The sequence below is a fragment of the Manacus vitellinus genome, unplaced genomic scaffold (assembly GCF_001715985.3).
Source record: "Manacus vitellinus isolate BGI_N305 unplaced genomic scaffold, ASM171598v3 scaffold_53_pilon, whole genome shotgun sequence".
Classification (NCBI taxonomy): Eukaryota; Metazoa; Chordata; class Aves; order Passeriformes; family Pipridae; genus Manacus; species Manacus vitellinus.
This window is the reverse complement of record NW_021940637.1, coordinates 984,164-1,110,066: the sequence shown is the minus strand read 5'-3', so window position 1 is coordinate 1,110,066 and position 125,903 is coordinate 984,164. Positions and strand designations below refer to the sequence as shown.

Here is a 125,903-nt window from a genome sequence, read left to right as displayed (position 1 = left end):
CATCCAGTCGAACCTGTGACCGAACACCACCTTGTCAACCAGACCGTGGCACTGAGCACCACATCCAGTCTTTCCTTTAACGCCTTCAGGGACAGTGACTCCACCACCTCCCTGGGCAGCCCATTCCAATGTCTAATCACCCTTTCTATGAAGAAATTCCGCGTAATGTCCAACCCAAACCTCCCCTGTGCGGCTTGAGGCCGTGTCCTCCTGAGACCTTTCAGGCAGCTGTAGAGAGTGACAAGGTCCCCCCTGAGCCTTCCCTTCTCCAGGCTGAGCCTCCCCGGCTCCCTCAGCCACTCTTCACAGGACTTGTGCTCCAGACTCTTCCCCAGCTCCAGCGCCTTGCTCTGGACCCGTTCAATGTCCTTCGTATCGTGAGGGGCCCAGAACTGAACACAGGATTCAAAATGTGGCCCCACCATTGCCCAGTACAGAGGGACAGTTGCTGCCTTGGTCCTGCTGGGCACCCTGTTTCTGATACAGGCCAGGAAGCCCTTGGCCTTCTTGCCCACCTGGGCACACCTGGGCTCATGTTCAGCCGCTGTTGACCAGACGGGACCACTGAGCCGATGGTGGTCACTCCCTCAGCGTCCTACCCTTCCCCACCACTGGGAGCTGGGAAAGCTGCAAACAACTGTGTGCAGTACCTGGGGTGTATGTATAACCCAGGCAAATAGCAAAATGGGTCCTAATCCTGGGGGGGGATCACTGAGGTGTAATTTAGGGTGTTGAGTCCAGCTTGGGCACTGAACCTGAGGAAAGGTGGGGCTTGTGGACAGGCCAGCCCTCCTCATGGGGTCTGAGGCCTGGGAAATGTGATTCTCGAGGAAACACTGGACAAGTTGAATTTATTTAGCCAAAAGAAGACAAAAGGACTAGGAGTGTTCAAGCATGTAAAAGCACAATGTGTAAAGAGAGAATAATCCATTTCCCTCAGTATGACAGGAATAGTGAGAAGAAAGAGGCCTAAATTGTAACCTGGACAGTCCAGGCTGTCATCTCTAAAACATTAAAAATCCTACAAGGATGGGAATAGAGGTCTTGGGAGATCATACACACTTCAGTTGGAGTCTCCAGGAACAGCAGCAACAACATCTCTCAGAAATTCCACATCGGTTGACCGTGGATCAGAGCAGAGAGCTGAGCCAGGAGGTCCATGAAGGTCCCATCCAAATCCCTTCTACTGCCATGGGGCGATAATGAGCTTGATTATTATTTATCAGTCTGAGTTCCCACAGCTGCCTCCTCAGTGTGTGGCTGAGCTGAGCGCTGTGATACCACACCTGACATCAAATCCTGCTGTTCTGGTTCGATGCCAAATCAGACACCACATCAGAGGAGTGTCCTTTTACAACCTATTTCCTCAGATATTAATAACGGCATTAAACGCAAAGAAGTAGAAAAACAGGTCAGTAATGTCTGCAGAGTCTAAAATACCTCAGGACACTTAGTGCAAGGTCATATGAAACAGTTAGAACACTCAAAAAGTCATATCTGGGTACTACTAAAGCAAATGACTGTCACTTTAAAATCCAAATGCAGGGTATTTGAATGTAATTATCTTTATAAGTGAATTGTTGCTCAGTTTTTTCCCTTACTCAAATCCACATGCCAAAATCAACAATTTTTATAATGGAAGGGTAATCTTTGCATGCAGGTCTTAGGGCTCAACTGTCTCGTATGCAGATTAAAATTTTTACATGGGATAAAAACAAATTTAGGAGAATGTGTCAAAAATGGAAGCCTATCTAAATAAAACTCCTGTGAATACAGTTATTCTAATAGTGTATACCTGACATGCATTAGAGTAAAGAAAATTAAGGGTTCTTCAAGTTGGGCAGTGATTTATAAAACTGAAATGTAGAAATCTCAAAAACGTACAGTAAACACCAAATGGATAACTTCACTTGCAAGAAATAACTTTTCAGAAACTGTTTTTTGTGCTGCTGGATGACTGTTCTCATGCTGACAGTCTAACAGGACCAGATTTACACTTGCAGATCTCATAGAGAAGAAGTCATGTGGAACGTGACCTTCTAACATTAATTCCTTTGTGACCAAAAGAGTGGCTCCAAACAGATTAGTGGCAGACTGCATGCAATTTGGCTTGAGGGGAGGGAGGATTTTCCAAGAAAGTCAGAAAGTTCATCACATAAAAAAGGTTTTATATAGCATGACTTATATTCTAATGTAAAAATAGCTTCAGTGATACTCCCTTTTAACTTAAAATAGTGATGTATTTGTTATGCACGTGGTTAAAATAATGGTGTGAACAAAAGAGCCTCTTTTTTTTTTGTTCCCTGCATCCATACCAGAGTGATCTTGAATTTATTATATGACTGGTTTAATTGTGTGCTGCAAAGTGTCTGGCTTGTATTTTGACACAGAGAAGAATACGATTTCCTGTGTTTTCCCTCCTGCTGGGATTCTGATTTTTTTCCTCACGTAGAAGATATGACTTTCATGATAATAAACTTGCTCTTGCACATCTATGTTGAGTTTGTGATTTGGAGGCTGTTACAGTTGTTTAGGCACTGAAAGGTATAATGTGATACACTTGTCAACCCTTGAGATGTGCAGCAAAGAGGGTTTTTGGGGTGTTAGTAGTGCATTAGAAAAAGAAGACAAAGTATCTTCAGTGCTACTTCAGAAACGAATCAAATCTTATTTCTGTTTTGATTGCTTACAGGATTTGCTTTGGCTACACACGCCACAAGCAGTAGGACAATTCACATTTTGTATATGTGATTTATATAAATACTGGTGGGAAATTTGACATTTAAACCAATAAAGGGTACTAGACTTAACTCACTATTAGATTTTTTAATGGAAAGACATTTCTTATACGGGCAGGAAATTGCAATAACACGTTTACTGATTTATGGCAATATTTTACTCTTGGATCTTCAAAATGAACTGTCGTAGCTCTTCACAGTTAATAGAATTGGAGGTGAACCAGGGAGCAGTACAATGCTGTCACAACGGAAGGGACCAGACAGCACAGCAGGCAACCTCCACCAACTGGGGCTCTGCTCAAACTATTGTGTTCATGGAAACCCAGGTGGGTTAATCTCATTTCTTTCTGGTTGAAAGAGGAGTTTTGAAAATGCACCAGTATTGAAAGGAGAAATAACAAATCTAACGATGGTCCTACATAAATCTCAATCCACTAAGAATCATTAATTTGACCTCAGTGGGGTTGGGATCAGAGCAATTCCAATTTCATGTGACAGCTGTTAGGAATGATATTCCCGGGGAGGCCCCTCATTTACCCGATGTATTTTCAGTTTGTCTGAGTGGTCAATGAGGTTAAATTTATTTTACAGCTTTCTATTATCTGTGTTGAACAGTTATTAAAATTTGTATCGATCCACCTCTTATGAAGCGTTGCTTCCTTTTCTTTTTCCCTTAGAAGTGTTCTTTGTGAGTTGGGCCCTCAAGCACAACAAGTGCTCTTTCTCTTTTCGTATAAAACTTTCACAGGGCTTGTTTCCTGATCCTTCCCTCTTGCAGGGTTTGTGGATGTTTGCCTCAACTTCTGGGAATCACAGAATCATGGAATATGCCGAGTTGGAAGGGACCCATCAGGATCATCGACTCCAACTCCTGGCCCTGTGTAGGACACCCCAAGAGTCACACCGTGAGCCTGAGACTGTTGTCCAAAAGCTTCTTGAGCTCTGGCAGGCTCGGTGCTGTGATCACTGGTAACAGTGACTTCCGTCTGCCAGGCTTCTGTGATAATCAGAAGTTGGAAAGTTGTCAGTACTATCCGGGCGGGCAGGGTAGGAGAGAGAGGAACGCGAACGCTCTCGCTGCCGACCCGCCCAGACCCAGAGCCGCAGGCCCGACCCTCCGCCCTGGGCGCCGACTCCTCCGCCGCCGGGGCCCGGACCCTCCGCCGCGGGGCCCGATCCTCCGCTCCGCGGGGCCCGAACCCCTCGCCGCGGGGGCTCACCCTCCCGCGCGGGGCCCGACCCTCCGCTCGCGGGGCCCGAGCCTCCTCCGCGCGCCCCCTGCCCGCCCCCGAGACCCCTCCCTCCCGCCCCTCGCGCGGGTCGCTAAATCTGGGGCGGGTGCGGCGCGATGATGCGGGCCGCTGCTGCTGGCGCTGGGCCTGGCCCTTGGCACCTGCCGCGTGGCCCCGGGCGCGGGCGACTACCCGGCAGCACCGCGCGAGTACGACCTCGTCGTCTGCTCGGAGGGCAGGTGGGGCCGCGGGGCGGGCGGGCTCCGGCGGTTTAATGTGGGCGGGCGCTCCCTGGGCCGAGGCGCGGCCGGGCCGGGCAGGTAGGGCTTGGGGCCGCTGGACCCGGCGCGTTGTTGTGCCGCCGGAGGAGGCGGAGGAGTACGCGCGGTGCTCAGCCCCGAGGAGCAGCAGGCGGCGGGCTGAGTGGAGCATGCGTGAGGATGGATCGATCGCGGACGCGGACGGGCTGCTCAGCGAGTGAGGGTAACGGCGGTGCCCCGGGGGGGAAGGCGCGCTGTGCCCGCCGCTCCCGCGCTGGGGAGAATCCCCGTGGGGAACAGCGCGGCCCCTTGCACGGCGCGTTAGAAACACCGACAGGCTCAAACAGAGGGTGTCTGAGTCCCTGAGGTTTGTGTTCGACTCGAGAACACGCGACTGAGGGGGCCTCACTGATGTGTGTGAATCCCTGGAGGGGGAGTGTCGAGATGGACCAGGCTCTGCTCGGCGGTGCCAACCCCTGGGACAAGAGGAACGGGCAGAAACTGATGCCCAGGAAGTTCCACCTGTACACGAGGAGGAATTTCTTTCCTGTGCAGTGACTGGAACAGGTTGCCCAGAGAGGGTGTGGAGTCTCCCTCACTGGAGATATTCCCGAACCGTCTGGACGCAATCCTGTACCATGTGCTCTGGCATGACCCCGCTTGAGCAGGTGGGTTGGACCAGATGAGCCGCTGTGGTCCCTTCCAACCTGACCCACGCTGCGATTCCGTGCTGGAATAACTGGGGCCAAGAAGAGTTAGTGTGGGTAAGAGCAGTACCAAGTTGCAGGTACCACCTTTGCACGCCTAAAGCTGCTTGCAATCAAATGGATTTCTGTGTTTGTAATCCTCTTTGTGCCACTCAGAGCAAGTTTAAGGTGCAAAGAAAGTGTTGCAGCCATAATACCACACAGATGCGCCTCAGTACCTAGTGACACAAAGTGACATTGAGAGATCATAGTTCATCACAGCACAGTCACAAATGGCTCTTCCCAGACTGGTTTTTATCAAACTTAGGAACTTCATGGTGAACTCAGGCCCTTCCTTTCAGTACATCATCGTGACACTCTTAATTTTAAAACTAATTTTTGTTGGTTTGCTGTGATTTTGACAAGTAAAGTCTCTCATGTGCAAACACAAAGTAAACAGAATCCTTGTTCAAACGCCAGAGCAGTAATATTTCATTAAAATTAAGCAAAACATGTGGGAAGTTTTCTAGGTGAGAGGACAAAATATGGTTTTAAAGACAAGATCAACCATCTCTCTTGAATGTCTTTCACTTTATATGCTGAATTTAATGACCTGCACCCTTATTTCAGGGTGTCTGCATGGCCTGTGTAGAGCTGAGACGGTCTGTAGGTTTGGCAGGATGGCTAATCCCTGGGATACAGAACAGGCAGCTCACAATGTTAAGGCTACAGGGGAAAAGTCTATTTAAAGTGTAGGAATTCCACCCATACTCCATCCTTATGCCATATATTGCATCTGGTTCTCAGTCTAATGAAGACTTGAATTGCTCTCACTTCCCAAAGGAAAACTCACAGTGGAATGTGTTTTAACACTAAGAAACTTATGGTACTGATTTTTTTTTCAGCTCAGTTGTTTCTCAGTACTGCAAAATTCTTCTTGAGAACTTTTTCCATATTAATGGTGCCTCCATTTGGAAGCTGACAGTGAGAGAAGATGGGATATATGTTGGAGCAATAAATATTTCTGATTAATGGCACTGGACATTATGTGTCCAGATGGCTGTGCCTGATGCCTTAAATGCTGGGTCCTAAACCATAAATCACATGTTGCCCGTCTTTAAGAAATGATGTTGCAGTTTCTTGTAAGGCAGTGCTGGGCTGTGCACAAGCCTTAGTGCCCACACACCTCTGCACGTTCAGTCAACTCACAGAATCTGTTACAAACCTGATTCCTTTGCTAATACAAGTACAGGATTCAAAATGTCTTTTTAAAAATCTCTTGCTGCTTTTCAAAGAGATTTAAATCTAGTGAAGTTGTATTGATGCTTCTGCCAAGAACGACAGGATAAGATACTTTAGTATTTAAAAAATGCTGTAAGATTCTTCTGCATCAAAGTAGTAATTTTTATAGGACTTTTTTATTAGTCATCATGAATCTTCAGAGCAGGATTTCAGTTGAGTTGATTTAGATATGTAATTTTTGCAATGCAGAGTAAGATATCTTTCCCTTCTGGGCACCTGAAAATAACTGAGAGATACTGAGAGAATATGTTCTCCCAGTCTTCTTGAAATAAAGTAACTTTAATGTATTTGTGTCAATTTATTGGTATATTAAGTTTTATTTCTTTTAGCCACATTTCTATTAAAACAAGCAGCTTAAAATCCTTTCCAAACTATGTAAGGCTTGATTTCAGCCCCAGGTAAAGGGAAAATAGCTGTTAATATTTTATTTTGGGTAATTAAAGCAATGGCAGTAAATTGAGTTTTATTTCAGTTTGTGGATTTTTCAAAAGAAACCCCAGACTGATGAGAACAATGGTTTTTTGGGGTACCAAATTACACTTAGAGCTGTCTGTCTAAGCCATATTCAGCATCATTTTCATAAAGAAAAGGGAAAAAAAGGATGCCATAGTGTTGATTTGCTTCAGATGTGGCCACATAATCATTACAAAAAAAGAACCAGAAGTCTGCTGCTGTGATCTGTGTCCTCATTCAGTTAACTTGGAAAAAGCCTGAGCATGGAGGAGACAGATTGGTTTGCTTTAACTAAAACCCCCATGCTACATCCCAACTGCAGAGTGTAATCCAGATGGAATAGAGCTGTGGTATCTTCCCAGTTTGCAGATTACTCTGTTTTATTTGATTATATTTTTAATGCTTTCCACAGACGAGCTGAGCTCCTGGATCCAGCAGTCTTTTAAGCATTATGTTACACAAGAAGCCAAGCAACACTTCAGTGACTATGACAAAGATGGTGATGGATTGGTGTCGTGGAAGGAGTACAATTTGCAGATGTACGATCGTGTAATTGATTTTGATGAGAACACTGTCCTGGAGGATCAAGAAGAAGAGTCATTTCGACAGGTAAAATGTTTCAGCAGCAGTTTCTGTAACTGTTGGCAAAAGGCAGCAATTTTTGTTTATTGTGACGGAACAAGATGGGTGGAGGAAGCAGAGCAGCTGGCATATGTTTTAACACTTTCTGCTATCTGAGATGGGGGAGTAATTAAAGGAAAGTAATGGAGTATCAAAGCTGCTACCAACAAAATTAAGACACAATGAAATGGTACCCCCTGAGTGTGTTTTGCTGGCTGAGTGGAGTTTAAGTCTGTCAACAGTCCTTTTATGACAGAGCCCAGTCTCCAGCCATGGCCTTAAAACAAGGTTCCAATGCACTGGGTTGGTGTGCAGCCTGACAGTGTCCTGCCCTCAGCAGGGGCCAGGACCACTGCTGGAGGAGAAGGAGACTCTTTAACCCCTTTACTGCACTGTTCTAGCCACTGTTTTGGTTGCTGCTCAAGCACTCAGTGTGGGCTATCAGTGTAGCCTGCTGTAACAGTGCCTGTCCATTAGAGACCCACAGAGAAAGCAATAGCAATTCAGACAGTTTTAGCAATAATAATGAAACTCCTGTAGCTAGAAATGGATGTCTAAACACAGAAGTTATGAGTTAGTCTCATCTATGAAAGCAGATGCATAAAAGAGGAAAGGAGAGAGGCAAGAAAGGCAGGGGAGGAGGTTCACCACCACATAGCAAAACTTTCCTTTCAAGTTACACATTTATAAGTACACATAAATGTTTCCCAAAAAGAGAATAAATGAGTGTTTAGACTATTCTGGCCTGAGCTGTTTTTTCTGTGAGGATTGCTTTTTATGCTGTTAGTAAAATAGAGGTAAATAATATAGGATGTTGACAGAAGTGAAACTAAAATCGTGGGGAGAGGATTTTACACACTGAGGAAACAAGCTGTAAACCTTAACCTAACTGAATAATTCCATAGCTTTTAAATAAAACAAGATTTTCAATGGAACTGCCAGTCAAAATACTGATCCCATGTTTGAGATATTGCCACCACAGATCTAAACAGAGCTATAGATACACAAGCTGAGTTAAAACTGGTTGCTTAGTTAATGGTGTGACTTGACTGCCTGCTGGGTTGTCCTTGCCGACTTCAACAATGAGCAGCATTGGGCAGATACCATAAGTCAGCCATCCTCTGCATTTTCCCTACATGTGGAAATTAGTGGGCCTGCTCTGATCAAAAGGGAAGAGTAAGAATGGGTGTTGATTTAGAATTGACATCGAGTAAACCACAGGAGTTTACCAGAAGGTGGCAGCCTTGTTCATCACTGCCCAAAAATCACTGGAAAACCAGACTGTCCCTGGTTTTCCAGTGACAAGGGCAAGTTTATGTTGCAGTCTAGTACTTTCTGTAGCCAGTCCTGAACTGCCTTCCTGGTTAAACCCTCAGCGAAGGTCAGCTTCTCTCTAAGAAAATTAAACTATTTTGAAGAATATTTAAGATCTTATCCTTCATTTGTTACATTACTCTGTGTTTTTCAGGTTAGCCTCATTTCGAGAGAAGTGTCAGTAGATAGGATATAAATGAGAAGTGCAATTTCAAGTGGTTATTTTTTAAAGCATTTAAGATCTATGATTTTCTGGCTGCTCCCTCATCCAGATCAGAGTCACACTGATAGCACAACACACTTAATGATGGGATTCCAAGGTCATTCTAGTTCATGTCATGTGCAGTTGGAGCAGAGATCAGTTTTTAATGGTGGGGGTCTGTATTTTGTTTAAAGTGACTGTATAAAATGAAGTGAGGAAAAAAAGGAAATTTTTTCAAATTTGGAATACAGAAATAGGAAGTGCAGACATTCAGGAGTAAAGACTTGCCTGATTGTTGTGGATATTTCTTTTTTAAAGACATGCTAATATATGTACTTAAAACGGGTTAGAGAAGTGACTTTCCTTTGAAATTCTCAGGTGTAATGGACAGCAGTCTTGTAATGAAGGAATCTGGCAAATCCTTCAGCCTTTAAAATGGCTTCAGAAAAGACATTTTACACATGTGGTATTTCAAGGCCTTCTGTGAACTACAGACAGCCCTTGATATAAGTAAGATATAGATTCAGAAGGTTAAATGTTCTTAAAATGTCAGTTTTGGAATTTGCAGTGGCTGCCATTAATTATAAACATTGTACTCCACTTGGTTACTTTGGGAATTGGGGACTTTTAGAAGAGGATGCACGTATGGAAATAAGATTTGTTGGTCTTTTCATTATCTCTCTTTTGTGTTTCTGAAGCCTTGGCTAAGAGTATGTTTTAAATGGTTCCTTAAATTAAAAAAAAAAAACAAAGAGGGTTTAATGCAATTCTTAGAATAAAACCTCAATTAAAAGTGTTTTTCTCATTGCTCTCAATTAGCTCTTTTTAGTGAAGGTATAACATCAGTACAATATGAGCAGGTAACGTGAAACAATTAATAATCTAATGAGCTTATAGCCAACTACTCTAATGTTGTTGTTCCTTTTCATTAAGGGCTCTAACTAAATCTATTTTCTAAGCTTCATTTAAAGGAGAAAAAGCGTTTTGAGAAGGCCAACCGAGATGAGGTCCCTGCCCTGGACGTGGAGGAGTACGTGGCCTTCGAGCACCCCGAGGAGGTGGAGTACATGACGGTGAGGTCCCAGCAGTGTCTGTCTCAGCCTCTGGGTGTAGATGCAACACCTTTTTTAGTCATGCCCTGGCCCCAGTCCCACAGGAAGTGGGCTGTGGAGCAGTTTTGGATGCTGCTTGTACAGCCCAAATTAAGAATCAGGTGGCGTGTTGAGGATCTGGTGCTGGAGGTCAGGAGCAGGAGATCAGTGCTCTTCTTTGAAATGTTCTTTGAAGCTGTTTCACAGCTATCCCAAACTTTTGGAATTGGACTGACATAGCCACCTCTCAGCCCTGTTAGGGTGGGAATACATCAGTGAGATTTTAGCTTTCAGTTTTAGCTCTCTGGTGCCAGAGCCAGCTCCCAGGAGGAGTGATCTGTAAGCACCTTTTGTTTGTGTGTACACAGCACAGAGTTATGGACAAACAAGGGAAGGCAGAAATACAGGATGGGCTCACTGGCTTCACTGGGAAACACAGGACAAAAGACAAACCAATTATAACAATTCAATTAAGTTGCAAAAAATGCAAATTAGTGAATCCATCACATGAAAAAAGAAAAGTGAAAATGAGATGATAGAGCTTTGTGCATATTCATATTTCTCAGCTGCTTTTTTAGTTTTGAATTATGTTGAAGGATTCCAGCTCTATGGACACCTTTCAGATTTGGTTTTCATGAAACCTGACATTCTAAACTCCTAAGAGCAGATCTGTTTTATTGCTCAGGAAGCAATTACTGCACCAGCCTACATAAAACAGGAAAGGAGACTTGAAATGAGGGAGTCTTTCCTTTAAAGAATTCCTTATTGCTCTAAAATGATTCAGTGCTGTTTCTCTTGATTATGAGTTGCTAATTTTGCTCTTTGTATGTGTACAAAAGGACTTTGTCATTCAGGAGGCTTTAGAAGAACATGATAAAGATGGTGATGGATTTGTCAGCCTGGATGAATTCCTTGGTGATTACAGAAGAGACCCAAGTAAGGAACTAAGGGAGGGGGCATGAAAGAGGGAACTAACAAAAGCTTTTGATTTGGGTGCACCTTTATTTTCAGCTTTTCATACCTACAGATTCAGAGTAACATTTGACTGTGTTAGTATAATTCTGTTTCCTGGAACTGAGCTCATTATTTCAGTCTGCCCCCTGTGTATTTGGCAGTACTCTGTGTGTGGCCCATTCTGCTGTTTCCCTGCAAGTTGTTTCTTGTTTTCCTAAAGACTGAAGTGTATTCCTGAGCACGAGGGATAGAGCTGAGATAAGGTGCAGTATCACTGAACACACCTGCAAACCCAGCCAGCAGGGGTGGAAGGTTAAACTTTCCTGGGCTGGATCAGCTCCAGCAGGAGCTCTGAGCCTGGCTTTGGAAGGGTGACCAGGTGTGTTACAGGAGAGGGGAAGGGAAGGACCCAGTTCTGTACCAGAGATCAGAAGTCTGATATTTGCCTTCACTTTTTCGTTTGTTATGTTGGGTTTTTTTTCCACTCTTGCCCTTTCTTAAATTTGACCTATTCTTTCTTTAACAAGAAAAAAGGGCACTTATCTGGTATTGATCAGCATTTATGGATAAATATTTTACACACCATATTTTATTCACTATGAGTTATGACACATAACTCCTCCAATTCCAAAAAGCCCTTTGACTTCAGTTATGTGGAAAGTCTGCTTGGCCCTAAGGAGTGCCAATTTTGAATGGTGTCATAGCTGAGAAAAATTGTTTAAGCCACATGAGGATATGGAGAAACAGGGGAATAGTCTGTTTTATTTCACTCCAATCAGCCACCTGGAATTTCACCTTTATGACCATATTTGTTTGCCAGAGCCAGTAAAAACAGTAGGTCTCTGATGCAACTACAGGGTTCTTTATCTTTTTCCTGCTCTGACTTGAAAGAAAGCTTTTCCAAGCCAGTCTGTACAAAGCTGTTGGAAAAGGAGTGAAATTGTTGCAGTAATAGAGAAGAGAACAGCTTTGCATTACAACTTGTTTGCAAGAATTCAGAATCAGTACAAGCTACTTCAGCTTTCCTCCAAAAGGCCTTCTCTATTCTGCAGGTAGTGCTCCTCCAGCACACTTTAAAATGACTAATTAGACTACGTGGTGACTCTGATTTCATAACTGTCTTGTGGTTTTGGGCAACAGAGTATGGTGAATTGTGACATTAAGAGATAATCTACTTGCAAAACTAAATGTTAGAAAGGAAGGAGAGACTTCATTCTTTTTTGTTCTTTTACAGTAGAATCCTGATTATTTTTAAACTTACTTATCTGCCTGTGATACTTTTGACATTCATATGGTTTAGAAAGTCTTAATATCTGTTCATGCTTGTCTGCAATATTTATCAGTTTGATGAATTGCTTCTGAATTTCTTGAAGAGCTAGAGATAAGTTTAGGATTGCTGGGTAGGCTGTGCAATGCCAGTGCATGGGGTAAGTACAAAACAAGTGTTCAAATAAAAAAATACCAGCAGTAAATGAATTTACTTTCCCTACTCTCCTCTGCCCATTAAGGTTTGTCTTTGCTTAGTGACATCACTTTTGTGTTATGTTTTACGAGATTAAGTGAACTTGCTTAGGAGAAAAGGTGAAAACACCTGCTTTAAGGTGAGGAGTGGCTTTAAATGTGACAACTGTGTCTTACCAGCTGCAAGGGAAGATCCAGAGTGGATACTTGTTGAGAAGGATCGTTTTGTGAATGACTATGACAAGGATCATGATGGAAAACTCAACCCTCAAGAGCTGCTGTCCTGGATAGTACCCAATAATCAGGGGATTGCACAAGAGGAGGTGGGTGTTTGGGCTGCTCTTTAGGGTTTAACTGCTGCAGGAGAATTGTGAAGGCATCACAACAAAATGGTAGAAACATTCAGATTTATCATGTCATAGTTACTGAAAATGGATGTTAGATCTTTGCATATATTTTTAACCTCTTTTCAGTTTGACAAGGAGTGCAGGTCCTTTACCTGCATTAGGCAAATGTGAAGTTCCTACTAATTGTGTGAGTGTTTGTGAATGAGCAAAGTGCTTTTCTACATGTTTAAACAGCTTATCTGCTTTGACTCAAGGGAACAGCACTTTAATAAGTAATTTTTTAGTTATTGTAGGTAAATCTAATGAGATGCACTACCAAAAGAAGCTTCATAATTTTGAAAAAAAGAAACTGATTGTGATTCTTGTAACTGAATAAATCACCATAATTTGTAGAACTAAAAACTTAAGTACAAGAAAGTGGAAGTACTCTGCGATTCAAGATGGTGTAAAGCAAACTTTGATGATGATAATTAAAATTGTTTAATCAGTGGTAGAACACCATAATAGCTTTTAAGTGGATTCTCATTTTAGCTTTCTCTATTTTTTGTAGCAGTTTACAGTCCTGGGCTGCAGCAGAGAGGATTTCTGCCTTTCCACTAGTAACTTTTAATCTAAATTTTCCTTGTCTTTCCTTTACACTGGGGGATTTTGGTGTTCAGAATGGCAGGAACAACAGGTCTTCCCAAGGTTCTGTGGTTCTTGGGAAAGAGAGGAGCTGCTTGGTCTCATTTCTGAGCTGCCAGCCCTGCCTGTCTCAGCTCTTGGTGACAGCAAAGCCCCGTGGCAGCAGCAGCTCGTGTGTCTGGCCCTGCTGGAGCCACTCAGTTACTCAAGGAGTATTTTTGTGGATGGGGCTCTGTGAGCCTCTGCACAGCCTTTTTTTGACATCTGACTCTTGAGGGTGGTTGATTCTTAGAAATAGCCCTGTTGTGACATGAATTCTGTGTGGTGCTGAGTCTGTTCATACCTCTGTTGGTTGGCTTGGTTTGGTTTTTTTCAGCTGTTCTTAGCTATTGGTGCAAATTTTAGCTTACAGCAAGGCTGTGCTGTAGTGATAGCTCAGTTCTGCAAGAAATAATTTGTTCTATTTGTTTCTCTAACCTGCTGGGTTTTTTCTTTGCTTAATATAAAGGCTTGGCAAAGTCACCTGTCCTAAAGAGAAGGTAGCATTGACTTCAGCCATAAACTGCTGTTTGAAAGCTGAATGTCACAGTTTCTTTTTGGCATTACAAAATGACTTGAGAAGCCTGGTAGCTAAATAACATAAAAATAGAAAAAATACTATATATTTCATTTTCAGGAATTGATATGTGCTTACCAAGATGTTTGTCATATTAATCCTGCAGCTTCTGCCATACAGAGTTTTTTTAAAACCTGCTTGGCTGACGTTGGTCCCCGTTATTTTTGGCTCAGTCACACTGAGCCAAACCAATCAGAACAAGTGGGAACAGAAGGATTCTCTAAATTCCTGTATTTGTAGATGTTCAGCAAATGAAAACAAAGCCCATGTAATACCAGGACTCCTATTTCTCTGAAATAATGGGTGCAGTTGAGCTGCTGCACAGCCTGTTAGCTTTGAACTATGTGACACTGGTGAACGAGCTACAACTCAGATGTTCTGCAATGGTTTCTTTGTTTTACTGCTGAACTCCCCTCCTTTTATAACATATAAATAAGCAAAAAAAAATCAGAATTGTTTTAACTTGGTGCACGTGGTGTTCCATTTCTTTTGCAGGCTCTTCACCTCATTGAAGAGATGGATTTGAACGATGACAAAAAACTTTCTGAAGCAGAAGTTCTTAAGAACCAGGATTTGTTTCTTAACAGTGAAGCAACAGATTATGGTAGGCAGCTTCATGATGAACGTTTCTACCATGAAGAACTTTAGATTATTTATTTTGTAATCTGTTGTGGGTTTTTTTTTTCCCCCTTTCTTTCATTTGGAGCTTTTGTTAAAAGCATCCATCAGCCGTGTTGCAAGTTTTATGCTGTAATTACAGTGCACTAATGGTTGTGTAAATAATTTGCATTCAAAATTTAATTGCCCCCCTGCAGACTTCCTGGGCCTCTTCTAGCCTTCAGAATTAATCTGAAATACTGACTTCCAAAACTCTGTAACGTTGGGAAATAAATTACTTCGGGGTAGTGCTGTGTTGTGAAAAGTTGTTCTACTGTACTTGAAGAAAATGGAGAATCTAAATGGTTCTGAAAGAATGCAAAATGTAGGAACTGAGACTACTATTTTTCTAATCAGTTTAATTGGGGAGGGGGGAGTGGGGAAGGTGGGAGGATGTTTAGAGTCAGTATTAACTGTGGTTTATTTAATACCTTTGGAGAAACACTTAGATTAATGCCTCAATTGTTTAAGAGGTTTCTACTTAATTTTAAATGGTTTCTATACTGTGTTTTACTGTATCATAAAACTTGCTATTTTTACATCTATAGACAACAATTGTTTTTAAGGTACAATTCTACAGCATTAGCAATATAATGGTATTTTACTGTGTCAAGATCCTGTTCGTTTGTTGGATTAAAACCTAAAATATTCTGTCTTTCTGCGTTTTGTACATTTATTTCTTACTGTGGGTCGCCCACAGCAACTGCTTGAGGTGTGAGCAATGTACATAATGTACAGTGGCAACATTCTTGGCTTTATCAACCAGAGACGCATCTCATCTACATCCTAAAGAGGATTCAAAAACAGCAACGTGTGCTTTTAGCATTTTCTGGACAAGTTTGCAGAAGGAACTGTGTTTGTTTTGGTTTTTAATTTGTGGTATGTGGAATCTTAATGCATCAAGTGTGTAATGTAATTGTTTGAAACAGTCTGAAAGGTTAATGGCATGACAGGTTCAGGTTAGGAGAGTCCGTATATTCACTTTTTTCTCCTAGAAAGTCACAGAAATGAGCTGAGTGTTCCAAACAAAGACAAAGCCTCCCAGAACAGCTTGTGGGGTGTGTATTAGGGTTTTTTAATTCCTAGAACTAACTCCTTGGAATGCTCTCTCTGTGTTATCCTTGACTAATGCTTTCCTTCCTCCCAGCTCTCTCTTTATTGAGTAAAAGCAACCAGTTCTGCCTTGTTTTCTTCCCAATATACCACCTCTTAATTATGCTCAGAACAAAGAGGGAATTCCTTTTGGCACAAGTGTTGATGTGTCACCAGTAGAATGTTAGAAATTTTGATGCAGAGCAAAACTACACACACTTTCAAAACACTTTTTCTGTTTTAGGGCTTGGGTTTTTTTCTGCCCATAGTTGTTTATTTCAGTTCCTGGGAATGTGAGTACAACTCTTGCCATGGTGGTGGTGGGATCTGACTTTATTTTTTTTTTAAAGTCTAAGAAATCCAGTGTGCTCAGGAATATTAAAACAATTGCTGTGATCTTTGTTGGTTTGAAGTATACCTCAAATTGGATGTTTTGTCTTTGCCAAACATCCAACTTACTGCTTAATTTTAATATTTCTCTAAGGCAGTCATGTTAGGTGGTGTTAGAGCTTAGCTCACTGCAAGACAGAACTACTGCCCTCCTCACTTTGCAGCTCTTATTGTTAAGGGTGTGGAAAACTAGTATTTTAAAAACCCAATGTAATTGTTAGTATAACCAGAGAAGAGCAAAATCCTGTAATAATGTTGCATCCTGGTGCAGGTTTCTGTAATTCCTAGGGTAAAGCAATGCAGGCTTCCTTTGTTTTCTGATAATGTTTTTAAAATTAGGCTTCCTTCACTTTGGGATTGGAAGCCCAATAGTGCATTCACACTGTCCTACCTTAGGCATCTCTGTACCTCTTCCAGCAAGACACACAGAGCAGAGATCAGTGAGAGCCAAGAAGCCAGACTTTGGAAAACTGTGGGACTGTTTGTGCCTGGTTCCTTAGGGACAGACCCTGTGTCTGTCCCACACCTATTGATTATTTTCTCAGCAATCACAAACCTCACCAAACAAAGCCAGGTTGTTGGGATATTTTAGAAAGCAAGAGCAGGTTCAGCTAATGCCACATTTCATCCCAGAACCCCCACTGGAGGAATGAGCCTTTATTCAATTAAACTGTGTGATTTCCACCCATGGAAGAGTTATGAGCACTGTTCAGGTTGTGGTCAGCTGGAACAGCTCAAAACAGCCCCAAAAGCTCAAACTCCAAATTAAAACCTTAGCTTTGACTTACAGAAAGAGCAGGAAGAAAGATGGTGAAGGTCAAGTGTCACATTTTCTGTGTTTTGAGGTGAAGAGGCCTCGTGAAGGTCTCTGCCCTGGTACCTCTGATCTCACGTTGTGAGCAGCACATGCAGAGTTATTCCCAATTCCAATACTAAAGCTGGTTAAAGCACCTTGTCCCCAGGTAATAACTTTCTTAGAGAGAGGCTGAGCATTCTTGTTGGGAAGGTAACCTCATGGTCATCCCCAAAATGAGTCATCCCTGGTTCAGGGGAGCACCCAGCTCTGTGGGAATGCACATGAGGATGGTTCTTTGGACAGTGAGTGAGAAAGACTTTCAGAGGAACAAATATAAGCTAAAGTCAATGAAGAGAACAGAATTGCTCTGCTTGGCCTGAAATCTTTCTACCTCTAAAGCCAAGGATCTAGCAAAATTTGGTTTCTAAACAAACACTGCATGTAAGATTGTCAGGGAATAGGGCAAAGGGAGGATAATGGGACAGCAGGTAGATAAAGTGTCAATATTACAGAGCTTAGAATTGCAAAGGTTTCCTGAACACAAAGCAGATAAATTCAGTATCTACAAACACACCTCCTACCGAAAGCACAGCAGGAGGCACAAATAATCCTGTTTAAAGTGATCCTGTATAAACCACTTGGCAATGTGTATTTATTTCTCTATAGATTGTGATTTGGAGCACACAGAATTTCCAGCTACACACTGTCCTTTCCTCCTCTGTTTTAAAAAACCAGAGCTCGCTAGAAGTACAAGAAAAACCCCTCAGAAGGCAAACACTGACCTTAATGTGAGTTTTAAGGTAGCAGTTATTCTTGTTACAACATGTATGTCACATGGATGTATAAATATACCTTCTCTCTACAGAGGGTGAAGTGTGTTGTGCCTTTCTCACAACAAGAAAAGTCACATTAAAGGGTAATTTCACTGCAGTTTGGTCCTTAAAGCAAAATCCTTTATGCTGCATAAATGCTGCTGATGTGGGTGTGCACCAACATCTCTGAGCAGAGGGGTAAGGAAATACTTGCTCATGAAGTTACTTTACCAGATTATCAAAGCAAAAAGGAAGAAGCTGAGAAACCAATCCACAAGTAATTCACTGTAAGTAAAGAAAAAGCTGAATTGTTTTGAGAAAGCCACCAATGAACCCTGCTTTCAACAGGAACAGTGCTAGAAAGCCATGACTGTGCAATGTTAAACACCAGTGTAGTCACTTCTGAGCTGTGGGGTGATTCAACTGATCCCAATTTCTGGCATTTCAGGTCTACAGAAAGCACAAATACTGCAAAATGCTTTTATCAGTTCCCTGTTCCTCTTTGTGGCTCTCCAGGTGAGACTGTGGCAAAACACCAGGTAACAATCTTATTTTGGCACAGCGTATCCTGAGCTGCTGCCCACCATGCCTGTAACCTGGAGCCTGCTTTCTGTGGAGAGCAGCAGCATGGAAAGGGTCCTTTCTGAGCTGTGGAAACATCTTCAGTGCCTCAAGCACTGCCTGCTTGGCTAATGAATATGCAGTACTTGCAAATAAGTAGTGATTTCCCTTGAATGAATGGCATGGAGAAAGCATACCAAAACTGCAGAGAAATAAAAACCCTATTTCAGCAGGTACCTGAAGTTATGGCCAGAAGGGGAGATAGAAACCTAAATATTTTCATTTTCTCTTTCACAAAGTACTTATGCTTTTCTCCCAAGAACTACCAGATCCTGCTTGTGTTATTCAAGCCTCCAGTGACACTGCACTTTCCACAGTTCCTCTTCTTCTTTTTTTTTTTGTATTTGAAACATTTTCGGGGGTTCGAACAGTCACTAACCATTTTTAAACACATCCTGAGCACAAAAAGACCCAAGTTTCTGTGATGCAAACAATAATTTTATGATCCACAAAGTATCACAGTGTTAATTTTCGAGGAAATCCAGTTCTTTGTAATTACAGCAAAGACTGTGACTGTCTTGGGTAAAACACAAGCTCCACCTGGCAGGGGTGGCCTCTGCTAGAGACAGCTCTGAAATGCTAGATAGGGGTTAAGAACATAGTCTGTGCAATTAGTCTTTATGTTAATTATTGATTTTACTGAAGCAAAAGGCCAGCAGGGCTGTCTTGCTTTGTGAAACAGAGCTTTTGGGAGGGTGTTGCAATAGTTCCTTCTGAAACAATCAAAGGAGAGCATTTCAGAGCCACACAGGGCTGATGTCACAGGGTCTGGGGACACTGAACCACCTTCCAGCCCAGCCATGGATGGTCCAGAGGAGCTGGAACAAACCTGCTGGATGCTGAGAGGCTGCTCTTTCTGTTTCCATGGAAACAGAGGTTGGCTCCCCACAGAAGGTGGTTTGGAAATGTTTAAATTGGAGTGATTGTAGATAATTTGCAAGCCCCTAACGTTGCTGGGAAACTTGGAGATGCATTTGTGTGGCAATAGGGGCGGGAGGCCCAGCTCAGCAGCTGGACTGTGGGGCTGCTGTAGCCCTGGTTTTCCCCTGGAAGTGGTTCCTTGGTGCTGCTGTCTCCAGGCTGCAGGGCTTGGAGGGACACCAGAGGCTGGACTGTTGTGCTTTGCTCCTGATGCCTCCCAGCCATGGCTGTGAGCTCTGTCCCACAGGTGTCGTGGCTGTGGAGGCACCAGTGCCTTCTACTCTCTGTTTGCTTTTCCCAAAGGATGATTCCAAGGGGACCACAATACACCTGAGGAGTTTTGCCAATTACAGCCAGCTTAACACCTGGGTTATCTGAGTGTTCAGCACCTCTTTATACACTGCCTTAATACTTTTCACAGTCGCCTTCATCCTCTTTCTGTGTAGAATCTAAGTATGTTTACTGCCTACTCCCTCAGACTCCCCAAAATCAGAAACATTCACTGTGAAGAATGTCTTTCTTGTAGCCCTGGATGAGCATAAACACATTTGTAGATGCTATTTTCATACTTTAGCTACTATCAAGTCCAAACCTGCCACCCAGATCCCTGATAAAACTTTGCTCAAAGCAGTATATAGTTAAAAATTAAATGCAACTTCCATTCTAATCAACTACAAAACTTGAGGGGTTTTAATACGAACTTTTTTAAAAAAAAAATCAGACTTATCATCACTTTCCACTACAGAACAGATCCAAATGGTACATTCTGCTGCCAAACAATTTAATTACTGGGGGGAAAAAAAATAAAAACCCTCTGTGGAAACATATTCTTGGCCTTCTCAAACAGAAAACCTGATTTTTAACCTCTCGGAGCAGGAGCTGCAGCAGCTGTTGGGGAACAGTTGCACTTAGGGCTCGTTATTGCATCTGCTAAATTTCTGAGTGAAGCCATGGGTGAAGGTGAGGTGAAAAGCCCTGTTCAGAGACTGAGGAGGTGGGGATGAAAGGCCCTGCAGGTTTCCAAAGCACCCTGAGAACTGTCTCAACCCTCTGCCCACCGAAAATGCTTCTGTTTGGCACAAAGGTCTCGCTGTCACTATTTTGGAGGGGGGAATTTCAGGCAGTTCCAGGTGGTTTCAGTAGAAGGCATTACAGCAGTCAGCAGCATTGATTCTGTCCCCCTTCCCTCAGCCAGGCTCAGCCTTTCCAGCCTCTGTAAAATTCAGGCCACTCACATCAAAATATTGACCCAGTCCCGACATTCGGCATTTCAGACCTGGAGGCCGGGTTGGCTTGTTCCTATTTAGAGGACAGGGCAAGAGAGAATTTTCTGCCTCTTTTAGAGCCCTGCAAAGCCTGATGATCCCTGCCAGGGGATCACCCCCTGGCCATGACCCAGCAGCGCTGGGAGGTGTGAGCAGTGGCCCAAGGCTCTGGCCAGCAGCTCTGCTTCCTCAGAGCCAGGGCTGCCACTCCCAGCAGCTCATTGCTGACAGAACACCTGCACGAGAGGCCTGAGCTCTCCTGCAGCCATGGGGGGTGTGGGAAAAATCCCTCTTTTAAATTTAGAAAGATGGCATAAACTCAGGGAACAAAGAAACCAGGAAGGATTTATTCAGCGCACCGGGTCTTTCTCTCACCGAGTTTCTGGGGAAAAAGACCCTTTGGGTTTAAATCTTACACATTTTATAGTTTCACAAAATCCCACCCTTTTTCAGATAAGTTTAATATATTCATTTTTGCCTAAAAAGGGTTCTTTTCTCTGAAAAGGGGCTTTCCCTTTCTTCCAATTGGCTGCAAGGTGTCCCCTGTCAAAGATGATGGCTCTTCCTTTGTCCTTAGCCCAAAGAGAGGAAAGAACCCCTGTGTACAAAATGGCCCCAAAAGATTTTAATTTTTAGGAACTTTCGTATTTCCCTTATCTGGCCAAAAAAGACTTTAATACTCAAGTCCAGCTTTTGGAACTTGGATATCTTACAACTTTGTGATACACCCATATAAAAAACCTGTATTTTTATTTCTTATAGTGGGAGACAGAGTCCCCCACAGCACAAAGGGAACAGCCCACGCTGATGGCATGAGGGAGCAGCCCTGGGAGGGTGACTGTGTGGCACTGGTGCTGGGGGGTGGGATGGATGCAGGCACAGAGCTCAGTGTGAGGGTCAGTCAAAGAACTGGCTTTGTGGTTGGAGGCCAAACTAAAAATAACAAGAAAGTAGCACAATGCACTCGATGCATTTTTATGAACCCCAACAGCAGCAAAGATGTTGGTTTCAAATCACAGCTGCAGCTTGGAAATAGCAACAGGAAACATTTAGTTTTAGAAAGACCGAGATAAAACACTTTAGAATCTTTTTTTTTTTTTTTTATGCAGATCAAGTAGTATGACTAGTGCCCATGCCCTCAAAATGCTTTTTTTTTCAGGAAATTTTCCCTTCTGGAAGAAAGCTTCCCTCTTTCCTCCTCAGCACTGTCTGAAAGTGAACCCTCATGTTTCTCCTTCTCCCCCTCCCATGCAATGATGCTTTTCTCCTGCTGCTCCTCTCGCCCTGCAGACTCTTGGTTGCCCTGTTCTGCTTGCACTTCATGTTGCCTCTCAAAGTCTCTGCACATTCTCTGTCTTCTTCAGACCACCAGGAAGGAAACTTGCCAGTTCTCCAAACCACCAGCTGCAAATTGCCCATGGAGAGAGGATGGATAACTCCAGCCACCAGCTGCTGCAGAGCTCTCACAACTTCCCCACTACCAAATGATGTGGCTGGTGCTGCAGGGATAGCAGGGAACCAGCAACACCCAGGAGCAACATCAACTAGTTGTAGTAAGTCAGTCCTGCTGTGTTCTTGGTGGGGCAGGACACACTTTTGCACAGGCAGCCACATGTTTTCTTTCCTTTTTTTTTTTCCTACCCTCCGAAAACGTCAGTGAGTATTTAAAAACACATATTTAAGAGTGCTTAAAACACCCTAAGGAGGTGAACAGAGGCAACCTCACCTGTAGGACAGGTATTTTGGAGAGTGTATCATGGAAGCATCTGAGGTGTTACCCTGTGATCAGATACTTGCTGCTGTATTATCACAGCTGGGTGAGCTGATCTGGGGAGCTGCCTGAAATACCTGCTGTCAGAGGGTGCTGGGTGTGGTGCTGGGTGCTGCCCTTTCACAGATCTGTGAGGCTTCACCTCAAGTCCTGGTGCTAACAAACCCTTAGCTCTACTTTTTTTCAAGACTTTGGATTTTACTTCTAAATTTCACATATCTTGCATATTCATACAGCCATTTACATGAGGGCATGCAAATCGGGAGTGTTCTCTGTATTGACATCCAGGTACCTAAATGTGTGCAGACACCTGCACACTTCTCAGGGTTCTTAATTTAACCAGAGTCTTGAAAAGCCTTTTTCAGTTGCAGAATGCAACTTTGAGCTACTCTTCCCATGTGCAAATGCATGGGCCTCTGCCAGCCCCAGAAGGTGCTGCAGAAACGGGGCAGATACTTTCCTTTTGCTTCTTTTTTTTTGCAAGACCACAGCAGTAGATGATAGCTCGGCTGTAATTTCCTCCACAGCTTGTCTCTTTGTATTGTACTGCTTTCCTTTGCATTTTAATTTCTCTCTTTCCTCTTGTAGCTGATCAAATCATATCACTGAATTTACTGCTCTTTTTCCCCCCCTCTGTTTTTTTTTTTCCTGTCCGCTCACACGCACCCACAGCACGGAGCAGCCTGACACCATTTGACATTGCCTGGCTTCCTCATTTCAATATTAACTGTTTACTAGAAGAGAAACAGGTTTGGGGATGGGGTGCTGAGTGCATGCATGAATCTGTGTGTGAGCAACAGCTTTTCTGCCCTCTGTCCCTTCCCAGCCACAGGTCATTAAGCTGAGCTGCCTGGAACTGCCCCGTGCTCTGGCCACCAGCCTGACTTCAGGAGGGCCAGGTCTGTGGATGTGCTGCTCTCTCTGCTCGGGCTGGGGTGCAGGGACAAGGCTCAGTGCTGTGCCTGCTGCTGCTCTCAGCCCAGAACGGACCTGCTGAACCATCCTACCCCTCCTACAGAGCAATTACAATGACCCAGCTGCAGTTTAAAGATGCTTTTTGGGTAAGTGAACATTTCCTATGTGTTTCCTATATTCAGGGTATCTGTATTTAAAGTTGTTTTAAAATACAGCTTGGTTTTATATATAGTTTGAAACTAATTTAATGCTGTTCTGTGTTCTAAATTTAGTTCAGTAAAAACCCAAATTTGTCCCCAAGCAAAAAGACATTGTTGGGTAGTATAAGTGTTTGACCCTGGGCAGAAGGGATGCACTGTAAAGAATATATCCAATCCCCATAAAACAACTGACATTCCCAGTTCCTGTGCTAGGTCCAGAAACCTCTCTTGAAAAGGACATGGATTTGTTTGCCTCACTGTCCTGAGGACCTGTGTGCAGTGAGTGTCCTCAGCTTTAGGAATGGCTCCCCTGAGCAGGTGAGCTCTTGGTAATTCCAGGCTGAATTCTCTGCTGTTTGGTGCAGAGCAAAGCCAGCAGCTGCCAGCAGGATGCTCCTGCTCAGCTCCCTGCACAGCCCATCCTGCTGAGAGCTGCAGGAGGGCAGCACCAGGTATGCAGGGCCCAGGAGTCCTGCAGCAGCTCAGGTGGAAAGGACCAGCAGAGACACTGCACAGCTAAGCCCAAACACCCCCAGCTGATCTAAAACCAGGGAATACTAAAACAAGGGGACGTGCTCTGTACTTGTTATTGGACTTTTGGTTGAAAACCCTTTCGGTGTCTTGTTTCCAAGCTCTCTCCCTGCAGTTACAAGATAAAAAGACCCGAGTCATTTCTCTCTCAAGGGTAATCTGAGGTTCTCTTGCAACTGAAAAATGAAAGCTCAAATCTAAAATTCTAACAGTGTGAAGCTGGGTTAACAGGATGTTATGTGGTTGCCTATTGTCTGAGCATTCATTTATCCAGCATCTAGGACTGCTTTAAAGAAAGACATGAAGGCATATGAATTCTTCCTGCCATTTCAAGGCTGTTCTTTCTGCTTGTGCTTTCTTTCTCTCCACCCACCCTTCAGGGTAAAGCCTCTCTTGGTAGAAAACAGAAGGGCAGGGGCAAAACCACATTTCAGTGAGCCACTGTCCTCTGGGCACTTCCAGGAAGCCCTCACCACCCCCATTCCAGCACCCACCGGATCTGAGCAGTTAAAAAAAAATAAAAATGCAATGAGGAAATACAAAAATCAATGTTATTTTAGTGCTAACTGTGCTTGACCACACCCAGGTGAGATTCCCCTTTTCTATACATCTACTAAGTGCACAGTCCAGTGTGTGGGGGGAGACACAGCTGTGAGCCAGAGCCACCCTGGGAGCTTCTGCTCCTGCATCGCTGAACTTGGAAAACGCGCCCCGTGACTTTTAGGACTGGTACATTTGGTATATTTACTTTTCAAGGTCTTGGTCTTTAGGGAGAATAAATCCAGCTATGGGAGAAGTTGTGAGGGTGATTAACAGCAGCTGACAATCTGGCCAGGCCGGTTCTTCAAGGCTCTTCTCCCCTAAACTTCTCTCCTGTGCTTAGTCACGTTACCTGTGACTCAAATCCTTGCTTTGCTTTGAAGTGATCACCTTCCTCACAGCAAACCATCTTTGGCTTTAATAGTTTTTTGGCTGGGAATGTCATTATCACCCCAGCTTGATGAAGAGGGCAGGATATATCCAGTTGCAGGATGGCAGCTTTAGCTATGCAATAATAAGTGTTTTAAAATGATAACTCCCAGGATATTGCACAATGCAGCACAGGCGTGCAGGGTGCCCCCCAGATCACGAGCTCAGCAATTATTTTTGGGTTCATGAGGCTCTGTTCTGCCCATTAGTGAGAGGAAAATGTGTTTGTGTGGTTTGCAGTTATCTCCTCTATTTGATCTGTACCCTGAATGGGAGGGTCTTTATGACTGAAAACCAAAAAGTGTGTTTGCACCGTGGTGGGTGACTCAACACAGATCCCTGATCTCTGCTGCCCCAGGACACTGCTGCACCCTCTCCCTGTGCTACACCCTGACTGGGTATCCCTGAGCAACAACCCCCTGCTCTATCATCAGTAACCTTCTGGATAAGCAGGAGTTTCTCCAGTGCCTACCACAATGGAAAATATGTAAAGAAATCCTAAAATCAGGAGATTTTCCCCAACTAGCAGAGAAGGAACACCATTGATTCCTCTCCAATGGTCTTCAGATTTCGTAAGAACAAAGTGTCCTGTCTTTCAGGAAAATGTAAATTGTTCCTCCTAACAGGTTTAAGTTTTGTCCTCTCTTTTCCCCTGTTTAATTTAGCAGTGATAGTACTACACTAAAACTCTCACACTTGTGTCTTTGTTTAATTTTATTTTCTTTGTAGCATGGCCTGGGCTAAAACCTGTGTACTTTTTAATTGCAATGTTTATTTCTGTATCCTCGATCCTTAATGCTTTAAGGGAAAGTTGCTCAAAGCCTGCACTAAAATGTGCTTCTTAACAGAAGCCTTCTATCCTCTGACATTTTTTTTGGAAAATACTAGTGAGATGAAAATTCAGATTGGGTTGATAACCAGTGCAGGGCTAACATTAATATTCTGCTGGGTTGCTGTACAAGTGTAACAGATGTTACCTGTCTTCTCCAGCATCACAAGGGACAGGAAGGGAAATTCCCATGTTAATGAGGAGTATGTCTGCAATCCCAGCTGAGATCCATGCTAACAGGGTTGTGTTAACAGGCCGAGTTCTGAGCAACAGGAATTCTTTTTGTTACAAAAACCACTATCCAATAAAATCTTTCCCCCTCAGTCAGAAATACTGGGTGTCCTTCTCAGTCTCTCTCTATATTCTTGCACTCATCATTTGCTTTTCCTCTGCAATTCCTGTCATTGGCTTTTCCTCCTGTTTTGTTTCCCTCCAACATGCTGCTCAACACTCCTGTTGCAACCTATGGGATGCAGCTATTTCTGGCCAAGAGGTAGGAAATTATTGCACCATTTCCAGGCTTTGTACCCTCCTGGGAATGGGGAACAAGGAAGACTTTCAAAGGAACCATTTGGTTTTTGGGGCAGGCTCCAAAGGGCCCAGAGCTGAGCGGGAGCAAATCTATTCCCTTGGACAGCTTTGAATCCAACTCAAGCGTCCAAGTAAATTCTGAAAATATGCTGTGGGCTCCTGAGGTCCTTTGGATTTCAAAGCAGGTGCTTGGAGTGTGAAAGGCTTGTTCCTTCTCAGCTGTGGGATGAGCTCAAGGCTTTGGATTCTCACAGCTCAGATTTAAAAGCGTGAGTGAGACATGGGCCAGCAAAGACAGATTTTAACATGTGAGCTGGCACGATTCACCTCCCTGCCCTGCTGCAGGCTGGGCTGTACCACATCCCTGCCTCTGCAGCCCCCATGGTTCTGGTCAGACACTGCAGCAGAGGGAGCCATGGAAGTGCTTCAGGAAAAGAGTCTGTTACAAAGATGCCTAATCTCTCTTGCTTTGGCTTCAGGCTATGTTCTGCCTCAGGTTCAGTGCAAAGCTGACTTTGTAGGTGAGCCTCTCAACTCTTACTGTAGCTTTTCCACACAGTGGTCTATTATATAGGCCAAAAAGATGTAATTAGCTTCACAAATAATTGACCTTCTAATGAGACTCTTAACTGTGGAACAAGAGTGCTGAGATGAGGATAAAAGTCACAGTAAAACTACCTTCTAGACTCACTAGGCCATGTACTGATGAAACCCACCACCACCCGTTCTATTCAAAATAGGAAGGTTTTTTCCTACTGGGAGCTACCCTGCTCTCCTGGAGAGAGAATATGGGGAATAAAGGGGGAACCAGCTCGGAAAAGTTGAACCAGTTGCCCAGCTGATGTCTGTGTGTGTTGTGAGGTCACTTCATCACCACAGAAGAGGCTGCTCTACTCTATTTTAGCATGTAGTTCCTTCCTCCATCCTCCACCTGCTCTGGGAAGGACATTTGGCTCACTGGGACAATGAGAGGCACCCATGAGGTGGGGGCAACCACGACAGTCATTGAAACCAGAGGAAATCACAAGAAGAAAACCTGGTTAGTTGTTGTGGCCATGGAAATGCTTCACAAGTCAGCGCTGAGCAGAGCACAAGAGCTAAAATGAAGCTCAAATGAATGAACACTAGATGAATGGGTTTACAGCAAGTTCATGTTAGGTCAGTGACTGAAATAATCAGGCAGTTAAATACATTTTATTACAGTTTTCTGATGACCATGCTGCAGATGAGGGGGTTGACTATTTAAATCGGTTGATTAATGAAGTAAGTCACTGTGACAAATTTGTTAATATTTTTACACAGTTGTATCTGGTTCATTTGGACCCATCCTGCTCTGCAAAAGTTGTTTGGTTTTGCTTGGGCTCAGAGAAATGGAGGATTCTTATTTGTGCCAACTTTAACTGTGCCATGAGTATGTATTTGAAATATGGAGTAGATGAGTCACCAACTCTCTTTTCACTGTACACAGACACATCTAAGGAGCAGAACAGCACCTAAACGAGCACTTGTCACACACAGCTTGAAATGGAGCCTCAAACACAGATCAAAGAGGGTGTCCTCTGGCTTGCTAAAGCAGCCTGTTGAGGTGCATTTTCTGGTGGCAGAGTCACAGAATGGCCGAGGTTGGAAGGGGAGATCTCCAGCCAGTGCAGGGCCGGTCACAGCACCCTGTGCAGCACCAAGCTTTGAGTGTCTCCACAGATGGAGACTCCACAACCTCTCTGGGCAAACTGTTGCAGTGTCTCACCATCCTTACAGCAAAAAAACCTTCTTATGCTTAAACAGGGCTTTTAGAATTTCAGCAGGTGCCCACTGCCTCTTGCCCTGTCCCTGGTTGCCCCTGAGAAGCCCTGGCTCCATCTCCCCTCCTCCCCCCGCAGGTATTTATACACACTGAGCCACCTCTTCTGCAGGCTGAGCAGTCCCAGCTCTCTCAGCCTCTCCTCCCATGACAGATTCTCCAGGGTGAATCTCAGAGTCTCCCTGTGAATCTCATTGCCACACACATTTTCCTGGCAGGACTGGGTGATTCCCAGCCCGCCCCTTTCCCCCCACAAGGCTCACACTCCTGCTTCTCCTCCTTCAGAATTTGCAGGCACTGGCTGGGGACCTCGTGCTGCTTTGCAGGCACAGGGCAAGAACTGGAGCTTCAATCCAGTTACACTCATTGCATGCTTGTATGAAAGGCAAGCCAGGCTGCTTACTTATATTTCAGCTCCTTTTAGCTCAAAAAACCCTTCTTCTGATTTCATTTTCACGCCATAATGTGGCAAGGCAGATGGCACAGAAAACACTAGTTTCATCTCCAGTTTAATCTAGGTTTTGTAATAAAGCTTTTCTCAGCAGCCACACTGCAATAATGTACAAAGTTCACTGTGCTGTTCAGTAAAAGTTTGGGGATTTGAGGCTGGGATGAGGGGAGGGCTCTGCACAGGGATCACTCAGGGTGTCAAGGTGAAGAAACAAAATCATGTTGAAAACCTGCACCTAGATCCCAACAGCTTTTCAGTTCTCCAAAGAACTGCTCCCTTACTATAAATGGAGTTTAGTACTTCTTTAAAGTGGTGGAAAAATGTCACTGAACAAGACTGAGGAATTGAAAAGTTCCATAGTTCTTGTTGCAACTTTATCTTTGCTTGAAATGAAAAGTAACAGTCTTGAGAATAAAGTGAAAACATACCAGCTCAGTCTAGCTTAGAGATACCAGCTCCTGTTGTTCCATTCAGGTAAATAAATAAATAAAGACAAGCTTTTTTTTCTTTAAAGTAAGAGCTTTTCAAATCAAAAAGCTATTTGGTGCTGCTCTCAATTTCTCCAGGCCTAATCTATTCCTAAAATGAAAAATAAACAATAAAGGGTGGAGAACAAAGAAAAGAGGAAAATAGATGGTCAGCAGCCCTGAGGTCTGAGTCTCATCACTTCAGTGCTGTAATTACTGCAGGGTTATTAATGAGTCAGGGCAGACAAACAGCCCTGGGGCTGCTGCTCAGCAGGATGGGAATCCCCAGGAGCACCAGGAGAAGGAAAGGGGGCACCTGCCATTGCAAGGCCCTGGCTGCACACCTGGTTAGGACTTGTGGTTTTGACAAAACCTTTTTTATGGGAAAACACAAACCCCCCCCCCAGTTTTCCTGGGGAACTGTTTTGGAAGGTAAAGCTGGGTGAGGATGAAAAAGTTCACGTCTGGTGAAGGTTTTGTCTGGAGATGGAGGATTAAGTGCAGTTTTTAAGCAAAGAGGAGGGGACCAGACTCATAAAAACCTTCTGTGGTTCTGGGAGCTCTGCAGGGAAGACACAGCCAGGAACAGGAACTGGAGCTTTCACTGCCCACAGCCCATTACCTGCACCTGGAGTCCAGGCATGTCTTCCCTCATGCCACCAGATTCATCCATAAGTTAAACAGCTGGAGAAAGGAGAGATTAAAATGATATTCCTCTTCCCTGGACAGGCAGTGGATGGGGGATGTGTGCCAGCTGAGGCAGGGGGATGTCTCAATCAGATCTGCTTGAGCCAGAGGGAATTTATTTGTTATATCAGTGTGAATGTGGATTTTTGTTGTTTTCTGTTGCTGCTGTTCTCAAGAGGAGAAATGTGGACTTTTAAAATCTTATATAGTAATTTGCAGGGCAAGAAAACTGTGTCTCACTCTGCTCTAGAAGTGATAACAGTTCCTTTCACACGAGAAGCTCATGGATTTTGCTGGTTAATGGACGAGGCAGCTGTGAGTGATTGGACACCTTGTGTGTGACAGTCGGGCTGATGCAACAGTTTTAACAGCCCAAAGGGTTCAGCAGTAGCTATGCTGGTGTGTGTACACACTTAGGTAGAGCCTGCCCATTTCCCAAACCTCTAGAGTTTGCTGCAGAAAGGGGGTGCATCCAGCTCATTGATTCAGCAATTCTTCAACATACCAGCATTAATCCATTTTTAGTTATTTTTGTATAAGGCAGGAGAGACATTTATGCAGGTGGGAGCAAACACAGAGAAGTGCCTGCCTGAGTGTGGTGTGATACTGGCACGGTTCTCCCACCTGGACAAACTGCTTGACTTTACTGACATGAAACCCTCCTGTTTTAAGAGTTTCTAAAAACCTAAAGCTGTTTTTGTTCTGTTGGATTGCACAATTCCCCGGGTCTTTGTCACACACCACACACCATGGAGTGTAAGAATCTGTTGCATCCTATTGAGTAATGGGATATGTTGAAAGTGATGATGGAGGTGGTGAAGATCTCACATAAAATGGAAGTGGTAATGCAGATAGTGGAATAATCCTCACTAAGAAGTGAAGTAAACCTCCAATTCATTCCCCTCGTGCAACAAGACTCTGGGAATGTTTCCTCAAGTTTTACCCTTCTCCATGTGCCAGGAAAGGCCACTAACAAAATGTCTGGCTGACAGGGGAAGCAGGGACCGTGGGTGCAGCAGTGTGCTGTATTTAGTGCCTTTCTCAGGACTAACAGGAAACAAGTCTAAGCTTTTTAAGACAAGGAGGAGAAAGATATATATATATATACATTATAAATTATGTACCAACTAATAAGCAGGTCTGTTGCCTGTGGCTCTACAAGACCTGGTGAACAGTTGCCTCTGTCCCTGGGCAGGTCAGGGTTGTTGCAGGTTGCCTCACTCACACTGGTCTGGGACTGAGCCCACGGTGCTTGCAGGAGAGGAGCTCTCTTGTAACAGAGAAGGGACCTGGAAGTGGATGAACTAAAGAGGAATAGAAACAAAAGTAATCTCTGACCATTATTTTGTATAGAACAGAAGTATCCTCTACTTGTAAGATTCTATTTCTCCTTATTTTACTTCCAGTTTCTCTTGTGCTGCTAATGTTATTCAATAAGAGACTGAAGCAATGTCTGATTTCACCACTGACACATTTATCTGTCATGTTCTGGAAGGACCATGGCCAAACAGTGCTGTGCCTTGGGAAGGACACGTGGAAGTGCTCGCTTCTGGCCTCTCTGTTGGCCCCCAAGAAGAAGCCACCTTACTTTATGGGTTAGGCTGTTGTCTGAAGTCACCACATGGAGAAAATATAAAGGCATGCTGCCACCTCAACCCTGTGTCATAAAGCCACCTCAGGCTCTCATTTAAAACTGGTGAGGGATTCTGCTTCCCCCTGTCCCATTTCCCACTATCCCCCTCACAAAGGTGTTCAAGAAGTTTGTTGTATCCAGATTTCCTGAATGGATTCCTAGCTTTTGGTCACCCTTCTTGTTGTGATGCATCTCTGTCTGCTGACTCCTTTCTCCTCCTGGGACAGGAGCACCAGGGCTGTGGACTGCTGTGCAGCAGGAGCATTCCTTGGCCTGAAGGTGGTCAGAGATCCCTCCCTGCAAGAGCTTCAGGTCAAGGCTGAAGTCAGCAAAAACTCATGGAAAGGGGGAAAAAAAGGATGATCTCGACCTGGTAAAATGTGCAATTCAAGAGAAAGTGCACTGTTCTCTCTGGCTGCTTTACCATACTTGGAATGAAACAATAAATGGCAGCATCTCAAAATTAAAAGAGATGCTCTTCTCCTACTCAGTACAAAGAAGGTGTTCTTGCTAAACAGGACAGCACAAGGTTTCCATTTCCTGACTTTGCTCGTGCCTTCACAAAAGGCATGAGCATTATGAGAGACAGGCAGCTGAATGGAGGAGATTCTCTGGCATGTCTGCAAAGCTCTATTTCTGCCTTCCAAAAGGCAAAGCTCCTTCTATGAAATGACTGAAAGAAGCTGAGAGTTCAGAGGTCACTATTACGTTCTCCAGTGCTCTGGCTAAAGCTTGAAGGACTGGTTTTGTGGTTAATCACGCTGTGAGATGTACAAACACTGCTATGCAAAGAAAAACAGAACACTTGTACTCTTGACAAAGAGACCAAAAATTAAGCTATGGTTTTTCTTCCTTAGGAAACACTGCATTCTCAGAATATTATTTAATCAAATTATTAAGAAGGGATGCTAAAATGGAGCTTATAAGCACAAGCAGAGTCCTTTTATTAGACTGGAATTGAGACTTTCCAAGCCTGTTCCCTGTGTGTCATTAGTCTGCCAGGCAGCAGACTTCACCTGCAGAAGTGAAGGAGGCTGTTGTGCAGCCATCACTTTGTAGCTGTGCAAATCATGGGGTGAGTAAAATGAGAAGAGAGCCCAACAACATGCTATGACTACCAGAATGCCTAATACATAACACATGAGCGGTCCAGGATGCCAGGGAGGAGGACAAGGGCTCAGGAAGCTGAGAAGCAAATTCCTCTGTCAGCAGAACTCTAAAACAACCATTTCCTTCTCAGAAAAAAATTAGCAATGTCAAGAGCAAAAGACCACTGGGAAGCTACTTGTTTGCTCAGTGTTACCAGTTTTGCAATGCTGTTGTGTAGTTTGTGAAATCTCAATTTCAGTTTTATTTCTGGGTACCCCAGCTGCTGCAGGTTTGAAGTCTGATGAGGATCTTTGCTTTCATTTGAAGCCTGTCTTGCTACAGGGGCAGTGGGAGATGGCAATCAAACAGCTCAGCAATTGGAGTGGTACAGAGGCAATGATTTTTCCCTTTGATTTTTGAAGGTCCCATTCTATGCTATGTCTGGCAATGAACACCATTTGCTCCCCTTGAAAAGTACTGCATCTCAGGTTTAGGTAACAGGGTGCAGTAAAACTGCAAACTAAGCCTCATGTGGAAAATGCCCAAGTCAACTCCTGAAATTATCACAGAAAGTCTCACCTACATCCTGAGCAAACATTTTTGTTTCTGATGCAGAGTGAATTTACAAGAAGTGACAGAAATGTTATAGAACCAGCTCCAAACCACCTACTCGTCCTTGCTTTTTCTGCTTATATGGGGGAAAAATCATATACTTTTTAAAAAAAGTATTGTGTTTTTAAGCTTGTATAAATTCTGTAGTCAGTTCAATCTTGGAGAGCACAAGCTGCCACCACATTCCCACCCACTCCAACCAGTTTCAAGCAGCAGGAAGAAGGAGCTCTTGCACAGTACAGCAGCACACAGCATGGTCAAAGGCTTTTAAGCTCCTTAACCAGTTCATTGTCACATAAGCATTTCTAGCAAAGGACTCGTGTCACACCCAGCACTGCTCAGGGGAGGATGTTTCAGCTGAGGTTCTGTTCTGGACAGGATGACCTTCCCCCAGGTGTGGGCTCAGCTCTTTATTTGGTTGCTCAGCTGCCTTGTTGGGTGCTGACACGTTTCCAGGACAAGGCAGTGGAGGGGCAGGCTGAGACCCCGGGGTTTGGTTTTGCAGAAAGGCTCTGTCACGTCCCAGGGGTGCAGAGAGAGCTGGGATGGCCTCCCGTGGAACAGGAAGCACTAAACACCAAATCACTTCTTACTGCACCAGGCACACCCCCCTCTGAACCACAGCAGAGCTGGAGATGGGATTTGAACAGTCACTTGGACATCAGAGACATAAAATAGCAGTTCTTACTGCTATCCCTTTTTATTTCCCTGTTTATTTCAGGACAGCTTGAATGGCACAGAAAGAGAGCAGTAAAATTCCTGAGACACTTCATCTCATGAATATATTTGTTGAAATACTGGGAGATTTTAAAGTATACCAGGGGAAAAAACACAAAGCATAAAATGTAAAGCAAGTGATTCAATTCCAGCGAAAGGCCACAGCATGGTAGGAAATATCCTAGCATGTACTTTGAGATTATAAATCATGTTTGACTGCTGGATATTAGATCTGTTTGCTGCTCACCTACAGTACATGTTAAGCCCTTGGCAGAGCACTTGACAAGGAGAGTGGCAGATCAAGAGAACAAGACCTAGAAACACTCTTTCTAAGCAGGGCCACTACACAGTGGTATGATGCAATGATATAATTAATTGGTACCACTCACTCAGAACAACTCACTTTCAGTCCAGGACTGAGGTATCATGTGTGATACCACTGTGCATAGAAAGGATTTCTTACAGACAGTTGGAAAATATATTGGCAGAATGATGCTTGTTCAAAACTCACTGTTCCCTGTTCTCTCTAAACTTCCTCCTCTCATCGGTAGTTATTTCCTTTTTGACTCTGGAAAAGTGAAGCTTAATTTTTTACCTTACTAAAACTGTTATGAGCCTACCTAAACTAAACAAGATATGATGCAAAAAAAGTTTGATTTAGAGAAAAATTCCAAAGATACCCATAACAGATTTAGTTTCGATTATTTTTCTCTTTTGAAAATTTGTATGGACCTTTTATTTGAATGAGTTAGCAACATTTAGCATTTTTAGTCCAAAACCACTTGAGAACAATTCTGATCTAAGCCTTGGAAAAATATTAAGAGCAAAGACAAGGAATGAATTTTTACAGCTAAATACTTTCATATTTAAGAGAAAGTGTGGGGGTTTTTAAATATTTTTTTTAGTGTGAGTAGATAGGACATTTAAAATAATTCCTAAATGAAGGCTCATTAGTCTAAAATAACCCCTGGTAGCTGTGCTATGACTGTCAGTGCTCGTGGCAGTAGCACTGCAGCCCATCTGAGAGGTGCAAACCAGGGAACTGTGGATTTTGATGCTGTTTTTACCACCACAGTAGCTCAGCACTGTCCTACCACGTACCAAGCAGTGCACCCAGAGTAGTTATTTCTTTTCCAGCCCTTTTTCCCCATCAGGGTGGGGGCACTGCCTCTCCCCAGGTACCACCTGGCCCCAGTTCCTGGCAGGTTTTGCAGTGGAGGTGCTGGGCTGAGACCTTTCCTGCTGCCAGCCAGAGCTGCAGCTCCCAGAGCTCTGCAGAGAGCCAAGGGGCAGCTGGGGGCATTCCCCAAACAGCACACACAGAGCTGCCAGGACTGCTGAGATCCTGACAGGCTGGCTTGTCCTGCAGGAGCAGGCAGAGGTTTGAGCTGTGGTATGTAGACTACCTCCAAATAAAGTCCTGGATGGGCAAGCCAGGTCCCAGGATGGTTAGAAATGCTCCAAGAAATCCAGCCACAACAGAAAAGCCACAGTTCCTACAGCACAGCCACAAGGACTCAGCAGTTCATGTCCCTTTCTGACCATTCCCAGTTGGACATGTAAGTGCTTTGCACACAGGCTTGGGTGGTTTTGCTGCAGTTCAGTCCATTGTAAAAGCCACGTACTAAACCTGTGCTTCAGTGACCATTCAGCATTTCAATCTCTCTTCCTCGATATTATTGCAACAGTAACCTTGCCACTTCCAAATGTAGACACTGGCTCTTCCAAAAGCCTTTCAGTCCCCTCTGGGCACCCAGCAGCACAAGGCTCAGAGGAATATGCTCTGGGGTGAGGCTGGTTCTTAGTGAAACTGTGTCACCCCAGCAATGTCAGTGCTGAACTTTCTACCCTCTGGGCAGGGAACTGACCCCATGAGCCTTCCCTTGCACATTCCTCACCAAATCACAATCCTTGGAGCCTCTCCCTGATGGCTGCAGGATCCAGCTCAGAGCCAGCCATGAAGAGTCTCTCCCCCAATTAAATCCCGTTGTTTACCTGTGTCATTCCCTATGCAGAAACTCCTACCAGGCAGTCCCAAGGCACAGATCTCTTAGAAGAGTGCTAATGGGAGGGAGCAGCATCCTTAGGCCTCTAAGGGAAAAGGAAGTGAAAAGAAGGAAGCTATCCCAGTGTGCTTACTGTCAACACCTCTGCTTGCAGTCTCCCATACCTCCCGCCAAGTATTCCAGGAAAAGCTGTTCTGGTTAAACCAGAGCATGGAAGTTGTGTTACCCTCTTTGATATTCCTTTTGTCTCTGGAGGAACAGTGCTGCTCATTGCACTGAGGGCAGGAGAGAGGAGGTGCTGCCTCTCCATTAGCTGGGATCTTCCCCAGGAGAAGGAAAACCCCGGGCTCAGGTACAGGGACACATGTACAGCACTAATGGATGAACCTCAGGACAACACTGAAATCCCTGTGTCAAGCACTGTCTTACCAGTGATTATAGGTCTGTTGGACAACAAGGAATAACTAATCTCTTTAATTAAAGTAACAAAGATTAAATCCTCTTTCACGGCCACACACGCTTTGACAGAGTGGAATCCCTTTCTTGGCAATGAGAGAAATTACTGGTGGTGAGTCAAATCACCCTCTTCCAAGCAACCACCTAGATTTTGGTATAAGCAAATGATGTTTTACGCATTTAATGACTACATTTACTATCTAATTATAGCACTTTTCTGATTTAAAAAAAAAAATAAAATAGTTCTTTGACTATTCATTAGTTGTTACAATTATCACAAAGTCCCAGCTGAGAGGTACCAAGCACTGTCTGTGTAGTGCAGCTTAACAGCCTTTGCAAAACCATTCAGTGTGGGTGCTAATTATAACACAAAATGGTAAGTGGAAAATAGAATAGAGGCGAGACAGCTTAGCAAGACTAGATGGTTGTTTAATGAGATACAATCTTGCTGTCTGATTGTCTTGACAAAGAAAGTGTGGGTCTGTTATGGTGCTACACAGGAAATCCTCAAGAAAGTAGAGAAGAAAAACAAAAGAGGACTGAACAGAGCAGGAGAAGGAGAACCATAAAGTGCAAAGGCACTGATCTGGGGGAGATGCTGGAGGCTTGTGCCAAAATGGAAATGCTGGAGCTGGAGGAAAGAATCTCCAGAGCTGGTCTCAGGATCATTGTTATTCAATATATTCATTGGATACTGGCTAAGACAGGAAGAACAGGCTGGAAATAGCTGTGGTTGATACAAACAGGTAGAATGAAGCACTGTACAAGAGGTATCTGATAACCTTCAGGCCTGGGGTAACAGAAAGCAGATAAAAATCAAAGTTTCAAAGTGCCAAGTGAGAGTAAGAGATCAGTAGCAAAAAAAGTCCAATACACTCTGGGACCTTGTTAAATAAAACAGCAGGAGAGGAGAGAATTGCAGGCATATCCATAGATCATAGCTCAGTTAGGTGTCACTGCTATGATTTGATAGTGGAAGAAGGCAAATGCAATCCTCTGATGTACCAGAAGTGTTTCTCAGAGAGCAGACATTAATGCCATGGTACAAAGCATCAGTTAGTCTTTACTGGAGGGGTAAAGCATCGTCCTTGTTCAACAGGGATTTATTCAGCCTTGAATAGGGGCTATAATGACACATGGGAATCAATGAAAGGAAAAAATAGTATGTCAGGAAAGGGCAAAGGAGGTTTGTTTGAATGCAAGAAGAGTTTGAGAGGGGATGCAGTTGTACAACACGTGAAAGAAGAAATAGAGCTGTTGAAATGTCTCAGGAACAGTGTGGCAGCAGGAGCAGGGCAGTGATTCTGCCCCTGGACTCGGTGCTGGTGAGGCCACCCCTGGAGTGCTGTGTCCAGTTCTGGGCCCTCAGCTCAGGAAGGACATGGAGGGGCTGGAGCAGGTCCAGAGGAGAGCAATGAGGCTGGGGAAGGGACTGGAGCACAAGTCCTGTGAGGAGAGGCTGAGGGAGCTGGGGGGGCTCAGCCTGGAGAAGAGGAGGCTCAGGGGAGAGCTCATCACTCTCTACAACTCCCTGACAGGAGGTTGTAGCCAGCTGGGGTTGGTCTCTCCTCCCAGGAACCAGCAGTAGGACAAGAGGGCACGGTCTTGAGCTGTGCCAGGAGAGGTTTAGGTTGAACATCAGGAAGAAATTCTTTACAGAGAGAGTGCTCAGACACTGGAATGGGCTGCCCAGGGAGAGGGTGGAGTCACCGTCCTGAGCCTGGATGTGGCATCAGTGCCATGGTCCAGTTGACAAGGTGGTGTTGGATCAAAGATTGGACTTGATGATCTCAGGGGTCTTTTCCAACCTAGTTGATCCTGTGATTCTGTGAAATGTTTGTGTAAGTAAACTTAGACCTAAATTATTTGTGACTCCCTTGTGGTTGGAAATTCAGAAGCAATGTTGCAGGATGAGCGACCGTAGCAGCTCACACTTATCTAAACCTGGGCTGTCGGCATTTCCTCTCCCCCCCTCTGCAGCCTGTGACATGCCAGTGGCATGTGCTGCTCAGACCACAGCCAGATCTGCTGCCTGGGAGGCCTGGTTTAGATTTTGGATCCTTTGGTTTCTGAAACAGGGCTTCCACATTCTTCAGGAACACATAGCGAGGACAATAAAGCGAATTTTGAGATGGATCCCCCTCCAAAATGAAGGTAGATTAAATGAGTGCCTGTGGTAGGAAGTCCTTTTTAGCCCTGTGTTTAGCTGGAGCCAAATCTCTCTCCAAGGGCTAGCCAGAGGGGCAACACCCAGATGAATCTGGCAGGCAGGAGCTGGTGCCTCTGCCGGAGGAGATTCCAGCTCTCCTTCGGAGGCAGCTGCAGTGGCTCCATTTATAACAACCTCAACTCTTGCTCCTGTTAGCAGGCAAGGGACAGAAAGCAAAACTGTGGAGTGAGGTGCTGGCTGTTTTGAATATGGCATTGCTTCTTCCCCTGGCATTTCTGGGCTTAGAGCAGGATGTCCAGAAGGCCGGGTCGGGTCCATTAGGTGGTTTTGTCAGGCCCTGGGAGGGTCATGCTCAGCAGGCTGACCCCCAGCACACTGCTGTGTTTGTGGGGGTGGCTCTGGGTTGATAACGAGCTGGTGCTGCATTCTGTGGTTAGAGAACTTAGTGAGTTGTACAGAATTTGCCATCCTGTCACTATAACAACTGTGCCAGTTTAAAAGAGCTGGGGGAGACACCAACTGAGTTTTAGCATTTGCTGAAAAAAGAGATGTTGAACAGAAAGAGCAGAGGAACTTCACAGAGTGGTTATTGCTCTCCCTTTGCTGCCTGTGGCAGTGGCTGACTGCTGGGCTGATACCAACCCATATGATGTTTTCATTTACCTCTGGGCAGCATTTCTGGGACAAGGAAGCTGTGTACTCAGCTATGGGAGGTAGCTAATTGCATCTGGAAATATACAATCAAAATGCTGGGACTGTGAGCTGGTTGTGGAGCATCTGAGCAGAGTTTCTGCCAGGCAGAGGGAGCCATTTATAAGAATGTTATTTTTTTTTTACAGCAGTGATGCCTTCTGCCATTGGAATGTTCTCAAAAAAAAGAGAGGGGGGGGAAGTGATGAGTCCATTGCCAGGATATTATCAAGAACCTCTCCTATGTTCCTCTGTGAATGGCAAAGCTTGCTGCTTCTCATTTATTCCACAGCAGGATCCCTCCCTGGGATGTATGTGTGTAACTTGCCCTTGGAAACATTAGGAAAACTAATGTTTTGGGTTTGAGATCCTGTTTCTTAAGGGGTGATCCTATCATTGTCCTGTGGTTGCAACAATGATAACAGTGGGTCCATTGCACCCTCTCCATATGCTTTTATCTACATCATTATCTCTCCTGGCTCTGGTAGAGCCATTTGTCTGTCTCCTCTGGACCATTATCCAACTGTCTTTCCTTTCTCCCCTCTGCTCCTGATAAGAATGTCCATTAGGGAAGAAGGAATTACTGCTGTCAAGAAACTGTAGCACTGGAAATGTTACTACAACCTGTAGGTTTACAGAGATTATCTGCAGAAATTTATCCTGGCTCTTGAAGAAGCAAAAAAACCCCCCACTCCCAGGTCTGCAAATCTCCACAGAAGCCCCAGGGCCAGGTGAGCAGCACCAAGGCTGCCATCAACCAGCACCATCCATCCTCAGTGTCCCCCTGTCCTCTCCAGTCCCAGCAAGAGGGAAGCAAAGCTCAAGTGCCCAACAGTTGCTTGCCAGAGGATCTTTTCCAAGTCCCAAAACTTAAGCAGCTACCTTCTTCACAGTCATGGTGGAAAGCAATAAAGTAACCCATTTGTTAAATGATAACTACCTAGGGGACAGTGGATGGATGTATAAACTGCATTCAGTTCATATATAAGCATTTGTATTGTAGATAAAGTGCTTGAGGGAAGGAACACACTCATTCCCTTTATGGTTACACAGCCTGTGATTTTGCCATAATGCTGTAACATAAAGCTCAGGCAACATTCAGCACTGCATTTTCAACAACATTATCACTCTGGACTGCTTAACTGAGGCACTCTAAGGAAATATGGCTTGTCCCAGTCCTCTTGTGAGGCAGAAGGAGGACCAGGAGCACAGGAGAAATTCTTTCTCCCTGTGTTACAAATCCTCATCTGAACACACTCCACTGGCTGGGAGGCACAGTCACCACCCCACGGATCGATACTTGTACTGAGTTGTCTCTGACTATTCTTTTCAGAAAACATATGGTAAGAGGAGCTGTTGTTCTTAACAGCTACAATACATCTCTGCTCTGCAGGGGTTCCACACCCAAGGCTAAACATGACTTCCCCAAAAAGACAGCTAGTGCCACTTTCCACACAGCAAGGCTTGTGACCCACTTCACAAATCTTTTTTCAGTGTTAAAAAATAAAGTTGATTTGATAAAAACTTTTACAGATTTCCACTTTGGAGAAAGCTCACCCCTACCTGTGCCCTTAGCCCTGGGCTAATCTAAAGGTCCATTTGGATTTTCCAGAAATTTGCTCCATATGACAGACAGTCAGTATCTGTTAAACCTGCAAACTGCTGTGCCCAAATCAGCTCAACTCTTTTCCTTTCTGTCCCCAGTGCAAGGAATTCACCTTCCACACTGGCTACGAGGTGCTCGTACAGCGCCTGCTGGAGGGGAAGAAGATGTGCAAAGATGTGGAGGATTTGCTCAAGCAGAGGTATGAAAAACAGAGTGAAAAAATGTGAACAGGCTCCTTTTTCTTTCCTCTTTGGCGTCTGGAAAGGAATGGTAGCCTGGTTCTGATTAGGTAGTGATACGAGTTTACATAGAAAAGCCTGATTGAAACCCCAGCCTTGTGATGTGCCTTGTGAAGGTACATAACAAATAGAAATCTCCCAGATTTGAGAAGGGAAGAGGAGGTTGAAGGAGCCAGAAACCCAGAGTCATTGTCACTCCCGATCCCCCGGCAGCACACACATCCACAAATGGCATTTCTAAGTTTCCCCTTTTACAGGAAAAAATGACTTGCACATTTCTGTTTCTCTTTGAATGTGCTATTGCCACAAGCACTGTTTCAGTTTCCTGCCACTACCAAAAATGAGCCATTTTTCAAATACAGAGCTACATAAAATGCTGCCTAAAGCCTTCCCCAGACACCCAAGCCAGCCCACATCATTTGCCAACCTTACCAGGCTTTGAGTAACAATGCTGTAGTTTGTGTCCCTCCTCACCTGCTTCTTGTGGTGCTGCTCAGCAGCAGCTACGGACAGCTGACAATTTTGTGGGTGAGAAAACATATTACACTGCTGCCCGGGCTCCTTTGCCATTCATTTCTGTACTTCTGACTTAGGAAAATAAATCTGAAATTTGGTTCTGTTCTTAAGTGGCTTCAAAACAGTTTCAACGTGCAGCATGAGGCACACACATGCTCAGGCATGGCATGCAGGAAAGGCCACACAGTATGGACTATATACCCAGCAGCTCATCTCAGCAGTGTCTCCTTAGGAATATTGCTCTGCCTTCCTCAGTCACAGCCTGCTTTTTCTCCCTGTGCTGTCCCCATGTAGTTTTTTTGGTTCAGGGTTTTTTTCTGAAGGCTGTTTTTCAAGCCCTGGCACTTTCAAGGGGTGTGAGCTCTAAGACTGACAGGTGAGTGTTTCACAGCTTGTGAAGAGTCTCCCTTCGAAACCTGAAGCTATTTGAATTGCTTTTCTTGACCACCAGTGGAAGCCTTTTATACTGGTGCACATCACAGTCCTCAAGTCACATCTGCCTGATGGCAGCTTAGCTGCAAATGTTTAAAATAGCTCCTCTGTGCCTCATAACTTACAGGGATCAGAACTACACTGCAGGCTTCAGGCAGTGGAATTCTGCATTGGATGCTGCACGTGCTCGTGTTTCTTTCCAAAACATTACAGGAGCTTCTACAATTTGCAGGATAAGGTTTTTCCTGGTTTTTGTGGTGGACTTTCCACAAAGAAGTAAAAAATACATGTACAGTCATTTTGCAAATCATAGAATCAGCCAGATTGGAAGGGACCTCTGAGATCATCAAGTCCAACCCTTGATGTTTCCATGAGATTTTTTACACCCCCAAAACATTCCAGTGAGTGTGTGTATGTGTGTGTATGTGTGTGTATGTGCATGTTGAGGGAGGAGGGAAAGGAGAAGTGGGCACTGAGTTAAGGAGAAAGGTATGATTTCCAGTTTATTTCTGCTGGACATTTGTTTCAGCCTGTCCTCACGTCATTCATGGGAATGACCTGGGAGCAGATCAAAGGATGGGATGAATCTCTGTTCCTAGAGGCTGCCCATACCACTGGCTTCATGCTGGAATTTCAGCAAGGACTCCTGCAGCAGCTGCCCCGAGTCCTGAAACCAGCTGCCCTGGCCACACTAACATGGGATCAGTTTTCCACCCACAAATCCCCCTGCCTGGCCTCTGGAGAAGGGACTAGGTGGTGTGGGAGTGAGAAGGCAGCTGTATTCCAGAACAAAAGCCTGGATTTAAAACACAAAATACATTCCAGCTCTGGATGGCTGCAGGGAAACCCAGAAGCTGTGTGTAAGTGTACCTAAAAGTGGGAAAGGCAGCACCAAGATGTGAAGAGATGGTGTCAGCCTCCTGCCAAATTCCTCTGGCTCTGGGATAGTCCAGTCCTGTGCCTGGGGTTTCAGGAATTTTTGACCCAAGGGTTTTACAGGAGCTGGGACTGGCTTAAGAGCTGGCCATGCTTTTTTCCCATCATATATTGTTTACTGAGCAAACAAACTGGGACTGCAGCACTGGAGTCATTCTCATTCCTGTATAGGCACTGGCATTAAGCAAAGTCTCTGACATAAAAGTGTTTCTCGTTACTAAGATCAGAAGAAAATGAATCTATTCTGCATTGTTATGTGTCTCTGGAGTATATTTCCATTTTGATGACATTTCATTCATCTAACATGACAATGAACTGGTGTGGCCTGCCCCTGCAGTTTGCACCCTGTTCCTCTAGAAGGAATCCCAAAGCAGTGATGGAGGAACACCCCACTAAAACACAGCAATTCCTAGTGTGGGAGAAGAGCAATTAACTGAGGGCACATGCAATGTTAGAGACAAGAGAGCCAAGGACAGAGGCCAGGAACACCCTCCACTCCGGGCTGTGGTGACTGTGGGTTGCTGGTCCACCAGCCTGACTGATCTCCTTGGACTGGGGGAAAATCATCCCTCCCCCAAATGCTAGCACCAGGCTATCTGTTCATTATTAATTACTGACCATTCAGTAGTTTTTAGCAGTTACTCAAAGACTGAAAACTTGGTTCCGCCCTGGTCTTACACCCAGGAGGAAGGAAGTAACATATTTAGTACAAATACTTCTTCTGAACAGAAAATAAAAATGTCCTCCAGAGCTGGGGGAGGGGAAAAGAGAAAAGAAAATATTTGTATTTCTTTATTAACCATAGAAACAGAACCACTGTCCTGAGTCACCAGTTACAGTTCCCCCTTAGGTGAGACACCACATTGTTCTGTCCCTTCCACTGAACTGCCCCGGCCTCACCCAACAACCAGCAAGGCTCCTTCCCCTCCACCTCCACTGCAGCTCTTCAAGCAGCACCTCAGGTTTCTAAATATATTCCTGCTACTCCTGGCTCCCATGTATTCTCAGTCTCTCCTAAAGGGATCCTGTGGAACCTACTCTTTGCTCCCCTCCTAGCTGGTATTTTACTGGGTCGGGTCAGCCATCAGTTTTAGGCTCCTTTTGCAAAGGAGCTCCTGTGTTCTGAGCATCCTCACCTCAGCTCTGTGCACCTCTTGTTCTAACTGACTCCACATTTGGGGGGCAGAGTTGTATGGAGCACTCCATAGTAATCAAACCCACGACAATGGGCTTCATTTCCCCCTCATTTCTTCTGGAAATAGCTTACCCCGAATATTTAAGGGGTTAACTAACAGCACCAGGACTGGAGAAATAAAATAAATTGTGTTCCTCGTGGCTTTGTACCTCAGATACAATTACAAGATTTGTGTAAATGTGATCCTGACACCACTAAGAGGAATTGAGCAAGTTTTTCTTTTAACAGAGCACAAGCAGAAGAGAGATATGGGAAAGAGCTGATTCAAATCGCCCGAAAAGCAGGGGGACAAACAGAAATCAAGTAAGGAACTCTTTCATTATTCATGCAAACAAAATGATTTTGGAAGAGATATCAAACTCCTGTGTTTTGCCTATGAATGGGATCACAAGCTGCTCACTTCAGTGTGTTACACAGCACTTCCCAATGGACAGGAAAAGTGGGGGAACACTATTGTCCTTCACAAAAGGATTCACAAAATCTCTATTTGGAAACTCTCAGTAGGTCCTTTCCTGAGATTTTTTTTCATTTCAAGATTCTTAATGTTTAATATTTGCTTCCAAAGGCAAACTAAGTGATGGGGAAAAAAGGGAAAGGAAACGGTGGTGAAATGTTTAGGATGGTGGCTTGGCAATTCTGGGAAGCTGGTGGACCCTGAGAGACTGTGACAGAACAGGTGTCAAGTGCAAAGACCCCAAAAATCAGTTTCTGCAGCAGGAAAAAATGCTTATCTTAGGAATACAAAATTTAAATCTCTTTGTAGGGACTTAATATGAAATAAATCAATGGAGCTACTGAAATGCACTAAGATGACATATATTTTTCTCTGTCTCCTCCACTACGATCTTAAATCACATATAAATTGTGTTGGGAGGGGAAGATATATGTTGGCATGGAATTTAACTTAATAAACACTGCTGATAAACTGCTGCTATTATTGGTGGCAGCAGCAATAATGAGACATTTTGCCATTATTGTAACAAGTAATAATACAGTAATAAGGTGGCAGAGGATGAAGATGTGAGGTCACAGAAGACAAGCCTGAAAGAGAAGACCTCAATCTAAACACAACCCAGCTCTATTGATCCCTGGGGCCTGCTGCCCTCATCCCTCCCATATCTCATTCCTTAATTGCAGTCTCCTTCCCATGTCCATTCATCACTCTCAGTGCAAGCCTGGTTTCCTGTTCATATTTTATGGGAAAACTTGACCCCAAAGCCGTGTATGGCCACGGCAGGGAAGTGCCAGGGGATCACCTGTGGCACTGACTGTGGGTTTGGTGGGGGTCCATCCAGGCTGACAGGGAAGCTGGGCACTAAGGCTCTCTCCAGAGAATGTGCAAAGCTCTCCCCCTCCCAGGGGTCCATCTCTGCCTTGCCCCCGAGCAGTGCTCAGGGATAACCAGGTTCCTGGGACACAGCTTCTGCCTTCCTGCTGTCTCAGTTCACTGATTTAACCAAAGAAAAAGAAGGAGGAGAAGAAATATTCCAGAATTAAAACATCAGATTAAGGATGGATGGCTTCTTCCCAAACCAAAGATCAGAGTTCCAGGATTAAAGGAAGGCTCCACCTAAACACTTTACTGCCAGTGCAGGGCAGGCAGAGCAAACGTGTTCAGCAACAGCCAGGGTTGGCTGCTCTTCAGTGACTTAGTGGATAATTCATTGATCTAACTTTTCCTAAGAGATTGTGAAAGTTTGATTTAGAGGCAGAGCCAAGTCCCGGAGTTGGGATATGGATCCAAGTTCCCCTCAAGTTGGAGGAAGTTTGGCCTTGGGCCCAGCTCCACTTTGATCTAGCAGTTTAATAGCTTGGCATAGAGGGAAGGCTGAATATACCAACCAAGCATGGTGCAGAGCTGATTTACTGTGTTTCCATAACCCAGCCTGGTCTGGGCAGTGACCAGCTTTGCACTGATGTTTTTGTCAGAGCAAGTGTCTCACTTTAGCTGTCCTGAAGCAGAGAGGATACTTGGCTTTCTCTCATCCAGCATCCTCTGGTCGTTTAAGGAATTACACACATGGACAATGAAGGGCATTTGTCCAGAGCAAAGACTTAAAATCAGAGAAAACTAAAGTCTGTTCAGGGCTGGAACAACTCAAGAAAATGAAATGTTTGGGTTTAATGCTGTTGACACATGTGAAGTTTGTGTTTGTTTATATGACACTGATGACTGGCAGCGGTTCTGCTCCCAAGGTCAGTCCTTCAGGGAGACTTGAGGGAGGGAATCTCTGCACTACCTATAATAAGAAAAGCTTGAAAGGACTATGCTACAACTGTCCCAGTGCATTTTCCCAAGTGCTTCCTCTTTATAGGACTTCCTATTATCACCTAGCACACTGAGTCCTAATTGTAATACAAGTACTTGACAGGCTGAACAGGGCTGTTCACATCTTTAAAAGCAGCTTTGAGTAGCAGTATTTCTCAAATGAAGTCTAATGTATTTGTACCTAAAACTTCCCATTGACAACCACCAGAAACAAAAGCAGCTTCCAGGTTTTTTTGCAGAATGTTTTACAGACCTTCCTGTGCCATGCTATGTATGGCACAGAAGCAGGAATTACTAATTTTAGAACACTCAGTCACTTTCTTTCTAATGCAAAATTATTATCCTCTGGTCTTAAATTCAACCATCTTTTAAACATCTCAGATACTAAGGTTTTCTGTCACCTCTCCTGAGAAATTATTTCACACCCCAGCAGTTCTCGATATCGGGAAGGCACCTGATACTCTTCTGAAAAGTCGATAAAGGGAACACAAAAAATCCATGCACAACAACCACCCAAACCCTTCCAGTACGAGAAAATACCCAGAAGACCTCAACAGGAACAACTGTAATGCCCAGGCTGACACTTCAGCCCAGTCAGGGCAGGCACAACAAGGCACAGAGAACAAGCATGACGAGTAAACACAGGGAGAAGCCCAGGGAATTCCATGGAATGCTGCACGAGGTAGCAGCTATTGCTGCAGAAAACAGTTCTCCCTCAAGCCTCCTCCATATTTTAAAAACTCTTAGTTTTGAATCAAATTAAAGAACAATTTCAACATTTATTCAGGCTTGTCCCTTCTCCCCCAGAATTTTGCCTTGGAGTGAATTGCTGAACTCAGCTTAAAGTATAAATAGAGTCAACTGCCCTGTTTTATCTAGTGAAAGACACAGATGAAGAAATAAGCTGCTGACTCAAAAGGAGGATATTAGGGAAGGGTCACTGGAATGTGACAACTCTGGGACCACTTTCCATTGCTTTGAGGAAGCTGTAGGTGACAGCAGTCATCAGGATCCCATCTCATGTGCTGTCCAGGGCTGTTCCCTCACCATCCTTGCAGCTCCTGTGATGGAGAGCTGACCCCTGAGGGCCCAGCACTGCTCGTGCCTGGCAGGGACAGCTGCAGCCCAGGACACTCCACTGCATCAGCAGGGATACAACACCATGACCCAGGAAAAGACCCTCACGTTGTGTCTCCAGCTGTGCACCAGAAACACGAGGATGGCTTGGACCCGAGAGCCAGCAGGGAACAGGGTTGTAGCTCTGCCCTGGAGGTGGGACTGAGTTCAGGGAGGCCCTCGCTGTGCCTGTCACAGCAGTGTCACAACTGGCCGTGGGGAGCCCACAGGTTTCTAACAGAAGGTTTCCAACAGCTCTCACACCAGCGAGGCAGACACGCTGCAGTGAGGGAGACGTCCTGCAACCGCTTTTTATCCGATTTCTCATTTTTAAAAAAAGCCAAGAAGGGCTTTCCAAAAGAAGCTGGTGCTGGTTACCGTGGACGTAGCAAACAAACACTCCAGCTTCCAGCTCAAGAAATAAAAGTTCCCTCTAAGTGCTGTCTAACAGCCAAAAGACACCATCATTCAATAGTCCAGCCTGACTCAGGCAGATTGAGGCGTTCTGGCTGCTTGCCCTTGCCTCAAGCACTGCAGCTGGTACAACCTCCCGGCTCCAGGGGAGGTAGAGATCCTCTTCCCAAGCCATGGCACAGCCCTAACTCAGCAGTTCCTTGGCAAGTTCATTCTAATGCACAGCAGGCCCACACACTTGATTCTAAGTGCAAGACTGCAAGACAGGTCACGCAGGCTCACACTAATCCCTTCAGCTTAATATTCTGTCTCCAGCACTGGATCCCGAGGGAAGAGTAAAAGAAGAGGGCAAGGATATGAAAATATGTCTTCTAAATCATCTCCTAACCTCAGCAATTGGCAGTGCAGGGGCTGCCACAGCAGCAGCAGCTTTGTACAGAGCAGCCCCCAGTGGAGTTTTCTTCCTTTTCTTGTTTGAAACCCCGAAACCTTTTAGCATCCACTGAGTCTTAAGGCAAAGCAATTTGCTCCTGTTGTCCCACTTTTTAAATTAAAAAAATTAAATCTGCATCACCATTTCACAGTCTCTAATCATAAGAGAAATTGTGAGAAGGGTTATTACAAACCTACAGCCGTGCTTTCTTGGCAAATGACAGCTTATACCCATCTCCAGGGGGCAGAGAGGGAACTACATGTTCTGAAGTTGAAACTGCAGTATGGCTGTGCACTCTCCATATTCCGAGGTGCACACATGGGAGAGGATGTACAGAAACTGGGCATTTTCAGCTGAGTTACAAACTGAGATCAAGTTTCCAAGTGTTTGCTGGTAGTGTACACTGTGGTGGTGCCTCACACACCATTTAGATGATTCTCAGCAGAGCTCGTGCCTTTGAGAGGAAGCACCTTTCTGGCTGCAAGGTGACTGGGAATTTCCATGCAGTGGCTTTGGGCAACTCTTCAGCACAGCAACATGAAAACAGAATATGCTACAGAGCCCAGTTTGCAGCCAAAGCAGAGCCTCTGGGAACTCTGTTCTTGGGTAAAATCACTGATGTAAACACGCAGTAGCTGGTTATATTCTGCCTAGTCTGACAACATCTATTTTTGTCATTTGCTCTGCTTGTCTCCTCTCATGTATATGATTCCCTACATTTTCTGTCCCTCTTTTCCACTACCATCTCCTTCAGACCTCGAGAAAGGGTAGTTCCTTCAAGCCTATGTCTGCTGTGCCTTTCTCTGCAATCCCTGAAATAGAACATTGCAGTGAGTGTGAGGTGAGGGCAACTGTAACCAAATGCCAATTGCTGCTTCCTGTGTATAAAAATAGTGCATCTGTCACTTAATATACAGAATCCTCTGTATTAATCCACACAAAGCAGGCATTTTTGAACTGCAGCTAAAAGTCAGTTTGGAAGGTCACATCCTTCCATGGTTGGTTATTCTCTACTCAAATGTTCTGAACCCACACAGAATTTATACACTCGTTCTTTGAACTTTCAGGACTCTGCAAAATGGACCTAAGCCTCTGCTCAGTTCCCATTCAAGTCAACCTAAATAAGCTCTCTGGTGATCAGGACAGGCATTTTTGAGCAGTGCTACTCTCTTTCTGAAGAGACATGAGGAAATGTAGTTTTATTTTAAAGGTACCAAAGTTGTTTTGATTGTTTAAGCCCTTGATTTGAATGGCGTGGTTCATTCTGGAGTCACAATTTGCTGTCTGTGGGCACAGATTAATGGGTAGGAGAAGGCACATGGAGCTGTCATCCTGTTTGCTGCCCTCCCTCTTCACTTCTCTTTTGCAATGCAGTCACAGGCCCAGGTGCAAATTGTTTGAGACCAGACAATTCTGGACTTGTTTCACCACACCACGACTGGGCTGCACAGAAAGAATTCTTGGTAAAACCCCACTGGGACTACCCTGTGTGGCAGGAGGAAAGGCAGATGTCAATTGTGGTCCCAGAGGGGACTGTCACTGGGGTGGTTTCACAACTGTGTGACTGGGATCTGAGTTCCCAGGGGCAGAGGGTGAACAGGACTGCTGGGAAGTGCTCTGGAGACTTCATCTGGCAGAGACTTCTCTCAAATTCAGAAAGGATATTTTTAAAAATTACAATAAGAACAGAACATTGTAGATCACGCTGATGTGAAAATAGAAACCTGCCAGAAAGGAAGGTGGGGTTATTTCGCACTTCTATTCACCAAGCAAAGGTAGAAAACAAAGAAAATTAAGAAAGATGTGGTTTTACGGTTAGAAGAGCCTGTGTTACCTTCCTGTGTACGAGATATAAAAGGACTCTAAATTACTCAGTTAGCCCAGCCTCTAAAGGCAAAGTACTGGAAAAAAAGGCCCAAACTATCAAGCTCAAAGTTGAAAAAAAATAAACAAACCCATAAAAGCGAGGTGTGAGAGTGTACATAGTGAGTACAGCAGTCACCTCAGCACTGCCACTGACAGGGCTCTGCCAACTGCACCCCTGGGGCCACGAAATTCAGCTCGGGATGGCTGTGGAGCAAAGGGAACCAGAGCCCTCCCTACAGGGCACTTCCCGGTGGTGCTCATGTCACACAGGGCTGCCCAGCACAGCCTGTTCTCCAGCGAGAGCCCAGCTCTTCAGCAAAAACAAGCTCCAAAACAAAGAGGGAGAAAGCAAAAAACCCCCAAACCAACCCGATAAGATTATTGTAGCCACTAGATGGCAAAAACTACCCGAAGTTGCTGCAGTGGCTGGTGCACAGGCTCTGTCTGTTCCCTGTTATTCCAGGTTCAGGCAATCCTGTTTTCACCCGAAATTCATTTTGACAAATCCAGTTTTTAAATGTACAACGGGAAGTCGTTTAACAGACATGCCCAGTAAATTTGTTGTCCAACCTTATTTTCAAGGAGACATCTGCAGAAGCCTCCATCTAGGGGTGCCCAAAGGGAAGGCTGGAGCTCTGTGTTTAGCTGGAGTGGTTTAACAGTCTTCCAGAATTTACACGGAATTTTCAGAAGCAAGCAATAAAAAAAAAAAAAAAATTAGAAAAAAAGGCAAATGGCAAATTTTCAGTTTTGCTTGAATTGTTTTCAACTGCAGGTTTTCTAATTTTCTAATTTAGCCGTAGAACAAACAAACAAAAAATCCAATTACTGCCAGAATGTTAAGCAGCATCATATACTGAGGGTAAAACACTTCAGAGTGTCCATGAGAGTGAGACATTCTCACTCTGGATGCCTCAGGGTAAAGCCTGTATCAATCCCATTAGAGAGCCAAAGCCACCCAAGGCAATAGCTAATAGGTGCTGTTAATAGGTACATCCAAACCAGCACAGACAGAATTAAAACCCACTTGTACATCAGCTACAGGAGTTGCTTCCACTAAACCCTGTGAAGCACTGAAATATTTCACTGATATAATCAGAGCATCCCTCTGCAATGAGCAGCTAATCTATGGCACTGCTGCTGCAGCCCAGGGGTCATAAAGGGAGTCCTGATGGATCCACAGGTCAGAATTTGATTTATTTGTTCTCTCCCACATGCATAACTTGGCACCATGACATATTTTCTACCCCCTTAAGCCCCATAAGGATGTGGGGTCCAATTCGCTGATTTTAGAAAATTATTATAGAAATAAGGAAGGAAATGGCTTAAGGCTGTTCCAACCCACTGATGGCCTGTGGCCTTGCTCCAGTCAGCAGCTGGGGAATTGGCTGGACAAATCCTTCACACAAGGAAGAAAAGGCCAGGGATTTCTGAAAAGGCCATTAGAGACCATGCAAGGGACAAATTGGTCTCTCTTTGCCAGCTGCATTATTATACCAGAGACCCCCTCAGCCTCACAGAGAGCCAGCACAAAGGAGAACAGCTCCGTGGATGGCTTATCATCATGAGCTGCTCTGGTAGCTCAGGTGCCTGGAAACCAAAAGAGCAGCAAATTGCTTTTCTCCTTGATATATACTGAGAAAGTGCCATTTTTCAGTATCCACTATAGCAATTTTGCCAGTTTTTGCATAACTCGAGTCACCAACAGCAAAGGAAAAAGATCTCTGGGAACAATAGATCAACACAGAGTGCAAACAGTATGTGCAGTTTGCAAGTGTTCTCTGTTTTTTAAGTTCCAGTATTTACACATTTCAGGCATGAAGTTGTTTGCACATTCCCCCCCTCCTATTGGAAATTACACACTAAAAAAGTAAATTTTATTCCTTGTATATTTTTAATTTTTCAAAATAATTCATTAGAGCGTTTAGGTGAGAAAAAGTTATCTCTGCTGCTGATATTCAACTTGTCTTTAAATGTCAAGCTTTTAATTAGCTGGAAAGAATACACTTTGTTTCTTTTCTGGTGTAACAACTTAGTTTCCATCCAAATTTCACACCAGAATATTTTTTTTTTCAAAATGAACCTTCAAATGTTTAAGTATTGTTAGGAAAATAGTTAAAAATACTCAATCTAACATGTTCTTCCTGACTTATCTCAGGAGATTGACCACAACCAATCTAGCTGAAATCTGAAAAAAAATCCAACAGCCCTTCTTTTCTGGCTGAAAGTCTTTTCCTTATATTTCTACTTAGATCTGGAAGTGGATTTCAAGGCAGTTGGTGCTGAGGACAGGCCCAGCCTTTGCCCTTGCCCATGCATTTTTCTTATGGCTGGCAAGGCAGTCTCAGTGCTGGGAGAGCAAGCTTTGATTAGGGAACAGATGTCCAGCCTAAATTAACACAGGGCAATTAGGATCTTTCATGTGCCTCTTAAGGCTCCCAAAATGGCCCGAGAGATGCAGATTTCCCTGCTCATCTGTGGTCACACATGGCTGGGAAGGGATATGGATCCTCCCCTGGACTCTCCTGGTGAAGGCTCCAGCCAGGCTCTTCACCACCCAGCTTTCCCCCTGGGGCAGACCAGAGCTCTGTGGAGAGCCCAGAACTGCTCCCTTCAGGGAACAAGGCACTCTGGGGCGTGAAGAGATGATTTCTAAACCCGACAAACCTCCAAATCACACCACAGCCCTGGCCTGCGTGTCTGCAAACGCTCTGCGGGCCTGCAAATTCAGAGCTAGAGGAATTTATTAAGTCGAAAATGCCTTTCACAGACCTTTTGCTCTCCCACCACATCTATGCTGGTATCTCTGGTGCCTTCTCGAAGTGGACTCTGGCTAGCCAAAAGACAGAACGCCAGGCAGCCTGTGGCTCCTTTTTCACGCCCTTCTGCCACCCCAGCACCCAGCGATGTGAGCCCATCGGGAGGAGCTGCCTGCTCCTCTCCGTGCATCATTTATTCACGCCGTGCCTTCGGGATGTCGAAACGCCCGGGAGCATGGGGCTTTCCGAGCCTCTGAGGCTCGGCACCGCCTGTATTGTGGGGGAGAGAAGCGGAGGAGCCACAGCGGGGGTGCTCGGACAGCTGCGGCGGGAATGCTGCAGCCGGGGCCGGGGATGCTGGCAGCCGGGCGGGGATGCTGGCAGCGGGGCCGGGGATGCTGCAGCCGGGGCCGGGATGCTGCAGCCGGAGCGGGGAGGAACCGGCCGGGGCTGCATCCCGCGCCGAGCGGGGACCGGTCCTACCCTTCACATCACCGCTCCAAACCCCAATTCCCCTCGGCCCACTGCATTTCCTGCCGCTGACTCGGATCTACTGCCAAGGGGCGAGAGGGGAATGGCTGTTAACATCCGCGGTCACAAACACAGTGGGATTCAAAAGGAGGGTGCCCAGAAGGAGCAGTGCCATTCCTTGCTTCATGGAGCATTTTACTGCGGTTCCTGACAGTAACACACTGATGCTCTTTGGCGTGGTCGACTTCTAATAAGAGACTATTGAGGGGTTTTATCTCTATGTGGATCTCTGAGATTCTGAGGGAAGGTTTTTCCCCTAGATTCACAATCCACCCCTAGAAGCCAATACTAACAAAGTGCCTTGTTTCTGCCCCACAGCACACTGAAGGCAGCATTCGAGATGCTCAAGCAACGTAAGTATTTACATCTTCCCTTCTGACCTGGGAAACATGGGCACCCAACGTGTTCATTCCCTCCTTCATCCTCTTCCCCCCTCTATTCCCAGCTTTTCTATCCCAGTCTGTAGTGTGGAAGGAAAGAATGCTCACTGTGCATTCTCCAAGCCTGGGCACCCAATCCACTTGCTGGTGGTAAAGAAAATGGCTTGTTCCTTGACTAAGTTGTATCTGGATCAAGTCACAAATATGAGCTCTATTCCCTCTTCCACAAACTAGTGACACCAAACCAGCACCTTTCTAAATGTGCCCAAGACTCAAAACACAAAATGCAGCACCACTGTAGCCAGTGGGACACTGGACCTGGCCACTGGCACCTGCTGTTTAGCCCAAAACACCCTCTTGAGAAGCAGCTGGTGAACTGAGGTGTTTGTAGAGCCTGGATAGGGGAGCTCAGCATTTCTGGAAAATGTGGGATTCCATTTCAGAGGCACCAAAGCTGACAAATGCAGAGAATTTCCCAGCCATTTCAAACAGCATCAGCCAGGTGCTGTGAAATTCAATCCATCCTTGCTGACCCTTGGGAATTCTCAGTGTGCAGCCTCGTCTAATGACTGGGCGCCACTGGCAAGCAGCTCTCAAAGCAGTGACACTCCAGCAGACATGGGGTCAAGGTGGAGGTCAGAGCTCTCTCCCTCCCTCTGCAGCACTAAACCTGATCTCCAGCCCCAGAGGAAGGGGATACATGGGGTAAATGGGATAAATGGGGCCAGGAAGAAATGCAGCTGGCTCTGCTCTAGCCCAGGCTGCTCCGAGTGCTGCTCCAGTTGTGCAGGGAGGGCTCTTGCCCCTGCACTGTGCAGACCTGCAATAAGCATCATTCAGGTTGGGTGAACCCTCAGCAATAGCAGTGCCTGCAGAAAGACAGGAAGACCTTTCTTAAGGCCACCCTGTTCATAACAAGTCACACGGGGCAGCCACATGGCAGAAACATCTCCTAAAAAGTCTGACTTTGTATTTAAAGGATTTCCACTGACTGTACATGAATTCTGATTTGCCTTAGAAATTGAAAGTGTTGGAAACTCTCATATCCAACTGGCAGTAATGCTGAAGGATGAACTGAAAGGAATAGAGGAATTCCGAGAAAGACAGAAGGAGCAAAGAAAAAAGGTGAGGAACTAAAGAAATGTTGAAACAAATTGGGTAAATGGTCCATGCTGATGACCTGTCTCCAGCCACAGGCTGGAATTCTGCAAAAGATGATAAAGCATTCCCAGTGTGCCCTGTTCACTCTATAGACCAGACTGTGGAACAAAAATATCTTTCTGATCCCAGCTGGAAATAAAGTAGTGCTCTGAACGCAGGAGCCAGAGGCTTTAGTCCCTTTTACTCTCTCTGGTGTAACTGCAGATACTGTTATTGTTATTCCTGTAAGAACTTAATCCTTCCTTTTCTCTTTTTGATACCCTTGCTAATGGGTTTCTTTGCTCTGATCCTGCATGATCTCCAACATGCACTAAATAAAGAGGTAACAGCAACATTTAAAAACATAAAAGCAAACGAATATCATGCTTAATGCAACACCAATATATGCTGAATTACAAATACATGGAATAAGTAGCATCTAGTTGATGTCATCTAATAAAAATTTGAGTGTATTTAAGGCCATTTCATGCCCTGTGATCTTATCAAGGTCTAAGTCCCTTGAAAAACAGCTCTCAGTAGAGACAACAGTGGTCACTCTCACACTTCTGTGGTGTTGAAGACCAAGATGGGAGAGTCACTTAACCCTGACAACACTGAGTGATGGAGGAATAAAATGAAATATTCAGTTCTTTGCTGATTTGAAACAAATGAAAATGCAGATGACCAGTATCCGATGCCACAAAAATCTTGTGTCTACAAGGCCCTGACACACAGGAACTTGCAATAGCAAAGAACTCTGAATATGAAAGTAGGTGAAACCAGCGCTACTGCTGAGATTTGGGGTGTGCAGCCATCTGATGAGGCACACAGGGCATACAAAGAGGGCAGGCACCAGGTTCAGGAGTGTTTGTATCTTCCCTCCCTTGGCCACTAGGATGTGCAGAGGGGCTGTTTCTCCTGTTGAGAACAGCAAGCCTTTATCTCACCTGGGAACACAAAGAAAACAAAGAAAAACTGCTTTGGAATCTTAGAGAAGCTTTTTTCTCTGTCCAGCATGTGGCTGTGAGGAAGCCAGCATTAGATATGCTGGATGGTGTCAGCATTTCTGGTAACCTCCCAAAATGCTGTGATTTGTGTTTTACTGTAGCTGCTCTCAGGACTGTGCCCAGTATGAAACAAGCCTCTGGGCAGCCCTGGAGAGAGTTTTGCTTGAGGAGAATATAAAAATTAAAGGAACCAAAAGTCCCACTGAGGAAACCCATCCCCTGCCAAGTAGGAGAGTATCTCACTGTCACATAAAGCTGGGCATATCACAACTAAAGCCATGGAAGATAATCCAGCACTGTCCTTCCAACACTGACCAGATGACAGCATAGAAATCAAATTGTACTGAGCATAAATTTGGCAGAAGCAATGGAATATAAAAACAGGGATTGCTTGTGTTTAAAATGGACAAGTACCTGTGCTCATGTGTGGGACAGTGGTTTGGTCTGCAGAGATGCAGGATCAAGCTCTGGCACCAGCAAAGGAACTCTGCTGGCAGAGCCCACGGGCACTGTGACTGGGTGTTACACTATTTCATCTCCTTAAGAAAAAAAAAGGAGGAAGAAAATGAAGATCTACATCCTCTCTGCTATTAATGGAAACCACTGAAGCAGAATGATCTTGGATTATTTTTTACCTGGCACTTTGATGCTCTCTGTATCACTTAGAAACCTGCCATTTATAAAAGCAGAGTGAAGTAATTTTCCCCACAGACAGGTGGCTTATAGGGAGGCCCTGACAATGGCTTTCCTAATCCTGCCACTGGAAAGGGAGGGAAGAAGTCCAAAGCAAGGAATGCTGACCTGTGTGTGTTCCTTACAGTACGAGTCTGCCATGGAGCGCGTGCAGAAGAGCAAACTGTCCCACTATAAGAAAACAATGGAGGTAAGCAAGGAGGGCTTGGGCAGGTTTCCTGATGCAAACTGGCTCCAGGATAACCTGTATCACATGTACCTCCATTTAAAGAAAGGTCGAGGCTGTGTGAGTGTGCAGGAGTGTGTGTGTGAGAGAGAGGATGTGATGCCTGCTCTGAGGAGAAAGCCAATCTTCCCTGCTGCATCCACTGAAGAGTCCTCAGAAAGTTAATTAATATGGGATCGATGCCCCAGGTCGAACAGGATTTCATTCTTTCTAGGCAAGAGTACTTACAGGAGTGAATGTAATTTTTCAGTCTGTGTAAATACAACTTTAAAAATGGTAAGGGAATCTCACAAGTAGGAGGAATCCTCTCCAGCTGGACAGCATGCAGGTACAGGAACTGTAGGCAGCTGGTTTTGGTTTCCAGTGGGCAACTGCCTCTAAAGGAAAGTAGTTGCAGACCTGTCAGTGCTACAGCTGGTACTGTACTAACAATTTTTATTGAAATGTGGTTATTTCAAGTGAATCTCTGAGACACAGAGATCTTTTGGTGCAAATAAGGATTTATCTTGCTTGTGAGAACTCCACCACTGGAGCAGTGGGCAAGGAGCACACTGACTTTGGCCACCTGATGCTCCAAGTCACGGTGTAGAAATGACAACTCACCCCACGGGCACCCTGGGAACGGGGGCTCCTAATTTTGTCTCTACACAGTCGCTGGGACCTGATGCCCCAATGGTGGCAGAGCTGCCTGTGTACTCCTGAGCACCCTGGAGGGAGCTGCAGTTGCACAAAGCAGACAATTTCAGGGCTGTGAGAAAAGAACACAATTTATACTCTCAGCCCCTCGCCCCAATTTTTCAGTTCTACTTTTCTATCTCCTGGTGGCATCGTTGGGAGTTTTTTCTGGGCACTGCTTTGCTCCCCCCAGGCTGCAAACCAGCCATTGTGTAGAACATCAGGCTGGAGAGAGCCCAGCCCTGTTCCCTCACGTTTGGTTTCCTTTCCCCCCAGTCCAAGAAGACCTATGAGCAGAAGTGCCGGGAGGCGGACGAGGCAGAGCAGTCCTTCGAACGGACCAGCGCTTCGGGCAACCAAAAGCAAACAGAAAAGGTACCTCAGATGACTGTGCTGTCCCAGAGAGAAAACTGGGGGGTTTACCTTTTCAAGAGAATACAATCAACCAACCCGTTCTGCAGGATGCCAGGGGCTGCTTTCTCTTCTAATTAACCCCTTGGAATCCCCTGGGAAAGAACTAAGTTATCTAATTAATTTATCCCAGGCTATGATCCAATTGCTCTATGAATCCTGAAAGGAAACTGAATGAGATTTTTCTCTGAAATTATTCATTAAAAAAAAAAAAAAGAGAGACAAGTCAGAAGGATGTCATGCATTTAGTTTTGCTTTTTGGTCTCCTACATTCAGTAGGCAGAGAATCTTACATTAAAATGCATATTTTCCCTCAACATCTTCCTCCTTATGGTTAGTTTAATTTCAGCTAAATTTACAGACTCAAAAATAAATCGTTGGAAATTAAGGCACTGCAGTCCTTCCTTGCATCATCTTGATACTTGTAGCTGACAATTCACTAACTTTTAATGGGAACATTTTACAGCGGAACAGATGGAGAAAACAAAATAAATGAACTCCCTTTGGCTCGATAAAAATCAGTGCAGTGTAAGCAAAAAGGATCAAAAATCATCTCAAGGAGTGGGGTGGGTGGGGACTCTAAAACCAGCATCAGAACTGTACATTTTATTTCCAGCATTGACTAATCTCTGATGAACGAACCCCTCCAGTTAAGCTGTAGAGAGGGGATGGAATCCTGGCTCTGCTGCAATTACACCAGAACACTCAGCAGCTTCAATGGCAGCTCAACCTGATACAGCTCCTTTCCCAGAAAGATCCCAGGGTGTTCCCTCCCTGCACATGCCAGCATGTTTGGAATGCACAGAGGCAGCTCACAAGCTGTTTAATTCTGCTCAGCATTCACAGACAGTTTGGGGCAGGAAGCAAGTAAGAATGAAGCTTCTGTTGCCAGCTTACTACACGTTTTCCAACCAGCTGTGAGGAGGAATATGGTCATAGGGACCCCTACCTGAGCCTTGCCTTCAAGGGCAGAGTGGGAGAATGTATTACCCTGATGTCTAGAGCTGTGCATGAACGTGAAACCATCACCATCTGGGCAGGAAGACCTGGGAGTAATGAGCTGTCAATAATGGCTGCATTTTCATTTGTTAAAAGCTGCAGGTTTTTTAAAAAAAGAAAAGTTCTACTTAGAGTGAATTTTGCTTTTAGGCTTCTGAGGTGTTATGGGAAATAATCTGGCATTTGCAAAGTATTTTAGAAGCTGTGCTCTTTTCATCTGTGTATTACAAGAGGAGCTTGAAAGATGAAGAATTTTAACTGCCATTTATTTCTGCTTATAAATATCTATTAGAAAAGCACATCAAACACTTGAGAAAAAACAACTCAGCCAGCAGACACAGCTTCAGGCTGGATCATGCTGGCTCTGAGCTCCTGTGGCAGGGATGTCTGAATGGAAAGATTTCCCTTGAAGTCAGTGGGCCTATGGCTGCACCTGGAAAATTCTGGTCCCTTCTTCTCCATAGCACATTTTCAACAGAACCAGGCATAAAGGCAGGAGAGCCAGGAAGTGTTTGCAACTTAGAGCCTTTCCCCTAGAAGGGAAAAGAGAGCAGGTAGCAAAAAAAAAAAAAATGGGGCTGAAGCAAAAAATATTGTCAGGAATTAATTTGGGGTATTTCTTTTCCTATTTCAGAGTCAGAACAAAGCCAAGCAATGCAGAGACGCAGCAAATGAAGCAGGTGATGCTCTATTTGCCACTGAACATTATGGTTCTTCTCAGCAGGGATCTACCAGCACAGGGTCTGGATAGAGCACCATCCAAATCACCCAGGTTGTCTCTGAAGTCAAGGTTCCCAAAGTCACTCACCCAAAGATTAATGAAAAAACCTCTAAAGAACAGCAACCTGACAGTCATCTGCTTTCTCTAACCTTTGTGGAAATGCAACTGTCCCTCTTTCATTAAAGAAATTATAGAAGATGTCCTTTAGGGACTCCACCCAGGAAAGAAAAGCTCTCCTTGAAGCAAGTTTGAAAGCACAGAGGACACTCAAATTGCCCCCAGCCAGCCCAAACCAGATTTATCATCCCCATGTACATGAGCATGGAGCATTCTCCAGCCACAAACACACTGGAAGTCCAGGACAGGCCAGCACACATCTGAGCTGGCTCAGGGGTTCAGGCTTGTCCCTCCCTGCTCATGGAATAGTTTATACTGAATCACATGGCTTAACTGGCTGGCTTGGCATGGAAGGAGCCTAAGGATGCTCAGTGCCCAAGCATGGTCCAGGCTCTGAAGTGCATCATCCCTACTGTAAAGTTTATAAATGATCTGCAAACCATAAAGAGAAGAATCCTTACTGTAGTGTAAAGTTGCAAAGAAAAAACCCCAAAGATCCTTTTGCCCCACCAGTTTCAAGCTCACACATTCCTGTGATACTCAAGCAAACCACAGGCCCGAAGTATAAGAACCAAAGCAAAGGCCCAGCAGCAGGAAAAAGAGAAAGGCTGTGTCTCTTTTTCCCCCCCTAACTGTTGTGTTTCTCTTCTGTGTGTCTGTATTTACAGAGAACGTGTACAAACAGAACATCGAGCAGCTGGATAAGGTCAGGACAGAGTGGGAACAGGAACATATCAAAACCTGCGAGGTAAACATTGACTTTTACAGCGATGTGTTTGTGTGCTCTTTATTTTATCCCACTTGCAGATATCAGTCCAAGACCTGACACATCATCCCAAGGGTTTCACTGTTTGCTTTATGTGGAGTCTCAGTGGATGCCTTTGCAAAATTACTGCAAAAGCTAGAGCTGATTTAGACGTAGCTGCTGCTGTCTCACTGACACTCTCCCTGCTTGGTCAGCATAACTATGTAGATATAAAGGAGGGGAATAGGTGCAGAGGTGGGAGAGGTGGAGCAATATAGGAACTGCTACATACCCAAGCCACTCAGAATCTTTCTTTTTCATAGCACTTTATATTCACCTGCAAGAATATTAGTCCTCTGCCATGGAGTAATCTTTCAAATGAAAGGTGGTGCTGGTGGAAAAGTCTCTATTTACATTATGCCAAGGATGGACAGGAGATTTGCACTTGGCTAGTAAGTTTTGCACAACAATTTCCAGGAACTGGTTGGCATCCAAATCAGCCACACATTTGGTCACAGTAATCCTTAAAGTACCTTTGCCCATCTGCTAAAGTCTGATTTTGCTGTGTTTACTTGTTGCAGGCTTTATTTCCACGTAAAATAAAATGCCAGGATATAGCTTTCCAACTCTCTGCTTCCTCTTAAATATTCCCTATCTAGGAGGGCTGAAAAGTCCACAACTGGCACAGGGACTTCCACAGAAATTATGCCAAGCCTTAGCTTTCCCAAGATGAGTATTTTCTCCTTCTTAAAAAGCCAACAAGCAAAGCATTCCAAACCCTCACAGTCTCTTTTGTCTCACATGGCTAAATCCTGATGTGCCCACGGAGCTTGTGGCCTGCCCACTGCTCAATCCAAACAACCACTGGTAAAGGAGGGGCATCTTCAACACCTTCTTTTAAAAGTGCTTGTTCAGAGAAAAAAATGATACTGTTTTTGGATGTGTCAAACACCACCCAGCTGGACTTTGCTGGGTGTTGACAAGGGCTTGACAAGCCCAGAGTCACCACAGTTCCCTCTTTGATCAGCTGCACTTCCCAACAGGACACCACTTCCCTGGAAAATTCCTGGCTGGCTCTGGTGCTGTTTCCACAGCCCTGAAGGGTTCAGCTGCAGCCACAGGCTTTCTGTTCACAAGGGATATTGAAATACTCACTCTCCACCCTGCAGGCTCTCTTTAAAAAGCTTTTGCTCTCAGAAACTGGTCCCCACACCAGCTTACTCCCTCAACAAGATTCTTTTTTGGTTGGTAAGTTATTAGATGGCAGGCAGTGTACCCAACTGAGTGTTCTGCTGAATATCTTATATGTTTGTGGTGTTCTGGACATAATTACTAGCAAATGGAGATGGAAACAGATGGCTGGAAGCATCTGAGCTTTTCACACCTCCTAGAAAATCAAAAACTGATGTTCTACTTTTAACAGAGGAGCTTAGAGATCAGGGTGGGAGGGGGGTTTTTTTGTTGTTTTTTAAAGTTTTTAAAGAAAGCATTTATCTACCTCTTCCCCCAGCTCAGTTCACACTTCTCTCTTCCCCCTTCATTCTTCCCAAGAGGTGCAACAACACGAGAAAATTAGATGGATGCAGGAAGGGAGTAAATTCTGAAGAAAGAAAAATGCCTTCCCTTTATGACAAAAATAACATTAGAAATTCATAGAGGCGACTCCAGAGAGCCTCAAATAGTTTCAAAAGAGAAAAGTTTAGAAAGATATTTTCAATGGCAGAGGTGGCTCTACCTCTAACATAAATACAGCCCTTTCATGCCACTACTCTACTGGTCTGTTAAACATCAAGATTTCAGTGTGATAGGCAGACAGAACCCTGACTGAAATCCTTGGAGTAGAGGTAGCAGTCAAATCCAGACCTGGATTCCTCTCCCCTGCTTTGTTTTTGTCTATAAAACATAACTTTACTTTGGTGCAATCAATTAAAACAAATTCTTGAGCCTGAACAAGCAGATGCAGTTTCTCCAGTAGCTGAAATAGGAGCCTTCAGAATGGTTTGCAGCCCTGCCTCTGCCACAGCCTGCAGTGCAGGTCACTGAGTACCACGAGGCTATGTCACCATGTCACATCTCCTCCTTGGCTGCAGGTGTTCCAGCTCCAGGAGTGCGACCGCATCACCATCCTGCGGAACTCGCTGTGGGTGCACTGCAACCAGCTCTCCCTGCAGTGTGTGAAGGATGACGAGGTAGGGCACTGCCCAGGAGAGCCACGGGCACTGCCCAGGAGAGCCACGGGCACTGCCCAGGAGAGCCACGGGCACTGCCCAGGAGAGCCACGGGCACTGGAGGAAGAGGAGGAGCCAGAGTGCTCCAACAACAGCACTGGCTTGCCCTTCTCTGCACGTGCTGTCTCCAGGGGAATATTTTCAATGCAGCCTTGAAACAGTCTGTGCCACACTTAGTGACACCTGCATGTCTCCCTCTCAGCTACCAGGACACTCAGTCATAGAATCATACGATCACAGAATCAACTAGGTTGGAAAAGACCCCTGAGATCATCAAGTCCAACCCTTGATCCAACCACATGGTCTGTGGTTCCCAGCCCATGGCACTGATGCCACATCCAGTCTCACCTTAAACATCTCCAGGGATGGTGAGCTCACCTCCTCCCTGGGCAGCCCATTCCAATGGCTGAGCACTCTCTCTGTAAACATTTCTTCCTAATATTCAACCTAAACCTCCCCTGGCACAGCTCAAGACCATGTCCTCTTGTCCTACTGCTGGTTCCTGGGAAAAGAGACCAACCCCCACCTGGCTACAACCTCCTGTTGTAGAGAGTGAGGAGGTCTCCCCTGAGCCTCCTCTTCTCCAGCCTCAACAGCCCCAGCTCCCTCAGCCTCTCCTCATAAGGATTGTGCTCCAGTCCCTTCCCCAGCCTCGTTGCTCTCCTCTGTACCTGCTCCAGCCCCTCCTTGTCCTTCCTGAGCTGAGGGCCCAGAGCTGGACACAGCACTCCAGGGGTGGCCTCACCAGTGCTGAGTCCAGGGGCAGAATCTCTTCCCTGCTCCTGCTGCCACCCTGTTCCTGAGCCAGGCCAGGATCCATTGGCCTTCTTGGCCCCCTGGGCACACTCTGGCTCCTGTTCAGCTTCCTGTCAATCCACACTCAGCTCCCTGTCTGCCTGGCTGCTCTCCAGCCACTCTGGTCCCAGCCCGTGGGGCTGCAGGACCCGGCACTGGGCCTGGTTGAACCTCAACTGTTGAGTATGTTTGGGCTCTGACACAGCTTTCAAAAAGGCATCCAGTCATGGTCTCAAGACTGGAAGACAAAGAATACACTAGATTTGACTCTGAATGGTTGTTTCCTGCTATTAATTTCTTTATTGCATTGAAAAGCTCTGGACTTTTGTCCTCCTCTCTTAAAAGAATATCCAGAGCACAAATAAACAAGTGTGTTTACAAGAATATTTGTATGGGGGACAGGCCAAAGATCATCCAGGTCAGACATGTACCGAATATAAAGTGCCTCTTAAGGGGAAAATTGTTAGAAGAGCATTAATTGTGAATTCAATGTGAAATGTTAGAAGTTAAATTAGAATCTTGGATTCTGTTTTGTAGCTGTATGAAGAGGTTCGGGTCAGCCTGGAGAACTGCGTTGTAGAGTCGGACATAGACTACTTCATTAAGACCAAAATGACAGGAACACAACCTCCAGGTAATTATTCTCATTGCTCTTGCCAGATGAGTTACACACCAGGCTGAGGTTGGAGTTGTGCAGTGCAGTTCCTGTGGAGGTGAAGCCAGCTGGAGGAGTTTCTGCTCCGGCTCTTTGTTCCCACTTGCCGGGCTCACTTCCCCCTCGCTGTGCTGCCTTGCTGCCTGTGCTGCACTAAGTGGGATGTTGGAATGATCCAGGTTAAAAATAACCCTCCAAAGAAGAAAAAAAAAAAGTCGTTTTGGCTTTGCAACCAGGCTCATTTCACAGTACAGCTGAACTGACACCTCTAAGGAGGTGGCAACTTGCTTTGCAGAGATGGCAACTTCAGTCTCCTGCAGTGGTGACAAGTCAGAGACAACTTATGATGTAACTGCACCCCCGTGTCCCCTTGACAGAGGTGTCACCTCCTCATTTGCAGCACAGAGAAGACCCAACTTTCTCATCTGTTCCATGTGTCCAATGGGAAATAACAACTTTTGTCCTCTCAGGAAGTTGTTTGAACAAGCCAAGACTGGTTGGGGGAATGGAATTGGCTTTGCCCCAGCACAGAGAAGTGCTGTACAGTGCTGCAGAGAAGTGCTGTAAGGTTCACAGACTCTGCCCATTCAAACCAGAGCAGCCTTTTCCTTGACTTCAGTGATCAAAACCTCTGGGCTGGAAGCAGACTGACCCAGCAAGGGGCTGTAGCAATTGTAAAGTGAAAACATGCTGCTCCAGGGTAGGAGTTCTCCAAACACACCCCGGGAAAGGAGCCTATCTGGTGTTTCACATGGCCAAACACCCACCACACCCACGTACTTAAAAAAGAAATACAAGATAGTTACAAACTACTCCACTCCTGTGCAGCTGCTGCAGTAAACAAAGACTCCACAGTTGTAAAAGGAGAGAAAAATCCCCATTTCATCTCTTCATTAGCAGATGACACGTGTCTAGCTGGGAAGATCTCCTCCTCCATTTTTGCCAGATCTGTGCACAGATACTGTTTCAGTCCCAGTGCCTGCTCTAACACCACAAACTCCCCTCAGGAGCCCTCAGCACTGCCCACAGGGGTTAGTTCCTGCCAGCCAGAGTGGCCAACAAGCTACACTGGCCCAAAAAACTTTCATCCTGATAAAACCCTTCCGTGCTAGGAGTTGCACAGGTACGAACATCAGCACTATGAAGGCCCATTCTGAGGGGTAATTATGTCATACAAGAACAGCTTGCACCCCTCTGATTTCACTGCAGAGCAATCACACCTCAGGACCCTCCATGGCAGAGCTGAATGCTGCCACTAACTCAGCACCGAGATGTCTGAGGCCTGGTTCTCACTCAGCCTTTCTGACACTAGTCTTATGATGATTAAAAATTGAGATTTGGGGAATGTTTTAAAACTAAAACATTGACACTGTTGCACGGGATGCCATTTTGCTACTATAGTTTATTCTCCTTCACGCACAGGATTTAAATTCAGCAATATAGGAGCATTTACCCAGGGAAAATTACATTTTCAGTGGCAGAAGGGAGAACTGTGTCTTGCAACAGTGTGAAACAACTTCTGTACACCAAGAAATTTGTAATTCTTAGCTAGTTGTTTTTGGAATTTTTTCCCTGTGTAAGATTTCTCATTCTCCAGTCGCCCAGGCAATTTTCTGCAAACAGTTCTTGGCTATGTCAGAAGTCATTTCAAATGAGAAATAGGTGGGGAAAACCCTTGAGAGCTTTATGAAAAGCAAAGAAAAACCTGATCTGCTCTTTTTTTTGTTGTTTTTATTTTGCCACCTTCGAGAGGGTGACATGTTCTGGAAGCAGTATCCTGGTATCTCCACAGCTCTGGCTAATGAGTTTGCACAGTAGCACATGGTGAGCTGTCGATCTGTGTTATTATTTGCAAAATGCAGGAGGAAACCCACGTGTTGTTTTGTGTTGTGTGGCTGAAGAGCTTCATTTTGACCAATCCTTGGATGCTATTGCTCATTCCCTTCTTCTACCTAATCTTACAATGCCCTATAGACTGGAAATTGCACCATGGTAACAATCTAGAAGGGCAACGGGAGACCCTTAAATTAGTCAGAAAACTTGTTAATTACTGTGAGTCTTATTTGTAGGGATTCTTCACACTCATTAGCTGTATGTGCCTGCCCCGCTTATTATCTTGGCTGACCCAGTACAAGAATGTCAACACAACCTTTAGCCCAAGTCCAATGTCTCTGTTAACTTGCTGCTATCAGGTCTGAGGTAACACAGTATCCCAGACTTCACTCATGTTTGTTCAGCTCTAACACCCAGCAGGCAGGCGGAGTGTGTGGCCACCAGCTGCAGGCAACTACACTGGGAGCTCTGAGATGAAAAATAAATAAATCCATCTGTAAAGTTAGAGTTGGAAATGGTCTCAATTTCACCCTTAAGGACACCATAGGGGAGAGTGAAGGAAATGTAACATAACTGTGTTTGAGAGAAGAAAACCCAAATATCTCTGGGTAAATAGCAAATCAGCTCTCAGGAGGCGGCTGGGGGAGATAGGTAGGGAAACAAGCATAGGCACAGAGCAGGAAATTGCTCATTAAAGCTGCTGGCAGGAACATTCCGAAATCTCCCCAGCTCTGACAAAAATGCCTGACTCCATACACCAGGAAAAAAAAGAAACAAAACATGCTGCAGCCAATTCTAGATGAACACAGTCCAAGGCTCACAATGGCCACACTCTGCTCCCCAAAATCCTGAGCTTTAACACAACAGAAGAAACAGCCATGGAGGAAAGGCTGTTTTAATTCGGGCTGGCCACAGCTCTTAAATTGGTGCTGCAGGCCCACCACTGTGCTCAGCTCAGGTCAAACCAAGCAAGGACACGGCTGCTCACAGTCACTGGGATGGCTTTTGTCAAGTCCCCAGGTGCCCCTGAGCTGCTCCAGCCACATTCCAGGTGTGGGCAGAGAGGTTTGCAAACTGGATTGCTGTTTGCTCCACCAGCCCCAGGTTGCATTGCAGTGGGGAGAAAACAGCTCTGCCTGTTTGAACATCTCATTTTTCTTGCCCTGTTGCAGAAGCCATCGGGTATGAGAACTACTACAGCAGAGAGCCCAACAGACGCAACAGCAGCCCAACCCAGTCCTGCGGGATGATGAAGAGGTGAGTGGCAACCTTCAGTTCCCAGCACGGGTGTTTCTCAGCATGAACAGCAAGGGATGAAGACAGAAAACAGCACCTGGAAAGTCATTACTTCCTTCATTGTAGCAAGAGGCAGCTACGTATCAATGAGTGTAACTTGACAGAAGAAGTAAATCTCTTAAAACCGGAGTCAGAGCAGTTCTGCCGTGGCCCAGTGGGAAGAGTGACACAGGATGAGTTCATCACACAATTAGTCGGCCAGGGGTGGAGAGCAGTCACTGGTTTCCTCTTTCCCAGTGAGTCAGGGCACGTAGCAACAAACCCACCTTGTTCAAGGGAGGCAAAGGTGAACCTGGCCAGGAGCAAAGGCTGGGGAGAGCTGTCCTCTGGGACATTCCCTCCTGGATTCCTGCACTGCTCAGCTGAGCAGAACAAAGAGCTGCTCTCTGCATCTCGACCAAAGGGGAAAAATAATAACTGTGATCATTAGGGAGGCTTTTTTTTTTTTTTCTGATCCATTTCTGCTGGTAAATGTTAGAATGTGGATGTAGCTACACCAGCAGAAGGGTATGGTAGATCTATTGGTTTAAATACCTTTTACTGAAATGGCTAATTCACAGTGGGAGTGGCATCATAGTTAAAGCACAAGAGATTTCTGTCATGACAAGCCTTATGACATGGCAAAGACAGGAAGCAGGCTGTGATCTCCCATTTGAAGCGTGGTGCAGGCTTGTCAGGGAGCTGATCAGGGCTACACACTATACTTTGCTTTTCTGTTGAAAACCAGATCTTCTACAATAATTAATTCAATGCTGCATCCTGTGCAGTTACATAAGACAATTGTATTGCCATTTAGAACACAACTGTGCTCTGCATGGGCCAGGAGCCTAGAGAGACTCAGTCTGAGTTTTTCAGGAACTGTGGAGTTAGGATATCCATTTTCCAGACACATCGAGTGTTCACTAGCTGAAAAAATTCTACTGTTTAAATGTGCCTTAAGCATGCAATGCTATTTCCATCTCTGCTTGAGAATCCTAACCCATTTTCTCACTTTACTTAGTCTCCAGTACCCAGCTGTGATAGAGGAAATAACTAGGGATAGATTAAAATAAAAATTCACTTAAACTCACAGTTTTTAGAAAGGCTTGTTATACAAGCTCTGTATTTTAAATTGTATCAGTTTTCCTTGAACACAAATATATGTTAACCTCCTATAAACAACTGACAATTCTCCTGGTATTAACATTATGAAATAATTGGAGTTTCGCACTATGAGTCTTTGGATCCACAACAAAATACTGTCCTGCTGCATGTTATGCACAGTTTAGTGATGGCTGATGGTTCAGTATTCTGCTGCACTTTAAAAAATATATTTCTAACTGCAGATAAATATATCTACAGCATAAATGAAAATAGAAGGCCATGGGAAGAGGTGACATCTACTCAGTGTGAAGCAGATGGAGGAAAGGCTGAGTCAGAGAGCTGAGATGAAGGAATGCTCATACCCAGGCCTGTTCACTCATTTTGTCATTGGCTTCTCTTGGTTCTGCAGATTCTCCGGACTCCTGCATGGGAGCAGCAAAAACCACACGGAAATTGCCACTCCTTCAGCCCCTCCTCTTGGTATGACTCCGCAGGAAATCAGTTTACCAGATGTGTTTGGTTTAGATCACGTTGCTAAATCAGGCTCTGACATGTGGCAGACATTGTACAGCAGATATTCACATTTTGGTAGTCAAAATAGTCTGGAAATGAATTTCGTGTGGATGTGTATTAAATAAATTTCTCAGTTTCAAGTGCCAAATAATCCACAGAATCTTCAAAACCTCCATCTAGGGAAGGGGGGACTGTACATTCAGAGCAGCACAGTCTGACTTAGATATTAGTTTTCTCTTTGTGTGGAATACACTGCCTCTAAAAAGCCCGAGGGAATACATAAAGCTTTTAACAGACCAGGTTCATGCTTTATGAATGCAAATATCCATCTCATCCAACACCTACGCTGTTGTCTTGTAACCCTTACAACCAGAAATTCATCAGATGATATTTAAAACACAGTATTTTGACTTCGTAGAAAGTAACGGCTTATGGCATTTTTATTGGTTTGCTAGTAAATAAAACCATTTTAACTGTGATTCATACAGCAGGAAGAAAATAAAAAGATGTTTTAAAACAACAGCTTTAAAATCAACTGCCTCTGTCAGGCCTGCCTGCTTGGGCACCCAAACCCAAAGCCCAGACTATCTCGCTTACTGCGTTTGGTGCTCAGCAGGGGAAGCTCCCGGGCAGATGCTGAGAAGGAATAAGAGTTTGCCCTGATTACAACAAGCTGGATTAAAACAAAACATCTGCAAAGAAGTTATGTCCATGCCAAATAGCTATTTGAGAACTATATCAACCACTGGAAAATGTCTGGTGACCCGCTGGCAGAGTATTTTCCATTTTTCTCAAGGGAACAAGAGAAGCCCTGTGTGAGTCACTGGACTGCTGGAATTTTATGCCCCCAGTAGCAACCATTTTAATCACAGCATTGCCCTCCTTGGGCTGTTTTTTACCAGGGTAAACATTTTTCCCAACCTGGATGAGGCTAAAGCTACTTTCTGACCTCCCACAAAGTTCAGTGGGTGTATTGTCATCTAATCAATGGGGGACAGTTTTTGTGCAAGACTTTACCTACAGTTCACAGCAGCTTTTCTATACATGTACATCTCCAGGCAGAGAGAGAACAGAAACCCTTGTATTTGTGAAGTCTTGCATATGATCCCACGCATTTATAAGCAACTGAACTCTTTGTTTCTGTGGTGGGTATTTTTTCCTCATTTTTTCCCCCCCTAGCAGAGAGAACAGATGGAGTCTATGCATCCATTTTTGCAAATGAAGAAGCTGGGATCACATCATCACAGGACTACAGAGTACTTTATGACTACACAGCCCAGGTAAAACAAGGCTTCAAAATAAATATTTCATAGCATCAGATTTAAAAAAAAAAGTAATATGCTGATTCAAACATCTTGAAAGTGTTAATTCTGTGCAGGAGATGTTACTGTCACTTCACAGCCACGACTTGTCCTGCTCTGCTGGCTCTCCATGCTGGAGAGGGCTGGCTCCCTATAAATGACACTCTTTCCCTACACTCCCATGTTGCAAGTTGCAGAATCACAGTGGATGTGGTTCCTCTATCAAAGGATTGTTACAAAGAGCACCCTGCATCCTTTACTGGGAATTGAACTCTCTCTGACTTCAGTCCTAACTAGGCAGGATACCTGCAGTAAAAGGTGAATGGACCAGTTGTGAGTATTTACTTATTCAGATGGACTCCAGAACCTGGACTCCAGCCTGCTGCTTTGCTTGTCAGTGTAAGGGTCCCTTTATTAGCTTTAGATTAACAGAAGGAACAGCATCCAGGAGGTCTTATGTTACAGTGCAGAGAGAGTATCACACCCAGGGACTTGCCATCAATAGCCAACAGTGAAGAAATGCTGACAGGTGACAAAATAGAGAGCCAGATAAATAATGAAAACAGAGAAAGGGCTCAAAAGGAGCACTTTCTCTTAGGTACAGCAGTATTCCAACTCCTTTTATTAGATTATATTTTTTTTTGCTTTGTTTTAAACACTCTTTTATTATTTACTGAAATTTCATCTAAGCACAGCTGAAAGTACCTCACTGCTAAAGGCAGTTCCCCTGAGGAGACTACTGGATCACTTTGTGAGATCCTTACTCTGAGAGCTGCCTTAAAACTATGACACACACAGATTTTCCCTGCTGAGAAAAGAGCCTGTTACTACCTTTAGTATACTGTACATTGAAACCTCTCATCTTTTGAGTCCATTCTTACCCACTCAGGTACATTAAATTTAGTTTTAGCTGACACATCAAACACCTCTGGAAGCCTCCCTTACCCTGTTTTCTATTTTACTACGCTGCAGGCAGCAAAGTGGTTTCCTATGGAAAATAGGGCAGCATGGGCTGATAGCTGCCTGGGAGCTCAGGGAGAGTTCCCTGCAGCCTCTGCAGTTGTGTGGGGGATGAAAGTCACTGCTGTCAGGAAGAGTCGCTGTACCTCCACTGGTCACTGCTGCTCCCTGCTAAAAAAACTGGGAGACCTATTTAAGGCATGGATTAACAGAGACACTGTTATCTCCCTTGGGAATTAAGCTGTGCTCTGTTTTATTTAGCAACACCTGCAGACTATGCAGGTCACGGTTAGCTGGTTTAGGACAGTTGTATTTAACCCCTTGTGGCCTTCCCCAATGTTGTCAGGTTGCACAGGAGGAGACACCATGGAGGCTGGGCAAATGTGAAGGTCTTAAGAAAACAGCCAAAATGCTTAATCCCTCACTGTCTGCTATTTCAGGCTCATTCCAAGCAGACAGTTGATGAAGGGCAGGATTAAAAAAATCCCACCACATACATGCTTGGGCCCTCCTGTGCTCTCAGGCTAACCACACTGCTTTTCCCTGTCTCCTTTCAGAGCATGGATGAACTGGACATCAGTGAAGGAGACATCGTAGTTGTCATTGAAGAAAATGAGGATGGCTGGTGGACAGCAGAAAGGAATGGGCAGCGAGGCTTCGTGCCAGGGTCTTATCTTGAAAAGCTTTGATGAAAAGAAGCCCCAGCCCTCAGACTTTAAAAATATTCTATTACTGAAAACAACCTGCACACAAGGTCTGCTTCAGGGATGACCAAGGGCATCCCATAATACTGTTTTCTGCAACTACCAGTCAGGAAATAACCAACTGACCATGCTCTCCTCTTCCTTGCTCCTACCCCGTTCCAGCATCTCCTGGCCTACACTGTCTGCAAAATCCATCCTCAGCCCTGAGAGATCAGGACTTGCTTTTCTTAGCCCTGTTCTCTCACCCTCAGCACACTGTCCTGCCAGCAGTGTCATAAAGCTCAGCCAACCTGGGAGGGAAATCCTGCTCAGCCCTTCACTGCACTGAAGGAAAAAGGTCATGGAAGCAAGTGCAGTTTCTACAGGATGGAGGACTGTCTCCAGCCAGCCTGTGAGCCACCCTCATGGTCACTGCAGCCATGGATCCCCTCCTCTCCCTGCACAGGTCATGCTGGTATTTTTGAGAGTGGACTGACTTCTTCATCAGGGTCACTGATGAACAGAAGAAAATCAGTGAATGCAGCTAGAGAGGAACACCTGAAGGACAGAGACACATCTGTAGTAAGGAAAGTTCAGGCACTCCCCACCACAACCATCTCCTAATACAATGAAATCCACACTACCCATGGCTCTGCTTTGCACTGGATTCTGGACAGATGATAAGCCCAAGGCCTTGGTTGAAAGTTTCCCTAACACCTCTCTGGGATTTTCAAGTTTAAAAATCCAACAACACAAACAACAGACAAGCCAGGCCTCCAGCAGTGCTGCACTGCTCTGATCCCCCTCTGAGCAGCAGGGGATTGCCAGTCACATCCTCACACAATCTGCAGCCCAGTGTCACCAGGGCATCCTCCCTTCCACCTGGCTCAGCCTCTCCTCTCCTGCTCACAGGCTTCTTTGTCTCCTACTGCTGTCTACAGCCTCTGCACCTCTGGGATTGCTGGCACAGTCACATCCTGGCTCCTTTCCAGGCACTTTGTTCTTCAACAATCCCTCTTCCCAGAAGTCGCACTGTGCAGGTTCACTGTATTTCACAGATTTCAGCTCTATCAGTCTTTCTAGTTCAGTATTTAAGAATGTCACTGTGCTTACCAAGGGATTGATGGATGGTTTCTGCCACTCTTCCCTTTTCAAAAAAAAATAAATAAAAGTCGGTGATTGAATCAGAGTGAACTGTTTCTGGGGGCAGAATGACCCTCTTTGCCAAGGTTTCAGGTCTTAAAACTGAACAAAGACAATGAAAATTAATCAAATTGCTACCCAAAAGGCATGGAGCAGGGAGGAACTGTTAGCTAAGACACAGCAGGAGAGACAAAGAGAAATTTCAACAAAAGAAAAAAGCTGTAATGGTCAATGCAATTATTCCTTAAATGAAGCACAGTGAAGGTCAGAGGCACTTGCAGTACCTTATTCTAAGTCTTCCTTCAAGAATGGAATAGCAGTTGCTGCAGGCCCTTTCTTTAGCTCCCTACAGTCCTTTGCACTTGTCCTTCCCTCACTTCCCAAAGTTATTATGCAGCACATCCACATCAGTGCTGAAGGGCTCCCAGAACCTGGCACGAGCTCAGGCTCGGAGGCACAGGAGGAGCTGGAATGGCAATTCAGGCAGCAGTGTCAGAACAGCAGTGCTTGCCCAGGCTGAGGAGGTAATGACAGGTTTGGCTGAATTGAGCAGTGATAGAAGGTGCACAGTAACCTTCAGCTTGGCCAGGGCCCTGCCAGACAACTGCAGCATCACTCCTTAGCTGCAGCAGGAGAGGAAACTTAAAACATGGCAGATTTAATATACTGACTTCTTGAACACTCAAAAGAGAACTGCAATAAAGCAAGAAATAAACTTAGGTAGGTATTTTGCAGATTATCTTAATTAAACAGAAAAAATAAACCACTGAGATGCATCTCCTCCAATTCTGTGTGACACGTGGATTTTGCAGGGACTCCTCACCTCGCTGGGGGCCCAGACAACCTCACACAAGACACTGCAGTGCCCAGTCCTGATTACCCTGAAATCCTATTACAGATTATCTTTGCTTCCATGCACCACATGGTCCACATCACTGACAGACTGACAGTGGAACAGTGACTGCTGTTTCTATCCCATCAAGTCGTTCCATATTTTTGCTGTTAAGGTCAGGAAACAGTTTTTCTTTCTACCTGTCCCTTCTTCTGTCAGATAAATACTGTTGAAAGGCAAGAGGCTGTAGGTGTTTCAAAATCTACCTGGTGCTACAGCATTTGGGTGCCACATGCTGACTGCAGACTGTTCAGGAAACAAAAACACAGCAGCAATGCTTTCTCATGAATCCTCTCCTCGTCCAGATAAGGCCTGGTAACCACTTATCACCCCAAATTCTTCTGTTTGCCCTATCAGTGTGGCAGCACTTGTCACAAACAGAACAGAGATATCAAGAAATACCCACACCCTCTCAGTACATCCACATTTTAGGTGCCATCCACCTACCCCCACCAGTAGGAAACACAGGAAGGACAGTTGTAGGTTAATGCTGTAATAATATTGCCTTACTAACATTTCCTCTCCAGTCTGGTAAAATTGGGGCAACAAAACCGACACAATCAAGTTATCATTCAATTTTCAGCTAAGATGGGAAACTGAAATGAGCCCTCTCGAGTGGGAGGCATTCTTATACTAAACTCCAACATTTGTGGTTAAAACTCTCTTTGGACAAACACTTCAGGTAAGTCTCCACTTTCATTTTGACTACCATTTTTTTGGCAAGGAGGTGCCAAGCAGCATAAAGGACAAAAGAGTGGCAAAGGTTTGCTTCTCGTGTGAATTACCTGTGACTAGTATGTACAGACAGACAAACTAATTAAAGAGAAGCTACAAGGAAGTAAGTGAGCTGTTTATGACTTGGCACTGCAGGCCTTCAGTTTGTTAACTCTAGAAATTTTGACTGGGCTGTAAGAAATAAGCATCATCTATCCATTAAATATAGATAATTAGATGGACTTTGGATTTGAGGAAAATGGTTGTGAGAGTGATACAAGACACTGTGGTGGTAATCTGTTCTATTATTCCTTTAACCATAACAACAATGCAAAGATTGAAGTAGGCAGTCCAGCCCAACAGTACCTTAAACCACACTCAGACATGTATGAACATTACTGTTCATTAATGAGAGGAACAGGAAAATCTGTGTAAAATAACATTGAACCAATGACAACCACACGTAATTAGGAAATGTCTGCAAGTGCAGTGTGAGGCCCATCTCTGCACAGAACAGATTTCTGCTGCTGCTTGTGGCATTAAGAGCCCACAAGCCAGTGGCAACATAGTAGTATCAGACGAGAAACAGAGATCCAAAAGATCCAACTCTAGGACAACCAACAGATTCACTGCTCAACCACAAAGAAAGGGCTCCTGCCAAGCTCACAGGTCTGTAGAGCCATCCAGCTTCCAGCATTTCTGACAACTAGGCAACTAAAAGGAAGAAATCAGCCCCTTCCCAGCTGAGCAGGAGCACAGTGACTGTTCAAGGTTTGGAGTGTTTGTCACTGCCCTGAGGACCCCGGCTCGAGCTCTGTGTGTGAATAACCCCAGCATACATCAGGCAGAGTGGTCACAGATCATGTACATAAGACACAAAGAGTAGCAACTCTTACCTTGGATTCCTTCTTGTCTTGCTTCTTCAAGAGGTGCATTCCAGGTCTGAGTCTCCCTTCCACATTGCCGTGGGTTTATGTGGTTTTCCCCCCCTGGAGCTGATTACTTCCACGACACAGAGGTAATTTTCTCCCAGTTGCAGCTCATACCTCACTGATTGCTGAATGCAGTTTAAGTGGAAGCACATGGATGCTAACAGGAGATGCATTACAAGCTGGGTATCAGGTGGTGTCTAACAGGAGCTTGGCTGGGCATTAAGAAACATCTCCCCTGAACACTGGTGGGTAACTCACACACTTTCTGGTACAATGCAGCCTCTTGGCAGTACTGCTGCAACATGACTTAGCTGTGCAGGAGTAGAGAGCCCAGGGGACTCCACATCACTGCTGTACAAACAGTCTGCACTGGAGAGTCACTGTTAGCCTTCAGTGTGGAGCAGCAACAACTCTGCACAGCACAAGACAAACTGTGAAGGCCTGAAAAGCCGCCTTGGCTGCTCAACACCATCTCTTTTCCCTGGCTTTCTTGTTCTCCAGCTTGCAGGGCTGGGGCACTGAAGGCAAGAGCAGTTGCCAGCCACATAGGTACCAGTACTTGGCATGTCTTCAAAAGGAAACTACACTCAGAGCTAGTGAGCAAGGAGAGCAGGAGGACCCCCTTGGCTTGATCTTCACCCGCAGATCCACGTCTCCTTGCTGCCATGGGTTATGGGCACAAGCAAATGGCCAAGCCTTCCTTAAAGGAAAGCAGAGCGTTAAAAAACTAAACTAAAAGCAGCATTAGGAGCAGTCACTACCCTTCACCAGCTTCCTAAGTTAATGCCAGTAGCCATGACAAGTGTTTCTGCAGTGCAGCTGTGATGTGTTGGGCACGCTCACTGGAGCTGAGGGTAAAAGAGAGAGAATAGCTGGGGTTTTGCTCCCCAGGAAGAGGAAGGAGACAAAGTTGTGATGCTGAGTCACACTGAGCTTCTGGAAAGTAAATGGCTGCTAAGGGGCTGCAAGGGCTGATGGGCTGGGTTTTGTAGGGAAAAGGATACTTATGTGGAGAAATTAGATTTTGGAAGAGGAACAGGAATTAGTGTCCTGCCTATGACTAGGTTATCAACAAAATGACAATGACCCATCCACTGAGAGAAAGCAGAGGAAGTAAAGAACTTCTAGTCAAACTGTTAGCCATTATCTGTTCTTTGTTAGCAATTACCCAATTTCAGCAGCCAGCTCATTTTGGATGAGGGAAGCTCAGAGCCACCGTTATCTCCAGATTTGCTCACTCCTGGATCCCGCAGAGTGCAAATTTGATCTGTTCCTAGAATGGCTGGATAATCATATTTCCATCAAATTAGCCAGTACACATGGCACAGTGCTCAACTTGTCCTTCTCCCAGCTGCTGAAGGACGGCTGACACCTGATCTGGCACAAAGCTGCCGGGGCACCGCTCAGAGCACAGTTACAGCCTCTCAGTGCCACGTGGCTCTGGTCCCACACGCTGGCCCCAAAGACACAGTTACTGTGTTGTTCTATTCTGACTGAAAGCACAGATTAAATCTTGCTTTTAGATATGAAACTCTAACAGAAATCACTGAGACCTCCCAGCAAAATCGGTAGAAATCAGACTTGACATCCCTGAAATTTCTAAGGGGAAGAACAAAATCATCTGAACCCACCAGGTGAACAGAACACGACTTTGAACACAGCTACCAATTTATAGCCAGGGGTTCCACACGTCACCTTGAGGATAAAGAGAGTAAAAAACAACTGCAGGGTGTGGGTGAATTGGGAACAGATATCCTAAAGTATCTACGGGTCTTTGAAATGAGGAGGAATTTTATTTACCAGATCTAAAAGAGCCAGCCAGCATCAAACAGATTTGAAAAAACAAACCAGCACACATATCCCAGCCTCGGTGGCCTGACCAGGATTCAACTAAACCACCAAATCAAGGCAGACAGAAAGAGAAGTAACCTGTGTGTTAATGGGTGTAATACTGAATGAACTGCAGCTGCAGCAGTGGTGCTTTGACTTGAACTCTCTGACTGAAATTCGGGCATTTCCTGCAGCCTCTGCCTGAGGGTAAATGGACTCACAGCAGCTGAAGACATTCCAGCCTAAACTTGAATGAAATTTCCTGAGTGAGGGATTACACACCTGGATTGTCCAAACAGCCCAGGCTAAACCCTAGAATAAATAAATGACTTTGTGAAGTGAAGGTATGACTGGAGAAGTCACACCTCACACCTCAGTTTTCATCGTGGGGAGCTTGTAATGCACTCTGATGTCAGGAGCTGAAAATTCTCCTGGCACACCAAGCATTTTGGTGATTGTTCAATCCCAGACCCTGTCTAAACAAGCTCCCATTGGGTGGTGGTCAGATCAATATTTGCAATGGAAGATCTTGTACAAAAGGACAAATTATATTGTGTACACAGGGCTTGTTTTGCAATAGGACTGGATGGCTCCTGGGCAGGGGGTTGCAGACATGAGATAACACTCACACTCAATGCAGGGAGCCGGTGGGGGGGTACAGTGCATTCCTTTCCACTCTGCAAAGGCACAAACGCTCAACAGCTGCATTTAAAGAAGAATTGTTCTGAAATTTTAAGCCAAAAACAGGCCATGGAGGAACTTCTTGGGAAACTGGTGAACTTTAACCTTCCCAGGATAAGAATGCTAACATAAGTGTGAATGGGAAAGCTTTCAATGCACTGACAGACATGAGAAATGCTTTGTCTTTAGAGAAGGGCTGCACAGCCCTTCTTGTGTCTGAGCCCCGGGTGAGGAAAGGGAGACTTAAGCGACAGTGACTTTGTTCTGCTAAGTGGCAGCTAAAGGTTTACTAGGTCACTGCTCCATTCAGCAGCCATGGGGGGATTCAAAACCAAAGAGGGATAGAAGGCATCTAGAGAAATGCATCCTCCCTGCTCTGCAGGGTCCTGTACCACCTTTGTAACCACAACACCTATCAGCTGTGAAGCTCTAAACTTAGGTCTGCTCAGTGTCTGTAATGTACCCTCAGTGTTAGTGTATGGGGGTAAATGGTGGTTTTAAGCTTTTAAAGTGGATATTGTACTCAAAGGCAAAAACCACTTCACAGAGTGCCAGGCTACTAGCATCAAATATGCTTCCCAAGGATGGGGCATTCTCTAAGTCCTGTGCCTGGTTCTTCTGCAGTATGTACTGGGAAATAAAATCTTGTCTAATTGCCTGTGAGGTACCTGGTAGAGGCTGGCACAGGACTCCTCAGTGCCACCTTTGCCACAGATGACTTATCCATCTCTTACTCTCAGCTGAGAATGAATGAACACTACCCCTGTGTACCTGGTGTGGTGGCAAACTCATTCAATGGTAAGCAAGACCAGATCTTGCTGCTTCCTCTGGCCAGGTGGGAGAAAAACTTCAGAACTCTGTTCAAAAGCTGTTTTCTAGACCAGACTGCTTTTGCATGCAAGGCACCCTAGACACTGCCAAGCCCCACAACTGTCAGTGGTTTGCTTAAGCATTCTATTTGCATGAGGAAAACACATTCTAGTTCTTCAGTCACAGCCTGATGCTGTCCTGGAAAACGCTTCATTTATTCTGTGAAATGGGGCAGGAGCCCATTTAGTGAAAGGAGCTGTGCCTAAAGCACCACACATCCAAATGACAGCAAAGCTGTCCTTTCTCTGGAGTGTCAACAGGAACAGCTCCACGGCCACACAGTGCTGTGGCTCACCAGTTACCAGTAGCAACCCAGTTTGCAGGCTCCCCTCTGGCAGAGAAAGGTTTCAACTGAAAAGCTCTGACACGTTGCTTTAGCATTCAGGGTCAAGAGAAGCAGGTGAGAGAAAATGTGTGGTCCAGTGTGTAACACCAGGAAGGTGAAGGTTGGCAGAAGTGCTTCTCTGCTTGCTCCAGAAGGATCACTGAGTGTCAGGTCCCCAGACTTGAGCTCCAGTGGTCTCTCATTTATGCAGCTGAAGTTCATGGTCTGCAAAACCTGGCCCTGCCTACAGACGATGGGTAAACTGTACCTGGTGTTCATGTGCAGTGTAAATACCCCCCACAGAACACAGCTGAACTCCTGCCCTGGAGGCCAGACATGGAGGGAAGCAACATCTGTCACCAGGCACAGATCCAGCAGGGATTACTCCAGTCACAGCAAGGGCTAAATCAGAGGTATATGCCTGGACTAAATATGTATCAAGGGCACAAAACCTGTACTGTGAAGGCAACTGCCACAGTGAGAAAGTAAAGGAACAGGTGGGCCAGCTCTGTAGCTGATGTTTCCCCTCTAATACCCCAGACAGCTGCCAGGCTGGGAAACATGCCTGGGGTGCAACACATGAACCAGGAGCAGCTGTACAGCTGTGCTTCCCCAGCACCACCTCCTTCACCTAATAACAGGCAGCCTGCAATTAGCCTTATTTCTGAGCACTAAACATCATGCTATGATGTACAGAAGGAAACGTGACTTGTAGGACTACCTCAGGTCTACCTTGTGGGTTTTTTTGCAGACTCTTTTCATAGGGAGGTAGAAGGGCAAAGTTTACACCTACTGCTATGTAGGGCACAGGCAAACTATGATAATGCCCTATCAAAATCAGTTCATACCCACACTTCCAACAAATCAGCAGCAACACAATTCTGGTACCTGCCACTGATTTTGCCCTCTCCTAATCAGTCCCCAGTATCACCACAACTGAGATGGACAAATTGCATACCCAATTATCACAAGACATGAGAGATCAGTACTGAAACAGTCCAGAAATGAGAATGATATGTGAGACAGTGGGAAACAGGCTGAGTCCCAGCACCTCATCCCACAGCCAGGCATGGCCTGTAGCAACCTACTGCTGCCACTTTACAGGTCACCACATCAAGTGGAGCAGTTTGGCAGGGGCAGCTTTGTGCCAGCACCAGTGCAGATGTAGCACAGCTGGCACTGCTCTCTTGCCTTTTAGCAATATCCCAAGCATGCAGCATGTTTTAAAAGATGCTGCCCCCCCCAAGTGTCTTTCTAACTGCTCCATCCAGCTCCAGAGGAAACAGAGCAGCTATCAGAGGGTGCAGAGACCAGCAAGGAAAAGATTAGCAAGATGAGTTTTGAATGAGGCTGTGGGAGTAGAAATAAGCTTATTATGTGTAGAAAGAGCAGCTGCTCCAAACAGTGCCAGTGGCACTGAAGAGTAAAAGCTGAAAGAAGCAATTCAAAGGCTCAGGTGTCAGTGTGCTGAACATTGCTGTGACCCACGGGTGTGTGTGGGGTGTGCTTGTGTTACAGGATGCAGCACACGGGAAAACCAAGACAGTTTGGCCACTTCCATTGCATTCCAGTGGGATTTATCTCGGGCCCTAGATTAAGTCAGTGCCAAGATCCACTAGCTCTGTACTGTGAAGGCTATCACTAACACTGTTAGCTCAAGTACTTATCTCAAATCTTCTCTGAAACTCCGAGTACTGGAGAATCCCCAGAAAACTGAGCTTGTTAGACCATGCCCCCCCTCCCTGTTTAGTAAAACAAACACACCTAATCATGCCTTACCAGACCTAGAGTCTGAATGAGATTCTGCAATTCTCATGAGCCTCATTTTAGGCTGCTGAAAGGCAGTAAAGCACAGCACTTGCACTGCAACGTACTTAAGTCATTCTAATAGCAGTGAGAAAAACAAACTCAATTAAAAAGAACCCTTAAGGTAATTCCAATCCCATGTATTAAAACCCTCTGGATCAGGTAAGACTTCCTGCTGCAGGCAAGCTACCTGCTTGTGTGCTCCAAACAGCACACACTGTATTCAATCACTCTTTGAATAATTCTGTGTGCAGTCTGCACTGAGCCCTCTCAGCCTCTTCAGCTGCAAGACAGCCAAGAAGAAATTCAAACAGGAACATAAAATATCAGACACAGGAATCACTGAAAGAAGAGCTACAATGAAACGAAGTCACCCCACGTCCCCTAAAATACACTGGGAGATATGAATGTATTAGAAAGGCCAAATTACAGCCACACCAACACTGTCCAATGCAATCCAAAGTTTATTCATTTTTTTAGGAAAGGAAAAATAAGTACTTCCTGATGAATCAACTGTATTTCACTTGCTAGAATTTAAACACATGATTTTTTTCTTTCGACAGTCACAGAAAAAAATTAATTTTCAAATATATGCAAGATTTCCACAAAGAAGGGAAGAAATGTAATATTCCCTTTGCTAGAATGATGACATTAAAAATAGTAAATATATGTGCATTCTATGCCTGAAGAAGAAAAAAGGCCATTAGTCAGTGATGCTAAAGTTGGCAGAGAAATGAAGAATTCACATTTAAAGTATTAAGGAGAATGGTATTCAAACTGAAGTTTCAGGACTGTAAACCAGGTAGGAAGGACAGGGAAAGGGGCAGTGAGAAAGGTAAAGAACTGAAGTGCAGGCCAGGGATACTGAGCAAGTCAAATTAACAGATGGCTTGGACAGAGCCTACACTGCAAACCAGAGCACTACTGAGCAACCAGGCCAGTCAGCACTGGAAGGTGGACCTATGTGATTTGTTCCCAGCTTCAGTGAGTCATACAAAATGTGGTGTATTAGATCCTTGCAAGCTTGTGTTCAGCTGGCTTTTCTTGGGGGGGATGAGTTTGGTTTTGTATCTTAAAAAATCCGAACAAAACACCACCATAACTTTATCTGCACGTTGAAGACCTACTGACAATTGTGCAACGCAAAAAGTCACTGGTTCCTACAAAAAACTAGTAACAGTTAAAAGTTCAGTTGGGCTTTGTTAAGATTGAGTTTTATGCCAAAATGATGTAAAATATTTTAGTAGATTCAGAAAAGGTTTCCACAGTCCAGCATGAATTCTCTGCATTTTTAGGAGGAAGCAGAGACTTCCCTGATTTACATCGAGTACTTGGTGCTAGACTGTCAAGTCATCTCTATTTCAAATCCACGTCTTCCAGCAAGATGAACAAGTACTGTATCTCTCCCTAACTACCCTCACTCCAAAGGGCTTTGTGCAGGCTCTTGACTGCAGAGCTTCTTTCTGCTTTATAGCTACTAAGAGCTGACTACTTTTTGAAGCATCCTCAGCTTTATTTCATGCAACACAGGTCTGTTTTAAACACCCTGCTTTCTGACTTTTTCAAGCCAGGGTCTTCTCAATCTTATTAATTCCACATTTACAATATGCAGTACAACATGAAGATAATCAAATTCAACAGCACTCCTGAGAGTAGATTCTGTTGGCAGGCTTGCTGCTGCACCCAGGCAATTCCATGCCACAGTCAGGAAGCCTTTCAGGTTATTAAGCCACATACTGAACAAAGAATGAAAATCTAAACCCCAAGGGCACATCATCTGAAACCCATCTCTAGAAGTTAGTATAGAATTCCACAAGTACACTTCTATAGCAGTGTAACAGTTCTGAGAAACTTAAATCCCCCACAAGATATACTGGCCTAAAAAACAGACTGTGCATATTAGAATCATCTCCTGGGAGATGTTCTTTAGGTATTTGAGAATATTATGTTGATGTCAGTTTAGCTGAGCATGTCTGCTTTGCAGGAAAAAGCACATCAGCAACTGCTGGAAATTCTCAACATTCCTGGCTTCTGCAGCCACAGCAAATAGAGCAGTGACTAAGCATCTGAATAATGTAAGACACATTAAAACACAATTAACATACAGCAGTTATAGTAAAGGCTATTCATTACCTGCTGTTGAGAGGCAACAGATTCTTCCTTAATTGTATGCACAAGATGTTAACTTTCCATCAAGTTCAACCAAGTTTGTTATGCCTTGTTTCTCAAGTATTGTTTCAAATCAAATGAACAAGTATTACACAGTCAAGCCGTAAATACGATCTATGAAGTGAAGCCACTTAAAACTGGTGTTTTCACACTAAAGTTTGTGTGTTTAGCACACCAGGACTTCATCTGACCAAATACACCGGAATCTTAAAAGGAACACAAGACATGTTTATAGGGAGGATATACAGAGATTTATTTAATCAGGTTTACTATTTACAGTTGAGATCACTTTCACATACTATTTTTCTACTCTACATGGCTACATTGTTTCCAAACCAATTTAAGGTCTACAGTCTAACAGGTTCACTCAACACATAAAACCGCTCTTCATAGAAAAATGAAATATTTCATTATAGAACAGTAGTGCATACATTATACTCCTGAAAAGCCAGCTTGTATTTTAAACTACTAGTGTTTGAAAGACTGGATCTCTGAAGGTCAAAACTGCAGTAACATAATCCTAAAATCGGTTAGTCTTTTTTTTTTTTTTTTTTTTACGATTTCTTTTATATGTAAAGTGTACTGGACTTCACTTAAGAGTTTTCCTTTTTTAATTTTTTTTTTCCTCCTAAAAGTGACACTGGTGAGGGGCAAGATTAAAATATTTTTTCCTCTCAAATTAAATACAGCTGGCTTCCTTTGTACAACTTTGGCCAAAAAAAAGTTCCATGTAGTGAAGGTTTAAGACATCCTCTCTCTATATGCAAGAACCAGCCAGTTAATGCTTGGAGGTAATCCACCAAAGTAGGCACACATCCTTTGACTTTCATAGCAACCAAATTACACTGAACTCGCAAATGGCTCTGAAATTAGAAAGTTTACTAGAATACTAAAACATTGAGATACATGAATAGCTGGCTAAACCAGTGAAAGTCACAGGGAATCATAGGGGTCTGTGTAAAGCTGAGTTGTTTTGCCCGTCACCAGTGCACGGTCCCGCTGCCCTCGGCTCTGAAAGGTGGGCTCGGACTAAGCGTGGGGCAAGAAAGCTATGGAATAGAGCTGGCCCAGTCACCTTCCACACAAGTGGGCTCACACTGAACTGCACCTCGGAGGGCTCTTCTAGGCGTAGGTCCCGCCCGTGATGAGCAGCTCGTAGGCAGGATCCCGACTCCTCCTACATAGAACTACACAGGCACACAACATGCCCAGAAGCTACGGAGAAAAAACAGAACAGGCTTGAGAACAGACAGCACTGCAAGAGACAACCTCAGCAAAGACATTGCCAGCATGCTTGCTAAAAGTGGAATTGTCCACAAAGGAAATGGCAAATGGTTTTTTGGTTCCTGCTGCAAAAAGCAAGGGCCACAAACTCCAGCCCCATTTTCTTCCAAGATTATCCTGGACACCTTTAAGAGAACTTTTTTGGTCAGCCACTTGTATTCTGCCTCAATAGTTCAAATGGAAGAAATTCTGAATTTTATGACAGGTACAGATTTTTAGATACTGTATCTGGAATGAAAAATCCAAGTGAAATTCCAATGTATCAGCCTCTAAGTGCCATGATGAGAAAGAACAAAGCTTTACAGAGTTTTATGAAACCTCTTTCCAATGATCAATCTCTTTTAATATGACATATTAGAAAGCTTAAAATCCAGTGTGAGTAATTCACTTTTAGACATGTTAAAATTCACAGTACCAACAACTGTGATACTGTTTGTCAGGAATTCAGGGTATGATTACCCTTTACAAGACTTAAATCACTAGAATAATCAGGGATATAGGGCATGATATTTTAAAGAAGTTGCATGTTTATTGAAGGTAGAGAAAGGCTACTAAAGGTAGCTACTAAAAAAATACCAGGTATAGTGTTGTGTTTTGTGGCCTACAGTAATTAGCAGTAGCTTCTAGTAAAGTAAGAGATTGTATTGATTTGGTCACATGCATAGAAGTGTATTAAGTTTATTCACAGATGCAAATACTTCAAGAGGCTCCTGTCATAGCCCTGGACCAAACAGCATCACTCAGAAGGTGATGGTTTCTTCAAAAAAAAATGAAACCACCCCAGAAATAACCCCAAAAAACCCCTTGGACAGAAAGCAAACAAGAATGAGCTGGGTGAGCAGATAATCAAATGTAAATCTGCCTCACTGATACAACAAAAGCCCAGTAATAATAGAACTAGGACAAAAAGAGAATTACTCACTTTTTTAAGACAGGCTGATGCAAAAGCATCACAGGTATAACAAGTTTTAAAACTAAGTGATGGCACACACAGCACAGTACTTCAGTCTGCTGAAAGACTGGAGACAATGTTTTAAAAATCCTAAATCTAAATAAGCAGTGATTAGGAAGAGGCATGATGAAATTCCAGTATAAGCTTTTAATTTCCTGAAAAGGAACAAGCTGTAAAGATCAATACTCTGTCTGGAGTGCATTATCTGCTTGGGATCTATAGCAGAAACCAGCTCAGGTTTATGGAGAGTAACCTAGAGTATGGCACTGCAACTTATTAAACCAGGATCTTTCTTCAGCCAGGTGGTTTCTCTCCACATATGAACTCCCAAATATCACAGAATCTTGGAATGGTTTGGTTGGGACAGACCTTTAGAGGCCATCCAGTCAAACCCTCCTGCAATGAGCAGGGACATCAACGAGAGCAGGGTGCTCAGGTTGTTATAGTCATGCCAGAGTTAGAGAAAACAAGTTCCATGAGAACAACTCCTCATGGACACAGTCCTTCTAAAGAGGAGGGAATATCCACAATTACAAACCACTTAAGTTAGAGATGTTAAATGGAGAGTTTATTGTAGTTGCCAGTGGCTACAGAACTCTCAAGCAGGTTCATAGCTTGCAAGTACAAAAACTTCATCTTTTTTTGCTGTTCAAAACAAGGCTAAAATGAAAGAGTGTGCTACAGAGAAACACCTCCTTTAGTCTTTTGCTAGAATTCATTCTGGCCTGGTACACTGACTGAATAAAAGTAGTTCCATCACATTTACAGTTATTTGCACATAGATAACCCTGTTCAATGACCCACTCAAGAGATTCAATTTATACAGTTGTGCAGAATCTGTAACAATCAGGTACTACAATAAAACCTCATTCAATTAACTTCTGAGTTACTATTTAAACAATTTCTATCCTTTAGGCCTCTGAGCATATTCCTAGAATTCACTGTAAACACAGAAGTAACTCCCATATTTCAGCTTCTGCTACAGAAATTATTTATTATGTCATTAAAAAACATGCCAATGCCTCTAAACCCCCTTTTTAAGGTATTTGATTTTGTTTCTCTTTGGTTGCTATTTAATACTGTGAACAAAGATATTTTAGAAGTCCATGTTGAAGGAGGATCCATACATCCGCCTCTTCAACAACTTTTCTCAAAGTTTAGACATCTCTCACATTCAGAAGGTTTGTTCAGTTTGCTTTTCTATTAAATTTTCCTGCAAATTCCAAGCCTTGCCAAAATACTCTTCTCAGTCTTCTGACTGTAGGCTGGGAGAGGTAGAGAACTTTGGGCAGCCTTATTGCATAACATGAAACATGGGGACTCTGTGCAGCAAGTATAGGAAAGGTGGGAAAATTCACCAAGAGGTAAGAAAAACGTAATTGCTCCTCTAAGTTTACAGGGCATGTGCTGAAGTTTCCATTCTTGCAGTCAGCACACAGACCATTTTGCTGAGAACCAGGCTAAGGACATTATTTAAATTCTGTATTACAAAGACAAGGATGTCAGAAGTTATGTCTCAAGTTCCAGGAAATAAATAATGGAACAGTTTGAACAGGATGCAAGCAGCCACACTGCCACTGCAAGTATGTGTCAGAAATTCTGGCCCAGTCCCAAAGAGGATTTTAAAATGTGCTGCATTTTGGAGCAGACCTGTTTATCAAACTGCAAACTCCAAAATTAGGAAGAGTGCCTCCTCTTGGGATGCAGCTCACTCAGTCTCATAACAACCATTACATAAAAAAAAATCTGTCACAGTAGCCATGGTTGTGATAAATACATTCATTTATGCTACACAAATACATTTCACTGTTCAAGGAGACCAAATACTGCTTTAAAGTTTTAAGAGTGGCAATTAAAAAAATACTTTCCCTTCAGGAGACTGAGCACAGATCTCACCAAATTTGAAGTTTCACAGCTGAAGTAGTCTGGGTCTGAACAGTTCAACATTACTTTATACAGTGTTACCTGTGAGTATATCCTTGCAGCACTGAAATATAAGTGTAACCACATTTTCACAAGACTGTTTGCAAAAGACTGTTTACCTTCAAACATATAGTCCAGTTCGAAAGCTTTTGAAAACAGAAGTACCTGAATTTTCAGACTCAACAGGTACAATGTTGTTTAAATCCAAACACTATTAGGGGTGCAAAAGTAACTTTGCAATTAGCTCTCAAGTCTCCTGGGATTCAGTGTATGCACGACACTGCTCACAGACCATAACACTGGCACAGTCTGACAATAAATGTCACTAGTGTACTAAGTCTGCCAGACTGATGAGCATTTAAAATTCCAACTTTACAAATGTGTTTAAAAGACAGTTCTAGTTCATTTTCTTTTAAATTTAATAAATACTAATATATACACTAATCTATTTCCCCGGTTACTTTTTTATGACCAGGGTAACTGTAATAAAGGTCTTCAGTTTAGAACCTCTTTGCTTAGGTCCAGAAACCAAGAAATCTTTGAGACACAATGCAAAGCTCAGCTGCAGGAGAACAGAGTACACTATCAAATCCTTGGGGTATCTCCTGGGTGGTCCTGACATCATTTGTATGCCATGAAGAACAGTTAAGCTGATGTACCTCTAAACTGGCATGAAGTATGAGCTACCTGGTTTAAAAGTTGAAACTCAAATACTGTGCAAATTCTTTAAGTGTTAAATGCCATCAGAGGACATTCATGATACTTAAATACCTAGATAATTAGTTTTCAAGAAATAGTGTGCCATTTACATTATAGTAGGTTAATGTATGTAACACTGACTGTTCAGCTCTCTTCAACTCTTAACAGAACACACATCCACATAGCAACAGTTTTGAGACCATGCATAGGCTGGGAAGTTCTGTGTTAAAATGTAATACCTCTTAAGTACACACCTGTGGAGCAGTTTAGAATTTAATTTGAAAGAAGTTAACAAATCAGGAACATTCTCTTACCTGAATAGCAGCAAATGCTAGTGCTGCCCAGATGACATACATCATGATCTCTTGAAGCTTCTTTACAACCAGAGCCTCACACCCCTGAAACAAGTAGGCTTCTTATTTATCAATCTGTCAATCATATTTAGGCACACACCAAAAACCCCAAAAGCATCAAACAGGGCAAAAGGATAATGCAAACACTAAAAAAAAATAAAAATTAATGCATCACAAATGAAACAAAGGAGAAACCACATCTATTTTCTGTTAAAGCAAATACACCCAAGATTTGATGTTCCCAAAAAGAAAAGTAAATGACTGTCAGAAAATGCACATGGCTGTGTAGGTTCATGCTTTGGCTGCCTCACCTCCGAATAAAGGTCCATTGGGTGGGTCAAGCTGCCAGTGCAATTGCTGAGGGCTGCTTTGCAACAGCTGAGTGGCACACTGTTATTTTTAGTTTGTTTGAACCAGACAGTATTCTCCCAGTCTGAGTAGTTATGGATCCCACAGCAGCGCAGCTGGAAAAAATCAGACAGGTAAAGAGACAATATGACAGCAATTCCAATGGCAACAGCAAGAGGACAAGTATATTAAGATTATATTCCACTGCTGAAAAACACTTAAGTACTAAATATTTGAATCCAGACACAGATTGACAGATAGCTAATTACACAAAAATGTATCTCCCCATCACCAATGCAATAATTATATTAATTGTAACCAAGTTAAGCTCTTTATTGTCCATTTAGCTATTTCCTAGCTTTGTCAGAATGGAGGAAGACCACGTACACAAGTAGCACCTGTGTCCCAAGGACAGGAAGGACTGGCCAGCTCACCTGCCTCTGTACATAGTCAATGGCCCGGCTGGCTGCGTCGGGGTTTGTCCCGTTGTACCCATTGTACACTTTCCGAATGCTGTGATCCACTTCATCCTCCACCTGGGAAGAGGCAGGAAAGCATCTGCATTAGCTCACCAATGGAAGCAGTACAGGTTAGGTAAAGTTAGTTCACTTCCCATCACAGCAATTCAGGAAACCAAGGTAACTCCCCATCATCCGAAATCAGCATCCTGCAGTGGTACAGGATTCCTAAAATTCTAACTTGACTTTTGCAAAGATGCTCCTATCTTGCAGCTAAGGGAGAAATAAAATCCAAGCAGGTTATCTTCCATAAGATTTTAGGCAAAGTAGCTTTGCAATGTCTCTCAGAAAGGAACATGCTTTTCCTATGACACTGTGGCAGACATCCTATGGAGTTAAGGGCTCTCCCTAAGAGCAGAGCATGCACTCATCTTTCTACTCTTCCTTCCAAGTTCCAAACCAAAACTGGCATAACCATCCAGACTAACACATTCCCCTTGGGACCAACAAGGATATTGGGATGACAAGGTTTTAAGTCATACTAGCTGCTCTTCCCATTTTGGCTGAAGCACAGGTAAATTCTCAAAGATGATGCCTTTGGGCTGACCCTACAGGGACCAAGCTCTCTGTTCAGTCCCAGTGTCCCCACCCTTCCTGAGGAACCCCAGAGGCAGTGCATGGTACATAGCAACAGTTACTGGAATAGCTCTTAAAACTACTGCAGATGAGTCAAATTGCTAAAGATGCTGTCAAGTACATGTGTTAGAAATGGATGCCACCCAAGAACCATCTCTTGTCCCTACAAAAGGCTTTTTATAGTTTGGAAAAAAACCCCACCTTACTAGAACTTTTTAAGTAATATGTTCACTGTAAACTATTATTTAAATGCACAGAAATTTTAGTGTAGACAAACCTTTGTGCAATATTAAGATTAGCTCTGAATCGATTTTTTTTCTACCACATTCAACAGAAATTCTGTGCAAGGAATGTAATTTTAGGACTGAGCACTAAGCCTGCATATTCTTCAGATTTGCAAGCTATAGTAGGAAGGTCTTGTCAACACATGCTTAAATGCTTTAATGGAAGAATTTTCTGCAGCAATAGCACAAAGTGCATTCCACCACCACCCCCTCCTCAAGAATGCTGCCTATCTTAACAAGCAAATCTGTATCAAGATAGGCATGCATAAAAGTCAATTTAGCCTGCACAGGCAACTTGTTTCAGACGAGCTTAAAATCACCTGTTTGATGATTTAACTAATGTGATTTACAACTCTGACTCGTAACAAAACAGCTATTCAATTTGTCATATACATTTTTAAATCTTTTATTTCAGTGCTTCCTTGTGTATCATTTGCCTTATGGTTCAATTATGGCAACATTGTGCCTGAAATCCATGCAAATTCCATCCATGCAAACAGAAATCACTAGCTCCAGCTAGCTGGCAGGTTTTATGAAAACTGAAGAGAGCAAATCAATCCACCCAGAGGAAATAAGTCAGCAGGTCCTCAACAGGGACAGCGACTTTAATCCCTACTGCCACTTCCAAAAAGCCTTCCTTTTGCAGGTTAGGAGCAGTGTGACAGACTGCAGCAGGCCAGTCCATCTCAGCATGACCTGGGCAGGCTTCACGTGGGGCTGAACTGGATCAGCACACACAGGGTCACAGAGGCACCCCAGAAAATTAAGTGATTCTAAGATCAGTAACTGTATCTTAACTTAAAAGGGCACCATGCCACTTTGAGACATTATGCTCCACAGTTTTCATGAACAACTGCCTTGACTTTGACCTTGCCTTTCCTTTGGAAGTTTGTAGAGTTAACACAATGTATTTCTAACGTGATTCAGGTACCTTTAAACAAACCAAAACAAAACTCCCACAGATGTACACATGCCATGGCAGAAACAAGAGAACAAAATTAGCAAAGCACAGAGCTGCTTTATTTATCCTGGCAAAAAATTTCCCCTGCCAGTTCACTGGTAATAAATTTATTTCTGACACTCCTATTGCACTTGAAACAATAGTTTAAGATGCTAAGTACTGCAGGATACTAGAAAACTGCCATTTTTACTAACAAAACCCATCTGTCCTTTCAAAGGATGAAAGATTCAGTTTTCAAATACTGAGTCCCACAAACAGCTTAACACAAGATCACAGTGCCACCAAAGAGAAGATTACCTTCCCTCTCCTTCCAAGCTCTGGCCCTGCGTTACCTACTGCAGTGAAAACTGCATGGTAGCAAGACACAAAAAAAAGAGGAAACAGGAACACAGAGCTGGGACCAACCCAATTTTCAAGTGTGTAATTTCAGATGGGTTAAGCAAGGGAGATCCATGCCTCTGCTTTTATCTGCTGTGAATACTGCTAACTGAAAAGGAGCAAGTCACTCTGAGATGGGAGCATGGAGGAGAATAAGATGAGCACAGCTCAGTCCTGACCAGATCCACAGTAATTCCTGCACAGCTACACTGGAATACAGTATTGCCTCCAAGGACTGACACAGAAGGAAACCATTTAAATCAACATGTTTCCCATTCCCCTGGAATTGCAGTGCTTTCCTCAGTTGCTTCGAAGGACTACTGCCACTACAAACTTCAGAATCCCAAAAGATCACCTCAGTTCACTGCCAAGATACCAGAAATCCAATGAAGACCGTGAGAAAAAAATATCCTGAATTTAAGCATTCCCACAGAGCACTTCCTGTTGAAACAACTTATCCTGTTATGCAGCATATTTACAGCCTGCACTTCAAGGTCGTGTTGTTGGCTGCTCACTCAAGGCAGCCTCCCCTGTAAGCCAAGCAAAGCCACCAGACTTTTCCTTGATTTCTGTCTCACCATCTCTCCCAGGGCAGCAGGAGAAAGCAAGGAGAATGCTGAACAAGACCTGTGCTGTTTATATGGACATGAAAGGCCAAAGAAAGGTAAATGGTACTGCAGTTCAGCTTGCTATTAAGATAGCACTGAGTGTCCTGCACTGCTCACATACTGTATGTCACAGCTAAAATGCTTTCTCTGGGAATTTAAAAAAAAAATTTAAGATATGGACACATCAAAAGCCAGTAAACTGTGCAACTCAGAAACTTCCTCAAGCTACACTGTGTTATCTCTAATACCATGTAGTATATTTCTGCCATGTATTATGCTGGTAGAAATATTTAATTTTATTTTTCTGGTCCCATTTCTTAATTCCATTAAACAAACAGGGAAAGAAGTCACAATTTATTGAGCTATAAGCCCTATCCATAACCTGTATAAAGCTAGAAAGTACACATTAACACATTCAATCTGTTTCATTATTATGTAGTGTTACTTTGCACACCAAAACACAGGACGACATTAAGTTATTGCATATTAAAACAATATGCCCTATGTTCAAATATTGTGTAGCCAAATCATTCACAAAGTCAAAGCATAAATACATTAGAAGACCATCTGGAAAATGTAGAGGTACCAATTACTCCTCCCTCTACTGTTCAACTCAATGATTTCTTCCAGCTACTTTTTGCCTACAAATTTGAAGATACTGATATCACATATTAACCCACTTAGAGGTTTGGGTTTATTCCCCTAACAAATACCCATTTAACAGTTCTTCAGAATCAAACACAGTATAAAGACTGCACTCTGTATTTTGGTCACATCTCACAACAAAACATTTACTGAAACTGAGAAGTTATTACCTTTGCTCTGTAAATGTATCCGAGGACCACCACCACAACTTCAGTGATAAAAACCAAGAGCAAGATGATCACAAACTGTAAAAGACAATCAAGAGTGTTTGGGCAAATAGTTTTATTCATTTACTTTCTAAAGTCTCCACATAGATTTCTCTACTTAAAGTAATTTTTCAGGTAAGGTTTTGATTAAATGGATAATTTAAAGCAGGCAGTTAAGTTGACCAAATGAGCCCAGAATTTGTTCAAGAAGCTTTAGTGTTCATAACTTCATCAAGTTATAAGAAGCTGCCCAGTTGGGCAAGTGCTACCAAAAATACCATACTGGAGTGCTTTAATCAAGTGTTTCCTTCAATCTTCTTTATTAGATTAAACAGGAATGTCACAAAGGAGCTACCCAGGCTGTTACTAAGAGTGGTAGATGGACTAAGGGAATGTTTCTTCAGATTAAGCTCTGTAACAACTGGCAAAGACAGCAAGCTAGGCACTTGTCTTGCTATATTTAAGAACATGTGTAAAATAAAGTGTTAAAGAAGTCTACAGAGCACTCAACAAAGCAACTCCCCAAAAACTCTGGGGGGACAGTTTAAATACTGGCCTATCTTCTTTCCTACCTAGTTTTCAAGCTGAAATTACAGTTAAAATGCTTGGGAACACTCTACATAAAATACTGCAAAGAAAGTGTCCAAATTAAGCCATAAAGAAAACAATTAGGCCCTATGACAACCCTCAGTTAACCCTGATACCAGACACTTAAAACAAGAAGGCTCCTGGATCATCTTTCTCTCTCTCTCTCTCTCCAATTTCAGCTTTTCAACTACAACAGATAAAAGGGATATTTAAAAACTGTTGTGACTTAGTCATATGGTTTTACATTTTTTAATGACATTACCACAGTTCTAAAAAAGGTAAAACTGAGAAGCCTTCTGCTGCTAGAACTGCCTAACTTAACACCTTTATTGGGAACAGAAAATTGAAACAAGACGTTCCGAACAAAATAGAAGGGGAAAACATTTAAGGCCATAAAATAAGATTAGAAAAAACTTTCAATAATATTTTAGAAGTTTGTTAAAAAGGGAAGGTACCCAAACACACATCAGGTAAACACCATATAAGAACTCTGGAACTTACCGTAGCGAGCCCGCAGCGACTTTCTCTAATTGTAGCACAGCAGCCAATAAGTCCAATAATAAAAAGCAGCGTTCCCACAGCTATGATAATAACTGCTGGGATTAGTGTATAGACATCTTCAAAGAAGTGATCATAGTCATCATATGTGATGAACACATAGGCTCCCACGTAGCACAGGATGCCTGCTGCTGCCTGCAACACACACAAAACACGTCAGTCCTCCAACACCAAACCCTTCCTGCAGCAAGGGAACAGCTGTTTTATCAAACAACACAAAGTGGTCTTCCTCAGAAATTCTGCCCATTACTATCTATGGTCTACTGTTAGAACAGAACAGATATACACACTGGAAACTTTAACCTCTGCTAGGGAAAGATGAACTGCTAGAAACAGCATTTCTGAAGTGTTTGCAGCACTGGAAAACCTGATTCTAATCAACAAAGCAGGCAGGAACAAATATAAAACATCAATTATTAAGACAGAACCAAATACCTAGAAACATGTACCACAAGCTTGTAAAACAGATGTTCTCAGAAGGATTGTACAAAAGGTCCTTATTAAACAAAAAAAATCAACTTCAAGTTACTGCAAGTCCTGTAGGATGTATCTGCAACTCTATAGATTTAAAACACTGAGACAAAGCTCTTGCATCAAACTGCCCTGACCTCACCTCCCTTGCAGTTACAAGGATCCCAACACATCAATACCTTCATTAACTTTAAACTGAGCCAACCTAGTGAAGGACAGACAGCTGTTGCTTGAGGAGCAAAGGAACACACATTTATTTCAAAATAGAAGGGCCTTATCAATTTTTGCTTTACAAATGTCTTTTGTAACTGTCCTCACACTTGCTGCAGAATGAACATTGATCTGAAATGACAGACAATGTAATTTAACTATTTCATGACACTTTTCTAGTGTCCCAATACAACCCTAAGCTAAAACAATCCACTCAGAAGACGAAAGGACTGAGCTCTGATGAGGGGAATTTCACTTTTCTGTAAAGGACAGTATCCCCATTTCAATCCAATCTGTATCTGGATCCAAGAGTTCACTTAACTGGAGTATTACACACTTGAGCTCTGATCTGAGGGAGAACACTGCGAGCTCCTCCAGCCACCTTTCCCACTCAATGGCCTTGTAACTACCCCAGCCCTGCAGTGTGAGAGGACAGACAGACACATCTACACCTCGTTCCAGTAGCTGTAATACTACAAGGCTGGATCATGTTAGTGTAGAATCAAAGAATTAATTAATAATTCAGTCCAGGAGGGACCTCAGGAGATCATTTAGTCCAATTTCCTGCTTATAGCAGGGTCAGTGATGAATTCAGACCAGGTTGGTGAAGTCTTTGTCCAAAGCCTTCCCAATGCTCCCCGGGAAGGCCGTTCAGTGTGGCACAGAACCAGACTGCCCATAGGTACCTGGTATCTCAGGCCTCTTTGCCACCCCAGAGCACAAGTACAGCAATGTTACTGCAACTCCCTCCTAGAAACAATGCTGCATAACCACTACCACAATATGTCTTTATGTATGGAATATTCCCTGCAGCACTTTCACTGTGTGAAAGAAAAAGATATGAAGAGCCAGCTCAAGAGTATCATCAGTTTTGCATCAATTTGAGCAATACATTTCACCTCTCTGCCTCCCTTTCTGCAGAGGTAATTGTGTGCTCTGCAGGAGTCTTAAAAGCATCCAGGAGGTTCAGGTTCATCCAATAAAAGGTGCTATGTAGATACAAGGGGAGTGAAAATTCAGTAACAAAGACCAACAGCAAGACATCTTCTCCAGACACGAGTGAACAAGCTGTTACAAAAGTCACCCCTTTGCACAAAAGATGTTGAAATGCTAATCCAGCTGTACAAATCCTGCCATATTAGGTACAACATGGCAAAATGCAGACACACACTTTCTGTACACAAAGCAAAGCTTCAAAGTAGTGTCAGTGAACAATGGAATTACATTAACTGTTGCCTAGCAATGGAGCGTGTGAATGGCAGGAGAGTGATGTAATCTCCTATTTCTAAGAACTAAAATGCTTGTTAGAAATATGGTATATTGCAAGGTGGCAGATAAAACCCCACAGCTGTGGCTGGCACAGAATATATGCCACAAAGCTGAAATCAGAACCATTTGTGAACTCCTTTGTCCTTCTCTTGTGTGTAATTTAAGTGGCTTCCTCCTTTTCTAAGAAAAATCTGGTTCATAAACTGAGCACATAAATTTGAAGAATGCATTAGAAAAAAAAAGTTTAACCTTTTTAAAAAAAAAAAAAAAGGTCTACAGGTGTTAGCTTTCCTTTCTTACTTGAAGAAGCATATGCATATTAAAAAACTTTGCTTTTCCAGTCTTTAGACTGCTCAGATTAAAAGCAGCTGGGTTTGAAGACTTCATTAAATCCCTTCCACATATGGTGCTGTAACAACTAAGTCATCCCTGACAGCACTGAGCTTCTGAACAATGTGGAGCAACTGGTGTTCCTGGAACAGACACAGCTTCTATTTGATGAAGTGACCATACCCTTACAAATTACTGCTACTTCTTCAACAAATCATCTGCAGGGGCAGGAAGTCTTGAGAGCAAAGGTGCCTGCTGGAGCTTGCACAAGGTTTAAGAGCTCTGAAGATTAAAACTCCTTCCCCATGTATCACAGTTCACACTGTTTCTGAACAGGTACAACAGTCTTTCACAGAACAATGAAAACAGCACCACTACCCACCTAGTTTACATGTAAACAAGTTTCAGATGCCTTCCCTTCTTTCACATCACAGCCAGGGATGGTGTTTTTTTCAGCCTGCTCTAAACCAGGAATTGGGGAGGTTTCCAAAGCAGCATTGGGATGAGAAAAGTGCTTTTGAAGCAATCCTTTTGCTCATCCTCTGATGATCTTTACTTACTACCTTCTGCTCTGCATCACTGAATAGCATTAGGAGTGTGTAACAAGACTCACTTTGGGTGAAACTAAGCCAGAAGTCGAGTACACTTCCTGTGCTACCTGCTCATAGGGGTTCAGTCTGTGGGACCAGAGCAGCCTGAGGGCCTTTCCTCCCTCTTCACAGCTCAGTAGTTTCAACTGCTCAGCACACAGTACCATGGTGTATGTTCATGTTAGTAATGCACAAACACCATGGCAACAGACAAGACAAAGAGCCAGTTTTACCCATATGAAGTATGCAGTCTACACTGACCAGTGCTGCACCAGTTAAATGCACATTTATTACCTGTTGCAAACCAAGAATAAAGTTAAATACGTGCTTTTTAAAGGAAAAACCAACCACCCAACCCCCCCCAAAACCTGAACAAAAACAGACCCCCAAAACAGTACCACATCCACATCTCAAGGAATCATCTAGGGAAACTCGGATCTGTATCACAAGTACAGATACAATGACACAAGGATAACTTAAAAATAAATTAAAATAACCCAAATTCCAGTGTTAATTACCCTGCAGAGTAAATGGTAAATCCACAAAGTCCAAACCTGATCAAGTCAAAGATATTTGAATAAAAAGCCACCATGTTTACAATCATGTATTTCCTATCCTTAAATGGAAGCCAAATATATGAACTGCACACAATTCCAACCAGTGTTCGATGAACAGGGTTTGAAGGAGGAATTCTCCAACTTAATCTGCCCAAAGCTCTGAATAGAGATGGCAGCAGCTCCTGACTCTGTGCCAGGTCACATGCAAGCTCTAGGGAGATGACTGGTTATTTGCCATTCACACATCCTTTTACAGTGGTTTGCCTCTAACTTGCAGTTCTGAACCTGGAGTGGGATACTCCTATTTTACGATGAATTAACCTTTAAAAACACTCATATAAAAGTACAGTCAATGAAGACAGTTTGTTGTGAAAAGCTCGAACAATTTGACATCCTTTTCATCAGAGGCAAGTTTTAAAGAAACACAGATCTCTCACAGATCAGAAAAAGCTTGATATTACTGCTTTGGCAGGAACCTCTAAGGAGTTATTTAAAGCTGAGCAATTACACAAAGAACGGGGGGAAGACTGGAAGATCTAATGACATAACGACAAATTATCATTCAATACATTATAGGAAAGCACACATTTATATAGGAAAAAATACATATAATTTGATGTTCTTTGAGTAAACCTTCTCCCATCTTTGGGCTGGTAAAACCCAGCCTCTAAAACTCCTGCCCATGGCACTAAGTCAGCTTTCAGCTCTCCCATGCCCTGAGGTGTACAAGGCTGCACTGTCTTGGTGCACCTTCAAACAGTCACAAGGTTTCTCTGCTTGTCTGCTTGTTTCCCAAGCAGGCTGCAAACACACACCAGGAACTGTTTTCATGTTTTCAGTAATGCTCACACCTGCAGCAGTCTGAAAGCCAAAATTGTGGCTACCTAAGAGGATGACTAAGTAAGATATTTAAAGTACTTGTTCTGTTGATCATTTATTTATCAGCCATGGCTACCACAGCTTCATTTACAAACCAGTGCTTCCTTACACTACCCTACTCATTTTGCTCCTGAAGAGATCTGATGACCACTTGTCCAAAGACTTTGTAGGTTTACAAAGCCTTGTCCTTCGTGTTACTTTTACTCTTCACCTTGCTATGGAATTTTCTTCACTTTGGGACCACAACAGAACCCATAACAAAGCGATTTTGAATTTATTTTTGGTACTATTTTAATTAACTAGGCCCAAGAATAGTATTTGTACCTTTAGCACCTACATTTTATTCCCTGTTTTAAGAAAAATACACACTCTCTGAACAAGAAAATGAAGGTAGCAGCAAAGTATTGTAGGAGAAAACACACCTGACAGTCAATTAGGCAAGAGGAATATTTCACATTTTTGGTAAGTACACCTACTTATAAATTCCTACTTCTGCCAATTTACCAGTGCTGACTAGCAAATGTTGGCAGTAACACAGATACCACTCTGAACCCAATTATTGCTAATTCCCTCTCTTTTAAGCATGAGATTGTTAAATAAACCCATGTCATATTATGATTGACCATCTACATCATCTTTGACAAAAAGAACCAAGGGAAAAAGTAAGAAAAAAGCCTTCTACACTAACACATAGTCAGCTTTTCTGCCTGGATCCAGTCCCAGGACCATCTTCCCTTTCCTCAAGTGTTTACCTTAAGTGTATCTTTGTTCTCACTGCCTTTGTAATGTGTTTTTGTTTTAAATAAAGCACACATACACTCCAGGAAAGATTTCTGAGGGACTCAGTGCTATCATTCTTTGTAGCAGTTACTTTTATCCACGCATACCAGTTCCTGAACATTTCCTACCCATTGTGGTTTGCCACCCAGTTCCTGGGCTTCTTAGAACAGTACAGTAACAACTGGGGGTTTTTTTTCACCCCACACTTCTCCATTATTTGACTTCCACCGTATTTCTCTGACATTTTTGGTTCTAACAATAGAGTACTCACTACTGTCTGACAGAGTGAGTTTTCCCTCATACCTTCTTTAAGTTTTCCTTTTAGCCTTCTGACCTTCAAAATCTATCTCCCCAGGTTAAACCTCAAAGGTCCTACAGGATCTCTCTGCTGTTTATTTCTCTTAGACAGTAATGAAGTGCTGAAAAGAAGGTCTCTCTCTCTCCACTCCCCTCATAAACAAATCCACACTGCTACTTGACATTTTCTCTGCTGCTAAAATTGATGCACATCCAGCCTCGAACCCAGTGGTTTCCTGACACTCTTCTGTTTGTTCTCATCAATAATAATATAACTGGAACACTGAGCTATAACTGTTCTACAAAATCCTTTGGGAGGAGAAAATTAGCAGTTCCCTTCAACTTTGTAACACAGCTAAACCTATCTTAAAGGCTTACAAAACAAAGCCATGTGAAATTCAAGTCAGCCAGACTGCTCTGTCTATACCAGCCACACTCAATTCTGTAATGCCAGGCCCAAATTCAATGGCTTTTTAGGCCAAAGCAAAAGGCTGAGCCAGGCTGCTTCTGCATTTGGCATGATATACTTTAACTGTCACTAACTGCAAGATGCAGTGCACCTGCAGGTAGTATTGTACTTTTTTTTAACTAGATGTTAACAATACAGCCATTCTTGTACACTATTCAGTCCTCAGGGTTGTAACTTGAGCTGGTGCTCCACTATTTCCAGGTTCCTCGCTCTGCACAAGAACAATGCTCAGCACCCTGTGCCACAAAGTTCCCCAGGTAAAGTGATACTACACATTCCATGGACTACTCAAAGCTATCACATTTAGCTTTGCAACTTGTTTTTGTTAGGTTTTAGCTCTACCTTTAAGCTCCAGACTAGATGCCAAAAATCCTGAAAAGTCCCAAGCAAAGACTTGAAACTCATCCTGTCAAGAAACATAAATGATGCTATGTTACTTCAAAGCAAACTGAAGTATTTATTACTAAAAACCAGCACATGGCCCATGTTTGCTACCTGAAAATTCATGTCCGAGCACTGTAAGAAAAATCTCGGAGGGTGTAACACTTGAGGACTTTAAAATTCCAATTTTTTAATAAAAAAATTTCATTTTTTTAATGCCCAGGATTCCAAACCATTACACAATCCTGCAGGTACACCCACTTCACTACCATAGCAGCAGAAGCACAAACCATTCAACCATGGCATCAAGACATGACTATCCTTCACCACAAAAAAGGTTTCAGGCAAGTAATCCCTGACAAGTAGCCTTTGGGTTCATCTGTCAATTATTTGATCACCAAAAAACTCACAAGAAGTTTGTTTTTGAAGTCCAGATCAGAAACTATTCTCAAGCTCACAGTAAACAGAGAAATTACAGGGCTTATTGCTACACGTAAGAGAAAAGTGAGCTCTGCTTTTCCTTTCTCCTACTAAATGTCAATGGATTTTCCCATTGCTGCATTTTCTCTCTTCTTTTCTAGCAGAACCAAAACACACCACACACACACTGACAGCTCCAGCTCCTTTTAGAGAGAGCACAGATCCCTCTAAGATAATACTGCACCATTTCCAAAACTCTGGTTACTGAACTGGGGTGAGAGTACCCAAGTTGTAAAGTGAGCACAGCTTTGTAGAAGTGATTCTTGCTGTACACAACTGAAGCCTTGAGATCTCTAAACAGCCATATCAAACAATGTTTAATAACAGCTTAGTCAACTGAAAAGTAATGATTTCAAGTCAGTTGAGTAATTGCAAGAACAACCTAAAGAGTCTGCAACTCCTGAGTTGGAAGTACTGCAGAAGCAGAGTTCATTCCTCTTCTCAAGGAGGAGGACCCAGAAGCGAAGTTAAAAACCTCAGAGCAAGCACAGGATGAGAGGTACTGTTTTAGCAGGGCAGGCTGTCAAAGCACACAGATTCTCTGGGAATATAAAATAGGCAAAGTCCCTTTTCTGAAGCAAGACTACGTGGAACTCTGAATATATTTATCCTGCTACACTATATCCTAAACTAAGACTGAAAACATTTCCTTAGCATTTGTGTCTTCGTCTCATTTCTTCAAAGTGCTTTCAACTGAATTATGCAAGTCACACCCTGAAGCCTTAAATAAAGAGTGCACAAAATAAACACATTTGACAGCAGTTTTAAAATATTTGTTCCAGGTAAATTTATTCCTTCCTCTTTCAAAACGATGCAGACTTGTAATTTAACAGAAGTTTTTCTGAAAAACACGCTATTCTCAAATACTTTATTGTAATTACCAATTTCATCAGGATATCAAAAGTATTGCTGATTATGAGGATATAAGTACTAGAAGTTTCATGACTTTATTTCTAAGTTGTATTGTCTTTCACATCACAATTGCTTCCTATGCAATACCCTTCCTCAAAGGAAAGGACTTGGCATCCCCTAAATGAAAATAACCAGCTGACCAGAGAGATCTTGTGCAAACTTAAGGCAAGATAAAGGTCAACTGAAGGGTTGCTTTTCCTCTGTCATTTGTTGTATCTACTACAAAATTAACTCATAGCAACAAACCACTAAGAAACATATTAATCTGATCTGTATTCCTCTGGACTTTCTAAGAAGGGCAAGTTTTAACTGATGCTTCTTATCAATGCATTTCTTGGTAAAATACTTTAGAGCTTAAGCACTCTTTGACAAAGTACCCAAAATTCAAACAATGTTCCATGCAAGCTCTATATTCTGCTACTCTTGCTGACTGTCAGGATACTGTTTTCTTACAGAACTGTAGTTCTAAGGTAGTATGGGCACCTACAGAAGACGCACTCGATGCTTGACATCCCTGCAAATACAACTCTGCTAAATTGTCCAAAGTACCACACCAAAAACCTGTAAAGGAGCATAAAGCCCATCCAGATTTCTATGATAAACTAGCACCTGCCCAGCTATGACAAGAAGACAGCTTCCACAGCCCATTTTCTTCAAACAAATAAAATAAAATCCTGTAGTAATTATTAACATGCAGGAAAGTACACTTAATCTAAGAATTTCACAAGGTATGAAAGAAGTTTTCACAAAACCATGAACAAGGTGACTTTTATGTAGTGTCAACTAGAAAATTTAACACATAGCAAAAGGAGATGAACTCATGGAATTGAAAGTAGTAGCTGCAGATGGTAAGTGTGTGGCTGTGATCTGTCAGCAAGGTCTGATCTGCCTTCTTCAGATGGCTTGAAAGAAATCTGTAAAAAAGGAAGTTAGAACCTGGACTACAGAGTATAACAAACACACCTCTGCGTTTTCTTCAGCAGCAGTGACAATTTTCTGAACAGGTCACAGTTATAAGACAAAAATCAAAAGTTCTCTGAACATTCCCATCCTCCTGCAAATATGAGACCCACTGGGTGGGGGGAGGGCATGGGGGAAGTTATAATTCACTGTGATCAGTGAATTATTACTCTTGCAGAACCTCTGATAGCAAACTATGTAGTAACAACTTGCTATTCCTACAGATGACCAAAAAGATGATGATAATCCATAAGACTTGTATACGACACCTTAGAGAGACACAGTGAATTTACAAAAGCATTTAAAGGAGATTTCACGGTTACTTGACCAATTATAAACATTTGTCTATTGTCAAGTCTCAGGGGAAATATGGATGATCTAATTGTGAAAACTGAAACTACATATGAATGACAAGCAAAAGATTTCTGTAACAGCACAGAAGCATCAACTAGATGGGCACCAAATGTTAACATACACAGCTCAGTCAACAAATGACATGTGCTCGATCAAGAGCTGGAATTCTTTCTCTTTTGCCATTTAATAATGAAGTTTTACTGCTTTTGATGAAAGTAGGTAGATTTTCTACTTTGAGGAAATTTTTGTAACTTGCTAAAGAAAGGAAAAGCACTGATTTTTGTCACTCTCACTTTTAGAAAGTCTGTGTCATTCTACACGCAGCTGATGAGCTGTGAGGTTGTTCCAGCACAGGCAACCCTGTCACTTATCTGCCAAAAAGCTATCAGCACAAGTTGACTTCTTAGGCTGGGGGTGGTTTACAGAATAAGAGATTGATGACATTTTAATTTGACATGAAGTACATCTTATCTAAACACAATCTGTCCACTTTAGATTAAGCCAAGTTTGTCTCAAAAGAAAAGTCATCCAAAATTGTAAAGTACTAGATTTAGCGTTACACAAAATAACTTTGATCCCACCACTGTTTAAGCTGAATAATTGCAAACTCCAACATGCAATTAAATTACTAAATGCAGCAAATAACGAGCAATACCTTTCTAATAAATAAAACACGAAAACTATCACTAAGCTTTTGGAGTGGGGAAGAAACTGCATACAGAATTTGTGCCCATTTACTCACCACAGAGCTTAATTTATATCAGCAACTAAAGAAAAATCTACTTCAAGGTGCCATCAAGAATGCAACTCAAAAAAAATTGTGTCCAGTCAAAACTTTCACTGTGACGTAGGAGCTATTAAAGACCTTTTTAAATGCCATTTGCAACTGTGCATGTAACAAAAAGCCACACCCAACAAAGCAGATTCCAACCAAACGACTGCACTAAGAGGTTGATGTCACTACTTCACACTTCAAAGATAAAGAACGGAGCCTACACACCTCAGCCAAAATTACAGACTCCTATTCTGCACCACTTAATGCCAGATATGCCTCACATTCACTGCTCCTGTCCCTGAACAGCTGGGCGGACAAATGCCGGTGAGAATGCAGAGATACGCATTTTCCTTGACGATGATTCATTTCCAGGCACCCGTGAGAGGCATTCCTTCGTAAAAATTCAGACGAGAACATTCATCTGTAACACTTTTAATATTTCATACAGCTTCCAAAATTAAACGATGTAGCTATATAGAGCTACACTTCTATGTTCAAATATCTTGTTACCCGCTATTACTTTTTCACATAAGAAATCCTTGAGCAGCTGGAACAACGGATATTCTGTTCCTGGAGCTGGGATTAGAGGATGAGAAATGCAGTACCAAAACGCACAAAAGGAATTCTTAAAAGCCTACAGAATATTCTTTAATTTGATTTCATTTATTTAAGAGTTATGTTGCTCTGACAGGCCAATTATTACAGTGAACACCATGCCAAGTTACAGCCTGCACATCCATCCTGAGAAAGGTCATTTACAGCAACCTACTGTTCCACTTTTGTAAGCTTTTGTCTTACTGTCAGCATGACTGTGGCTGTGGGAGGTTTCAGCGACGCAGATATACTACAGTGGCTAGTGGAATACGTAAAACATGTATGTGCGTGTATATATATATATAAATACACATACACACACGTCCTAACTTTATGTTACAAATACCAGGAAGGAAACGGTGCCCTACACTTACCGCTAAGTCTTTGGCATGGCCTTAAAGTGGAAGGCCAAACCCGAGATGGCCATAAAAGGGCTACAGAAATTAAAGCGGCTACAGAAATTAAACTGCCAGAGACTGGAGAAGCTCAATAACGCAGCTGTACTCACTTACACAAGAGTCTCCACCTCAAGATCCCTAATGCCCGTTAAACCTTCCCTGCCAGGCTACTGAGGCAGCTCCATCCACCCTGGGACTTGGAGGGGGGCTGGGAGGGAAGGGACTGCGCCCGCGGCCGAAACCCGGGCCCCGCGCAGGGGCTCAGGACGCCGGTTCGTTCAAACACACACCGAGCCCGTGCGGGGCGGGAGGGGGGAGCTCCGGGCGGGCTGAGCGCGGCCCGCAGAGCCCTCAGCGCCAGCTGCGACCCGGAACCCCCGGAGCCCCCGCCCTCGCGAGCCGGCGCGGCACTCACCCAGAAGATGAGGTTGAGGAAGACCAGGACGGTTTTGGAGGAGGTGATGCCGCACTGCCCCATGGCGAAGGCCTCCGCCGCCGCTCAGCCCCGCGGCCGCTCAGCCGGCCCGGCCCCCCGCCGCCCCCTCAGCGCCGCCGCACGTGACCGCCCGGCGCCGCGGCAGCCTAAGATGGCGGCCGCCCGCGTCACGTGGCGGGAGGGGGTGGAGGCGTCTAAGATGGCGAACCCCCCTTAAAGGGGTCCCGCCCTCCTGAGGGGCCGCGGCCCGACCGTCCCGGTGGTGGCTCAGCCTGATGTGTCAGCTGTGCCCGCCCTCCCCGTCCTCAGACTTTTAACAAACACATCTCTGCTTCTCGTTCAGCACGACGAAGCGGTAATTTTCCGAACATCGCACAGTCGTTAAGACAGATACCAGAGCGCTCTAAACATTAACATGCTCCCGCAAATAGCTGCACTACACAGCCGGTAACAGCGTCCTCAGGGGACGTTCGGATCATGGGAGAAGTAAAAACCCGCCCGATTGCCGCCTGAGGAGCGGTTTGGTGGCGGGGCTCGGTGCCCGGTGTGGGCTGAGGGGCTGTGGCAGTGCTGGGGGCAGGAGCTGAGCACCAGCAGAGAAAAAAGTGTTTAAGGGGGAGAACATCCCGCGTTTTACAATCCGGATGTTTGTCTAGCGGGAGGAAGGAATGCTTCCAGCGAAGTAAAAGACCATCGCTCGTGTTGCACAACCCGACAAACCGTGAGGGAAGTGCAAGCGCTGGCAATTGTTAGGACATTTTGGACACATCCAAAGAGAGTGGTATTTGCCAGCGAAGAGCAAAGAAATAGCAAGTTAAGAAATTACAAGACATGCGTGGTTTCCAGAAGCTGTGCAGGTGTGCTCTGGAGGTAACACCAATCCAGGATTTGCTGCCCATTATATCCGTAAGATTCATTTTAGCACGGCCACGATCCAGCCCTTCATTGTAAAGGCCCCGTTTGCTGCCTCACTGGTCACACCAAACCCTTCCTCTCCTCTCTCTTCTGGCATCAGGGTATCTTCCTTCTTGATATTTCTCTTTTTCTCCTCTCTAATCCTCTACTTTTCCTGGAAATACCTGTCATTCCCAGGCTGCTCTCCTCTGCTTGGTCAGCTTGATTAATACTTGTCCTTGTTCTTTTTCTAGCAGATTTACTTCTCAGGTGGAAACAAAACTACCCATGTTATTGAGGGCCTTAACATTTTAGGGATCAGTCTTGTAAAGGTGGACAAGTAACAATCAGTTATATTCCACTTTCTGTTTCCATGGTAGCAAAGTTAGTTCTTTTTCCTCCTACAATTTTGGGAAGTTATATCCAGAACCAGTTCCTGGATACCATGGAGATACTAAGTCTTTTTTCAGCTTTCAAGTCCTTATATGCTCATGGATGAAACTTCCCAATCTTGCAAGTGTTATCAGACCATTTTCTGACACTAAAAATGAATCTATATACCCAGAAGATATGCTCAAAGTTAGTTGCACTATTAGTGAGGTTTTGCACTGAATTTATGGCTTTTAGGGTGTGAATGTGTCTTGTAATTTCTGCTTCTTACTGTGCTGTTTGTGTTTTATATTACAATTATGTGACATATGATATTTTTAAAAGTGTATATAGATGGTACTATCAAAAATGCCACTAAGAGCTGACAGGAAAAAAGCCTTTCTAAAAGGAATTTGATAGAAAAAGGATCAATGATCTTTAAAAACTCATAGAAAGATTTTAGTACGATGCTGTTATGCCGTTTCAATGTTGATCTTAACAGACATAATGGTCTGATATGATTTGCTGTATTAATTTTCTCTGCTTTCACAGGTAGAGAAATAGTTCACTTCTATGTCACATAATGTATTTCACATATTTTTTTATAGATTCACAGGAACTGGTGTTCAGTAGAGACTCTTGGTGTTCTTTTTAGCATCTAACATTGATAACTGAAAATGAAAAGAATGCAAGAAAGGACTTCTTGCAGGCCAGGACTTCAAGCTTGGAGAAGAGACAAGGGCCTATGATGGGGTTGCAGGTTTATAAGTGCAGGGAACAAAAGGGGCTCATGGGGAGAGAGGAGCAATGGGGGGACTGCAGTCAGCCTCTTGAATTGGCACAGGGTTTGTGTGGGCTGGACTCACACTTGCCTGAGATAAAGATAAGTGCCAAGTGTTCCTCTAAGCATGACTCCCCCAAAACCATAAATATAACAGTGCTTGGCATTCCACTTTGCAGTGCTGTTGTGCTGCTCTCATCCACAGGCTGATGGTGGGTGCCAGTGTGGGGTCTTTGCAGACTCTTGTGCAGTGAAATACTCTTGGTTCTTTGGAGAACACATCCAGACTTTTGGGTATCACCAGTCTTCAAATTCACGGACTCTGTCTGGAATAAGGTGTGGGCCTGTGCTAGGGTCTCATACCAAGCACAGCATACCAGTCAAGTGACATTTAAGGGGAAAAATGGGCTGAACAGTAAGATGACATCAAAAATTGCCCTCCCCCTTACATGGAAATGTAGGCAGGAAATTCTAGCTCTCTGCCAGCACAGAGAGGAGGAGGGATGGAGTCCTGCTGGAGTGAGGCAAGGCAGTGCAGTTCCCAGGGAGAAAGGTTTGCTGGAAAGCAGGTTGTAACAAGCACTTTGAACACTGCCTGTAATTTCAGCAGCTGCCTTGACTGAGTTGGACTGAACTGTCTCCAGCACAGCTTTAGTGCTTAGATCTCTTGCTTGATGTGCACACTGGCTTGACTGCTGAGATGTGCCTTTGTCTTTAATACAGTTTAAGCCTCTTTGAAACTCCTCAGAGAATGCTTATTCAGCATCACACAGCATTGAGCTCCCGACTGTCCCCACAGCAGTATTTTCAGAAAGGTGTACCAGAAACGTGTACAAGGAGGTTATGGGCTTCCATGGGCTCTGAGAGAGTGAGGGCATCAAAGGCTGGGGTGGGCACGGGGCAAGAGCAGCCTGAAGTTCTCAAATGCAGAATGCAAGTGTGCCAGCAAGATGTTAACTGCATGACTGGGGACCTCCCTGAGTCTCCAAGTGCAGCATGGCACAGGCTGGACAGGTTGGCTGAAGGGCTGGTTAAGGTAAGTGGCTTGAGAAGCTGTTTTGCAGACCCAGAAGTGCCCAGACAAATGTGCAAGCAGATCCAATAATGATGCAATTTGCCCTTCAGTTTAATTATATTGATTCTACTCTCCATTTTTTAACATAAACACCAGGAGTTAAATTCTGTGGACACAGTGCACTTTGCATTGATGGAATTGAGTCTGGACTGTCATAAATCACTCATCTAGACAGACCTGTAGACAATTGCACAGCAGAGGTAATTTCCATTTGCAGGCATGCATCAGAAAAGTAAAAGTGTATTCTTGCTTTTGGGACAAACAGTTTACAAAATGTCATAGAAATGAGTTAACTCCACTTGAATGAATAACGTAAAGAATAATCTAATGCTTTTTCACCAGCTCCTGAGGAGATAATCATGAGCTTCTTTGAAGTGTATAATAGCCTGGAAAGGTCCATGAACATCGATGAGTGCACAGTAAAAATGACTGATTACCTGACAAACATTTTCCTAATCAATCTTTTCATCATTAAGTACAGTTAGCAAATCAGAGTATCCATGTCAGAGTATTGTAAACCAGTGACCAAGGCTGGGAACAGGGACTGTCAGTGTTAAGTAGGGAGGGCAGCAATGATGAAATCCAGTCTTTCAAGTGTTCTGGAGCAGGAGAAATCTCTTACCACTTTCATTCCTACCCATCTGATTTTGTGCCTCCCAAGAATGCCAGTCATGACTTGCAATCCACTAATTGCCCTTCTCTGCAAGTAAATGATCTCATAGGAGTCATTCCATGCATTTCTTCACTTTTTAATGGACTTGTTCACGGTGAGCTTATAGGTAATGATCAAATGTTGGAAGCAAGGTCTGTTTTATTGCCAGTGAAGGGGTGTAGAAGGAACTGGGAGCACTGCTCATGACTGAGGAAGGGCAGAAATAGAGGTTGAGATTAATTTATTATACTTTCTTTATGTCTTCTCTGATTTAACTTACATGAACTATAATTTTCAGTCATAAAGACACTGCATTTAAATATGATTTTCATGAACTTATGTAATAATACATCTTTGTTCAAATACACTGGATGGCATGCAGGCATGTTTGTGTGCTCTAAACTAATTTATTTGATATTTATTTCTATATTTATGTTTGATAGCAGTCACTGTGTCATGCTAAGGGTTGGCTTGCTGGAGGGAGACATTTCAGGTTTGAGAAGCACCACAGAAAACCAGTTTGAAGCTAAAAGCCTGATGTTAGAATCTGAAACAATTCTGTATATACATCCAAAGGACTGATACAATAATTCAAAAAACAAGATATGAAAAGTTCTGTTTACAGATAGGTCACTGGCATTGGCAGCTTCCCCAGAGGTACATTAACATTGTTTTTGTTAAGAATTACGTGTAGGTTGGCCTCAAAGTCCACTCTGATGCTGGAGAGCAACTGAAAATCCCTGTAGTTCACCCATTTCATGCTGTAGGAAAAAGTGAGAAATTGTGGCATTGCCCATTGTGTTCTTTGGAGTCTTTTACACTGGACTACAAATAGCACCTGCTCCCTCCTCACTGCCCCATCACTGCATTTTCTGCCTCAGCTCTCTGCCAGCTCCAGCCAGCTCCATTTTCAGGATCTTATATCCTGCAAAATGGCTTCCTCTAAAGGGAAGGTTTGATGAGATTTCCCTTTCTGCAGCAGTGCCAGCTTCAGCAGCCTTCTGCTGGCTTCTCCACCCTCCATTCCACTTCTTCACATGGCAGTAACAAAGGTACCACTCCAAGTATTTAGGTAACCATGGAGACCGGGAGGAGGAAGCAGATTATGGTAAAAAATAACTCAGGGAAAAGAAAGTTGTATTTTTAACCTGGATTTTTACCCAGTCTGTTCACTGGATGGTTCCCAAGAGAATGTGCACCGAGTCAGGGCCACACATAGGCAGAAATGAACCGTGGGCAGGTGTGGGTTGTTTATTTGCTTTCAGCAGAAATGCTCCTGAGACTTCACCCTCCAAGAACCTGGAAAATATTTCACCTTACCTGATCATTTCTTGCTGTTTGTTTGGTTTTTTTTTGTCCAAAATTCAGCTGTTAAGGTCACCTTCTGTAAGCTTTTGTGCCCTTTGGACAGTGCCATGACTGTTCCTTGCACATCCTCTGTGTGTCTGTATTGCCCTTTCCCTTTTACAGCACCCATTGGAGCCAATTCCCAGCTCTCTCACCCTAACTATATTTATATTTGTGTCTTACCTACTAAGAAAGTGTTTCATGCAGAAAGCAAACTTTAAAGCTGGTGTAAAGATATGAAGACAGTGACAGGCAGAAAGACAAAGAAAAAAATAGACTTTCTTATGCTTTGGCCTGTGTAAGCACTTTATGGGCTTGTCATCCAACATGCATGTCCCAGTGTCCCTGTTACATGATGGGTGTGACACATCCACTGACTCACTGGGGACATGGCTTGAGGGGCACAGTGACTTGGGGTGTCTCTGTAAGGTGCCTCAGACTCTAAGCACTGTTGTCAGAGTTCATTACATAATCTGCAGCTGATAATATAAATTAAAATGTCTCATTTTTGTAACTGCTGTTTCTCTGTCACGTTTGGAAAATTGATAAACATTTTTTTTAAAAAAAAAAAATCCCAATTCTCTAAAAAGCCCAAGCAATTTTCACAAACCAGTTAGTGGGGCTGCCTTTGCTTCTGCAAAACAGCTCTGCCAGAGTGTTCTCTTGGTGCCATCTGTAGCTGCTTTGAGCTGCTCCCTTTGTACACCCGCCTTCTCTCCAGAATCTCTGCAGGGGACTGATGGTTAACCCTGTTCCACTGGAAGGAAAGAGTATTGCAGTTAAAGCACACACTCTGTGGATGAAGAACCCGCCCTGGATTAATGTCATGGTGCTAGGAAATCCATGTCACCTCTGGTTTTGATTTCCTCACAATTTCCCTAGGCTGTTGGTGCACCTCACAGTCTTTAGCTGACACCTAGGAGGTCTGGAGCTTGTGGAGAGCAGGACTCCTGTGACTGCTGAGCTCTCTCCCATGGATAGTCTGGTATCCCATTGGGAATGATCAGAGGGGTACCTTTCTGGTTCCTATTGACTGGCTTGGAGCAGATGCTCAGCATAATCCTGCCAGGTGCTAAGTGCTGTGACACAGCTCCAGGGAAGTATTTAAACACATCCATACATTCAGCTGCAGTTCCAAGTAGAGTGAAAGGTCTGGAAAAAAACACTTGGTACTTTCCAAATGGATAATGAAAGGAAAAGCAACTCCTTCTCTTGTATTTGTAAAAGCAATGTTTACTTCTGGACTCTATCTTTAGGGCTTTTTTCCCTTTCAAATATTTGTATTTCTCAGCTGGCAGTTACTTAGATCTCCCCAACTGTTCCAGGGAAAATTAAGCATCCTTCTTACCAGTTGTAGTTTGCTGCATCCCAGTCTGAAACCAGCTCTCTGTATGATTCTATCAGCCCAACTGTGGCTCAGAATCCAGGAGCAATTGTGTAGTATCCCCATTATTGTTTTACCACCTCTGTGCAGGGCAGTTTTTCAGGGAAATAATTTATGTTGTCCAATATTATGTGTATTTTAGTGCTCAGTTAATGACAGCCTAATATTTCAAACAAAATACAGCTTCTGTAATGAGATGCCTTGTTTCTGCCAGGATGTGAGTAGGATCCCTGCTACAGTGATCTAATGAGATTGACCTTCATTTCATAACAAATCGCTCTCCTCCTGAAACTATTTTTAATGGCCTTCTTAATTTATGCAAAGGAACCTATAGCAGTAGCCTTCACGTGGGGAAATAAGTGCTTCAAGTAATTACAAATTTTAGGAAAATGACAACTTTAAAGTGCTACTACAGTTTTGTGATGTTACACACTGATTGAGTGCAACACTGGAAGTCTCACGTTCTTTCTGCCTCTCGCAAATAAGAAAATAAATGAATTTAGTTCGTACTGTGTAGAAGACAAACCCCGTGTGACTGCGAACCCGGAGGTGGTTTGAGCAGCCCACAGGCTCACCCGGAGTCTCCTACCCTGGAGTGCAATTTGCTGCCATCTCCTGGGCGCTTCCCAAAATTTCAAGGAGACGATCAAATCCACGCTCTAATAAATTGTCCTGATGTTCAGAGCCGTAGTGTGTGTGACTTCTAATATGTTTTAGTGAGATGAATCCTCTTTTAAGAGGTGAAGAAGAAAAAGAGGGATCCATATTCTGAATATTTCTGTTGATTGTCTTGAAATTTTGTTTAGTTGAAGTAGGATGACTATAGAGTTTCAGAGGGAAAATGTGGAGATGGATACAGTTGGTAGTGCATTGATATTTGATAAGAATGCTCTGCTACGCTGTAGCTATTTAATCTGAAAAGCCTACTACCTTACCAGTATTATTTCATCTTCATCACATCCTCAGAAGATTTCTTTTATTACATGGTCCTAGTTCTCTGATGTCATATCCACTGTGAGGCAGATTTCCAGGCTTTGTATGTGTGTTACCCATTGCAGGAAAAATAAGTGATGTAAAAATTATATGACTAAATATCTTAGTGCAGCTTATGCATTTCTCCCATATTTCCCGTAGACCTGGCTACAAGTTTAATGCCTGTAAATTCCTTTCCATAAATCCCAGAGCCAAAACTGTTCTGAACAAACAGCTTAACCAAAAACCGATTTGAGATGGAGAGACTGAGACGCCAATTAAACTTTAAAGGAAAGGCTTCACAAAAATAACAGCGTTGTTTCCTCCAAGGCCACAGAAGTTCCCACGCTAAGATAAGAACTTTCAAGCCTGTATGTAGAGCACCATCTGGTGACTCCTGCACAGCAGGAGCCCGAAGCAGGGATTTATGTACCTTGCCGTGGCACAGACAACGAGTCAGTCGATGTCCCCCAGCAGACCTGCTCCTTATGTTCTCACTGCCAGATACAACTTCCTCACAAGCACAAAAACGTGCTTCCAGTCCTGTTTCCAGGCTTTGGCTGCTGCCATCGTTCTCTCTGCAGAGGAGCAGGGGGTTTGCTGGTGCTGGTGCCCTCCTCTCTGTGCCCTACAACGTGGGCAGGCTTTCCTTTTCCCCAGGAAAGGCACACTGTTACCGTGCCAGCCTTAGGAGCAGGCAGCAAGCACAGGGATCACTGTCTGGCACCAGCCCCTCCTGGCTGCCCCTCCTCCTGCCTGCCTGAGACATCCACTCAGGCTGTGCCCTTCTCTCCTGCTGCCCACTGTTCCAGTCTGTCCCTGGGAATGCCACAGTCACTTTGCCACAGAACAACCCCAGGAGGAATGTGTTTTGGTGGCCACTTGGCCGTAGGGTGTGGTGGTGTAGGGTGGTGGTTGTTGGTGTTCACTTCCACAAAACCAATGAACTGGATGATCCAGCTGTGAGCATCACCCTTGGGTGCCTTAGCTCTTTGTGGGTACATGGATTTTGAGCAGTCTTGTCACTGAAACAGACTTGGAGAGGTTTTACTCTTCCTGTAAGCAAAGAACAAGTAAAAAGATTTGGAGCTTAATTCTCCACTACATTACACCATAGTACCATAGATTTCTGTTCAGCTCTATTTCGTCTTCAAGTCAAAGTAATGGACTGGAATATCATGTTCTCAACCCATAATCCTCTCTATCCCACATATCTCAGGCAATCACCTCAGCAGCTGTGTATTTCTGAATCCCTTTCATTTAGTTTTCTTTTCTTACCACTGAAAAAATGCATCTCCTTTGTTTCAGTAGAATAGCCTGTGGACTTAGAAAAACATCATGTGTCTGAGTCTAGACACAGCATAAGATATGCTTCCTCCAGCAGTAATGACACAAATACTTCAGGAAATCAAATGCTGTTACCAAGGCTCATGTAGCAGCTTTCTTAATTCATTAGAGAACAGTTTCTTATGGTCTGGCACAGAGGACTGAGCTGGTTACAGAATCAGTCAATGCAGTAGGTGAGCAGTGGAGGAGTGGAAGCAGTTTAGCTGATGAGCTGTTGTGTGAAGCAGGGGAAGGCTGAGGGGCAGAGATCACACGTGTGCCAGTGATACCACATTGTTTCAAATCTCCTTCCCAGCGTGTCCAAAGCATTTTGCTTTCTGATGCAAAACCTGGTGTGACACCTATGTCCATCTTCATGGCTGTGCAACCTGCAAGGAGGCTGTGAGGGGATTTTGGAAGGGTGGAGAACTTGATCAGTGTTCAAATATAGCTTTGTACTGAGATTTAACTCGATAAGGGGTGAACCCCCCCATAAATACAGAAGGCAGTTACTCTGTAACCATTGAGGAAATACATATTTCATCATTTGAAAGCTCATATTTTAATCTTAATTTTTTGTTGTCTTAATCCCTTGGGAACTTCCCTGTAGAGAAAGAACACGGCATATATTAATGTAGGCCTTTAAATTATATTTATATGTAAGCAATAGGGAGAACATGTGCTATGCTTGATTCATTTTGGTTAAAAAAAACACAACAATAAACCAGAGTGAAAACAGGCAAAAGACTGAATTTGGAAATTTCTAACTGTAATAACCTGCAATAACAGTCCCTTCAAAATACACTTAGAGGGGCAGCCCTGGCCACGCTGGGTTTGTGTGGGGCAGTTGCTGAGGCAAAGGGTTGCAGGGTCCAGCCCCCAACCCTCGGGGCCTCCAGCCATGGGTGCCACCACAGGAGAGCTCTGCCAGGGATTAAGAGCTCCTAACTGGGGAGTTTTCCTAGCTGTCATTTACCTGTCTGCTGTCCCAAGGCTCATGGCCACGCTGTTCCAGTGTTCACACACAGCACATATGTAAGAACATCCTAGAGCTGCTCCTCTCCTACCTGCACAAACGGGGCTCTGAGCTGTCCTGAACCAGCCCAGCTCTGTGGCCTGCACTGGGGTCATCTTAATTGACCTTCACACCTCCACAGGCTAAGGATGCACCTTTGCAAAATGCACATCTCCATCCCAAATGGAGCCTCCTTGTGCATGCCAAGGCAGGGATCTGCCATGTGCAGGGAATTCTCTGAGTTTGGAGCCCAGGGAGCTGCACACTGAACTTGGGCATTTGTTCTGACTGTAATTGCAATTGATTTTTCAAATCAGGAGGGAAAAGCCATTCTGTCTTTGATGTAAAACAAGCTGCATTTACCCCAAGGAAGGCCTTTTCCAGAGATGTGGAGCATTCCAGAATCCAGCCATGCATGGCTTGGGTAAGCACTCTGACTAGTTTGTGTTTCAGGGGATTATGTGCAGTTATGGCCTTTATTCTGTAAGTGACCTATTTGAGTAGCTCTGCTCTGTATAAGGGCAGCTGTTTTGAACTTTGGATGTTTTGGAGAGAGGAGGAAATGCAGTGAAGGATAGAATTAGGTCACAACTTCATACTGCCAAGATTTTTCTCTTGATTTGCTTATTGCTTTTGTAAAGCAGCCTCTCACCCTGGAAGGAATGATCTTTTCTCTGCACTCACTGGATCAAAAAACAAAGGAAACTCGTTGACATAATAAAAAAAAATTAATTTTCTGTATTTCTATGTGGAGGTTTCACACTAAAGACAAACCAATCTTCCCAGCTCTGTAATCAGCATTTATGATCAGGAGGTAATAAACAGTCAAAGTCAGTTAAAGCATTTCTCACAAGCAGTTTAGAGTCTCACTAAAATGACTGAAATGCAGGGCAACACAAGCACTGCTGTGATGAAGGGCAGGAATAGCAATGGGATTGTTGATGATTAGTCAGATAAGAAGTAGGATTAGAAAGACCACTTTTAAAACTGAGGAGCTCAGTTCAGTCCAGACAACATCCTGAGCCCACTGATTGCTCCCTGTAGAGAGCAAGCTTGAAATCTTCATTCCCTGTGCTATTTAGAACTAATAAATGCATCCAAATTAGAAGCTAGTGAAGTGTTTTCACATCATATACCTCATTAAGACACTTTGGGGAGGGTGGAAAAGATAAAATTATTCAAAAGCAATCCTAATAACTAGATGAATGTCATAAATTTGCCTGCATCCCAAATGTGTCCCAGAGCTTTGCTGGCAGGGCTCGTGTGCACCCCCGGCTGCAGTTCCCTCCCGTGGTGATGGTTCCCCACGTGTGTGTGGGAGGAGGTGGGTGAGCAGAGAGTGCTTCAGAAATCTGCCCTACATTGTGTGAAATGAGGAGTTAGCAGTGACTCACTCCGTGCCTGGTGTTCTGATTAAATCTTCTGCTGTTACATTATATCCCCTTCCAAAATTGCTGTGGATTTTGAGCACTTACCCAGCAATATCCATGGTAAGGCCCACTTCCCAGATGCAGCTAAAACAAGGTGTTCTTTCTACCTTTCAACATAAATTCACAGCCATACCACTGTCTTCTTTTGGCAGTTTGGAGATGTAGGAAATACTGCAATCAGATGTTTCTAATTTAATTCAATCCCTCATTAATTTGATCTCTCTTTTAATTCAATCTCAGCCTGAGGACGTAAATCACTTGTATTAAAAATAACATAATGACCACTCTCTTTTTTAATCAATGGTGACTGCTTTAGGCAGGTATTAGTAGATAATCTGATTACTAAATACACAGTGAGTTGGCATTTAGTTAATAACTAAAAGGGAAAACTTGGAAAAGAATCAAAGAAAAAAAAAGTAGAAAGAGGGATAAGAGAAGAGAGTCTTACAAAGACATGCAACATTAAAGAAAATATTATGGAAGAGTTATTTTTTCTGGTGATTGTTACTGGAACAAGCCTCTAAGGTGCACAGCCAGTGGTGTCAGCCATGGGCAGCCCAGCAGGAAAACTACTGACAGAACTCAAAAGGAGTGAGGTCTATGGTAAATCCAACATCATTTCCTCTCAGACTTATTTAAACTTGCTAATGGGATTTAGAGGTTGATGCTCAGCAGTATTAAGTGGGCACAGCTCCACTGAACTCTGCCTGCATCCTTCACAGCCCTCTCTCTCTGACTGTAGGTAGACACCATTTGCCTGCCAAGTTCCCTTTCTATGGGAAAGCCACTCTCCTCATTGCCCAGTGTGTTGTCTGACAGAATGGACTACCTGGCAGAGTCCTGGGCCAGGGCAGGAGTCGGGGCTGGCAAGAGAACTTCTGCTGTGCAGCTAAACCCAGGTTGTACATGGAGCACTGGGGAGAGCTCTGCAGTTGCTTCCGAGCAGCTGGTGGGGAAGGCACCACTCAGGCTCCTTGGCCAGTCCTCTGATTTATGTCACCAGGCCCCCAGTTCTCTGGAGACTGAGAGCTGCCAGATCTGGCAGTGCTGGACACAGGCTGACAGGGAATTACTTTGAGGGGACTGTGCTGCATCTCTCATTTCCTTACTAATACCACCTTGGGACTGCATCTGAAGTAGGTAGTTTACTGCCCACTATCCTTTCTTGTCAAATTTGCAATGCTGCTGCAATGACAGCCCTTCTGGTCAGCCAGTAGCTCTGGAGGAGACTTGGACTGTTATTTTCCACCTGCCTCCCCTGTGACTGCTCCTGATGCCTGAGTGATGAGGCTGAAGGGAGCCCATGCTCTGCTGCCCAGCAGATGGCATTTTCCAGTACATCAGTACAGCAATGGCACCCACAGCATGAGGGATCCCAAGCTGTCCAAGGGAGCACCTTCTGGCTACAGCAGGAGAAAGAGCCTTGACAATTTGCTGTTTTCCAAGATACCTGGGAGCAAACAGGAGATTTACACAGAGTCCTGACACGTTCCAATATGCCATAATTCTCTGCCCAAGTTCCCAGTGCTCTCACTGGAGCTCTGCTCAGTGTATTTTACACTGATATGGTCATGAAAGGTCACACCATCTCAGAAGGGACCACACTCCTCTGGGGAATAACATGAACTGGATGTGCTAATCACATGAGGGCCTTTGAAGCTTCCAGCAGAGACTGTCTGAAATTATCAGCATAATTTGGGAGTTAAGAAATAACTGATACTCACATTTCTGATGGGGTGCCCAGGCAGTTGACCACTGGACTCCTGTTCATGTGGCTCATTGCCCATGACCTCCTCAAAAGAAAGGCTGCTCAGCAATGCCCAGGAACTACCTGGTCCAGGTGGGAAAGATGCTCCAAGACAGAGTTGCCTCTTGCAAAACAGAGGTATTGAAGCCTCACTGGAGACAAAAGAGGGTGGTGAAGTGACAGAGGATACGAATCTCAAATGTATACTGGAGCTGAAATGGATGTCAGTGGCTTGGCCTGGTACTCCAGTGGTACAGCTTTGAATTCCTTTCTTTTGAGACTGTAATCTTGTTACTTTTGTGTTCCAGCAACTATTGCTAAAATTGACAAAACAAATTTATAATTCTATAAAAATCCTGCTGCAATAGATTTCATTGATGGAGGCTCTCAAGTCCTGGTGAATAGTTGTGAGTCAGTGGGGAGTAGCATGTAAGTAGAAGCACTGTAGGAGATGGTTTAGTTGAATGGGCCCTGGATCCTTGCATACTATTCCCCTCAAATGGCTTCCTGTGTCCTTCTTCCACATTCCTTTGCCATGCTGTCCATCAGTTCCTGGATCTGTAACACAGGAATTATGCTCTCCTTGTAAAGTGCTTTAGGATCAGCACAAAACTCATACTGTATTTTTATTTTACTTCTGGTGAGTGGAGAAAAAGAAAACCCTTTTAATTGTGAACATAGAACAAAACTAATGTAGCAAGTACAGATTCTTTAGGGAAGACAAGACAGCTGTGTCCAAGAACAAGTCTTACTTCAATGTTTCCAGTCTTCCTGATTTGCAGGAAGAAGTGATTAATCACAAAGTGAAATCTATTCAAGACTAGCATAAATTGCAGAAGGTTGTAAAAGACTCCAGATGGATTTGAATTATTTAAAAAATCCCAGAAAAAAACCCAGTGAAGGAAATGTTGAGTTGGATGAACATGGACTGATTCCTAAAAAAAAAAAAAAACAAACCTAAGTAGTCTAATGGAACATCCAGAATTTTCAAAAGTCAAGAGTCCAGGCATGGAGATGCCTACCCAGGACAAGCAAATAGGGTGCTTATGGGCTGGAGATGAAATAACTTCTGACATTTCTACAGAATACTGATACCCTTACTCCCAGTCCCTCAGTTTGAGCCACATCACCTCAAAAACATACCACAAAAAAGGCCTTACAGCAAGGAAGAGAGCAGGACTGTGCTGCAGTTCCTGGGGAAGGGGATGTTGAAGCCTCCAAGGTGATGACACGGTGGGAAATGCTTCCAGCCCCAGGGAAATGGTGGGAGCAGTTCCCTGCTGCCAAAGGGCTGGGCATGGTGACGCTCTGGGCCTGGGTTTTAGGAAGCAGGGGATGGTATTAAAACATTCATAACTAATGTCATTAAAACATTGGTCATGTGGTATCCCACAACATCATCTGACATCCTGTTGCTCCTTCTTGAGGCTGGAACACGCCCTGGGGTCCTGTGGTCACAGCCCCAGCAGTAACCCCACACAAACACAAATACAGAAGATGGAGTATTAATATGGCAGAGTATTAAACTTTTTTTTCCCAGTAATATAAGTGGAAAAAAGTTTGGAAGGAGACTTTCTTCCCTGGCCAAGTCCAGCTGCATGACTGGCTCACAGGTTAGGGGATGTTCCTTTTCTTTTGGTGGTTGTGGTGGTGGCTGTACATGGGCAAACTATTGGCCCATTTCCAACAGTAACTTGATTTAAATTTAGTGCCCACGTAGGAACCAGGAGAATTTTATTATCTTGATTTAATTCTTCATTTTCTTTAGAAGAACTTTTATGTCCTTTTGCACTTTGGAGAGGTACAAAGTTAATAGACTGCTTCTTACAGATAGACTGCAGGGATTTCATTTTTTTCAAGGTTAATCTGCTATTCACTGCAGTTTATCTGGACCATTAAGACTCCAATGAAATCAGGCAAAGCCTGGCATCTGACATCAGATCTGTAACTGTCCCCAGCCCTGCTGCACACAGGTGCTGTCCCTGGGGCTGTCCTGTGTGCAGGGGACTATGGGGTCATCCTAGCACCTGTAAAACACCAGGCAACAGCTGCAGAAAGCAGCTTTCCATGTATTTGTTGAACAAGGGCTCCTGGCTCGTACCAAAAAGAGCAAAAATTCTCAATAAGCCTCCCCATTCCCATTCCTTCTCCTTTTGCAGGATAAGAAGTAGAGTTTTGTGATTTTTCCTTGAATTACTGCCTATTACGTCCAATGCTTGCTTCTGTGCATGTCCTGACTCTGCCAGCTGCAATTTAACAAAAATAACACCTTAATGACAGCAAAACAAAGGGTCAGGAGAGGTGTAACAGAGAGCAGGAGACGTAACAGAAAATGCAGCTTCAGTAGCTATTATTTCAAGTTCTCTGCTTCAGGGCCTCCAGGCTGCCCTCCTTTGGCTCCCCCAGCATCTGTTTGCCAGACAGGGACTTTCTGCTCATCTGAAAGCACTGAACTGATAGCAAGAAGCCTTCCCCCACCTTGCACAGGGGTGGCCTGGGCACGAGGCTCTGGTGCTGTCTCCTGAGACTGCAGCAGCAGCACCAAGTGAAGTGGATTTGAAGGCCCAACGTGGTGTTTTAATGAGTGTCTTTCTCCACAGAGCTGTCTTAGCTCAGAATTGAAAGCCTCAGCCTCCCTCTGAGGAATAGGTTGTGGCAAACATTTCACTTGAAGAATGTGCCTTGTGAGCTGCTCCCCTCTGAGCCTGGTTAAAGCACCGCTGGGTGAGGAGGACGGTGTGATTCATACAGGAAGCTCATCAACTTGGGCAAAACCAGTGGCCTGCAGAGCTCAAGGGACACATGGAGGTTTATCACACAGAGGAACATAGTTCCTTAGGGCCTCTCTACCCCAGGGTGAATTTCTGAGCTGGTGAAAAATGGATACAGACATTCCTGCCTCAACCAAACCCAGGCATCTGCTCCACCTGCGTTCCTGTCTGGCACAATGAAATGAGAGCGCCAGACTGCCACCGCTTAAGGACACCCACAAGAGAGTCTGTGCTAACGTAACTAAATTAACTTCAAACAGATTTCAGTTAAACTAGTATCATTATCATGTCTTGACAAGGTTTCAGCTGATTTTTGCATATCTTTTCCCTGCAGAGTGGTGATTGCCACTGACAAATGGCATAATCCAACTCTTGCTTAGTTAAGTCGGTGGCACTTTGTTGAAGTCAACAGGGATTACTCTGGCAAAGCCAAAATATCTGTCAGGCTGTTCAACACGTTGCATATTTACTGGCACCTCTGGAGTCAGCTAGCTTTGTTTTTTTCCTAGGGATGAAGACAATAGCTTAAACTGTTTTTGAAAGGCTTTGAAACAGTGCCTAAGGAATAAATATGAATGACCTGTAGTAGTTACAGTTGAGACTGATTCTGATCATTGCAACCGATGACATACCTGTGCAAAGCCACTGCAACTGTGCAAAGAACAGAGCCTGCAGGGTGTTTTCTCAGCTTGGTTTTTTTTAAAGAGTGTTTGTGAGCAGTGGGACTGCCTGTCTTGCAGGAGCACAGTGCTGCTCCGATGTACACGTGTCATCTGTTCCATGCTAATAAATTAGCATCTGCAGCCACCAGTGCTGCCTGTCAGAGCCAGGGACAGAATTGAGCTGTTTGAGCTCGGTGCCACTGAAGTGTGTCTGGACAACTGTGGAAGATGCACATTATCCCATCTGTTTGCCACAGACCCTCCATCAGGTTGGATGTTTCAAGGTAACAGAACAGACGCAATGAATTCCACAGCAGACGACTGACTGCCTCAGAGACATCCTGCTTTGTCACGGCACAGAAAAATCTGACTGAAGAGCAATTTTATTCCTTCACAGCAGGTCATTTAAGCCCTGTCCACACCAGGGAAATGGCTGACTTTGGCCCAGCTCCCTTCGTGCTCAGGGCTGTCTCAGAGTGGCTGTTTTCATTAATGTCCCAGGTCACTCCTCTCCAGGAAGGCCTTGCAAGGCACTGGTTCAGTCACCAGCAGCTGCTGGTGGCCAGTTCAGTTTGGGGCTGCTGCTGCTGCCACTTGTCCAGATGGAGCCAGCTGTGGTGGGACTGCTGGGGGAACACACCAGAGGTGGGAGGTGGCACAGTGTCCCAAGCACTGGAATTCCTGTGGCTGGGATACCTGAGCTCTGTGGTGGCAGGGCTGGAGTGCTGAGCATCAGCCTCACCAAGCCCAGTGTGTCCCTGCCACACCGGTGCTGTTGCACCCACCCTCCCCCAGCTATTCTCAAAATAAAATCCTTTGCTGGACTTGCCATTTCCTCAGCAATACACATTCTGTCTAGGAAGAGAGAAAAATTAGACAACTGCAAGTTTGATTTGAGTGTAATAAAACTAGTTTATATACACAGTAACATGAATGCCACAGAGTACACAGCAAAGTACCACAGCAAACCAGAGTGTAACTGCCCCTGATCACAAAGGAAGGCTTGTAGTTTATATACTTATTGATATAAAAATGTGTAAATATCAATATGAAGCACCAGATAAAGCAATGCAACCAGGAATTCCAAATACAAATTACCCACAAGAATTGAGTTGAAATTGAAAAAAAAAAAATTCCCTTATTCAAGGCATTTAAAGAAATCCCATTTAAAAAAGTCCATTGATTTTGGAATCCCTAATTTAAAAATAAATTTCCCCCTTTTATTAAAAACAAGAACATAATCTTAAATGCTCAGCATAATTAAGTTTTAAAAGAAAAAAACCCAAGGATTTCAACTGCAAAACCTTCTCATACCAACAAGTCAAAGGACAAGGAAACAGAAGTTTTGAGTCATTTTTGAAGAGGTGTTATTTATGAAATGACTATTTAAAAATTTACACACTCTTAAATATATATTATATATACAATATATAATATATATATTTTCAAGCAAAAAGGGGCAAAGAATACTTCTGGGATACAAAATTTATATACATACATATATATATTAAAACATGCCCACATGCACTCATATATATATGTATGTATATATATATATATTTATGAACAAATATTCCCTCCATATAAAAAAGCTCCAACCTCTTCTAAATCCCTGAAATCTTCCCCTTGGATTTATGGAAAAAAAATATCTTTATAGTCTGAAGTACAAACCAAATTCTCAAATTCTGTAGAGTGGTAAAATGCTTATGTACAGGTAAGTGAAATATTTCATTTCTCACTGGCAACTCTGCTTGATCTGAGAGCATTCTGTGGTTTCCAAGTAAATGCTGAGTGGAGCACCAATGCAAGGAGACCTTTAGGAAGTTATTTAAATTACATTCTACACCCACTCCAAATCCCCATCTTTCTAATACTGCATCCAGGTGAATAATAAAATCCAGACAAATGTCTACTAGAAATTCTCTGCAACACAGCAGGGAAAAAGACTTGCTTCTCCTTTTGGAGTTGAGGGTGCCCTAAAGAAATTTCTCTCCAGTGTTTCTTTTGGAAAGTAGTTTTTGTGTATTCTTCTGTTGAAGTGTTTGGAATCCAGATGATTGTTTACAGAATGATTTCCACAGGTGTATTTTAAAGAGGTATTTAAAATTCTATTCTGCACTTCTTCGATGTTACCTCACTGAACAACTGAATCATCATCACGTCCCTCCCTGTGCTGACTGAAGGGCTCTGACTGTGCTCGGGGTTTTACAGGAGTTTTAGCAGAACCAACACCACCTCTGCAGAATCAGAGTAAAACTGATGGTCTAGTCAGGCAGGGAATAATGGCCAAGTACTGTTTGTACAGAGGAACAAACAGCCAGTTTGGGGAAAGGGGGAAAAGAAAGTGCATTAAAAGCTCTGACTCAGTTTCTACTGTATCCCTCAGAAAAGTTAAAATCGATTTAAATAAAAATAGGACTATTTCATATATATTTACATATGGATTTACTTGCTATTACAAACAAAAAAAAGTTAATTTAGATGGGACATGAGAAACAGTTACATTTTATTTCAGCAGCAAATACATGTTAAAATTAAGGACCTACAGTGTGAAGCTGCTGAATGAATTCTCTACATAGCTGAACCCTAACACATAACTTACTTAAATAGTATATTTTTCTCTGTAACACGTGGGAATTCCCTTGTGTTAACATGTCAAGGTGATCCATTCCTACCTTGTGGGTGCTGCTGGGATGTGTGGAGCAGAAAAGGTTTAAGATGGAACATTCCTGTAAATGCTCCTGGGCATTTTCATCTGTGCACCAGTAACGTGCTATCCCAGCTGGAGTCACTGGTTTCATCAGGTCTGAATGTGGAAGTGAGACCAGGCTTCTATGTTTGGACATTCCAGGGGCTCCAGAAGAAACTTCTGGATTCCCTCATTCCTGAAAATTTGTAGGCAAGCTTTTACTAGTAGATTCTCTTTATATTCACCTGGTTATGCATATTGACCAGATCAGATCTGAGGTTTGACAGGTAATTAGTGAATAAGTCATTCCCACTTAAGGAATACAAACCTAACCCATTTTCCATAACATCTCAGAGTAGTTTTTTCAGCACTCCTGTTGGAACAGAGGTTGTGTGCAGCACCTCCCCTGCCTACAGCAGGAGCAGCACATCTCACCTTCCCTGCTTCTCCCACACTAATTCCTCACCTTCCCACAGCAGAGTGTCTGCAGCAGATTGTCAAAGCAAAAGGCTTCTCTCAATGCCTGGTCAGTCCAGACCAGCTGACTTGTTATCCACTATTGTTCTCCCTGTGCAGATCCCAAATTTGAAAGCCCACAGTTTTGTTACTTCAGGTTTATGCTGTACTACAAGCGACCTAAAGGGACCCAGTCACATAAACCCCGAACACAAATCTCATGGAACAGATCAACCCAGTCTCTTATGAAGTACAGCATTTAATTTTGCAAAGTATTTTGCATCTTTATGTGGGCAGGATTATTTCTAGGGCTGTTATGAAAAGAGTAAGATTCCCACCAACTGACCAGCTACATTTCAGGTTTTTGACAAGGCACTAAACATTGTGAATCCAATCACTGTGCTCTCTCTGTAACATTAGAGAGGGTTTTAATGGCTCTAATAGGATCAGAAACCACTCATCATAATTCTTCAAACAAGCATTTGATTTTCCCAGAAATTAGTTTGCACTGGAAAAATCTTTAGAGTTCATGTTAAAAATATTTGAATGACAGCTTTTATTAATAGAAAAATATATATTTACAGTCAATACTGTTATCTTAGATTTGCAGCTCTTCCTATTTCTTGAGCTCAACTGAAAGTGCGACATTGCTAAAAAGAAAATTCAAGATCTGTGCACATATTCAAGTAAGTTCTAACATGCACAGCCAGGGGTTTTGTTCCTGTCATACACAGGATCCTGTTGCAAACAGAGCGGGTTTTTTTCCTTTTGCTTAGCAATTATGCTGTAGCATTCTTAGGATTTGCTTACAATCAGTTTAATGCATACATTCCTGTATATTTACGTGGCACAGTCTGGTGCCAGGATGGAGAACCACCACAAACACAAGTTACAATCATCAGTTATGGGCAGATCTGCAAAGTCAGCCTCAGGCTCCTCGAGGAAGAGCTCAGGCCAGATCAGGTTTGACTACATTGACCCTTCTTTCTTTTTTAAAGAAAAAGACCACACGACATTACAAATTGCTAAAGTTTACCCAGTGCTGCACAAGAAAGAGATTGGTAGTGAACATCTATCCATGCTTGATTATACTGCAGAGCTAAAATGAGTACTGGTTCATCACAACAGATACAAACTGAGATTGGAGAGCTAGAGATACAAAGGCATCGGACCAGCTGCACTAACACCGACGGCC

General features: G+C 43.8%; 3 protein-coding genes across 3 annotated transcripts; 2 read left to right on the top strand and 1 right to left on the bottom strand.

Moving 5' to 3' along the window:
* The first annotated feature begins 4,400 nt into the window (after positions 1 to 4,400).
* RCN2 (reticulocalbin 2) lies at positions 4,401 to 15,213 on the top strand. Its single transcript, XM_029963137.1, has 6 exons — positions 4,401 to 4,448; positions 7,083 to 7,280; positions 9,780 to 9,881; positions 10,739 to 10,835; positions 12,495 to 12,637; positions 14,397 to 15,213. The coding sequence occupies exons 1-6, from the start codon at positions 4,401 to 4,403 to the stop codon at positions 14,547 to 14,549; spliced, it is 741 nt and encodes a 246-aa protein (XP_029818997.1). The 3' UTR covers positions 14,550 to 15,213.
* Positions 15,214 to 23,038: 7,825 nt separating this feature from the next.
* PSTPIP1 (proline-serine-threonine phosphatase interacting protein 1) lies at positions 23,039 to 72,959 on the top strand. Its single transcript, XM_018081442.2, has 15 exons — positions 23,039 to 23,287; positions 40,685 to 40,785; positions 44,133 to 44,207; positions 53,611 to 53,645; positions 54,691 to 54,797; positions 56,640 to 56,702; positions 57,690 to 57,788; positions 59,458 to 59,503; positions 60,330 to 60,409; positions 62,497 to 62,595; positions 63,967 to 64,063; positions 67,090 to 67,174; positions 68,706 to 68,776; positions 69,989 to 70,089; positions 71,628 to 72,959. The coding sequence occupies exons 1-15, from the start codon at positions 23,255 to 23,257 to the stop codon at positions 71,757 to 71,759; spliced, it is 1,224 nt and encodes a 407-aa protein (XP_017936931.1). The 5' UTR covers positions 23,039 to 23,254; the 3' UTR covers positions 71,760 to 72,959.
* A 10,384-nt stretch (positions 72,960 to 83,343) lies between these two features.
* Positions 83,344 to 105,271, bottom strand: TSPAN3 (tetraspanin 3). The gene is made up of 7 exons (XM_018081499.2): positions 105,118 to 105,271; positions 93,940 to 94,131; positions 92,815 to 92,889; positions 89,109 to 89,210; positions 88,638 to 88,790; positions 88,288 to 88,371; positions 83,344 to 84,330 (listed from the first exon to the last, which is right to left on the bottom strand). The coding sequence occupies exons 1-7, from the start codon at positions 105,178 to 105,180 to the stop codon at positions 84,238 to 84,240; spliced, it is 762 nt and encodes a 253-aa protein (XP_017936988.1). The 5' UTR covers positions 105,181 to 105,271; the 3' UTR covers positions 83,344 to 84,237.
* Between the last annotated feature and the right edge of the window lie 20,632 nt (positions 105,272 to 125,903).

Bases quoted from the DNA above. Each gene is read 5' to 3' on its own strand.
- RCN2 (XM_029963137.1), top strand. From the start codon at position 4,401: ATGCGTGAGGATGGATCGATCGCGGACGCGGACGGGCTGCTCAGCGAG. The intron at 9,882-10,738 runs GTGAGGTCCCAG...TGTGTACAAAAG, and splicing joins AGGAGGTGGAGTACATGACG to GACTTTGTCATTCAGGAGGC. The intron at 12,638-14,396 runs GTGGGTGTTTGG...TTTCTTTTGCAG, and splicing joins AGGGGATTGCACAAGAGGAG to GCTCTTCACCTCATTGAAGA.
- PSTPIP1 (XM_018081442.2), top strand. From the start codon at position 23,255: ATGACCCAGCTGCAGTTTAAAGATGCTTTTTGG. The intron at 54,798-56,639 runs GTGAGGAACTAA...TGTTCCTTACAG, and splicing joins AGAAGGAGCAAAGAAAAAAG to TACGAGTCTGCCATGGAGCG. The intron at 59,504-60,329 runs GTGATGCTCTAT...CTGTATTTACAG, and splicing joins AGACGCAGCAAATGAAGCAG to AGAACGTGTACAAACAGAAC.
- TSPAN3 (XM_018081499.2), bottom strand. From the start codon at position 105,180: ATGGGGCAGTGCGGCATCACCTCCTCCAAAACCGTCCTGGTCTTCCTC. The intron at 94,132-105,117 runs GTGAGTGCCGCG...TGTGTGTTGCAG, and splicing joins TCCTCAACCTCATCTTCTGG to GCAGCAGCAGGCATCCTGTG. The intron at 88,791-89,108 runs GTGAGCTGGCCA...GATTTTTTCCAG, and splicing joins TTGACTATGTACAGAGGCAG to CTGCGCTGCTGTGGGATCCA.